This window comes from Ovis aries, chromosome 21 (genome assembly GCF_016772045.2).
Source record: "Ovis aries strain OAR_USU_Benz2616 breed Rambouillet chromosome 21, ARS-UI_Ramb_v3.0, whole genome shotgun sequence".
Lineage (NCBI taxonomy): Eukaryota > Metazoa > Chordata > Mammalia > Artiodactyla > Bovidae > Ovis > Ovis aries.
The window spans coordinates 30509327-30649808 of NC_056074.1; the positions used below are offsets into that span (position 1 = coordinate 30509327).

Genomic DNA, 140482 nt, shown 5'->3' on the forward strand with positions numbered 1-140482 from the left:
CCAGCCCTCACCCTCTCAGGGAGAGAGGTGGCAAGTCCAGGGGTCTTCCCTTCTTCCTCCGCCCACCATGTGAGGATCGAACGAAGGATGAAGTGGACCCAGAGGCAAGGGGAGCAAACCCTGGTCCATCCCCCGGGGCACTGCCAAGCAGATGGAGCAGGAGCTGCTGGGACAGGAATCTGGTGGGCTCCTCGCCCAAACACACCAAGTGAGAAAGCAGCATCAGGGGCCACAGGGCACCTTTGGACTTGTCAGACACACGTGGTGCTGATGGCTGGGGCAGTGGGGTGGGTGAGGGCTCAAGTACAAAGAGGGGGCGGAGGGAGATTTTGGGGTGGAGGTGGTGATGGAGCTGTCACGTGACCTGATCCAGCGGTGGTTATGTGGACCTGTATGTGGTTAGAAATTCACGGAACTATTCACCAAAGGAATAATCAGCCATGTTCGCTGCTATGTGATAACGATAAGATAAAAATGTCTTTAAAAGAAAAAGGGTGGAATTTATCCCGAGTCACATGTCCTAGGATCACCCATCACTGGAGTATGGGCCCTCAGATGGCTCAGGCCCTGTTTGTGAGTTGGGGGTGTGACCCCCACCTTCCCCTCACCGCCTATGTCCAATGGCAGACATGATGCAGGGTGTCTGTGTGTGCCTCTGAAAGGACCGCGGGGTTTTATCACAGAGCAAGATGTCTTTGGCTGACTCTTTGCTACGATCAGAAGGAAATACTCCATGAATAGAATTTTCTTTGCAAATCCCTTTCCCTGCCTCAGGCCCAGTTATGGATTTCCTGCTGCTGATAGACTCCAGCTCTTCCCTTGTCTCTTCTTGCCTGCACTGCTGAATCCTCGCTAGCTCTGTGTCCTGGGAGCTCTAAGTGTCCCAGTGTCACTGCCTCCATCACCAGTGGGCAAATGGCAGATCCCACAATAAGTGTGGGATGGTCCCCTGAGGGGTGCTCTTTGGTGAAAGGCCGGCATCCCGGGAGAGCTGCGGGGCTGGTCCTACTAACGGTCTCTTGCCGCACCGCCCACCCTGGTCCTCCTCCTCATGAGGTCATAGTGTATAGTGTTGTTAGTCACTGTTCTCATGAGTGGGTTAAGGACTGAGATCTCTCGCGCTGCGTCCCCATCACCTGGCGTGTTCCCTCTGTCAGAAATGAAGTTCCAGGGTAGGATCAGTGCCTGCCGAGTGGAAGCTTAACAGATCTTTGTTAAGGGAGCGAGTAAGTGCCTGACAAAGCACGGCCAAGTCAGCCTGGACGAGATGACTAGGCCCGTAAGGATGGCTCCTGCCTCTCCCACCTTCTCCTGGATCCTAGCAGACCACCAGAACTTTCTTCCATCTCTTTGGGACCTTAATTTGCCTCCTAGACCTTTCTCCACCTGATGGTGTGAAAGAGGCACCAGTGGGTGGCAAAGATTAAAGATCTGTGGGCTCCAAACTCTGGCTTTGGACACTGTTAGCCTGGAAGATGGACAGAAGAAAATGACCCCCTGACCTCACATGCAGGAAGGGGTGCTGACCCCACAGCCAGCTCCCAGTGGGGGTGGGGTGTAGATACAGGGAGGGCAGGTGTGAAACTCAGGATGCTGGCATCTCGTCAGGGACTGAGATTATCATCATTATCCTATGATTAAAATATGATAATACAATAATCACCAGGCAGAGCTCTGTTAATACAACACTGGACTGGAAACAATACCCACAGGAAACGGCATCTGAAGCCTCGCACGGCATCAGCAATTTGGCTTCTTACACTGTTCGCTCAGGTGAGCGTAAGAGGACCCAGAGGACAGGAGCTGCAGCCGGCTTCCTGAGGCTCACCAGCTGTGGGACCTCAGACCTGCTCATTTCACCCACAAGCAGGAAGGGGTTGGGCTTCCGTGTGCCAAGGCAAAGAGGGTTTGGGTCCCAGGTGCCTCAGGTGTGGCCTCTCCCCTGGTCTCTAGGGCCTAGGACATTCTTTCTCTCCCACTGGTGACCTGTCCTTTCCTGGGGGCTCCTGGCAGGGGCCTTAGGGAAAAGTACTCTGATGTCTGCTTCCCTGTCCTCGATGGTGAAGTGGATGTAGATGGAGAGAGAAGGACACCTGCATCTCTGGGTGTCACCTCCTCCCCAGGGCACTGCGGCCAAGTCCTCAAGACCATGCCAGGCTGGCACTGTCTGCCCTGAAGGAGCACTAGGGGCTTGGATGGAGACAGGAGGGGCAGCATTTAGGCTTATGGGCTCCACACCCTGACTGAGCGTTGTTTTTCTAAGTCAGGCTTGTGCAGGGTGACAGGAGGGTGCTTCAGGGTCTAGGAGGAAGGGGATGGGTGGCTTGACCTCTGACTGACCTCAGCATCCCCCCTGCCTCCCCACCCCACCCAACCCCCGAGGCTTCCAAATTTCCAGCTCTGGCTGCTGCTGAAGGCAAGGGATCAGGTGAGAAGGGACACTTCCAGAGCAGAGCCAGAGTAGCGTTTCCCCGAGAAGCAACATCCGAGGTTGAAGAGGTGAGTGGTGGGTGCTTGCCGAAGGGCACAGGGGGATGCAGAAGGAAGTGAGGGAAGAGCCGAGTCTGGAGACCGACCAGGGCCATGCTGACCAGGCAGACCTCCGATGGCCCTCCCCACCCACATTGCCTGCCTCCCCAAACACCCTGGAGCCTGAGTCCCATCTTCTTGGCCAAACCTGCATTTCCAGCAGTTTCCTACCTCGTGATGGTGGTGGTAGTTTAGTCGCATCTGCTTCTTTGTGACCCCATGGACTGTAGCCCGCCAGGCTCCTTGGTCCTTGGGATTTCCCAGGCAAGAATACTTCAGTGTCTGGCATGCCATTTCCTTCTCCAGTGGGTGGTGAAGGATCCTAACTATTGTAAAATGTGACCCCATCTTCAGTGCTTGGCTCCACACCGCCATATAAGCCAGAGCCAACCTGGTTGTTGCCCGTGTCATGTGGCCCTGGGAGCAAGGAGCCACTGTGCGTCTCATCTCCTTGGGGACCATAGCAGGCGCCTGCTGGAGACCGGGGCTGGTCGGGCTCATGTGGGCATCATTGCTTCAACACCTAGTCTCCAGACAGATTCTCTGGGACCAGCTGCCCTCACCTTCTCTTCTTGGCCAGAGAGACCATCCTTGGGGTCAGTTTCGCTTGGAGAGGAATCACCCACCTGCTTCTTTTGGGAAGAAAAGGGCTGAGGGAGGATGGAGAAGGGGAGGTGGTAGGGCTGAGGGCAGAGGAGGCAGAGGTCCCCAGGGCACGAGCCTTCCTGGTCTGGTCACTCTGGTCCCACTGGAAGCTTGTTGGAGAGGGTGGAGGACTCACGATTCCTGGGTTAGAGATGAAAAATTAATCAGGCCAAGTTTACAGCTTCCTCAAGGCAAGCAGCACATGGCCCTGATGTCCGCCCTCTGGAGGGGAAGCCCAGACATCAGGTTGCTCTGGCCCTGTCCCTCCCAGCCTGAAGCCCAAGGGCCCAGGCTGCCCTGTGGGCTCCTGGGCTATAGCTGTATCTTCCCTCTGGGAAAGACCAGCTCTTCTCTTCCTCTTTCTGGGCTAAGGGGACACAAAGGACTGACTCAGGTCACATGGTCCCTGTTTGCTGTATCTTAACAGGGCGGTCAGTGGATCCCTGGCTTGTCCATCCCCGGCTTCTGGATGGAATAGACCTCCCTACAGGCTGGTCAGAAAGAGGGGGTACCTGATACCCTCTTGCCTCCTGGGAAGATTCTAAGACAGGTGGCCTTGGAAAGTGAGGCCTCTTCCACCTGCTGTTCCCTTTCGTGGCCACAGGTCACTGCGCTGTTCAGAGTTTGAAGAGTGAAAGTATTAGTCGCTCAGTCGTGTCTGACTTTTTGCCACCCCACGGACTGTAGCCCGCCAGGCTCCTCTGTCCATGGGATTCTCCAGGCAAGAAAACTGGAGTGGGTTGCCATTTCCTTCTGCAGGGGATCTTCCCAACCCAGGGACTGAACCTGAGTCTCCTGCATGGCAGGTAGATTCTTTACCGCCTGAGCCACCCGGGGAGTCATTTCATAGTTTTCATGGGGCTCCCCGGGTGGCTCAGGCGGTAAAGAATCTACCTGTCATGCAGGAGACCCAGGTTCAGTCCCTGGGTTGGAAGACTTTCACAGTTTACTGCCACCCAAACAACTGATCTGCTTGTGGCTGGTAATAAAAGCCACAGCCTGCAGTTTTATGGGGCCTAATTAATCCCCAAACACCTGCAGGCACAACCAAGTCATTGCTGTGACCATCTTGGTGGGAATCTTCTCCACCTGCTATTCTCAGCTGACGGGGGAAGAAGGCGACTCTTGCAGGAGGGAGGTCGGAGCCAGCTGTACTTCCTTCGGAGGGGCAGACCGCCCTCCAGTCCCGGCATTCCGCCTCTGCACAGCGCCACCAGTGGGAGCTGTGAGCAGAGATTCTGCGAGATGGTATCAGGGCTGGCCACTTGTGATTCAAACGGCTTTCCTTCTGTTTGACGCCAAGGGGTGGACACTATGGGCAGCAAGGTTTTGACTCTATTTGGAGGGAATGAGAGCCATTCATCCCAGGTCTCGATGAGGGTTCTGCATTCCCCAAGTGTTCAGTGCCTATCCTGGCAGGATGGAAGATCACTTGTCCAGAAAGTCCTCAAGGAAACGTGGGTCTTCAGAGGATGGGATAGGGTCCCTGATAATACCTGTGCCTTTTCTACTACTGATATTCTGTGCTTCTGTGATTTGACCCAGAGGGGGTCTGGTGTGAGGCCGGTAGCCTGAGTGTGTGTATGTGTGAGGGTGAGTGGATGAACTTGACCTCAAGGGCAGCAGGCCAGCAATCTGAGGCCATATTGGGGCTTGACCTCGAGGGCAGGGAACTTCTGCATGGGCCATACTGAGTGGGGGTCCCATTTTGCCTTCTCTCTGCTCCACACCTGACCTCTCTTTGTCCCCATACCTGAGCCGGGCGGAAGTGGCCTGCTGGCTGTCACTGTGCTTTGGCTTCTGGATGGTTCGGCTCCCATTTCCTATCATTTGGGGTGCAGGAGCAGACACAGGCCATGTGCCCCTGTAGATGGAGGTGGTGAAGAAGTTACGAAGGGCACGTCCCGGAGATGTGGGTATTGCGTCCCACACGACAGCAAGGGTTTCTGCCTGGGGCGTGTCAAAGCACATGGGTCTCCCACACTGTGAGTGTGAGTCAGGCCCCGAGTTTGTAGCTCAGGGTGGCGGTGAGCAGGCCTGCAGAGGAACTGGAGGTCTGCTCTCCACTTGGCCAGAGTGTGCTTGTGGTGCTGAAGTGCCTCTTCTCCTAGCCAGCAGCGTGTGTGAGGCCTCATGTGTGTGTGTGTTTGTGGGGGTCAGACTATTTCTGTGTCTCCATGAGAAAACCTACCTGTGGCCAGTGTGCACATACTCATCCATGTGCCTTCCTGGGCACATGTGTGTGCAGGGGTGCATGTGTGTGCAGGAGTGCACGTAAGTGTGTGTGCGTGTGTGCACATGCAGGGTTTGGGTGGGCAGGCCTGTGCTGGGCTTTGCTGCAGTCTTCCATTTCCTGGAGGGGAGTTTGGGTTGGTCCCCCTGTTCCAAGTCGATGGCATTGATTCAGGAGGAGCGAAGGATCAATCGTAATTTGGTTGCAGGGCTGGCGCCAGAGTGAGTGTGGAGTAATTAGAGATGGGGAGCTGATGCAGAGGACTGGTCCCTGCCCTTGATGGGCAGGGCATCTGGGGGCAGCTGGGGGCGCCAGGGAAAGGCGAATCATTCATGGGGGTCCCAGTGGTTCTCCCTCAAGTCCTCGTGTCCATATGCTTTCCTTCCTTGCTAGGCTTGGGATGGGCTTGAGGTTAGGACCGGGGCTGCGCTTCCTGGCCTTGGCCTGGCTGCTGGTGGTACGAGAGCAGGGTCCCTTGACAGATGCTCTGTTGCCCCCTCCCATGCATCGCTTTCATAATAACAAAACACGTGTAATTAATCAAGGCTTCTGGCTTCTCAACAAGGTTTCACTTTTCTTGTCTGAACCTTAGAGCATAGTTACGGGGTGAGAGAACAAGCATCGCCCCCACCTTACAGAGGAGGAGGCAGAGGGCATGTGCTCGGGGACAGTCGAGGTGGAGCTTGGTGGCACCCCAGCCTGGCACAGTGCTGCAGGGGCAATTCTCCAGTGGGGCACAGAGTGCACAGACTGTCTGGTGGAGAAGGCTTGTGAGTTAGAGTGGCTTTGGAGGCTGGCTCTTGTATGTTAGGGCAGCAGGTCCTCAGAATGTGGGCCGGAGCCACACAGCACTCTGCAGGGTGAGTCCTCAGGCCCTTCCTGCATCTTGGAAGGGCTGGGCTCAGATCTGAGCTTTTCACGATGCTCCAGGTGATCCTAACTCATGTGGACTAGGAGTCCTATGTGTGGAAACTCAGGGTTAGGGGCTGAGAGGAGGAGAAGGAGGAGATCAGGAAAAGTGTGTTTCAGCTCAGGGTGAGGACAGCTGGCAGGAAGCATGAGTGGTGGGCACCCTGTGTGCCCATGGTAGGTGGAAAGAGAAGGGAAGGTGTTGGGGAGGGTCCCAGCCACATAGAGGGGGTGGGACAACAGTCCTTTAGAGCCCAGGATATCTGGGGTTCGCTGCTAACCCTTCATGGTGTTTCCAGCCTCTCCAGTCTTTTGGGCACTCCTGAAGAACCTCGTTCTTCGGCATTTTGAGGAGAAGGTATTGTGTCTTTCTTATGTGGGAGTGGGATCCAGGTTGAGTTGAGGGGGACACGATAGGAGACAGGGGTGGGAAAACACAGTTATTTGGGAGGCTTGTGCACCTTCAAGGCTCTGCTGACGGCGTCAGGCTCACAGTTATTCCCAGAGAGCACCTGGGTTCATGCTGCCAGCTTGAGGGGCAGAAGGAAAGAACTCTGTCCTGATAGGTCATCAGCAGGAGATGAAGGTGGGAGGGGCCAGGCTGGAGAACACTCTGGAAAGGAGGGTTGGGAAAAGTAGGAGTCGGGGTGGTGTGAGGGGTTTGAGAGCCCCTCCAGCCCTGGCCAGTGACTGGTCTGTCTTATGTGGAGCCAAGTAAGGAAAGGGAGCGGGGCTTCTGTGGGCAATTCTTTTTGGAGAATCAGAGCATCTTCTCTAGCATGAGTCAGGCTGGGGATCCAGGAGTGTCCGTGTGCATGCTCAGTGGCTCAGTTGTGCCCAACTTTTTGTGACCCCATGGATTGTAGGCTCCTCTGTCTGTGGGATTTCCCAGGCAAGAACTTTGGAGTGGGCTGCCATTTCCTTCTCCTGGGGATCTTCCCGACCCAGGGATCGAACCCTCATCCCCTGTGTCTCCTGCATGGGCAGGGAGACTCTTTACTACTGTGTCGCCTGGGAAGCCCCCAAGGTGTGTCCAGGGGTCTCCTTTTCCCAAGGTGGATTGCACACAGAGTTCCTGCTCTCTGAGACAGCAGGGGTCTGCTCTAATCCACATTCGAGTTGGCTCTGCTCTGAGATCCTCCTGGGATGCTCTGACCTATGACAGTGGCTATCCCATCACAGCAATTTGCAAACATGTTACAGCAGGCGACACGGTCTACCCAGGGGGCCTGAGTAGTTGAGGCTGCAGACAAGAAAGAAGCTGGTGAGGCTGTGGATAGAGCTGAGAGGCGCATTTCAGGGAGACTTGGAAATAATCTTAATGCTCCACAAAGTCATTTGAGGCTAGGCCTGTAGTGACCTGAGAAGAGTGTAGTCCCACTGAAGGATGACCACGGCTGAGGCCCTCTCTCTGCTGGAGCGACGTGCCAGGCTCAGGGGGCGCTGTTGCCTGCCCCATTCAGGTTCCTTCTCCCGAGGAGTTACTCAGAAAGAGCCGGGCCAGGAGGTAGGATAACCTCCCCGTGGAAGCGCCGTCCACAGACTACTTTTACACCCGTGATGTTGCTGGTGCACACGACCCTGTGAAGGCTGCAGCCCCAGGTCAGGCTCCAGGGGTAGTTGCCTGGGTTCCGACTGTGTCTTGGCTCCTACTGCTGCTGGAGTCTTAGGAAGTGCTTTCCTTTCTTCTTCTGTAAGAGTGGGGATGATAACAGATCGTTCCACTTGCTATCAGGTGGATTCAGCGATATGCTCTTTGTAAAGTGCTGGGAACGGGGTCGGGTGAGTGGGAGGATCAGCTAGTGTGAGACTCTTCAGGTAATAAAAGGAGAACCCAAGGCTCAGTGGGGTGAGCGAGCTGCCTGGTTTCAGAGCAAAACTTTCACAAGGCTGGAGCTCAAACCCAGATCACCAGCTCGTAGCCCCTGGTGCTCAGTTGCTCAGTCATGTCCAACTCTTTGCGACCCCATGGACCGTAGCCTGCCAGGCTCCTCTGTCCATGGGATTCTCCAGATAAAAAATACTGCAGTGGGTTGCCGTTCCCTTCTCTGTCATAGTCCCTATTACCAGTGAAATCAATGTTCACTGCATGGATCAGTCAGCTCTGGGCTGGGAGTTCACGAGGCAGAATCTAGGGGCGCTATCCTTTGGGCTGAGCCAGGCATGGCGCTGGGGGCCTGTGGTCTTCAGCTCACCTGATCGTCACAACAGCCCCCATTTATAAGACCCCAAAGTCCACAGATTGGAGCTTGAACATCTCTGACTCCAGCGCTGTCCTGGGTGCAGGTCAGGGGTCCCAAAGGTGGAGGCCTATCTGCAACAGTGTTGAATCTGCTCTCCCAGAGTTCTCAGACCAGGGCCTCCGGTGGCACAGAAACTGGGAGGCAGTGGGGCTGGGAGAGCTACCTCTCCTGGGGATGGGGGCCTGCAACGTGCAAGTGTGCACACATGTGACAGGGCGCCAGGCACCGGCGAGCGTCTTGGCATCTATATGTATCCCCCTGGCTCTGTGCGGGGCTGCAAAAACGTGTGAAAGCACGTGGGCGGGCAGGTCCGTACGTGGAGCCACAGCACCTGTCCACGTGGGCGGCGAGAGCGTGTGTCCCCAGAGTGTGTGGTGTGGAATGAACGAATGCGGTGCAGGGTGCAGTGTGGAGCCCAGTGAGCTGGGCTTCGTCTCTGCCACTCCCCGAGCTCACACACAGATGCACACACAGGCACCTGCATCCGAGTCCTGTCCATACCTGTGTCTTCCACATCCACGGACACTGATTGCACAGCAGTGGTGCAGGGCACACGCACACACAGAGGTAAGCACACGCTGCTGCCCTGCACCTCCCCATCCTGGCCTTCAGCTCCTCTTTAGGGTCTCCTGCCCTTCTCCCCGCTCCTGCCCCTGGGCAGTGTGCTCCTTGGCCTGGTGCTCATGCCAGCTCCGCTCACCAGCTCAGCGACACCAAGAGGAGGGTTATGCACCTGCAACGTGGTTTTTCCTTCAAAGACTAGGACGTGTTCTCCTCAACACCAGCCGGGTTCCAGGAGGCTCCTGTTGGTGCCACCTGCTGGTGGCCACTACCCAGTGTCTGCACAGGTTAGGGTGCAGAGCTGGGCCCATCCTCAAGACTAGCATTGGGGTGAAGCCCAGGGCTGTGCAGACAAGGTGTTTGGGGTGAGCCTGAGGAAGCTGGAAGTCTCTGGACAAGACTCCCTGGGGTCTGACTTGGGTAAGAAGACCAGATGCAGTGCTGGAGTCCCTGGCTGAGAAGGTCGGTGCACCTCGGACCCTTGGCGGGGCAAGAGGCTGTGGCACCACCTGCCGCATGGCAGCCCAGGAGGATGTGGACTCTGCAGGCGTGGACACAGGTGGACACGATGTGTGTGTGGTTGTCGGAAGAGATCCTGCCTGTGGACGAGGGCACAGGTGTGTTCTGTATCATGTGTGTGACTTTCGTGTGTGAGTCCCTGGGAGGTATGTGCACTGTGTGTGTTTGTGGAGAGATGTGGCTCCAGTGACAGGAACATGCCACATGGTACAGCTGACAGCTTTGGTGTGCTCATGCCTTCCACCTTGCCAGGGCCCTGGGACATGCCCACATTCCTCCTGGGTGGTGAACCCTGTCCCTGCCCTCTGAAGGTGTTGGCTGAATTCCAGTTGCTTCCTTCCCCACCCCACCCCTCCATGCCCCACTGTAAATACCTGTCATCCATGGGGGACAGTCAGATGCTGGAATTCCACTGGAAGAGACCTCCTAGCCTAACATCTCAGAGGCCTGAAAGCAGTGGTACCACCCGCTGACCCCCTTCTCTTCCACCCAGGGCCAACCATTTGCTGCTGAGATGGCAGCCTGTGCACTCGGCCCCCGCCCTGTGCCTTTTGGCAGGGTTCATGCCTCAAAGAACCTCCACAAAGGACAGCAGCCCAGGGCACAGAAAGGCCCTTTCTCCCTGCAGCAAATGCTCTTTTCAGACCAGCCTCCCTCGTGCTGGAATGGAGCAGAGCCTTCTTGGTGCTCCTCAATTAACCTTGGGACGCTGCCAGGAGAGCAGCCGGCACGCAGCCTGCCCCTGTGCCCCCCTCTGCACATCCCTCCTTCTATGGGCTCATTGTCCTGGGGCCCCCGGGGCTCTTGCAGTGCCTTAATTGGTCTCTTCCCATAAGCCCTCCAGCCCTGGACATCCCTGGCAGCCTGTGACCCCCCACTACCACCACGGAGGCCATGGGGTCTTCCAAGTGGGTTTCCTAGAAAGGGAGTGGGGAGGGAGCTTAGCCTTTGAAGCCCCAGAAGTCGGGGCTCTGGATGAATTCTCCTCTTTTCCCCAACAGTGCCCATCACTGTCTATGTCTTTCTCCTTACCCACCCCCAGGAACACATCCTTCTGAGCACAAGCGCCAGAATCTCCCTAGAGCTGGGCCTTCCTGGGTGGGCAGTCCTATCACTGTGCAGATGAATCTCCAGTGTATCACATTGTATCCTCGCTTCTAACCACCTAGAAATAGACACTAGGCTGTAAGCAAGGTCACAGGTTCAGCTCCATCGTCTCATTTAAACTGGCACCAGGGCAAACTGCCTCCCACAGTGGCTTCCGGTACACCTGTGCACAGACAGGCCACTGCATTGATCCCTTAGCTCTCCTGATGCTCTGAACAGTCCTACAGGCTGTTAGCTCTACTTTCTGTGACAGCAAGGATGTATCTGCCTTGCTCTTCCTGCACCACAATAGGTGCTCAGTACACATCTGTGAATGCCAGCTGCCAATTACATGGTTGGACATTCATGGAATCCCCAGTGAGGCTGAGGGAAGCCATACAACTTTCTTAAGGATGCCTGGTTGATGAGACAAGCAGGGAGGGGACTCAGGTCTCCCTACTCTGAGTCCAGCAACTCTTTCTTTACACCGTATTTACCTTGTGTCCAAGCACCATGGCAACTTGTTGCTGTGGTACCCTCTGTCATGGATGCTTTTTCCAAGAATAAATCCGGGTCTGTCTCCAGGCTCCCCATACGACTCGGAAACCCAACCAGGGGAGGAACAGAGAGGGAGAGAAGGAGAGAAAACTGGGAAGTGAGGGCTTGTGAACGGAGGAGGGTGCAGGGATAAAGGGGCAGGGGTGAGGCTGGGGGCCTGAGGGCAGACTCAGGGAGGAGGCACCGGGAGCAGGGAAGCCCCGGGATCGGGAGGTGGGGCTGCCGTTTGCACCCTGACCTCTGGTTCCATCTGGTCCGCAGCCCCTCTTCCTGCTTCCTGCACCTGCAGAGCCACACTCCTGCCAAGGCTCTGGGAAAGGGTGGGGGTGTGGGATGAAGATGCGCCGGGCAGCCCTCGCTCTCCCGCACAAGGCCCTTTTGTGTGGGGGCTGAGAACCCAGCATGGAGGGGCCTGAGAGAGAGGTCTGGGGGTCGAATGTGTGCCAGAAATAGACCCGCTGGAGCCTTCCAGCTGTGGCTGCTCACCCACCCCCGGCCATCCATCTGCGGGTCCAAAGCAGAAGCACATCCCCCTCCTCCATCTCCAAAAGCCCATTTGCCCCTCGGAAACTTAGTGAGATGCTTCTCTTCAGCCTGCTTCTCACCACTACCTTCCTCTCCTTTCTTCTAACTGCCTCCACCTTTTTACCTGTCCTGGCCTACTGGTCCCTCAGTTCCCCCACGGAGTCTCTGCTGCCCCTGCCTCCTCCCTCCCTTCATCCCTCCATACTCCATCCTCACGCGTGCCCACTGAACGCTGCTGCCTGGCAGGCACCATGGCACGCAGAGAAGGGAGCAAGGCAGACCTGCTCTGCCCTCGGGGCCCCTAGGCAGCAGCGCCTGTTCCCCATCCTGCCTCCTCAGTTCCTTCACTGAAGGTTAAACTCTTTCCTCGTGCCCTCTACTCAGCTCTCACAGTCTCCACCATCCCCACCTCCTGGAGGTTCAGGCCTGGGCCACAGCCTTTCCCCAGGCTACTGCTGACAGAGTATTCAGTGTTGCTCGCGTGCTCGACCTCATCCTTTCGACGATGCCACACTCCTGGGAGACAGGAATGGTGCTTGTGACTCCCTTGCCCTTCTCCTGGGTGCCTGGCACAGTGCTGACTATAAGCCAGCTGCGAGGCTGCCTGTCCATTGCAGCATTCCTTCTTCCGATGGTCTGGAGCCCAGCCCCCGGATCTGTCCATCTTCTGTGTGCTTTTGTGACTTGTTCTTTGCTGGATTCCCCATAAATTCCTGATCCTCTGCTGACATTAGCCTTTTGCCATTTCCAGCGATGCCTGGAGCTTCCCTCCACGACTGCACATGCCTCTACAGAAGCCCCCACACCGCGCTAGAAGCCCTGGTCGTCAGCAGTCATGGGATGAGGCCATGCGCAGTCTCCCTCAGCCATAAGACAGCCGGGGCACAGAATCAGGGACAGAGAGATAGCACGTGCAGCTCTCAGATTCCTCTCCTGCAGACCCTCATCCCTTCTACTTAATACCTTCACTGGCCCCTCTGTAGATGAAGAGATGATCACTCAGACCTTCAGCTTGCCTGGGCCAGAGCTGGGTGGCTCCTTTAGATGCCTGGAAGCCAGAGCAGTAAGTGGGGACCACAGTTGTCCACCTTCAGCTCTGGGCAGGTGAGGGCAGACTCAGGTGGAGTCCTGTGAATCACATTTTCGGTGACGCAGCCCTTAGCAAGGTGAGGGGTTTCTGAAGAGTGACAGTCGTGTATTTCTGTGGACACACCACAGGGTGGGCTGTCATTAGGGTTCCTGAGCTCTGTAAGACAGATCTGATGCAAAGAAGAGAGCCTCTCTTTGGCACTCTTAGATTAAGCCACAAGAACACGAAACATGTCTTCCTTGAGATTGTTCACAGAACTGGCCAGGAAACCATAAGGAAGTGGAGTGGGGTTGTTAAGGCTGAGAGGATCATCATCTAATTTTCAGATAAAATCATCCTAAATTATGGATCTGCTTTCTTCCGAAGGCAAGAACTTCATCACTTTTCAGCCAGAGAAGAAAAGGATACGGTTTGGCTAAAATTCTAAGAACTGATTTATCACGTAATTTCTATGAAAGATGCTATAAACACATCTTTAAGGACTCGGACTTGAGGCTTAGCGTGTGAGAAGTCTGCTCTGCAGATACATGGCAGGTTGGGGAGGGGGGTGCTCCCCATCTCCTGGATCCCACCGTGAATACAGTGCAGCAGTGCCACACTCTGTCATGGGTGGGGTCCTGGTGGACACTCTCCCATGCCTGGGGACCTATCTGGACGAGACATCATAACATGATCCCATGCGGCTGGAAGAGCTGTCTTAAGCCAGGAAGGACTGGATCTGACTCTGGCTAGTCAGCACCTGCATCAAACCAAGACATGGCCTTCAGGGAAATTGTAACTGAGTAGGGGAACACTGGCTATTCTGGGAAATTTGAATCACAATGAAGTTTGAGTTTTAATAAGGAAAGTCTCCAGGAATTTATTTTTGGAGACGACAAAGTGGACTGCTAGAGTAGCTATTCAAGTCCAGAAAAACAACGTGCGGCCGGAGGCTGCAGGTGCCTACGAAGAACTGTGAGCGTTTTGAACAGAGATGGAAAATTCTTATGATGAGAATGTTTAGGATCCTGCAAAGCTTCCCCCACCCCCACTCCTCCTGCATCAGATCTTAAGATGAGATATTTATACTTCGGAAATCCAATTTCCTTTGTTTATTTTCTTCTCTCCTTCCAAGTTCTTTTAAACATGCTGACTGGTCTCTGGCATACTGAGAGAAAACAAGGTGAAAGAATTTGCTTCACAAACGGTCTAGGCTTCTGTCCCTCTGTGCCTGGAACTGGTGTGGCAGCTTGCATTCAAGTGAGAAAATTCTAAGATCTAGGTGCTGTCTGTCTACAAACCCTTTCTTTCTGGGGATTCCCTCTAGAGTAATTTTTGGCTACACTTTGGAGACTGTTTTCACAGCAAATTGTATCGTCCCTCAGAGGATACAACACGACCTCCCAGCCCAGAAGCCATGGACACCACTCCTATTGAGAGATAGATCTACATTCTCTGCCCTGGAATCAGAGCAAGGTTTGGACGCTAGTGGAAGAGATGCTATGCTTCTTCCAGGGCAAGGACATAAAGGAAGTACATCTTCTGCCTGGTTCTTCTGGAATGCCAGCTCTGGGAACCCACCCACCATGCTGTGAGGAAGCCCAAGCACCCACGGGGAAGCTCATCTGGAGGGGAACTGCACTTCTTTGCCTGCAAGCCCTGGCTGCCAGCCAGCATCACTTGCTGATCATATGAGTAAGCATCTACAAAGCACAGTTTCCCTCGCCTGGTTGGTCAGATGTCCCCACCATGCCCTGCCCAAACTGCAGATGTGTGAGCAAATACATGACTCTTGTTTTGAGTGAGTGAGTGTAAGTTGCTCAGTCATGTCCAACTCTTTGTTACCCCATGGACTATACAGTCCATGGAATTCTCCAGGCGAGGATATTGCAGTGGCTAGCCTTTCCCTTCTCCAGGGGATCTTCCCAACCCACGTATCGAACCCAGGTCTCCCGCATTGTGGGCGGATTCTTTACCAGCTGAGACACAACGGAAGCCCAAGAATACTGGAGTGGGTAGCCTATCCCTTCTCCAGCGGATCTTCCCGAACCAGGAATTGAACCAGGTTTCCTGAATTGTAGGCGGATTCTTTACCAACTGAGCTATCATAAGTCATTACATTCTGGAATTAAAAAAAAAAACAAACACTTATTTATTTATTCTTGGCTGTTTTGGGTCTTCACTGCTTTTGCAGACTTTCTCCAGTTGCAGTGAGTGGGGGCCACTCTCAAGTTGTGATGCATGGGCTTCTCATTGCAGTGGCTTCTCACGTTGCACAGCATAGGCTCAGCAGTCGTGGGGCAGGGCTTAGTTGCCTGGTGGCATGTGAGACCTTCCCAGAGCAGGTATTGAACCTGTGTCCCTTGCATTGGTAGGTGGATTCTTAACTACTGGACCACCAGGGAAGCCCTGGGGTGGTTTTTGTATAGCAAGAAAATTGATATGGTTCCCCGACTATAGAGATATGAACACCCTCTCGGGTACTTAACTGTGCACCTGCTCCGATGAACATCCTCACTAGGATTCCACCAAGGGGTCTGGAACCACTGAGCAAGCAGGGTGAGTGAACTCCTGGTTTTGAGTCCTACAGCTCCACGAACGTGAAGAAGGAGTCCCTGCCTCCTCTTCTCCTAGACTTGAAGCTTTTGCAGACACTTATCCTCCAGGGGCCCAGGGGAAGGTGTGGATAGGTGGCTAGCTGGTTTTACATGGAGAAACCCACAAGACTAGCATACTGCATTTCCAAAACGTGGGAGAGATGACATCTATTCCCTTACTTGATGTAAGGTATTATCACACATCTGTATTATCAGAGATGCTGATAACTAACCAGGTACGCTGAGAGTGGTGTATATCCTGGGAGTGGCTCACACCCTCCCTCATGTCCCTCTTGGATGCTGGGGTCCACACTCGCCTTGAGACTATTACTGGATGTGTCCCATCCTTCCTGGGTCTGGAGATAAGCTGTGTGGCAAGAGGGAAAGACTTCTTTAGTCTCATTCCTCACTGTGATCCGATACTCTGTATCTCTTTTGAGCTGATCTGAAACCAAATCTGAGACACATCTGATGATGAAGCTAACCTTTTCCTTTTGAATCTCAGCTCTCCTCCCTTTCCTCTCTGCCCTCACCCCCTTCTTCCACTGCATTTCCAATGGATTTATCCAGAAGAAATTAGTCTTCTTTTTTAGATAGTTCTTTTGAACCCCTTCCCAACTCAACTCATGCTCTTAAGCTCTTTGTGTTACTTTTTCCTTTCAGTTTGACAATTTTAGTTTCCTAGTAGAAACTACCATGCTGCTGCTAAGTCACTTCAGTCGTGTCTGACTCTGTGTGACCCCACAGACAGCAGCCCGCCAGGCTCCCCTGTCCCTGGGACTCTCCAGGCAAGAGTACTGGAGTGGGGTGCCATCGTCTTCTCCGAGAAACTACCATGCAAAGCGGGAAAAAGTCAATGGCCAAGAAAAAACAATCAAGAAGATGGTGATAGTGGCTTTACCCCCTTCCCTACCTTTCAGGTCCCTAGAAGAACATTTCCCACTCGGCCATGTTAATATCTATAAAGGGCTAGGGACATGGGCAGCCCTGGGGGTCCAGCATTTCTCTTCAGGCCAGATAGATGCTTAGAGGTTCTGAAAAGAGAATCCTGTTATTGCCAGTTCTCCAAGTGGATCCTAGGGAGGCTCAAAGCCCTAGGACCGTGGGTTCATGAATACGTTGAGGGTGGAGCTCTAGTTCTTGGGCATGCTGGCTGGGAATTAGCTTCCAACTCACTTCACATCCCCAAGAAAGGCATCTTGGCAGAGAAAGAGACCCTCAAGTGAGGGCTCAGGGAGAAGCATCTCTGCACGAGCAGAGTTATATCTCATAACTAGAGTGCCTGGACAGGGCAGGGGGTCATTTAAGCGTTCTGGTTCTCCAGGTTACATCCACGTGCTAGACTGCCCAGTGTATTTGCTGCTGTGCCAGGAAGGGGCCTTCCAGCTTTCCATGTCCTGGCTGGTGGTGAGCTAAGAGGCTCACCACCTTTCAGGGAAGGGTGTTCCTCCCATGTTCAGGCCACACCCCATGTGTGGAATGTGTGTGTGTATGTGTGTGTTTCTTACAAGCAAGTTTCCCTCATTTTTTTTCCCCTTTGAGCTTCATATGCTAGAGCCAGTGCTTTGTGGCTGACAAGTGCTTTGTGATGGCGACGAGGGTGACCTTCCTGAGCCCGCTTTGCTGCCCATCCTGGGGAACTGAGCCCCTCTCACCCCTGCTCTTACTCTGTGAAAGGTCATCTTCACTGCAGCCTCAGATCCCTGGTGTGAGGGGACTGTTTGTAGATGTTTCCATGACGCTGGTTTATTTCTTCTGCAAATACAACTATAATGGGGGGAGGGGGGAGGTTGAGGAATATGAACACCTTCTAGGTTCCTCCTTATCCTCTTCTATAAAGATAAGAAGACCACCTTCCCCTTCCCTGGGTCCCTTGTCCCAGATCCCTACGCTCCCGAAATCCATCTTGGCTTCTTCCTGCTGAGATGGGGCCAGGCTCCCAGGCAGGTGGGGACGGGGGAGGAATCTTGTGCTTGAGGAGGCAGTCTTTTTAGAAGAAGAAGGAACACTTTCATTGCTCAAAGTGGAGACTTCCTGGCGATGAGCAACTATGACCCGCACTGGGGGTGGCAGTGTGCACACGTGTGTTCCTGAGGGGGGCCCGTGACACTCCTGCAGCTGAGCCAATGACTCACCCCAAATCTTAGCCACTTTTAGAGGTCATTTTAGTCATCCCCCTGCCTTCAGGCTGGATGGAACTTAACGTAATCTCAAGTTTGGGTGGCAGGGAGTGCGCTGGAGAGGAAACAGTGGCCGAGTGTGGAAGGGAGGAGGGGAGGTGGCGGTAGCGCGTGACCCCTTTGAAAAGATCTCCAGTGAAGGACGTTCTCAGCTTCCCCAGGCTGCTGTTCCCGGGTTTCCCCATCACTGAATCAGCACCGTCCTCCCGGGACGCCTTTTTGCTGGATGGAAACCGGATGCTGGGTTCCCTGGATGGGCGGGGGCACCGACCCCTCAGACCTACAGTGTAGCAGAGACTCCAGGGTCCCGTTGGCCGGCCTGGCGGCCACATTCCTTCCCCCAGAAACTTGCCATGCAGTGGGAGCAGGGAGCAGAGCCGAGCGGAGACGCGGCAGCGCCTTCTCCCCAGCAATGCGCATGATTCTGCGGCTCTGGGCTTGCCACACGTCAACGCACCTTGAATGGGCTCGCCCCCCTCGACGCGACGGGCATGCATACTGGCCAATCGGGCCCGGGGCTCTCTGGCCGCGCCCAATGGGAGGGCAGCGGGGGCGGGCCCGGGGCGGTGCGGCCGGGCTTCTCCGCGGCGCTGGCTGCGCTCCGCCCGGGCTCCAGTGCAGGTGCCGCTGCGCCGGGCGGGAGGCTGCGCGCCGAGCCGAGGGGATCCGCGGAGTGATGGGGAGCGGGCCGCCCGGGCTGCAGGAGCCGCAGGAGCCGCGAGAGCACCGGCGCGGGGCGTAGGCGGCGCGGGGCACTTTGCGATAGGATGAGGCTCCTGGCTGGCGCGCGGTAGTACTATGATTTGGTATGTGGCCACTTTGATAGCAAGTGTGATCAGCGCCCGAGGTCTTGCGGCTCAAGGTGAGTTGAAGTGCAGCGTCCCTCCCTTGCGCCTCCCGCGGATCTTGGCTCCGTCCTCCTGCTGAGCCCGCGCCCTCCCGGCGAGCGCGCTCCGGGCACCGCGGGGAGCGGGGGGGTGGGGGGGGGCGGTGCGTATCCGCGGTCGGCGGGAAGGGCCTGAACCCGGGCTGCCGGCGCTCCGGAGAGAACGCCTCGGGCTAGGGTCCACGCCGCCACCCTTGGCACCAGGGCTTTGCCGCGAATGCCGCGCCCGGTGCCCTTCGCGGGCGCAGCCGCCGCCTCGAGCGCTGGGGAGGCGGCGGCTTTCTCAACTCTGCCGCCAGGGAGTTTTCGGGTCCTCGGTTGGCTGCGGCACGCTGGACCCCGCGTAGTGCCACCGGTCCGCAGGGGAGCCGGTGCGGGCTCGGCTTGGGCTCGAGTCCCTCCGGACCACACGTCGTGGCAGCCGGAGATCGGATCCCCTCGCAGGGCGGGGCGCACGGAGCGCCGCGAGAGAAGAGCTGGTTCCGCGCGGGGTCTCTCGCTTGCTCTGAGGAGCGGCTGACTTCGGCTGGCTCTGCCCGCGTCCGGCTCTGCTGCACCTGAGCCCGGCCTGGGCCGGGCAAAAGTTCCCCGGGAGCGCGCCGCAGCCGGCTACAGCTGGCCACAGCTGCTGTGGGCGAGAGCAACGGGAGGGGGTCTCCACTGCCGCGTCTCGGGGCGGAGGGAGGTTTTCCTCTTTCTGTGTTTCCGGTCTGAGCTGGGAAGCGGGTAGAGGGAAGCCAGTGAGCTGGGTGATGCGCGCGTGAGCACGCGGGCTCTTGCTCTGGAGACCGCAGAGCGGCCCGCACGCCTGTGTGTGGCACCTCGGCTCTCCGCCCTGCTATGGAAGCTGGAGGTGCCCGGACTCTGAGCGCGCGACGTTCAGCGCGCAGACACGACCCAGCTGCGGGCAGGTCTCCAGGGCCGGCCAGGATGGCTTCCGGGGAGAACCGTCCGGTGGACAGCAAGCAGTAGGAGGACCCGCAGCGGAAGAACCAGCGCCCGGCAGCGCTCGCGCAGGAGGACCCTTTGCTCACCTTGTCTGGGGCTGTTTAGGGGGAGGGGGAGTGATTTGGGAAAGTTTCTGGAATGGGATCGATCTCGCTGGTGTTTGCGGAGGTGTGAAAACAGAGGCAGAGGAAGGCCAAGAGAAGAGTGATTTTATTATATGGTGTGTGACCCCGGGTGGTTTTAAAACTCAGGATTGTCAGGTGGGGAAACAGACCAGAAGCTCGTGGGGTGGGGTGGGGTGGGGGTGTGTGAGGTGAGCTGCCCTTGAGAACTTGTCTCCAGCCTCAGTGCTCGCCCCTTCTCTATTGCCTTGTACTCTTCTGATGCCAGCATCTCCTCCCCTTCAGTTTGTGGTATATTCCTGCTATGGGACTGTCTCACAAAAGGATGTATCGGGATGTTTGAATAAAAGAGAGACGTCGAAGGGAGGCTCTGAAATAGGATCCCAACCTGAGAAGTCCAGGGAGGAGGATGGACTTTTTGCAAGTTTCAGCACAGAATCAAGGGAAATGTGTGCTTATATTACAGCAGCACACAGAAGGGCCAGACAGAAGGAAGGACTTCCCAGCATTGAAGGTTATTGGTTCTGGAGCTTCTGACTTCTTTCTGGGAATGGAGAGGTCCTTCTGCTGGGGGTGGCTGGACATGAACCCCGGCCTGCCATTAATGTGGGTTTTGGGGAGGGGGGTGTCTTTTTAGCCTAGGGGCTCTTGTGTGTGGTGGTAAAGGGTCTGGACTCAAGTTCCAGCACTGCTACTTGCTGGCCTGTGACCTTGGAGACATTGCTTCGCTTCTCTGATTGTCACTTGCCTTATTGGGGGTCAACAGTATGAGCTTGTGGGGGTATTTGTGAACATTAGTGCCATGAAGAAATGAGGGGCTGGCTGAGTGTTCTGTGGTAGTGGTGGTTTAGTTGCTAAGTCATGAGTAAGTAACTGATGATCATCTTGGTTCCATTTCTTTCCCCTGAATGGTTCAGGGCACTAGGAGCTGGGAATGTCCTCAGGGAGAGTTCAGACAGTTGCCTCTGTCCAGAACCAAGTTTGCCTTCCCCGCTGACCTTGCCCAGGGAGATGTGGAGGGCTGCTCAGAAATGCTTTGAAAGATCTGCTGAACTGGAGTTGTGTCAGTGGCTGGAACCTGGTGGAGAAGCTGCAGGATACCCAGGAGGCATCATCTCTATGGCCTCCAGGAATGGGAGATGGGCTGACAGGCCAGCGTTTCAGATGCTGCTGTGAGAGCTCAGCTGTTCTCTAACTGGCAGAGGTGACTTCCAGGAGATTCTTGACGGGAGGGACTTCGAGATGCTGGTCTTAGGGTCTGGCTGAGCAGGGGTTGCTCCAGCAGAGGAGTGAAAGGCTTGGGACAGAGAGAGGGGTGGGCTTGAATCCTGTGTGTCTGGGGGCAGTGTGGAGGCTGGGGAGGGCGTGCAGAGAGCCTGGAAGGTGGTGAGTGGAGTCTGCGTCCGAGGCCTTCTCTGAGCAGACTGGTGCGGAGGACCCCGGCCTCTATCGCCAAGGCTGCCTCTTCTTGTGGACCACAGATTCTGTGCCTGGCTTACTGCTGTCCCCAGATAAAGCGGGTTCTAACCCGGACAGTGCTGGTAGCTGGACTAATGCCCTCTGCTCTCAGCCTGGCCTTCCCTCCCTCCCTTTGGTGGTGAAGGCACGAGGGAGGGCATTTAGGTCTGGAATCTGCTAGAGATACCCCCACAGGCAGCCTCTCAGCTGAGCGGGACTTGGCTCAGGACGTGGCATGCGTGTTTGTGTCCCCAGCACCCGCGGCTGGAGGCAGGCAGGGGTGTGTCTGGCAGCATGCGTTTGGGAGAAGCTGAGGAGGGGATGTGTGGGAAGAGTCAGCTTTCAGCTGCTGGCCCCAAGCTTGTCTTGTGTGCTGACCTGGAGCTGCCAGTCCCAGGGCTGGTGGTGGTTTCAGGTTTGAGGTTCTGAGACAGAAAGCTAGGATCCAGTTACGCAAAGGAGTAGAGGCTGCCTGGCTGGGAGATGCTGAACTCCAGCCTCTCTCTGGCTGGCCTCTCCTGGCTCTGAGCCCTGTGCTCTCCATCCTCAGATCTCTCTGCCTTAGGCCTAGCTGTCAGGGCCTTGCTGCACTGAGGGGGTGGGAGTGGACCTGGCCCATAGGGAGAGCCACACTCCCTCCCCCGCTCCCCAACCCCCTCCAGTCCTTTGCCTCCTTGGGCTAGGCCAGGGTCCCAGGGCAGCTCTCTCCTGTCTGTGCCCGGTGATGGGTGAAGCAGTTTGTGTGAGAGAGTGAATGCGAACTGTGGAAAGAGCCGTCATTGGTGGTAGCTGCTAGAAGTGCCTGCACACATCTGTGTGTGTGTGCCTGCCTGTGTGCGCAACTGTGTGTATGCGTATGCACATGAATGTAGCAGACAGGAGACCCAGAGTCTCCAGGCGCGAGCTGGGGCATCCTTCCTGTCTGATTGCTGATGGCCGTGGGTGGCACTGAGGCTAGACTTGGAGCAGACGCCCGGCTTTTCCCACCCTCTGCTCCACACCTGAGTATGGACAGCCCAGAAGCTCCCAAAGTTGGAGGCTCGGCCCTGGGGCTGGGCTGAAGGGAGACTGAGCTCTGAGAGAAAGCCTCAGTGGGGGACACACAGGCAGAGCCAGGGGACGCAGAAGACGGGTCTGACTTGCTAAGAGGTGGCTCTGACCTTGGCCAGACTCCCGAATGGAGAAAGGACTTGGTCCCTGGGGGGTGGGAGCTGGGTGCAGAGGCAGCTTGTAGCCTGGTCCTGCCGGGGCACTGCCCAAGGGAGCCAGCTCAGCCTGCCTGAGGCAGCTGACCTATTTTTCTTAGGAATCTTCCTGCTTTTCTGTTCTCTCTTGCGTGATTAAGCAGGAGACTGGTGAGCAGAGTCAGGGCCTCCGGAAGAGTTTTGGAGAACAGTTCCTTGTGGGCCAGGCTACGAGCAAGGTCCCAGCCAGCCTGCCTGTCCTTCTGAAAGGGCGGTGACTGGGTGGTGCCCTCTGCCCGCCCTCACCCCAGAACTCCCTCCTGGTCCAGGCCCCTGGCCAGCTGGGCCGTGGCAGGTAATACCCTGTCCAGGTAACATGCAGGAGCTGCTGTCCTGGTTTTCCGGCTTCCGAGTAGGGAGTGCTGACGCTTCATTGTGAGTAGATTCGGGCTTCGATCCCCTGCTTACTTGCGTCCACCTGGCACCTCACCTGAGGCCCTCCCTGGCTCAGCTTGGGGGCACTTGGGCCAGGCCCGCGCCAGCGGTGGGCAGGGTGGGTGTGGCTGGGCCTCTTTGCGGAGGAGCTGCTGCAGGAGCAGAGCGGAGGTTGGATTACTGACTGCTTCCTGCCAGTGGCTCCTGGGGAACAGGCTCTTGGAAATACAATCTAGCTGAGAGCAAATTAAGGTGGCTAATAGCTGCTGCCTCCTGGGCTGCCTGGACCAGAGAGTTAGGGAGGAGAGGCACCCACAGAGGAAGGGTGTCCTGTCCCTTCCCCAGTGCCTTGTTAGATGACGGAGAGCCAGTTTGGGCTCACCTGATCTCTGACTTCTATCCTCAGAGGTTGATGGGGAGTGGGGGCAGAAGAATAGCTACAGGGAGACCTTAAAAAGTGGGGACTTCTCCAAGGACCTCCTAGGTAGGGTGTGGGGGTCCTGGCTGGAGGCAGAATGTCCCAGTGACCTCTGGCCCACCCACCTTCTGCAAAGGACACCCAGGGTGCAGTCTTATGTGGACATGGCTGTTTTGCCATCACACACTTGGCTACATGTGTATGGAGTCTCTCCTCTGCTTTCCTCATGCAAGCCTCTGGGTCTGCATCTCCCGGGTAGGGGGAAAGGACGTCCCAGGGGAGCCTGATTCAAGCTTCCTGGGATCTCCTGGAACCCCCTGGCTTGTCACAGAGGAGCGACTGGGGGACTATTGGGGGCTGTGCCTGTTTTGGACTCAGCAGGGATTATTTTTAGGCTGGCAGATGGAGGTGGCGGTGGCTGTCGCTGGTATTATTAGACAACAGGCCTGTGGTTTGGGAGTCTGGTGCCCGAGGGGGCGGGGGAAGCGGGGAGCCTCCCTGGGGACGTGTACTCACTCACCGAGGTGGGGAGGCCTCCCTGTGTCGCAGCTAGACGGGGCCGGAGCTCCTGGGTCCCAGGCAGAGTGGGCTCAGCCCTGCATCCACAGCTGCCTACTAACCCAGGTCTGCCCCACTGGACGTCTCGGGTTCAGGACTGCAGGGTCTGGCTGTGAGGACCTGTCCTGAGTGCGCTGTGGAGGGGCTGGCCTCCAAATCAGGGAACAGAGTGGAGGGAGCTGCTTCTTGGGTCAGTGTGGGAGGGGCCTTGTGTTTTGGTACCTAGCCTGTGGCGGGGAGCAAGTTGGGGCAAAGGGGAGACAGGACAGCTGGAACCTGCCCCTACCTAATTGCCCCCCGCCCCCGCCCCCCCATCCCTGCCCCCAGGCCACTGGCCCAGCCAGGGGACCCCCCAGTCTGCTCACCAGTGAGACAGAGATGGTGGTACATTTGTCAGGTGGGTGTTGGGGTCCCACAAAGATCTGGTATGTAGTAGTGACCTAGAGGAAGCTGGTTTGCCTGGCAGCTGGCCCTCCCTGCCTGGTTCCCAGACCTTGGCTGCTGCCACCAGATTTTGCAGTCCTGCTGCCTCTCCTCTCGTAGCCCCGCCCCTGGAAGAGCTCCAGCTTGGGAGTGGGGGTGGGGGCTGTGCCAGGCTGTGGAGGGCTCCGTGGTCCTGTGCTCACAGGGATCCAGTGGCAGCCCTGGACCCGGCGACCTGCTGGGCACCACCTGGCCCAGAGAGCAGGAGGTCTGCACCCTGTGGGCTTTCGGAAAGGTTAGCCAGACCGCGGGGCACCTCCTCCTCCTGTGTCCGCTCTCCCTACCGGGGAGCACCGGGCAAAACCCCAAAGTGCAGATTTGCTCTGCTCCTCCGGGTACAGCTGGGTCCTGCCATCTCTGAAAAGAGTGTGTGGAATCCAGGACACCTCCTGCTCCCTGCGGTGCTCACCCTGCGGGTGCCAGAGTCCCCTTGAGGCTGCTGCAGGCCTCTGTGGTGGGGAGGGGTCTGGGGCCTCCCCTCCTGCAGCCCTCCCACTTTGGGCACCATCCATCCCTGCTTTCCCCTCCCCCCTCCTTCCTCCTCCCTGCTGCTCCTGGGGCCTGGCTCTGTCCCCTCCTGACTCTCCTGATTCTCCATCCTCTCAAGGCCTGTGTCTCTGTGTCCCTGGCAGAATCCTGGGTGCCCTTGACCTCTCTCTCTGTCTCTGCCTGTCTGTTCACACCCTGACCGTCTGTCTCCATTCTTGCCCCTGGAATCTCGTTTGCTCTTTACTTGGGTTGTGTCCTGGGTTTGAAGGCATTTCTCTCCTCCATCAAACCCCTCTTCCATCTCTGCTGCCAGCCTGTTTACTTTTTTTTTTTTTTTTTGCAGCAAGCTTTTCTGGAGAAAGTGTTTTATTAGACATGCTTTGGCTCAGAAAGGCTCAGGCTGAGGGGGAAGTACTCGTGGGTGATGGAGTGAGAGCACACGCAGTGTGTGTGTGTGTGTGTGTGTGTGTGTGTGTGTGTGTGTGTTGAGATGAGGAAAGCTGATAAATATTTTAGGATTCTGAAAGCCAGGAAGACTGGCCTGAGTGCGGGGGCTGGGACAGGGCCTCCCACTCCACTGCCTTCATCCTGGAAGCCCGTCTATTTTGGCTTTGCTCACTGTGTCTGTGCTGCTGGTCTCACCATGTCTTCCTCCAGCTGCTGTCTCTGGTGGAGGAATGTGGGAAGAGCTGTGGGGTGGGGCCCAGGTCTGGCTGGGTCTCAGGTGGGGTGCGCAGCCCTGAGCCTGGATGGGTGTGGAAGAGGCCGCCTCGTTGCCCAGTTGCTGTGCGGAGAACAAAGCAGTCAAGGTCTTGCCTCCCAGAGCCTCCAGAACCTCTTCTATGAGAGGAGGGCAAGCAACCCTGCCCCCTGCCCCAGGTGGCCGCCCCTGGGAGGCACGCCCTCCTCTTGCCCTGGCTCCTGTGTTTCCTCTTCTTTTCTCCGAAGTCTACACACTCACATGTACATGTACATGTGTACACACATGCACTTGTGTGCACACGTCTGTTGTTTGCCCACCCCTCCAGGGCCCAGGGTCAGCCTTTGTGCCAGGGTGCTGTGAGGCAGGCCCAGTCCCTGCCTGGTGCCCCCAGGGGGTGGGGTGGGGGCTGGAAGGAACCTGCTTTACTTTCCCTGAGGGGCTGGAATTCAGCCTTTGCCTAAAGCAGGTCTGGGAGGGTTGGGAAACCTGCTGGGGCCTCAGGCAGGTGAGGGCAACACTGTGCTCTGCTCCAAAAATACTCTGTGATCTTAGCTCTTTCTCTAGAAAACAGTGATGTCACCAGTAGCCAATCAGCTTCCAGAAGGGTTGCCTCCTCCTTCTTCCGCAATTTGCGGGAGGAGGAGAGGGAGCTGGAGCGGGAGGGAGAGAAGGAGAGTCATGGACCTGGAGAGGCAGAGCACACAAGCACGCAGGGGCCAGGCAGCAGAAAAGCAAAACCCCTTCCCCAGCATAGGCGAATGGAACCCCACATGTACCCCCCCCCCCCAACACACGCTGATAGAGTCACACAAAGGAGGGGAGCAGGTAGACACCATCACTCATGTGGGTGGGAGCTAGAGAGACAGAGACACAGAGAGACAGACATGGAGGAGGAACCAGAGAGAGATGGACACAGGAGAGACACTGGAGAGAGAGAGAGACAGAACCAAACAGAAAGATACATAGAAAGAGCCAGATACACCGAGACACAAAGGAGAGCCAGACAGAGGCGCCTGGCAGGAGCCCGCAGGGGTCAGATGTGTGCTCACAGTCAGGCCAGAGCCTCAGTGGAGCAGCCGCTGTCCGTGGTGCTGCCTGGAGGGGCCCAGCCAGCTCTGGAGGGGAGGGGCGGGGTCTGGTGGGTTGCGTGGGTGCTGGGCGGGAAGGCGGGGGGAGGGGCCTCCCAGCGGGCTCTTTCACTGGGAACAAAGGTGGACAAGGTGACTTTTGGTGTGGCAGCCCGAGTCAGGCTGGAGGTGGGGCCGCAGGCCTGGGGTGGAGACTGGGTTAACCTGTTCTCGCTGGGGCTGGGGCTGGGGCTGGGGGGTTTGGGCCTCTCCCTGTCTCACCTCCCTCCCATCCCTTCCAGTCCCTTTCTGGAGGATGTCAGTGCCTTATCCAGCCACATGCTTTGTCCTCTGCCAGGTAGGGGTGATCCCCTTAGCTGGCTGAGGTTAGTGGCCCCAGGGTACCCCTCCTGTGTCCCCAGCATCTTGCGGTCCGAATGGTGGTGTCTGGGGCTTCTCCTGCTGATAGACTTGGGGCTTGTACACGGGAGGGATGGAGGCCCCTCCCACTCCCTCCTCTGCGGCAGGCCTGGCAGGCGGGCAGAGGGAGGAGGGGCAGAGAGGCCAGCTCAGGCCGGTGGGGTTTTCCCTCTGGCGATGCCAGGAGCAGCCTCTGCTCAGCTTGTTGGGGATTCCCCACTTCTGTGTGGAACGCTCTTGTTTGGTGCTGTGAACATCAGGCTGAGCTGGGGGTGGGGCGTGGGAGGATGCCGTCTCCGAGTCTTCCCGCTGTGCTCTAGCAGGAAGCATCCTGGTGCAAGAAGAGGTCCCCATTCACCCTTGGCTGCAGTACCTGCCCGGACCTTGGTGTCCACAGAGGGGCCGAGGCCCTTCCACCTTCCCAATGGCCACCCTCCTCAGAGCTGGTAGGCGTGTCAGTGGGAAAAGGCATGGTTGGGCTGTGCTCTTCAGGGTTGGGAGGGCAGAGGTGGTTTCTGGGACAGCCGGGCAGGATCTCCTGGCCTCTCCTTTCCCGCGTCCCAACGTGGCTGTCCTGCTAGGTGCCCACGGCCTGCGAGAGGAGCCCGAGTTCGTGACCGCGAGGGCTGGCGAGAGCGTGGTCCTGCGATGCGACGTGGTCCACCCGGTAACGGGGCAGCCCCCGCCCTATGTCGTGGAGTGGTTCAAGTTCGGGGTGCCCATCCCCATCTTCATCAAGTTCGGCTACTACCCGCCTCATGTGGACCCTGAATATGCAGGTAAGGGCTGCCCCATTGCCCTAGCTTCCTGCCTGGCTCCGGGGGGGCCCCCGCCCTGTCCCTCTTGCGTGTGTCTTGTAACCTCTCGTCCTTTCCGATGGGCCTCTTATCTCTGTTTTCCAGTCGCTGCCTCTGTCCTCCCATCCTTTGCACTCTGGTAGGTTTTAATTAAGTGGCGAGAGGAGAGGGACAAGGAGGTGGGGCAGACACAGGGCTTCCTGAACAGCCTTACTGATCCACAGGGGCTCCTGCGGATCTGGAGGCCAGAGGAGAAGGGAGGCCCAGAGCCCGCCGCGTGGGAGAGGAGGCTGGCTGGAGGGCGGCTCAGTAGAAGCAGCTGAGTCAGAGCCTCGGCAGGCAGCCACGGGGTTTGCTCTGTCTGGCTTCGCCCACTCCCTCCCTCTGGCTCTGAAGTTGGGGCCTCTTGTCCCGGGTGGAGGGAGCGTCTGGGCACCCGCTCTGCCTCCTCCTGGCCCCCTGTGTCTTGTCCTGCAATGACTCCTGCCAGTTGGGCCTCACTGAGTCACTGCCAGGGCCTGCCCACCAGGGAGGAGGGCACGGGGCAGTGTGAGTATGTGCTCGGGTGTGTGTGTGGGTGTGTGTGCGCTGGGGTTTAAAGGAAGAGAGGAAGCTGGCAGGACATGGGTTTTATCTTTACCTCTGGGCTCTGAGGTCTGCCTTGCATTTTTGTCAGCTTCTATTTCTCTCTCTCTCTCTCTGCCCCTCTCTGTCTTCCTGTGTCTGTCTCTCTCCGGCCCTGGTTGGTTGGGACTGTCTGATTTGTAGGCAGATTGCCAGTGTCAAAAACACAGGGAGGAAAGCAGAGGAGGTCGTGACATTGGGGCGAGGAGTGGGCCAGGTGGAGGGAGGACCCGGAGGGCACTCTGGGGAAGGGGTCTGAGTTAGGGAGGGTGGCTCAGAATGGATCAGTGCTCTATCTGCCAGCTGCTCTGCATTCTCAGGCTACGCACAACCCCCCATGCCGACCCCCACTCTAGCCAAGCTCAGGGCTGGGTTCTGTCTGGACCAGTGCTCTCTGCTCTCTGGCCCCAGAGGCAGGACTGGCAGGGGATGTCAGCATCCTGTCCCTGGTGGCCTCTCCCCTGGCCGCTGTAGGGAAGCCACAACAGACAGGGTGCTGGGCGTGGCAGCCACGGGGACCCCTGGGACAGGATGTTGCTCAGCCTGGCCGGAGGTCCCCAGGCCCACTCATCCTCTCCTATCCCACCTCACCAGAGCTCCTTCCTCTCTTCCACCCCTAGAGAATGGGACGGTGCAGGAAACTGAAGCCTTCTTGGTGCAGCTGGTGGGCAGAGAGAGCAGGGCTTTTGGGTCTGCCCTGTGCTGGGCCTGCCTGCCCTGGGCTGGGGTCGAGGGAGGCTGTCCCTGTGGGGCTGGGGCTGCAGGGGGCAGCGCCCTGCCCTGACCCTCTTGTTCCCTCTCCACAGGCCGTGCGAGCCTCCATGACAAGGCATCCCTGCGGCTGGAGCAGGTGCGTGCCGAAGACCAGGGCTGGTACGAGTGCAAGGTGCTCCTGCTCGACCAGCAGTACGACACCTTCCACAACGGCAGCTGGGTGCATCTCACCATCCACGGTGCGCGCTGTGTGGGTTGTGTGCCTGCATGCGAGCGTGTTTGGTGTGTGTCCTGCGTGTGCTTGAGCCTTCTTCCCATGCCCCTGGGACTTAGCCCCTGACTGTAGCCTGCCCTGGAGACCCTGGTGCAGCTGCACGCCAAGTTCCTCAGCCTTCCTGGAGACCCTGGCCCGGCCCACTGGTCAGATACCAGCTGCACCCTTGGCCCCTTGGTCGTCCTGGAGTCCCAGAGGCTGGGCAGCTCCTGGCAGACGGCGGTCACCATGGGTGGGGGTGGGAACTGGGTTCTGGAATCCGGGAGGGTTGAGCATCTGCAGGGTGGATTCTAGGGCAGCTGCAGGAAGACCCTCTTCAGGGATCCCCTGTTAGAGCCTTCCTTTAGTCCATTTGCCTGAGTAACCGTGGAGTGTCAGCCAGCCACTGAGCTGCAACTGATGGGCAGCAGCAGGACAAACCCAGGGCCGGGTGGCAATCCTGCTGGTCCCGGCCTGGAGGGTAACCCTTCCGATGCTAGTGGGTACTTACTTCCTAGGGTGAAGGGTGATGGTCTCTCACAGGGCCAGGGTCTTTCCTGGGACCGAGGGATCCCTGTGCCTCTGGGAGCCCTTCCTTGGGAGGGGAAATTCCCAAGGAGCTGGGGACACTGGAACCCAGAGAAAATGGAAGAGGAAGTGATCCCCATGGTGGAGGGGAGCAGGGTTTTTGCTTTGCTTTATTTTACTCTTGATTCAGTTTGTGACATAGTGTATTCAGCCGCCACGTGCCATGCATATTAAGCTGGTTGTCGAGGCTTCAACGGCACATGTGCTTTGGATGCCCAGGCACAGCTTAGGTCCTTGTGGGTGTGATGTCTGTGACCCTGAATTGCACGCTCAGCAGAGAGGAACTGTCAGTGTCCTGGCTTGTGAGCTCCCAGTTTCCACTGGCCTTGTCTCATGAGGTTGGGTCAGGTTGTGCACCTTCTGCCCTGAAAACCCATCGAGGGCCCTGGGAAAATAGTGTTTTAGCCTGAGACTGGCCTCTGGGACCAAACAGACCTAGGAGTGGTGGCCCTGGGGCAGTGGTCCAGGCTGCTGACTCACTGCACGCAACTGACTCCTGTCAGTCAGTCCCCAGAGACCAACGGTGGGCTTATTTTAAACCTTGAGTGGGGTGTCCCCACTACCGGTGAGCTTTTGAGTCAACTTCCTTTCAATGCCAGCTGTTGTCTGTGCCGGGAATGAAAACTCAGCTTAATATTAGTCCAAGCAAAGTGTAATTAGGAAGGTAAGCCTACCGCTGATGGCACCACTGATGGAGCGCGGAGCCAAGAGCCCCCACGCTGCCTGCTTTCTCGTGCTGTCTCCCGAGGCGGGCTGATGCCGTCACAGCCCTGCCTGCCTCCCGTCGCCGCTGGGTCCTGTCCAGGAAGTGGAGGCGGGAGGACCAGCAGGGAATGCGGCCCGACGACACTGGGCTTGTGTTGTGAGGCCACCTCGTTCGCTGTCTGAGCCAGGACACCCACCTCCCCTCGGGGAGCTTCACTATTCTGTTTCCAAGAACCGTGCCTGTGTGCAGGGCTGTAGTGAAGATTAAAGACGCCTGGTGCCGCGTTTGGAACGTCGGCTGTGCGGGGGTCATGCTGTGCAGGATACGGGTCACCCTCCCCCTCATGGGAGAGAAAGACCAAGTCGGGCAGCCCAGGAAGGGCCTTGGGCTGGCAGAGGTGGCCTGGGTGGTCAAAGAGCCGTTGGGAATTGACCCGTGATCAACATGTGTTCCTGAATGTCCACTCGGCAGGCTCTGGGGGTGTGCAGACCGAGCTCTGAAGGATCGTCAGGGGACAGTCAGGTCCACAGGTGACTGCAGTACAGCTTTGGGAGCATGAGGGACAGGGACTTCTCTGAGGAAATGAGCCCTGGGCAGAGACCCTTTGGGGAAGAGGAGTTGACCAGGTGAGGGGGGTCGGGGGGTCAGGCTGGCAGGGTGTTTTAGGGCAGAGGGAACAGCATGCCCGGAGGCCCAGAGGAAGCAGAGCTACCACATTCAGGAGCCTGGTTGGTTGTTGGAATGAAGGGCCAGGCTTTAGCACCGGAGCTCAGCTCATCATGGAATGCTTTCCCTACCAGGGCCCTGCTCCCAAGGTGAGCGACCTCACCCTCTCTTCCTCCCTCCCTCCTCCTGCATTCTGAGGTTTCTTCTAGAGTAAATACTCCCCTTATTGAAGGAAAGAGTCTGGAGCACAAACATTGCATTTCTTCCAACCTAGAATGTTTCCTGTCAGGCATTTCTGACCGGGATCACCCTGGGAAAATGAAGAATTAGAATCACAAGTTGTCTCCTTCTCCTTCTGTGTTTTCTTCAAGGCCAGTTGGGAGGAAGCAAATCCAATTATTTCCTCATTGCATGTGAAATACTAGAAAAGGCCGAGTCAGGCCTTGCTTTCTGTCAGTGAACTGCTCGGAGGAGAGGCCAGCCTATTTCTAACCTGCATGATTAATTATAGGGCATGTGTGAAAAAAGAAGAATTAAGCTGGAAATGCAGCTGGCAGGCTCACACCTAATCCAGTAAATAGTCGGGAGTCAACCATTATTTTCCTGAAAACTTGAAATTGTTCAAAGTGCTTTCCTGATTAGCACCTAAATAATAAAGTAATTATCTAATTAGTAATTAATTTGTCACTTCAGGACATAATTTATTGTATTATCTTTTCCTTAAGCATGACACAGAGGTAATAGAGGCCGAGGCTGTGTGAGCTGTAGTTCAAGAGCAGGCTTGGCAGCAGGACTCTGCTAGGATGGGCTCACGGGCCAGGGTAGGAGGCAGTATGGGGCTCGGAAGCCAGGTTCCCTTTGTAAGGGCTTAGAATGTGTTTTGGGGCTTCCCTGGTGGCTCAGATGCTAAAGAAGCTGCCTGCAGTGCAGGAGACCCAGGTTCGTTTCCTGGGTCGGGAAGATCCCCTGGAGAAGGGAATGACTCCCCACTCCATCATTCTTGTGAAGAATTCCATGGACAGAGGAGCCTGGCAGGCTGTAGTCCATGGGGTCACAAAGAGTTGGACATGACTGTGCAACTAACACAGAAAGTGTTTTACCATCACTTTTGGTGTGTTTAACGTCGGGTTAGGATTGGAGAAGGAAATGGCAACCCACTCCAGTGTTCTTGCCTGGAGAATCCCAGGGACAGGGGAGCCTGATGGGCTGCCATCTGTGGGGTCGCACAGAGTCAGACACGACTGAAGTGACTTAGCAGCAGCAGCAGCAGGATTGACTTTCTCAAAGATGTTTGTTGTGCGTGATGAAGACCGCTTCCCCGGTCACCCGGCCTTCACTCGTGGCCACCTTTGTGGCCACACCAAGCGGAGCACTGGGGAGATTGTTGAAGAAGGTCATCTCACCGTCGTCTTGTCTTCAGTTTTATGTTTGCGTTTGTGTTGGTATGTGTGCACGTGCGCTTGCAGGCATGCAGCTATTTCATGGCATTCATCCGTTCATTCAGCCATTTGTTGAGACTCTGTAACTTGCCACTTTTGTTCTGTTCAGTTGCTCAGTCATGTCTGATTCTTTGTGACCCCATGGACTGCAGCTTGCCAGACTTCCCTGTCCATCACTAGCTCCCGGAGCTTGCCCATGTCCATCAAGTCGGTGATGCCATCCAACCATCTTATCCTCTGTCGTCCCCTCCTCCTGCCTTCAATCTTTCCCAGCATCAGGGTCTTTTCCAATGAGTCAGCTCTTCGCATCAGGTGGCCAAAGTATTGGAGCTTCAGCTTCAGCATCAGTCCTTCCAGTGAACATTCAGGACTGATTTCCTTTAGGATGGACTGGTTGGATCTTGCAGTCCAAGGGATTCTCAAGAGTCATTTCCAGCACCAGAGTTCAAAAGCATTGATTCCTCGGCTCTCAGCTTTCTTTATGGCGCAACTCTCACTTCCATACCTGAGCTGTGCTAAAAGCTGAGCACATACTGGGATTTACGGAGATCTCTGTTCTCAGGAGACTTGGTCGTAAGTGCTTTAAACTGTCTCAGGGGACAGGACTGCAGCAAGTGCCTTCCTCAACCGGCTGACCAGGTGAGGCAGAGGTGGCATTTTAGCAGAGATGTAGAAGCACCAGAAGGGTGAGATGTGAGTATGGCCCAGGAAGGGGGGATGGCAGGTGCAGCAGTCCCAGGGATGGAATTTCTTGGCACTTATAGAAAGACAGGAAGGCTGGAGTGTTGGAGTCGATTTGAGGGATGTATGGTGGCTGGTGGACAGCTATGTCCCCTAACATTGCTTGGGCCTGGGGCAAGGCTACCTCCTAGGAGACCCCTCTCACAGCTTCTCCTTGGGGCCTCAGAAGTTCTGGGCAGCTAACAGCGATGACAGTATGGCAAGATGACCACCATTCAGTAGCTTTACGTTTTACCAGCTCCTCTCACAGACTCTACCTGGATCATTCCTCCCATCAGTGTGGAGGACAGGGTTTTAGGTAGAGCCCAGAATAGCTGAGCCCAGGGCTACAGGGTGAGTAGCTTTTGGACATGAGCTTGGAGCCTTGAGACAAGGTCAGAAGTCCCGGCCCAGCCCAGTGTTGTGGACCCTCAGGCTGGGCCAGAAGACCCCAGGTGATTGTCCAGAGGGTTGAGGATGATCAGGTGGCTTCTAAAAGCAGCTTCGACAGATGAGATGGGGTATGTTAAAAGCTGATTGTTTCAACAGGGTGGGATTTTAGTCAGGACTCCTAAGTGGGTGCTGGGGGAGCAATTTGGGAGGGAGTGGCCATGGCTGGGCTGGGAGAAGATGTAGGATTGTTTCTTCAGGGTCTAGGTGATCCCACGTCACCTGGTTTGTGATCCACTTTAGGCCTGATGGGGCTCAGATGGTATATGGCCTGCAACCGAGGGCCTGGCTAGGCTGGAGTTTCAGAAAGACGGGTCTCTGGATGGTCGAGGTGTGAATGGCTGCAGGTATATGGGTGCCTCATTTATCCCCGTGTCCCTGGCGCCTCTGAGGCACCCTGTGGTGCTGGACAAACAGTCCTTTATTTGGAATTAGGCGGATACAACAGAGAAAGTTTGGGATTGGGATCCAGCCAGACTGTTGAGTTCCAGGTCTCCCTTCCAGAAGGCAGGTGGACAGAGCCTGTCTCCTGCTTACCCCCTGCCTCCAGGAGTGCCCTGGACTTGTGGGACGGGCCCCGGAGCAGGGTGCCGTGTGTGGGACAGCCAGCTAATCAGCCCCCTGTGCCTTGGGTCTCTTGCAGCTCCTCCTACCTTTACAGAAACACCCCCTCAGTACATTGAGGCCAAGGAGGGTGGTAGCGTCACCATGACCTGCACAGCTTTTGGGAATCCCAAGCCCATTGTCACTTGGCTGAAGGAGGGGACACTCCTAGGTGCTAGCAACAAGTACCAGGTGAGTGTCGGTCTGTCTCGGGCCGCCGCACCCCCTCCTGGCTGCCCCCCGCCTCCTGTCCTGCCACCAATTCACCATTGCGGAGGCGCAGGTGGGGCTGGAGGTGGCAGGGTGACTGGGCGGTACCTGTGACCTTGGAGGTTCCCCAGTGCACAGGCCCCGAGGCCCCCTCCACCTGAGAAGGCATCAGTGGGGCCCAGGGTGGGAGCTGAGTCCATCTGCTTGGCTCCAGGTGAGTGAGGGCAGCCTGACGGTGACGTCGGTCAGTCGGGAGGACAGAGGCGCCTACACCTGCCGCGCGTACAGCATCCAGGGGGAGGCAGTGCACACCACCCACCTGCTCGTCCAAGGTGAGGCCTCCTGAAGGAAGTCCTGGTCCCACTGAGCTGGGGGTCTTCCCAGGGTGTGGGTGGCTTAGCTGGGGATAGCAGGGAACCGGGTGGGGTCTCATCCCCATATTGTGGCCTCCCTTGGTGACCCTCAGTGGCCCTCCCATGGGGTGGCAGGAGGCACCATGCCGACTGGGTTTCTGGTTTCTCTGAATGTCCAGGTGGTGTCCTGCGGTGTCTCCACCTTCCCCGGGGGAGGACTGCCCCCTCCCCCACCAGACTCCATCCTCTGGTGACTGCCTTAATAAGTAAAGGTTTGAATTGAGTCCAACCCCAGAGGCTTAAATAACATGGAGGGCATTTGTCAGGGCTGGCATCTGTGGGGTCAGCACCTGCGATGCTCTGCCTGGGGCCCTGAGCCCCCCAGAAGGGGTGGCCTCTGTCCATCTGCTCCACTTCCCTCACCTCTGCTGGAGGGAGCCAGGGAGTGGCTGCACCCGGCCTCCTGACTTGGGCGAGAGCGGGTGACATCCACAGGGTGTCTGGAAAGTCAGCACCAGGGCTGCTGGAACTGCAGCCGTGTCCTCTGCTTCTCCTCCCTCCTCTCCTGATGCCCCTCCACCTGTGGTCAGCCTCTTACTCCTCTAGAGGCAGGCCGGTTCCTTCTGTGGGTCGAGAGAGTGGTCTTTCTCCATGCCGTGTGTGTGTATCTATGGAGGCGTTAGTTGGCTATTCAGGGGGCCAGGTTGGCAGAGGGGCTATGCGTGGCCACAACTCTGGGCCCCTTGCATCCTTGGGACCTGCAGGGTGAGTAAGAACCTGAGCATAGGCAGCAGCTGGATGCGTCTCCATGACAACTGCTCAGTTGTGCTGCTTGCTTCTGGACCACTGCCGGCCTGGTCCCTCCTGGGGCTAGTGGCGCCCCCTTCCGAGGGGGCAGAGCCCCCTGGCAGCTGGTGCTGTGGTCCCTTCCCCCCAGGAGAGGTCACATTTGTCCCTGTCCCCCAGGGCCTCCCTTCATCGTCTCCCCTCCTGAGAACATCACTGTCAACATCTCCCAGGATGCACTGCTCACCTGCCGGGCGGAGGCCTACCCCGGCAACCTCACCTACACCTGGTACTGGCAGGATGAGAACGTCTACTTCCAGAAGTGAGTGCATGCCCTGCCCAGAGCCCAGCCAGGCCTCCCGGGGGTGAGGCTTCCCAGCAGAGACTGCCTTTGGGCTCAGGGAGCTGGTTGGGATGGGAGGGTGGGCTGGGGTCCCCTTCCTGTGCTCTGTGCGCTGAGACCAGTGTCAGTGTGGGGGGCGCCTATCCCACGCATCAGCCATAGGGAGGACTCATGGGCACACTGCCCTGGCATCGCATGGAAGACCCTCTCCTCCATGTGTCCTGTGTCCCTGCAGTGACCTGAAGCTGCGGGTGCGGATCCTCATCGATGGGACCCTGATCATCTTCCGGGTGAAGCCGGAGGACGCGGGGAAGTACACCTGCGTGCCCAGCAACAGCCTGGGGCGCTCGCCCTCGGCCTCGGCGTACCTCACTGTGCAGTGTGAGTGGGCGCACTGGCCGTGCTGGGGAGGGAGGGCTGCCTCGGGGAAGGTGGGCAGAGGAGGGGCCGGGGCGAGGGAGGGGGTCAGCCCTGGAGGAGGCCCGCCCGGGGCTGGTTAGTTAGTGCAGGTGAATGGAGCCCGCTCTGGGTCCTTCTTCTGGCCATGCAGTTGTCCCTGTCCACTGATCCATCCCGCCGGCCTCACCCTGGCTGGGCTCAGGGCCAGGCTGGCCTTCTGGACACTGTCCTCGTGCTGGTGCCAGCCAGCTCCTCTGTCTGCACCTGGAGTGAGGTGCTTTTTCTCACTATCTGAGGGTGTGTGGCTCACACCTGGTGGGGCGACTGTCCTGCCAGCTCTCTGCTCCCCTGCTGTGTCGGCGAGGGGCACAGGCCCTCTCCCAGTGGCTCATCCACTCCTGCCAGCACCAGGCCCCTCTGGGCCTTCCTTCTGCGGCTCTCGGGGCTGCCTGAGACCCAGAGCAGCCGAGGCTTCTGTGCAGCATCGTTCAGCTTGCTGGTTGTGGTGGGGAGAGGATGTATGATGAGGGCTTGTCCCTCCCTCCTGATTGGTTGATGGCTCTGTCACTCAGGCAACACGGGCCCCTCTTGATGTGGTAGATGACAGGCGCTCCATCACTTGACGGCTCGTGTGGGAGAACCAGGCTCCCCCACAGCATGGAGGGGCAGGCAGGCGAGAGTGTGACTGTCTGGAGAGGGCTTGGAGGCGGTGTCTGCGCTGAGGATGTGAGCAGAACAGCTGGTGACCCAGGAGGCTAGCAGAGCAGAGGCCTGGTGGGGGGCTGCCTGAGTCCTGGCCTCATGCCCTCATGCAGTGTTGCTGCTGGTGGGGTCAGAGGCCTCCTCTCCAGTTTCCACAGCAGAGGATCACTCTCAGCTGCTGTCCTGTGAGTCCCAGGTTCTTGAGAGCTGTGAGGCCCCAGGACAGCTGTGTGACTGGGGCATCAGGTCTGTCCCACCCACACCTGCCGGAAGAAGAGGCTCCTTTGCAGACTCCTGGTGGGGCAGATCCCGTCTGCTGTGTCATGGGGCACAGAGGGGCAGAGACAGAGTCACAGAGCTGGTAGGAGTGGTCCCAGAGGACCCTGACCTGCCTGGACGAGGACTCCTGTCCTCCAGCTGCGGCCGTGCCTGCCAGGGAAGCGTGGTTTCCCGTCTCCTTCCAGCGCATCACCCACTCCCACTTGTCCTTTCTTACCTCCTTCCTGCCTTCAAAGAGAATCCGGGGCGGGGGAAGGAATGAGATTTTCAGGTGGGTGAGACAAGGATCTTTATTTCTACTAAAAAGCAGTGTTCAGAGTATTTCCCATTCATAAACCCTTTGAAAACCTTGGAGGGGGAGAAAAAAAAGCCTCCACCATACAAAAGTAGGAAGCTATGTCTAAATATACACCTCGGCCTGGTATTTATGTAATGCTCTTCGGCGGAGGGCTCCAGACGCTGACAGAACCGCCCATTCATCCCCACCGCCTCCTGGGGAGTTCTGGATTGTTCTCCTGCGTGGCCCCTGGGTGATGACTCACCCACATTGCAGGGCTGCTGCTCTTGTCGCCTGAGAACCTTCTAGAGGCTCCATGGCCAACTCTGCACCCCAGCTACACACACGGAAGACCGAGGCGGGAGGGAGCGCACAGAAGCAGCCTTGTCCCGAGGGTGTGGGGAGAGGAAAGGCCTGGGGTCCCGCCTACTTGAGAGGGATGCTATCATCTTACTGGTCTTATGAGTGGCCAGACACTGGCTTTAAGGTTGGGAGTCTAGGGGCTGGGGTGCTGAGGGTCCCTGCTGGCCACCAAGTCTGCAGACAGAGGTGTTCGGGGGGAATTGCAGGTGGGCAGGAGCGGCAGTGCCTCGGTGCATTCAGACGGGGGTTCTTAAGGATGCAGGACTGGACAAACGGGACAGCCGTGCTGGCCTCTGGGTGGTCAGCCCTGGGGGTGGGCCGTGTTGTGTCGTGGCCCCACTGGGCTCGCACCTGGTGCTGCACAGAGTGCTGGGCCCTGGGCTGTGGGGTGGCTCGGCCCCTGCTGAGCCTTCTCACCCCTGCTTGCCCCAACTCCCGCTCCTGCAGACCCAGCCCGAGTCCTCAATATGCCCCCTGTGATCTACGTGCCCGTGGGGATTCACGGCTACATCCGCTGCCCCGTGGACGCAGAGCCGCCGGCCACTGTGGTCAAGTGGAACAAGGACGGCCGCCCCCTGCAGGTTGAGAAGGTGCTGGAGGGCCGCGTGTGGGTCTCGGGAGGCCCCTGGCTTTGAGATGCTGCCTCCAGGGATCTGGTTCCCGGCAGGACCCTTCCACTCCCCTCAGAGTTCTGGGAGAGCAAAGAGCTGCTTCCCATGGGGCCAAGTCCAGCAGGTCTGGCCATCCTCCCAGACCCGAGATGCCCCACCCCACATACCTGCCCACAGAGGGGCAGCTCAGGTCTGGCCAGTGGGGCTGGACTGGACGTCAGCACTGACCACAGCTCCACTCCACTGTCTGTGCCCCGCAGAACCTGGGCTGGACTCTGATGGAGGACGGCTCCATCCGGATTGAGGAGGCCACAGAGGAGGCTCTTGGCACTTACACCTGTGTGCCTTACAACACCCTGGGGACCATGGGCCAGTCTGCCCCCGCGAGGCTTGTCCTGAAGGTGAGACCGGGCTGCGGGTGCCTCCGTGTGGGCAGGCGGGCTCCTGAAATGCCTGATGTCACGGCCTGGCCTGTCCTCTTAGGACCCCCCGTACTTCACGGTGCTACCGGGCTGGGAGTACAGGCAGGAGGCTGGCCGGGAGCTGCTCATCCCCTGTGCCGCGGCTGGGGACCCCTTCCCCGTCATCACCTGGAGAAAGGTACTCCTGGGCTCCAGGGCTCGTGGGGAGTGTGGTGGGGGCCCTTTCCTCATCATCACCTAGAGAAAGGTACCCTAGGGCTCCGGGGCTTGCAGGGGGTGCTTTGGGGGCCCTTTCCCCATCATCACCTAGAGAAAGGTACCCCTGGGCTCCAGGGCTCATGGGGAGCACGGTGGGAGCCCTTTCCCCATCATCACCAGGAGAAAGGTAACCCTGGGCTCCAGGGCTCGCAGGGGGTACGGTGGGGGCCCTTTCCCCATCATCACCTGGAGAAAGGTATCCCTGGGCTCCGGGGCTCCCAGGGGGTACGGTGGGGGCCCTTTCCCCGTCATCACCTGTAGAAAGGTAGCCCTGGGCTCCAGGGCTCGTAGAGGATACAGTGGGGGCCCTTTCCTCGTCATCACCTGGAGAAAGGTACCCCTAGGCTCCAGGGCTCATGGGGAGTGTGGTGGGGGCCCTTTCCTCGTCATCACCTGGAGAAAGGTACCCCTGGGCTCCAGGGCTCGCAAGGGGTACTGTGGGGGCCCTTTCCTCATCATCACCTGGAGAAAGGTACCCCTGGGCTCCAGGGCTCGCAGGGGGTACAGTGGGGGCCCTTTCCTCATCATCACCTGGAGAAAGGTACCCCTAGGCTCCAGGGCTCATGGGGAGTGTGGTGGGGGCCCTTTCCTCATTATCACCTGGAGAAAGGTACCCCTGGGCTCCGGGGCTTGCAGGGGGTGTGGTGGGGGCCCTTTCCCCGTCATCACCTGGAGAAAGGTACCCCTGGGCTCCCGGGCTCATGGGGAGCGCGGTGGGGGCCCTTTCCTCATCATCACCTGGAGAAAGGTACCCCTGGGCTCCGGGGCTGCAGGAGCACAGTGGGGGCCCTTTCCCCATCATCACCTGGAGAAAGGTACCCCTGGGCTCCAGGGCTCGCAGGGGGTACGGTGGGGGCCCTTTCCTCATCATCACCTGGAGAAAGGTACCCCTAGGCTCCAGGGCTCATGGGGAGTGTGGTGGGGGCCCTTTCCTCATCATCACCTGGAGAAAGGTACCCCTGGGCTCCGGGGCTTGCAGGGGGTGTGGTGGGGGCCCTTTCCCCGTCATCACCTGGAGAAAGGTACCCCTGGGCTCCCGGGCTCATGGGGAGTGCGGTGGGGCCCCTTTCCTCATCATCACCTGGAGAAAGGTACCCCTGGGCTCCGGGGCTGCAGGAGCGCAGTGGGGGCATGGCCGGGACTGCTCTGTTCCCAAGGGGCAGAGGAGGGCTGTGGGCTGAAGCCCAGTGCTGACCCCCTTCTGGAGCCCTGAGTGTCGGTGGCTTCTCTTCTGTCCTGGCCGCCCGCTCCCGCCCCCGTGTTTGGCCAAGGTAGGGAAGCCCAGCAGAAGCAAGCACAACGTCCTGCCCAGCGGGAGCCTGCAGTTCCGCGCCCTGAGCAAGGAGGACCATGGGGAGTGGGAGTGCGTCGCCACCAACGTGGTCACCAGCATCACTGCCAGCACCCACCTGACCGTCATCGGTACGGGCTCGGGGTTGGATGGGGCCTGGCGCAGGCATCCCATTCCCTGGGACTCTTCCGCTGTTGGAGACATTGTCCCTAGGACCCCAGCCTGGACATTATGCCTGCCCCTCTGGGCCAGACAGCCACTGTCCCAACAACAGCCACTGAAACATTTGCCACTGGCTTTAAGCTCAGTACCTAGTGGTGCAAAGTGGAAGCTGATATTCCCAGGCTCACTCACAGAGACCAAGGCCAGCCTGGGTGGGACACCTTGCCTGGCATCAGCACACTGAGTGGTGGGCCCTGGATTCAAACTCCTGCTGGAGGTGTTGAGGGCCTGCTGGACTGGGCTGCTCTCACGATGGTGTGTGGGTTGCCAGAGTCGTGTGGGATGGGCTTTTGGCTTTGCTGACCTCCATCAGGTGCACTTCTGGGTTCTTCAGACAAGCACAGTCCTGATGACCAGGGGCTGACTCCCCACCCCCAGCCCGTATCCCTGATGTTCAGGCCATCTCCTACTGGAGGAACCAGCCTCCCTGGCAGGACAGGTTTCCTCCTCCAGCCCCAGGGCCCTGGGCTGGACCCAGCTCCTCAGAGCTTTGTGGCCCCCACTGCTCCCCTGGGGCCACTGTGCTTGCGGGGCACCCGGGGTCACAGCCCTGGTCACGCGGGTTCACTTTCCCTGTGCCTGAGGTGTCTGCTTGGTCTCCAGGCACCAGCCCCCACGCCCCGGGCAGTGTCCGGGTCCAGGTCTCCATGACAACTGCCAATGTGTCCTGGGAGCCAGGCTACGACGGAGGATTTGAGCAGACATTCTCTGTTTGGTACGGACCTCTGTGAGTCACCCCTGCACGCCTCGCTCTCTGCTTATCCCTCCCCCATCAGTCCCCGGGGCTGGGGGGCAGGTTATGAGGAGGGTGTGGATCTCTGCCCGCTTGACCTTCCTCTGGATGGTGGGTGTGTGCTGCCTGGTGACGAGGCTTCTGTGGGCGGGGCGTCTGGGATGATGTCAGGGCCCGAATGGCCCACCATCCTGTGCTGAGTGTTCTTAGCTGATCTTGCGGCCCTTCCATGTCCTTGGCTCGCTCCTCTAGGTTCCTCTGTCCTCTGGAGTCTGGAAGAGACTCCTGATCTTGGGCATCCTAAGACAGCCCAGCTGCAAGCCTAGGATTAGCTTTACCCTGACCCTTCCCCCATGGTTCCAGAAACCAGTGTGAAGCGGCACTCACCGTCCTGCCCTCGTCTGCACACGTGCATTTTCTCTCTGGGACTGTGTGTCCATTGCCTTTGTGCATGGCTGTACATTCGTTTGGTGAGATGCAGTGATTGGAGATCTTTGCCGAAACCTTGGGGTTGACCAGCATCTCAGTGACGTGTGAGTCAGGCTGAGGACAGGAGGTGTGGAAAAACTGGGAGGAGAGCCCTCGGTTGAGGTCCACACTCACCTAGGGTTTTCCCGAGCCCAGAGCCGGCCACCTGCATCAGGGGCGACATTGTTGATCGGGGAGGGTGAGCCTCAGCTCCTCCTCTCCAGACCTGTCTTCTCAGGGTGTGTGTTGCCCCAGGCTCACCAGGCCTGGAGAGGAGGAGACATAGTTGGGGACTCTTAGAGACGCAGGCAGAGCCCTCCGTGGACTTGCAGCACAAGGGAGGTTGAGAGGGACCTGGCCTGTTTCCTAGACTCTGAGTACCTGGGCTTTCTGAGTTCTGGACACAAACCGGATCTAGGTGGTGAGCTTGGGGGGCCTCAGAGTTGAAGCGAACCCGGTCTCACCTCTATGGGGCAGGCTAGGTACTGCCAGGGGGCTGTGTGGCCAGGGCAGGGCATGTGGCCACCTCCGGGGAGGCCTGAGCAGAAGGTCTGGGCATGGGCTGGTCCCCTCGCTGCCTGTGGCTCTGCTTCGCTGTGTCACCCTGCTTGCCTGCTGGGGTGCCGGGTGGGAGGGGCAGTCTCGGGCTGGGGGGCTCCTTCCCCCCTTTTCTCTGCCTGCCTCCAGCTCTCCCATCTTGACCTTTGATGCTGGCTTCTCTTTGCCGTTCTTTCTGCTGCCCTGGCTCTGATTCCTGGGCAGAGGCAACTGTGAGCCGTCGGTGTGTAGGGACCTGGCCTCCTCGGGGATCCTCGAGCTGCCCGGCCAGTCCATCGGGAAGCCATCCCCTCCCCGTGGTGGCACTGGACAGTGCGCCTGGACACTGGCTTCGTGGCTGGTGGGGAGTGCAGCAGGCCGCAGAGCAGGGGTTGACCCGCTCACCGAATTCCAGCATTCTGCACCCACAGTGCAGCCGTCCTTGGTGACTTCTAACCTGGAAGGCTTTAGAATCCTGTCCCCATTGTGGGGAAGCGCTCTTTGTTTTTGTCCTGTGCTCAGCTCCTCCTCAGTGACACCAGCCTGCTTGAACAGAGCAAGCCCTCTGGGTCACACAGGCAGGCCCGCTTTGACCATCCCAGAGCAGCCAGGTAGCTGGGCACCTGGCCTCCCCTCAGGTCCCACTGGTGCTCATAGCTATTCTCCCACATTAGCACCTGCCTTGTTCTCAGTGTCCTCGCTCTCAGGGCAGGGCCACTCTTAAGACTCTGCCCAGGGTGAGGTTCTCTCAGAATGCAACTGATAATTTGACTAGTTTCTTGAGTGTCAACAATGCCAAGGGTCCCCTTTCACAGATGAGGCACCAGCAGTGGCTAGGGACCTGGCCTCATGGGGACAGGGCCAGCCATAGCTGAGGGGTCGCAGCCTGTTCCTGACCTCAAACCTGGGGAGGCCAGGGTGCCCCCCACCTCCAGCACTTGTGTGCCCTCTCCTGTCTCCAGTGTAACCCACCCCGTCTTCTTGTCCCCAATCCTCTCTCCCTTTTGGGCAGGATGAAGCGGGCACAGTTTGGGCCCCATGACTGGCTGTCCCTGCCTGTGCCTCCGGGACCCAGCTGGCTGCTGGTGGAAGCCCTGGAGCCTGAGACAGCGTACCAGTTCAGTGTCCTGGCCCAGAACAAACTGGGCACCAGCGCCTTCAGTGAGGTGGTCACTGTGAACACTTTAGGTGAGGCCGGGCCGGGGCACTACTGCAGGAGCTGGGATGGAGCAGAGGTTTCTTGCCCGCTATATGCAGGCACCTTGTTAAATGCCTTATATGACCATCACTGATGTAGCAGCAGGGGTCTGTCCCACCATCCCTCGGGGTTGGTCTGGACCTCAGTGCCCTGGCTGAGCACTTTGGGCGCTATGGGGCAGCCTCATGTGTCTTCAGGTGGGTGGGAAAGCTTTGGTTTCATCCTTCATGGCTGACGACCTATTTCCATTTTCCTGTGGCCTCATAGGGGGTTTGGAGGTCCTTTCTCCTCCTATTCTCTGCTGGCTCCTTCCTTTGGCCCCCAGCCTCATTTGGTGGCAGGCGTGGGCCTGTCTCCTCCTTCCTGACCCAGGGGCCCAGGAGGGGCTGTGTCCTCCTGGTTGCCGTTGTGTTTGTCCCCTCTCTGCGGCCAACGAGGGCAGCTGTGACCGGGCAGCTCCATACCAGTGTTGCCCGGGGTCCTTTATTGCCACCAAGGGGGCAGCTGTGGAGGCAGGCTCATCCTGCCCCAGAGCGCCCCCCCATGGGGGCCAGCTTTCCACCTGGGCCAGAGGGGACTGTATGGACAGGGCAGTGCTGAGAGAAGGTGTTCCTCCTCCTTCGGAAGGGAACAAAAGTATCTTTTTAAAGATACCACCTTACTTCCCAGTGGTTCCTGATGTTTTTCCTGTGAGGGACATGATGCTGTCCCTCGTCCCTTGGTATTATTGGCCGTGCTCTGGAGACAGAATCAGAAAGCTCAGGCCCGCTGCCAGGCCTCCTTCCTTTGAATCAGGAGGGCTCTTCATGTGACTCTGGTCCTTAAATTGATGCCTGCTCCCAGGGGATGTGACCCTCACTGCCTTGGGGTCCCTGTGCTGCAGGAATGCGTGGGTCAAGGGGGTGCAGCAGCCTCAGCAACCCCCTCATCATCTTCCCCCCACCCTGCAGCATTCCCTGTCACAACTCCAGAACCCCTGGTGCTGGTTACCCCACCGAGGTGCCTCACAGCCAACCGGACCCAGCAGGGCGTGCTCCTGTCCTGGCTCCCACCTGCCAACCACAGCTTCCCCATCGATCGCTATGTCCTGGAGTTCCGCATCGGAGAGCGCTGGGAGACGCTGGACGATGGCATTCCTGGCACCGAAGGGGACTTCTTTGCCAGGGACCTATCACAGGTGTGGAGCCTGGCGTTTGCTGGAAGTGACCGTGAATTGCTTCTAGAATCACTGGGAGCTCAGATGTCGGCGGGCTGGCTGCGTACTGCCACACTCGCACTCCTGCTTTCCCAGGGCTGCTGGCAGGGTTTGGGATTTTGGGGTTACGGCAGCCAAGGTCTGCAAGTTCAGGGCCAGCCCTGAGGGGTCTCCACATGCCGCCAAAAGCCAGGGAGCGCGAGGCGGGCTGGAGTCCGACATGGGCAGCCCAGGGTGTGAGCCCTCCTTCAGCAATTCTGAGTCCCTGGAGAACTCGGTATTTTTTTCCCAGCTGCCTCCCCTTATACCTTGGCGTCTCTCTAGCTGGAGAGAGGCAGCCGCTTATCGCACATGTGCCTGCTATCTATCCTGTCTTCCTTTCTCCCTTCCCTGGATGCTCTAGAGCTGGGCTTGGTCCCAAGAGCCCACATTGCATCTCTTTCTAGCTCTGCTTTCAGTGACCTCACATGTATAGCTTGGAATCTATCACAGTCCGAGTATTTATCCCATGGAAGTTGGCAGATACCCCAAGTTGCAGAGTTGGTTGGGGGGCGGTCAGCTGGGAGGGGTACTGGTGGCTGTCACAGGTTGCGCGGCTGACGGGGTGTCACCTCTGGGGCTGTAGGACACGTGGTACGAGTTCCGGGTCCTGGCCGTCATGCAGGATCTGATCAGCGAGCCCAGCAACATTGCCGGTGTCTCCAGCACAGGTACTTGGGGTCGGGGCAGCATCGGCGCACCAGCTTGTATGGGGAGAGGCTGAGCTGGAATAGAGGAGGGGGCGCCAGCTGACTCTTTGTTTCATGACCTTCAGGTGGGTAGGGTTTCTCCACCTGAAGAGCTGAATTCATGACCATTTCTTTGCTGTAGCCACAGAAGGAAATCCAGCTAACCTTCTCATTAGAATAGTCAAAAGGAACTTCAGTCCTTTTGCTGTCAAATTTCTGTTCCTCTGGTGTTATCCACTTGTGGGGTGACGTGGGGGCTGCAAATTGGAGCAAAGAGACAGAAACGGGTCAGCGGTGCTTACCGATGCCTCTCGGTAAGGCAGCTTCATAATTAGGGTGTTTCATTTGGAAAATTGCTGTTTGGTGTTGTTTTCCTCCGCTCCTTCCTCTCCCTAGATTTTTTTCAGGCTAAATAAAGCCAACTCCCGAGCACTGTCTCCATTTATCTTCCTTTCTCTTGGCTCTGGGCCCAATTCTACGCGTGTTTCTCCAGTTACAGTCCTTGCCAAGTAGCAGATCCCTCCCCCAGAAGTGGTTCCCTCGGTTTGGGAAGAGGCTTTTGCTTAGCGATCAAGTTGGGGCACACGTCCTTGGGCAGTGCTCGCAGGGCCCCCTGGAGGCAGGGGGCAGGAGGGGGCCCGACAAGCTCACGCTTGGGATTCCTGGAGATGCTGGTACGGTGGGGTGGGCAGGGAAGCGAGCCTTCCGGCGGGCCTAACACACTTCTGTCTTGTGTGTTGGGCACTGTGGGGCTGGTTTCTTTTTTTTTTAGTTTATTTATTTTTGTTTTCGGCTATGCTGGGTCTGTATTGCTGCATGGACATTTTCTGCTTGTGGCAAGCCAGGGCTACTCTCTGTTTGTGTGGTGTGGGCTTCTCACTGCTGTAACTTCTCCTGTTGTGGAGTGTGGGCTCTAGGGCATGCAGACTTCAGCAGTTGCAGCGCCTGGGCTCAGTAGTTGTGGCTCCTGGGCCCTAGAGCTCAGGCTCAGTGGTTGTGGTGCACGGGTTCAGTTGCTCCGCAGCATGTGGAATCTTTCCTGATCAGGCATTGAACTCGTGTGCCCTGCACTGGCAGGTGGCTTCTTAACCACTGATCCCCTAGGAAACCTGGTCTTGTTTTTTTTCTCCTCGGAGGTGCCTGCTGTAGCCCAGCACACTTCTGTCTTGGCATCCATCTAGAGGAGAGAGCTGCAGCCCAGGCCGGGGTAGAGGATTTGAGGGTTTGGGGGCACCTCTTGTGAACTGTTCTGCTCAATGGCTTTATGTCTGGTTCCCAGTAGTTGCGAGGGTCCCTGGTGAACGTCCTCTAACTACCTCAGCATTCACTGTCTTTCAGCCTCCTGGTTGCAAAGGCTGAGCCTTCATTTTCTACTCAGCATGATCTGGGTTGTTTTCATCCATGTCCTTATCGACATGGGAGTGGGTTCTGGCCAAATGTATCAAAGATATGTGGGCTTCCCTTTGATGAGCCTGTGGGGCGGCACTTCCTAACAAGCTGTTGGGTGATGTGTGGTCCTGGGGACCCATCCAATCCCGCTGTCTCTCACAAGCTCTGTGAATCTGAGCCCTTCTGCCAATAGGACAGGATGTTGTCTGATGGCCCTGTCCACACTAGCATGTGCCTGTGATGGTCAGGGCGAGCTGACCCCCTGCAGGGGTTGCCCGCCTGCACCGTCATGGTAGAACGGGAGCCTGCATTCTCGAGTGACAGCCCCACAGTGCTGCAGTCACCGTCTTGGGCCCTGGTCCTATAGAGAGGCTGGTGGGAGTCCCTGTGGCCATGTGATACTTAGGCTCCCACAGCGTCTGGTCAACCGGGCGTGGCTTCCGGATGGAGCATGCTGCTTGGAGAGGGCACCTGGTGAGGTCATCAGGTGAGTGATGGCCTGGTCATCACCTGGAGAGGCTGCCCCACGGGGAGGAGATGTAGGTGGCGACTCCTCAGCTCCCCAGTGCCGTTCCGCCTCTTCCCACCAGGCCGCCTCTTCAGTGTTAGGGCAGAGCCTTAGACATGTGGATCCTGTGCAGGCGGAGAGGCACCTGGGGTCCTGGGGGAGGGAAGAGTCTCACCTGTGCTCCACCCCCCACCCCCACCCCCCAGACATCTTCCCGCAGCCGGACCTGACCGATGAGGGGCTGGCCCGACCGGTACTGGCTGGCATTGTGGCCACCATCTGCTTCCTGGCCGCAGCCATCCTGTTTAGCACCCTGGCCGCCTGCTTCGTCAACAAGCAGCGCAAGCGGAAGCTCAAGCGCAAGAAAGGTGGGTGTCGGCTTGAAAACAGAAACTGGACCTCATGGGCAGAGCTACCAGCGGGACTTGCCTTGATGGTGGGAGAGGTGGCTGGGACCAGAATGAGGGTGGAGGTGGGCCTGGTGGGGGTGCAGGATCCTGGATGGAGCGGTCTCTGATGCCTGGGGGCCGCTTCCCTGCAGGGCTTTGCCCTGGGCCCTGCTGACAGCTGGGGTGGACTTTGTGGCATCAGCCTCAGCCAGCTCCATCCTTTCTCCCTCCAGACCCTCCACTCTCCATCACACACTGCAGGAAGAGCCTGGAGTCTCCGTAAGTGGCCTCCCCAGGAGGAGAGGGCATAGCTGTCCGGGGTGGAGGGTGGAGGGCTCACTCAGCTGTGTCACCTTAATTGATCTGCATGGCAGCTTCAAGTTGTCCGCACTGGCAGAGGAAGCTGTAGCACAGACAACTCAGGAGAGCAGATGAACTGTTTCTCTTTGGCTTTAGAATGTATTTCTTTGATTTTTTTCCCCCCATCGTAACAGATGTATCTTCTTAATATGTTTTGGTTAAGTTAATAGTAAAAGGAGCTTGCATTTCTTGAGCAATCTAGGAGTCAAGTTGCAGGTGTAACTAGAGAGAGGTGGCAAACAGTAGGAGCAGACGGAATAAGCGTAGGAACAGGGTGTCCGTTTGGAAAATGGACAGCGCCCACCTAGGCAGTTGAGAGCCAGGCAGAGTATCTCATGCCAGAACACATGGCCCCGCTGCCATTCCTCCTCACTGTCACCTTCCCAGGTGATTCAGGTACTTGGCGGGAAGAACAGAAAGAAGTCATGTCCTCTGAGCCCCCCTCATGCCGCCTGCTCTCTCCCTGTCCCCAGCTTGTCCTCTGGCAAGGTCAGCCCTGAGAGTATTCGCACGCTCCGTGCCCCGTCCGAATCCTCCGATGACCAGGGCCAGCCGGCGGCCAAGAGAATGCTGAGCCCCTCGCGCGAGAAGGAGCTGTCCTTATACAAGAAGACCAAGAGGGCCATCAGCAGCAAGAAGTACAGTGTGGCCAAGGCGGAGGCCGAGGCGGAGGCCACCACGCCCATTGAGCTCATCAGCAGGGGCCCTGACGGCCGCTTCGTGATGGACCCCTCTGAGGTGGAGCCCTCTGCCAAGGCCCGGCGCATCGAGGGCTTCCCCTTCGCTGAGGAGACCGACATGTACCCCGAGTTCCGCCAGTCGGACGAGGAGAATGAGGACCCGCTGGTGCCCACGTCTGTGGCTGCCCTCAAGTCCCAGCTGACCCCTCTGTCGTCCAGCCAGGAGTCCTACCTGCCACCACCAGCATACAGCCCTCGATTCCAGCCCCGTGGCCTGGAGGGCCCCGGCGGCCTGGAGAGCCGGCTGCAGGCCACCGGTCAAGCCCGACCGCCCGCCCCCCGGCCCTTCCAGCATGGCCAGTATTACGGGTACCTCAGCAGCAGCAGCCCGGGGGAGGTGGAGCCGCCTCCCTTCTACATGCCGGAGGTGGGCAGCCCCCTGAGCTCCGTCATGTCCTCGCCGCCCCTGCACGCCGAGGGGCCTTTCGGCCACCCCACCATCCCCGAGGAGAATGGAGAGAATGCTTCCAACAGCACACTGCCCTTGACTCAGACGCCCACCGGTGGGCGCTCCCCGGAGCCCTGGGGCCGGCCGGAGTTCCCCTTCGGGGGTCTGGAGACCCCGGCCATGATGTTCCCCCACCAGCTGCACCCTTGTGAAGTGGCTGAGAGCCTGCAGCCCGCGGCCGGCCTCCCCCGAGGACTGCCACCCGCCTCCCTGCAGGTGCCTGCAGCCTACCCAGGCATCCTGTCTTTGGAGGCGCCCAAGGGCTGGGCCGGCAAATCGCCAGGCAGAGGCCCCGCCCCAGTGCCCCCCACCGCCAAGTGGCAGGACAGGCCTGTGCAGCCTCTCGTGAGCCAAGGGCAGCTGAGACACACCAGCCAAGGCATGGGCATACCCGTGCTGCCTTACCCCGAGCCGGCCGAGCCGGGGGCGCACGGCGGCCCCAGCGCGCTGGGCCTGGACACCCGGTGGTACGAGCCCCAGCCCCGGCCCCGGCCCAGTCCCCGGCAGGCCAGGCGCACTGAGCCCAGTTTACATCAAGTGGTGCTACAGCCCTCCCGGCTCTCGCCTCTGACCCAAAGCCCCATCGGTTCCCGCACCGGCTCCCCTGAGCTGGCCGCGCGGGCCCGGCCCCGCCCTGGCCTCCTGCAGCAGACCGAGATGTCAGAGATCACGCTGCAGCCACCGGCCGCCGTCAGCTTCTCGCGAAAGTCCACGCCGTCCACAGGCTCCCCGTCCCAGAGCAGCCGCAGTGGCAGCCCCAGCTTCCGGCCCACCGTGGGCTTCACCACTCTGGCCACAGCCTACCCCTCCCCTCCGCCGGGCCCCACGGGGCCGGCGGACAGCTTGGATGTGTTTGGACAGACGCCTTCCCCTCGAAGGTTGGGGGAGGAGCTGCTCAGACCGGAGCCCCCCGCTCCGCCCTTACCGAGTTCAGGGTGAGTGTGAGCTGGTCTCTCGTGCCCACTGCACCCGATCATCTTCCGCCCCTCCCCCCCCGCCCCCTGCCCCTCCATCCACCGAATGACAGGGCTTGTCTGGACATGCTGCAGATCCTTCAGGAGAGGAGTGCTGGTCTTGGCATCGCCAGGGTGTGGTCACTGGGGTGGGGGTGTGGCTTACCTGCCCAGGTACCTGGCCAGGAGCATGAAGGATCTTCTCCACCCTGCCCAGAGCTCTCAGGAGACCCCCGCCCGGGGCGGCGGCCAGGGGAGAGGACATGGATGGGGGAGAGTATGTGCGTCCCTTGAGTGGTCACCCAGTGCTTCCCGGGGAGCCTGATTTTGGGTGGTTCCAGGGTTTGCCCGGAGAGCTCATGTCCAGCCTCCTTTTCTTCCTTGACCCCTCCTCCTTGAAAGCAGGACCCTGGGGCCTGGCTTCCCTGGGCCTCCAGGCTCTTGTCCCCAACTTCCTGCCCTCTGCTGCCTAGTGAGCGCCGCACCACTGCCCCCCCTCCCCCAAGTCCCCCACCCACCCACCCCAGCATCTCTAGAGGCTGTGTCCTCCTGGAGGCTGAAAGCAACATCTCAGGCCTGTGAACCCTGAGCCCAAGCCACACACCCCACCCCAACCTGTGTGCCTCGCAGGAAACTGCAGACATACAGACAGACAGACAAGCCCCTGCGATCAGCCGGCCTGGGGGAGCCCACTGTAAACGGTAGCAGCTGGTGTGCCAGGTACCATTGAGCCTGGATGCCTGCCCGTGCTCTTTCTCTCGGGTCCTTCTCCCTCCCTACCCCTTTCTCCTCCCTAAGTCCGTCCTTCTCTGTCTGTCTCTCTTCCTCCATCTTCTTTGGGTTGGCCCGACTTGCTGAGAAGAGCCTGCACCGTCTGTAGACCCCATATCTCCTGCCCCCGCCCCCTCTGGTTCCGTCCTTTGGTCTTCTTCTTTGGTGTGGCCGCCTGTGCAGGGGAAGAGTCCAGAGCAGAGGCTGGCCTGATGGTAGGCAGACGGGAGGTGGTCGAGAGGAGGAAGCCCGGCGCCCTGCCCCCTTCACTCCCGACTCTGGTACCTGGAAGCACAAGCCTCACCGCCCACCCCTCGGCTCAGGTGGGGGAGGAGGCTTGGGAGGTGGAGGAGAGCCGTGCGCTGTCTGCAGGAGATGCTGGGGGCTGTGCCCTGTCGTCTGTGCTTTGTGCAGCCCTCATCTGCTTCGTCCCATCGTGCCGTCTGGGTCTCTGTCTCTCTCCTTCCTGCCCCTCACCCCATTCTCTGGCCTCCTCGCTTGTCGGTTCTCTGATCCCCGTGCTCCTCCCCTCCCCTCTGGGTGTGCGTGGGTGGTCCCGGCGCCCGTGTTGATAACCGCTTTGTTTCTGATTGATCTCAGCTATCTGGGCAGTGTTGTCGAGACAAGCCTCTCTTCAGCTCAATAGGTAAGGGAGCTCCGGTTGGGCGGGCGGTGGGGGGCGGACCGGCGGACGGGCTTCGGCAGGGCCATCGCTTCCTTTACGGGGGAATCCAAACCATAGCCCCCTGGTCCTCTGTGGGGCGGCAGCCTCCGCTCCGATTCCCTGCGGCTTCCTGGGCTCCCCACATCATGCTGTTGCCACAGCCCGCCGGGCCACCGCCTAGCTGCAGCTTCCGAGCCCCGCCCAGAGCCCCCCCTGGTTTCTGCATCCAGACACCCGCATCCTGCTGTCCAGAGCTTCCCACAGAAGCCCTGGCACCTGCATGCACCTGAGGGCCTAGAATGCCTAGAGCGCTTTGCATCTCTGCACTTGGGAAACCTGTCTGGGCCCTGGGGTATCTGTGAGCACCTTGCTCTCTTCTGCCCGGTTTTCCCAGCAGCCTCCAGCACAGAGGCCCCCTCCGTCCCTGGCCCCTTGACCTGCCCTGTTCCCTCCCTGTCCTCTGGGGATCCTACTGATAGCCGGTCCTCCCCGTAGCTTGGGGCTGGGCAGTGGCCTGCTCCTTTCCTCCAGCTGGGTCTTTCTCTGGTCCAGGCCCTGTGTCGTCCTGTGAGGGCCCTGGGCAGCGAAGGTCACCACTCCTGAGCCCTCATGGCAGCCTGTTCTTGGCCATCACAGGACTGAGGCGCAGACCTCGCCCGGAGGCTCGCTGCTCTCAAGGCCCCTGCAGCAGCCACTCCTGCCCTCTCTGGGCCATAGCTCTGGGAGCTTCTGGGAGGAGCCCCCTAGAGGAGAGAACCAGCCCCGGGCAGGGGATTGGCAAGAGGCTGACCAAATACCACTTTTCCTCCCTCTGCTCCTCTGTGGGTGCCTCCTCTTCCAGGTGGGGATCTCAGCAACTTGACAGCAGAAGGGTACCGAGCCTCTTAAAGAGGCTTCTGTGGTCAGCTTAACCCCATCACTCTCATGGTGGCTAAGAAGATGCTGCTTTTTGCCATGGATGCTTCTGGGGACTAGCCAGTGAGGGCACCAGGCACTCGGACAGCAGCAGAGCCTCCCTGGGTGTTTCTGGCTTCCAGGAGGAAGCCTCGTCTCCTCCCCACCTGGAGATAGCAGGGGGCAAGGGAGGCGGGGGGCTGCCTGTCTCCTCGAGTCATGGGAGTGGCCTCCCATAAACCAGAGCCTGTTTGCCAGCTCCTCATGGTCTGCAGCTGGGAAGGTGTCCGCAGCCCGAGGTCCGGGTCCTGTGAAGCTGGCTGATGCCACGCTCTGGGAGCCCAGGGACAGCAGTTGCAAGCGGCCAGCTGAGTGACAGTGACAGGCTGGCCCTCCACCTTCCCTCTCTCCTCCCTGACCCCAGTTTGACCCCCCCCAAGGAGTTGATGACTCCAGGTCCAGCCCTCCCCCTTCATTCTTGAAAAGTGCCTGGGCCCTGTTCTCCCCTGTGACCCCTCCCTGGTGTCCTAGACCTGCAGGCTGAGTGTCCCCTCACTGTTGTGACAAACCCAGAATCGAGGGGCGTGACGCGGGAGCTGGGTTTCTGCCTGGCCCTGCCAGCTCCTCGGCCTCGAGAGTCAGGCCCTCGCTGCGCTGCCTGTCAGGAGCTTGGGCAGAGGCCGGGGGGCCCCCGCAGGCGCCGGGCTCCCCCATGGACTCTGCCGTCTTGCCCTCTTTGCTTGTGTCCCCCTGGGTCTGTTGGAGAAGGTGTGACTCGTCTCGTCTACGTGCGTTCTCGCTCTGTCCCCCCTCCCTGCTCCCAGCCCACAGCCGTCCTGGGCCGCTCCTCCTCTCCTTTTCCTCCTCCTCCAGCTCCCTTCTCAGGGCGGGCAGTGGCGAGTGGTTTCTGGGAGGACTCGGCCTGTTAGTGGCCGGGGCTCTCAGCTCCCTGTCTGAACACCAGCAGCTGCCTGGGCCTCCCATTCTCTCAGGTTCCCTTTCCTGTTCATGCTGACCGTGGCCTCCATGAGGCAGGCATATTGGAGTGTGTTGGGGACCCTTGTATTGGGTGAACCCGGGGAAGGCGGCCCCGTTGGTAAAAGCCTGTCCTGAGTTGGGAGGCCACACACTTGGCCCACTGGAGGGGCCGTCGGTGGGCGTAGCAGGAGGGCGCCCCTCCGCAGAGTCCTGGTGGCTGTGCTACGATGGAAGGCGGGTTCACCCACGTCCTGGCCACCCCGTGGATGGGAGTGGGTTTGCTTGGTCTCCTCCCCAGTCCCATAGACAGACAGGTAGAGTGTGCACTCAGGAGAGGAAGGCCACACTCTTTCCCTTCTGCTTTGCTGTTGCCAGGAGGGTTTCAGCCATCCTGCGCTGCGGCTTGCCTTTCTGAGCTGGGCTGTGTCTTCCCTCCACTGCTGCAGGTGGGCACAGCGAAAGCAGCTGAGAGGTCTCTGGGACTGTGACTAATTTGGGTTTTGCATGAATTTTATAATGAGTAAGAGGCAAAGAGTGTTAAGGTATATTTCAGGCCATCTTTGGAAGGTCTGAACCATAGAGAAACACTGTGGGACATAGACTTGGAGTTCACTGGGGATGCCAGGCTTTGAGGCCTCACCTTCTAGTAATGCTCATACTTTCTGAGAGAGGGGTCCAAGTTTGATGACTCTGTGTGTTCTGGAAGGACTGGGGCTGAATGGAAAGAGTTCTGGCTTCACCTCCCTGTCTGAGCTCCTTGGCATCAAAGTGCATTGCCCAGAAGTCCCCCAGGGGCTTAGCCTGGACAGGGGACAGGGTCCCCCTTTCCAGAGAAGCGGGCAGTTGGCTTCCAGCCTGCTGGGATGCTTCGTGTAACTTTTCTGCCTAATTAACTGAATATGAAGGCCCACTGTGTCCTCCTCCCCACACCCCCGTCCTTCCAGACCCTGCCTTTTTATCTCTGCCCCCGTACTGGCAAGCAGCCCAGTGCCTCGGGGCTTCTCCTGTGTGCATCAGAGTCTGAACACCGAGCCAAATGCAGGAACAGGTGGACAGCAGGTGTCCTGGAAGGGCTGGAGCTTGGTTGCTTCACAAGAAAAATTGGCTCCCCCTGCGTCCACCTCCCAGTGGCTTATTTCTTCCTTTTGGGAATCCTTGCTGAGTGCACACCTGAGCCAGCTTCCCTCCCCAGGCTGTCTTCTCTGGCTCTGCCACCGACGGGGTGAATGTCCAAGACGGTGGCAGCGTGGGCGTCCAGGGCAGGGGGCGCTGCGGGGTGAGAGCAGTGTCCTCCTCCTGTGGGGCTTGTGCCTGTTTCCATCAGGCAGAAGCTGCGCACACAGCTTACGGCACGTTGAGAGTCTTGGCTGTGTCGCGTTGACAACTGGATTATGAGACAAATGGCATAAGCGCTTTAATTTCAGTTTCTCCATCTGAAAAATGGGGTCGGTCTCATGTTTGCCCCTTAGGGATGCTGTCAGGGTTCAGGGGAGTTACTGCAGAGGACATAGATCAGCGCCTGGCATGGTGAGTGGTGAACCAATTCTGTATGATGAGAGCAATAATGATACTGACCCTGGAAGCCTTAGCTGCCTGGGAGAATCCCTTGCAGTTTTGGGGGGCAGCCTGTACCTGTTTCTCTCATGCCCAGTGGGTCACCCTGCACTGTGCTGTTTGCACACTGGCCCCTGGCCTGCTGGCTTGTCATATGCCTCCTCGGATGGTGTGCCGCTCACTTGTCTGCCCCTGGAAAAGGCCGGCCAGCACCAGCAAGCGGATGACCCGAGCTATGCGTTCATGTCTCTTTCCTTCCAGGCAGCACCAGGAAGCCTTAGTCCAGGTTGAGCGGGGTGAAGCCGCTGCATTGGCTCTGGGGAGTCACGCTCCCTCGTGGCCTGGCCATCTCCATTCTTGGTCTGCTTCCAGAATTCCTTCCAGCTGCTGCCATATAGGGCCTCCAGGGGTAGACGGCGGTGTCTGTGAAAGAGGAAGGAAGGGGGAGCTGGCAGCTGGGTCTCGGGGTGAAGACCAGACCTCTGATGGTGAGCTGGCCTACTTCTCTCTGAGGCCGTGTGTGCATGTAGGGGGGCTCTTAGCTCTGTGTTTCGAGGGGGCTGATGAAAATTGAGATGCTGTCTCTGGCCTGGACTTGGGAGGAGCTTCCCTGCACTGTAAATGTGGACAGGCTGTGGAAGGATGGCATCCATCAGAGAAGATGCAGGTTGCTTTACTGTCAGCTGGATCAAGAAGCCCCAGGAACCAGAGGCTCGTCTACAGTTAGCCTCTGTGTTTTCTTCCTTGTCCCTACAAAGATCCCCGAGGTTGGGGAGATGTGGCTGTGGTCTTCCTGCCCCTCTTTTTTTTTTTTTTTAACCTTAGATTGCTTGCTCACTACTGGGGACTTCTTTTCCCCTCACAGGTTTGGCTATCCTTCTTCCTTCAATCAGGATTTACCAAGCACTGATTGGAATGGAGATGGAAGAGAGAGGTGTGGGGAGGGAGATGGGAAGAGTGACTCCCCGCCAGCCCGCAGGGTTTTGGGGTGGCCCTGATTCCCTGATGGCGTGCTGAGAGCATCACAGGCCGGAAAGAAAGAGCGACCCATGTCTCTCTTTCCCCCTTTACTCCTCACGCTCCAAGTTTGGCTTCCTCTGAGAAGAAATGGCAACGGTCTTCTAGATTTTCTTCTGACTCTTGAACTCTTCTCTCCAGTGCGTGTAGATCGTCGCAGCCCATCCTCTCGGCTCTCTTTGAGCTCTCTGTCATCTTGGCAGCACGGGCTCTGGGTGTTGCCTTTGACCTAATTGCACAGGCACTCTGTTAAGTGAGCTGCTACCTCCACTTCTCAGCTGGGGCAGGAGGGGACTCCGACACAGGTCTCCTCTCCCAACAACCTTGGTTTCTCTGTATCTTAAACTGTGGAGACACTCACTGCAGGTGTCCCGGGCTTTGCCAGACTGCCTGATTGGGCACTGACTGTCGTAATCCACTTCTGCGCTCGTCTATTCTCTCACGTGACCATGAAGTCTGAGCCCCGTCTGCTGCCGAAATGTGGGTGGCTGCTGCTGGCTGCAGGGTTCTGCCTGACTCTTGGCAAAGGAGCAGCTGATCTCACGGGACACTAGGGCCCTGTCTGGCTGGGCCTATCTTTCCTGGGGGGCGGGGGGAACAGTCAGGGGTGGGGTTGCTCTCCCCCCAACCCCTTTAATCTGCCCTTGTACTTTTCACTTAAAGGTCTTGACTATGATGGTCCAAGAACTTAAGACACGGAAGCTGCTTTCTTCTCCATGCTGCCTTCCCCAGCTTAGGGCCGCATGACGGGTTCACCATTAAAGCCTGTCTCTCTCCCTCTCCCAGGTCTCTGGTGGCCCGGCAGATGGGCCTCCCGCTGCAGGAGCTCTCCACTGGGACTCTTTCTTCCAGGAGCAGCAGGGAGGCAGGTGTCTTCTCCGGGACAGCTGCTTGGCTTTCTCCAGCTCCTCCTCCAAAGCTCCCTCGTCTGCAAGCTTACCTGTGCCTCTCCAATTGTCCCTTCCAGGACACATCCGCCTGTACCCGGGAATGCTGCTGCACCTGAGAGGCTGGAGGCTCTGAAGTACCAACGGATAAAGAAGCCCAAAAAGTCATCCAAGGGCTCCTCGAAGTCAAAGAAACGATCCGGTAAATGCGGAGCCGCTTGCCATCCCTCCCTTCACACCCCGACCTGTCTTTACAGATCCCAGCTCTGGGTTCTCTGCAGAGTCAGCTCCTCTAGTGTGTCTTCTTCTTTGCTTCTCTCTAGTGCTAATTGCCAAGTGATGTACAAATAGAGTTTTCATGTCAAAAAAGGAGAAAAATAAGGTTAAAATCTGATTGTCCTCCCAATCTTGTTTCATCCAACCTAGGGACCATCCTTCCTGGGGGCATGTGTGTTCAGAACCCTTTTGTGTGTACACCTTTAGAAAATACACAGCGTTGTTTTAGTGTATTTTAAAAAATGTTTATTTTTGGCTGCCCTGGGGCTTTGTTGCTTTGCGTGGGCTCTCTAGCTGTGGTGAGCAGGGGCTGCTCTTTGTTGTGGTGTGCGGGCTTCTCGCTGTGGTGGCTTCTCTTGTTGTGGAGCACATGCCCTGGGCTCACGGGCTTTAGTGGTTGAAGCATGCGGGCTCAGTAGTTGTGGCACGTGGGCTCAGTTGCCCCAGGGCATGTGGGATCTTCCTGGGCCAGAGATCGAACCTGTGTTCCTTGCACTGGCGAGTGGATTCCTATCCACTGTACCACCAGGGAAGTCCTAGTGTATTTTTTTTAACAATATAAATAGTACTTTTCCCCTCAGTCTGCCATATGCCTTGGACATATCCCTGTTTCCTTATGTGTTTCCTCCTTATCAGGCCTCTGGATGGACATGGGAATTCTGGGGTCCTACTCAGTGTTAATCTTAAAGGAAGTCAGTCCTGAATATTCACTGGAAGGACTGATGCTGAAGCTTAAACTCCAATACTGTGGCCACCTGATGCGAAGAACTGACTCATTTGAAAAGACCCTGATGCTGGGAAAGATTGAAGGCGGGAGGAGAAGGGGACAACAGAGGATGAGATGGTTAGATAGCATCTGCTACTCAATGAACATAAGTTTGAGTAAACTCCGGGAGTTGGTGATGGACAGGGAGGCCTGGCGTGTTACAGTCCATGGGGTCACAAAGAGTCGGACATGACTGAGCAACTGAACTGAACTCGGTGTTAAGGGGTCCCTGTGGCATGGACTCAGTGTCTGAGGGCAGGGCAGACTTCTCTCCATGAGTTAGAATGAAACTGCCTTATTTCATAGAAAGGACATCTCTGCTGAAATGGATGCTGTTTACCCAGCAGTTGTACATAGCTTCTAAGATACTGCAAAAATAGTTTAGCCTTATTTCAGACTTAGAAAACTCCTTACTATTTATCACATGCTCTCATTCTGCCAGTGGTTTCTGGAGTGCTGTGACAGGCTGTCTGAGAAGACCACAGCACGGCTTCTTTGCTGGTCTGTCTTATCTACCACAGAGAGCCTTCCATATGGGAGAATGAGACACAGGCCCTTGCGCTTGGGATGCAGCAAGTTCTCAGTTCTCACTCGGCCTTTGGGTGGTACAATTATCCTATTAGTTTATAGCTGAGGATACTGAAGTTTAGAGAAAGAAGACAAATTTTTTTAGGTTTTGGAAGAGAAGAGTCCAAAGCTGAATTTTCAACCCATTTAAGCCCATTCTATCTATCTATCTATCTATCTATCTATCTATAATATATATCTATCATCTGTTTTTTGTTTTTTGGCCAAAAAAAAAAAAAAAAGTCCCATGAGCTGCCTATGTTCTCTTTTTTTGTGTAAGTGGTCCTGTCCGCTGTCACGTGTTCACAACTCCACAAAGCTCTGTCTTTAGCCCAGCCCTTGTCTGTGAGCTGGTCTCATATTTTTGGGTGCCTGCTGCCCATGCCTCTGGGTGTTCTGTCTCAAATAGTTATGGATAATCTTCCATGTCTGCGTCTTGCCCAGTCTCATAAAAGGCTCTCCTCCTCGCCTGGTCGCTCAGGCTCCTTGATTCCCCTCCTCTTCTCACATCTGGTCCATCTGGTGAGCTCTGTTGACTCCACTTTGTTTTTTAAAGATTTTTTTTTTGGATATGGATCATTTTTCGAGTCTTTATGGAATTTGTGACATTGTTTCTATGTTTTGGGGTTTTTTTTTGCCCACAAGCCATGTCGGATCTTAGCTCCGCGGCCAGGGATTGAACCTGCACCCCCCTGCACTGGAAGACCAAGTGTTAACAACAGGGAAGTCCCCTGTTGACTCAACTTTTAAAACACACACTATATCTGGCCACTTTTCTCTGTCTCAGATGCTAAAGTTAAGTTCTGAGTCATTCCTGTCTCTCCCCTGGACCAGAACAGCAGCCTCCTATCTGGTCCTCCAGCCTCCGTCCCGGCTCCTACAGTGTATTCAACACACAGTGGCCAGAGTGGTTTTAGAGAGTCCGTGTGCACACATGTGCAGCACACGTACACACACTCACTTCTGGCTAAAACCTCCGGAAGGTCCCCCTGCAACCAGAACAGGCTTCTGCCTGCCCTCCTGCCTCACTGCCTCCGCTCCCTCTGCGTTAGTGTGGCGGCCCTCCTTTGGGCTCCAGTTCGTGTCGCGTTCGCCCCTTGCTTGGGGCCGTCACACTGTGGGAACACTTCTCCCCTAGGCCTGTGGAAGGTTCATAATGCGAGACTCGCCTCGGTGTTGCTCCTTCAGGGCAGAAGCAGCGCCCCAGATTTTGTGTCTCAGGGTTCTGTGCTACCTTTCTTGGTAGTACTTGCAGCATCTGAAAGGTTTACGGTTGTAGTTTTTAAATCTCTATTATCTCTTCCTCCCCATCCCCACGTTGAAGTATAATCTTCTAGAACGAGAGGGCTTCACCTCTGTGTCCCCAGAAGCACCATGCAGCAGAGGGATGGCCCGGCAGTCCAGGGTGGGCCAGACCTGACTGTGATGTGGACAAGTAAAATCTTTTGAGACATCCATCCCTGCTTGCGGCACTGGGTGGGGGGAAAGTGTGCTGAGTCCCAGCCCCGTGCCTAGAATGCTGGCCTGGTACCCAGGAGGCACTGAGAAAGATGGGTAAATATTTCTTTTAAAAAATAGAAGAAAAAAATTAAAGGTACTGAATATATTCAACATTAAATATAAGATGAGAGATGTTGCTTGACTAGATCTGGGTCTGCAGGAGGTGCAGCCATGCCCACCCTGCTTTCCGGCTCTCACTAGAGCAGCACTTGGGGTGGCCGGGGCGCTGACTTCCCTGTTGCACTTTCTGCTCTGATCTCTGGGCAGGTGGGTGGCTCCAGCATGTGGCCCTGGGGGCCAGGCAGCATGCCCTGCAGGGGGCAGTGGGGGTGCACCACTGGCTTCTCATTCTTACCATACTTTCCTCCTTTCCTGTCCTGTGTGCACCTGCTCCCCTTCCTAGATGGTTCTGCCTCCCAGGCTCAGCACCTTCCAAACTCTCAGGTCCTGTGGCCCGACGAAGCTGTCTGCCTCCGGAGGAAGAAGAGACATTCCCGGCCTGACCCCTTCGCCCGTCTGTCGGACTTGTGCCACCGCCAGCTCCCGGAAGACCAGAAGGCAATACTCAGTAGCGTGGAGCACGACGACCCTGGCCACGCCACTCTGCTGTGATGCTGCCACTTAAGTGTCCCCTGAGCGAGGCTGCTGGCTGAGGGGCAAGGGCTGGCATGGGGCGATGGGTGTGCGGGGCTTCGTCCTCCCCTGCCAGGGGAGCGGTGGCCCGGCTGTTGGCTTCCAGGGCTGTTCAGACCCTGGCTGCACTTGTTCTCCCTCTGGCCTGAGTGGGCCTCTCCTTCGCCTCCCGACCTGCTGGCCTCGTGTCCGGGAGAGAGGAGAGAGGGCTCGCTGGCCAGCGTGGCTGTGGGTGGAGTTTGGGCAGTGAACTGGGGACAGGGGGAGACATGCCTCCTCCCCCCCTTTCCCCGCTTCACTAGGTGGATTTCTCCACCTCCTCAGATATCAGTGGAGTGAGAGAGGAAGCAGTGGCTCGCACTGTGCCCTGCTTCTGTTGTTTCTCGAGTCCTGAAAGAGGGCTGGCCTCCGCCGTCTTCCAGACTCCACATATATATAGCTATAGATGCAAATGTGTATGTGTGTAGTTTGTGGGTTTCTCTATGTATATATATGTACGTGGGAGCAAATGCTCACTTCTGTGGTCAGAAGGAGGGAGAGGGCAGCTGGCGTGTGGGCTGGGCAAGGAGGACCAGCGGGAGCTGGCGGGGGCCCTGGTGTCTGTCTCGGGAATGAGTCCCCCTGAAATGGGATTCACGCCTTCTCAGCTGGGTCCCCTGTTTGTCTTGACCTCATCGCCTCCCGGGCAGAGTGAGGGCTTGCCATGCTGCCCGCTGCCTGCTCCGGGGGCTCAACAGTCCGTTACCATGGAACTAAACACCGCCTCTATTTCTTGGTCCCGGGCGGAGAAGGGTGGCTGGTGGATGGCCAGGCGGGCATCTCTCTTGCTTTCATGGTCTGGCTCGGAAGTGAAGCTGCTTAGCAGCGGGGCTGGAGGTGGCCCTGTGCCCAGACTGGAGCTCCTCATTAGCCCCTTGGGTCCAGCCAGGCCCGGCCCTGTGGCCGGGGGCCTCCCGCTCCAGAGCCATCTGTGCCGAGCACCCAGCGCTGTGGCTCTATTTATATCCCATGCCCTCCAGAGCGCTGTTCCAAAGCTCTGATTGGATTCCTCCTCTCCTTTTGTGGGAGCTAATTCCCCAGATTGATTAATTGCCACGTGTGGGGAGCCCGCCCACACTCCTCTCCATGCTCCCCATGTGCCCCCCCCCCCCCGCAGACCTGAACTCCCACAGGATGGGATCAGATAAAGCTGGGGGCCTGGATGCTGGGTTCTGGGGGTGCTCTGGGCCCCCCTTCCCCCAGGGCTGTATGTATAGAACTGTCTGAGCCCTGGGGTTGAAGGTGGAAAGAGTGGGAGGTGGGAGCCGGGCTTCATCCTTTCTTTGTTGAGTTCTCTTCTTAACTCAGACTCTTAGCACCCAGAAGCCTCTGCGAGGTGGTCTGACGGCGACAGGAGAGGTCTCTCTCTCACGTGTGTGCAGTGTGGTACTGCCCTCGGCGGGCAGAAGGCCTGTGTGTGGCTAGGGTGCATCTGGCCTCTTTCTCCTCCTCTTGTGCCAGAGTTTGCCCTTCTGGCCACCCGAGAATCACGGTGGCAGTCAGGCTCCTGCAAGTACCTCCTTCTTGGTGCTGCTGTCTTGGTGGGTTTGGGGACAGCCCCTGTCCCCAGTTACCTGCCTGGATATTGGCCCGTCACAGCACTGGACACTTCTCTGGCTCTCCTTCTGGGGACCTTGGCAGGCTAACCTGAGTGTGGGAGCGTCCATCCTAGGGGTGAATCCTCAGCCCAGTGCTTCCTTCTCACGCCTGGTGAGTGGGGACCCGGTCCACCCCTGGGGCTCTGCCTCACACGTCACACAACTATTCTCTCCAAGCGTGACCATCATGGAGAAGGAAGTGTCAGGAGCAGTGTTCGTGGCTGTGCCTAGTCTCCTGCCCACCACTGACCCTGTGGAACCTGCCCTTTCTGGCCAATGTACTTCGCTGGGCACCGTGTCCAAGCCCCACCCAAGTGGCGGCTCCAGCGAAGCAGCGACTCTGCTTCCTCCCCGAGGCAGCACTACCTCTGCCGCTGTGCCCGACGGGGGGCTCGCGGGCACCTCTACCGGGCCCAGGGGTCGGTTGTGGCCTTTGTCTGGACTCTCATGGTGGCTGTTTCTTGAGTGGAGCAGGTCCTGGTGGGCCATGCGTGCAATGTCAGGGCTGTGTATCTTCAGGGTGAGCTAGGCCGCCATATCTGAGCCCTGGGCTGAGACTGTAGGCCCTGAGATTACAACAGGAGAGGAGACAGAAGGGATGGTATTCAGGGCCCTGCCGTGTACCGTCGCCAGTGGTAACAACGGTGCTGACTCCTGCCTGCCTGCCTTCCCTCGGCCAGGCCTGGTACCTCAGCACAGAAGAGCAAGTGGTTGGAGTTGTGCTTTTTTGCCGGCTGCTGGGTGTCAGCTGTTCTGGGCGTCCCCAGCACTGGGGAAGGGCACCAGGCCGACCTATCTCTCAATAGCTTTGGACTCATTACTCCTCCCAAGAGGGCTTCCTTCTTGTGACAGTGTATGTGGACATGGGCCTTCCTGCACCCTGGGAAGCTGGTTCAGCACTTACTGTAAGGACTGTGATGGAAATCAGCAGAATACAGTCCACTCTGTCCATGAGGTGGAGACAGGGCTGTTACAGGCACACGCTCCAGTGCTGGGCGTGTGCAGGTGTGAATTTATGTGCATGGGGGTGCAGCCATGTCTAAGGACCAGATGCCCTTTGCACTCTGCCCGTCACCAAGTGCAGGGACGACTCTGAAGCTTCCTCCGACTTTCAGGCCCTAGTCTGTGGGAGATCAGGTGTCCTCCAGACTGACCCTCGGCCCATCCAGTAACCTTGCCTAAAAGTAGCCTACCCTTCCTCCTGCATCGTGCCTGGAGGCTGCACTATTTCAGGTTAGGTGACTTGGAGACCAGGGGAAGGCTGAAGTGCTGCCAGAGGGAGCTTGAGACTGTTTGGGGGAAAGCAAGCAATAAGGAGAAGGTGGGGCCTTTTCTCGATTTGCTGGTGGCGTCAGCGGGGTTGAGTATGGACACAGCCCAGCACTTGGTGATCTCTGTCTACAAGCCCTCAGCCTGTCTCTCTCAACTTTCCCCAGAGATATGGGTCTGAAAGGGGAATGGTGGGTGGGCAGGGTCTGCCCCCTCTTTGAGGAGGCCCATGACCTGTGATCCTGTGCATGGGGGCGTCTCAAGTGCAAGGGTGGACTGGAGTCACCATTACTATTTTACAGTGCTATCTCTTTTTGATTTGGTATCTAAAATATTTGGGGTTAAACTGATTTCAGCTGTTTCTTTGTGCCCTTTTCATGCAGAGGAAACCTGGTAGGATCAGATGTGAAATTTCCTAGGCTTTTTTTTTTTTTTTTTTTTTTTTTAAGTTTGACAAAATAGCTTCAGGGAGGAGGCAGACTTCAGAGAGCAACAGGGCGACCTTGTTACTCTCCAGGATTAGAATTCAGGGCCCAAGTGTGCACAGCTAGAGCTGTTACTTCCAGTTTTGTTAGAAAAAGCCTTTTAGGGGATTGGGGGTGGGCTGGGGAGGAATTGTACATAAAGTACATTTTATTACCATATAGAGAAACATAGGGAAAGAAAAGCTAGTGGCTAATCTGGGGCTTGCTTGCTTGCATGTGATGGAGCTTTGGGGGGCAGGGATTGTTGGGGAGCAGCAGGGAGGCAGAGGTAGGTAGGCACCTGAGGGCTCCCTCAAGGAAGTGGGCATCCTTGATCAGCTCTTTCTTCTCCAAATAAAGGGAGGCTGGAGCTTGGAGCCCCCTGGGGCTGCACTGCTCCTCTGAGAAGAGTTGCTTTCAGCAACTGGGAGTTTGGTTGGGGTGTCCACCACCACCCCACTTACCAGCAGTGAGTCCACCTTGGTCCAGTGCTTTACTTCTGGGGCTCTCATCAGTGCTTCTATGAGCAAATGTACTATTTTGCATGTTGGGTTACTGAGAGGGTAGAAGTGTGTTCATGACCCATTCTAAGCTGGAAGAATAAATAGGTTGAGTCTGATCCCTAGACAGTCCCATACCCTGGGGGTGTCTGTGTAGGATGAGGAAGAGTGAGGTGGATGTGCAGACAGCCCTGCTGGCGCCTGTCCCTTCCAGACGAGAGGCGCATCTGGAATGCTGAATCCGCGGTAGACAGCAGCCGTTAATGACATCACAGGGCCAGTCTTCCTTGGTGGGTCTGAAGCAGCCTGAGGAAACAGTGTCTGCTGCAGATCGCTGGTGGGGAGAGCTGGGCCGGGTGGTAGGGAGAAGTGCTGCAAGTTCTCAGCCCCTGGCCCTGGTCCGTTGCCGTCTGTCTGTCCCAGCCGCCTTGATGGTGACACAAACAGCTGCTGGGCCTCTTGAATCTTGAAGAAATGTGCCCCACTAGTCCCACCAGTCTCTCCCTGGCCCTGGCTTCTCTGGGTTTATTTTAGGATCAGGCTCTCCTTTCCGCCCCATATACATAGTAGTTACCTTGTTTCCTTCCCATCCCACTTCTTCGTGGCTCCAGGGATCCTGACCTCGTGCATGGTTTGCGTCGGGGAGGTGGTTGGGTAGGGAAGGGAATCTGAGATGGGAGAAGGGTTGGGCTCGTCGGGGGTGGTTTACATTTTCCGCCTTAGAAGCCCTGTGAGTGTGCTTCTGATGGTGTGTGGGGTTTCCACACGTGTAGAGGGAAGGGGCTGATGCTGACTCCTCATGTTGGTGATGAGGGCTGAGAGGCTTTTTGCCCCTTTTGGCTTACAGCATCTAAGAGATCTTGTTTCTGGCATGGGGACAGATGTCCTTATAGCCATCTTGCAGTTCTTTGAAGGGAAACTGTCTATCACTCTCATCGGAAATCTCTGTTACCTGCTGAGAACCTGAAGGGTCTGTCGTGAGCAGACAGTGTCCTGGCTGGAGCAGAGAGGTGGGGCTGTCTCACCTGGCCCTCTGCAGTCACCGGACTAGCTCTGTGGCCTCCAGCCCCAGGTGGCTATCTTGTCCATGTTCCTTTCCTGGGCTCAGGAAGTAAGAGTGTGTGTGTGTGGGTGGGTGGGTGGTATGTTCTGTATGTATGGTGCCTATGTGTGTGGTATGTGGTGTGCATTTGTGAGGGTGGTATGTGTGGTGCGTGTGTGGTGTGGGGTGTGTGTGTGTGTGTGTGGTATGTTTGTGGTATGCATTTGAGTGTGCTGTGTGTGTGTACAAAAGCTTTGTAGGGACACACTAACTTGCCTGAGTAGCCTCAGGCCTAGCAGGCCCTCTTTTTGGTTGATTCTTTTCTTTGCGAGGCAACTCCTAATTTGGTAGGAGGGTGAAATTAGTAATATGCCATCTTTAGTGTATTTTTTATGGAGATTGTATATAAAATTATATAAATATATATGATTTGTTCTATTTTAAGGAGAGAGGGGAGCTTATGTAAGGGGGTGGGTGGGTGCAGGGACCAAATGCAATAGTCGTGGTTGGGAGCTGGGGCCTTTGGGGAGTGGGAGATGGGAGGGCAGCGGACCGCAGCCGGGGAGAGGAGCGGGGTTGTGCCTTCGGCACACACATATATATGAAGTCTAGCTAGCTAGCTTGTCTATATATCTATATATCTATATGCAGTCATAGTTTGCTTTATTTTTGTACTCGTGCTTAGACATGTTTGGAGCACGACCACCTGGGGTGGCCTGGGTTCTAGCTCATGCCTTGGTGCCCTCTCTCCACGCCCCCCATCCTTCCTCCATGCCTCATCTGTTTTTTGAGACATTATCTGTTCAGAGTCGCTTGGGTCTTTCTGATGGAAATGTGTACATATGAAAATTTAATTTGAACAAAGCCTCCTTCTGGCACCTGGCCAGGGACTTCTAGAACAGAGCAGAGTATCGTAGAGTCTGACCCAGAGCTGGAGCTTCTGGGGGAACAGGTACTCACTAGCATTTGAGCAGGAAAGTGTGTGCCCTGAAGAATACCTCTCTGAGAACTCGAGACCTCACATATGCTGCAAGGATCTCACACCTCGCGGCTCAACAGTTGTCCCTGGGTGCTAGCGCTTTCTCTGGCTTGCCAAGGGTCATGTGTTTGAAGCTGGTGCAGGGCCGCATAGTGCAGGCAGCCAGGAGACACCTGTGGGTGCAGTCTCTGCTCGCATCCCGCTCGTCCACTGAAGAGCCGATACTGACCCCTCCTCCCCAAGCAGGGCGTCACATAGGCCAAGAGGTTTTCTCTTATGGAACTTGGTCATTAGAGGAGCTCGCATGCCTCAGCCATGGGTGGGGCTTTTTTGCTTTTTTTGGAGTACCATGAGAAGAGGTGGTGAGGGTGCAGCTCGAGTCTGACCCCTGACCCATCTCGTGCCTCAGTGTAGCTTTAAGGGGCCCTGGCATTCACTCAGGCCTGTCCTTCAGCCCCTGGCGCACCTGCTCAAGACGCTTTCCGTTTCCCAAGGACACTGGAGGACGGTGGTCTCTGTCTAGTCTGCACTGGGGGAGCTCTAGCATGGGGTCTGGCGGCCACGTCCGTGCTTGGCAGGTGACCAGTTGTTCTTGCAGTCTTCTCAGGAGACCAGGGGAGGATGCAGCCAGGCGTTCCTTGTAAGACTTTTCAGGGAGGCCGGGCAAGAAGGCAACACAGTCTCTTTCCTGTCCAGCCTGCCCAAACCTCCACGACAAGAGGGCTTTCATTACCGTTCTTTTGGCTCTCAGAGTGATCCTCTCTTTCTCCACAGACCCTGTCCCACTTCTGGTATTCTGCATCACAGTACTGCACTAGGTCTGGGGTTACTCTGAAACTGCTTTTTACATGAAACCCAAGGTGTGGTCCTTCGCACCAAGGAGTCACTGCCCTCAGCCTTCCCATCCCACCCCTCTACCTCTAACTGAAATCAGTTACAGGAAGAAAAGGGAAGACAAGTGACATAGCCCTACCTTGAAACGTTAGAGCTTGGAGGGGTTGTAAAGTTATCTCTACCCTGAGCCTCGGGAAGGTGGGAAAGGGTAGGTAGCCCAGCCAAGACCTGCAGTTTCTCTGCGGAGCCGGCCTTTCACAAAGGCACGTGAGGCCAGTGGATGATGGAGATCTGATTATATGTAGAGGAACAGCATCTGCCTCTGAACCTCTGTTAACAGGACAGGTTGGTGGGACGAGTGTGCTGACTAGGTCTTTGAGGCCAAGGCTGTGCCTGCGCCTTGGTGCCCGCGTGGTGGGAGGCTCACCGAACGCTGGTGCTCTTCCCCTTTGGTGGGTGCTGAGGGTGTCTGTGGATTGTTTTAGTTCTGCTACCTCCGGCTGCATCATGGAACCAGGGTTTGGGGTGGACAGAGTCACTGGGTGTTCCTCACCCAAAGTCAGTGTGGGTGCATCCTTCCCCCATGGGCATCAAGCGGTAGCTTGGGGAAGTGGGGTTCCCACTGCCCTCTGGCCCTGTATCTCCTGTCTGATGCAGGTGCTTGTGCTGAGCTACTTGGGGCAACGTCAAAGCAGTAGCGGGGAGAGCAGGAGAAACCCACGCAGCACATTGCCTGTCCCTAAGGGTTTGGCCCCGATGTCGGTCTGTGGGGTTCTCTTCTGTGCCCAGGGCCTGGGGGGACACTCTGTGCAGTGGTCTTGATCATTGGGACTTCAGACTGAATGGCTGGTTTAGGGAAGAACAGCAGTTTAAAGCCCCCCTTGCCAAGTTGTATACATCAATCTCCAAAGGTCTTAACACCTCGTTCAGACTTCATTTTCGAACTGCCATCTGTGGGGCCAGAGGAAGGGGCACAAGACGGCGGTGGTGCTCCCACCAGTTGCTCCTTCTTTCCACAGCTGCTGACCTGAAGGGACTATAGCAGCTTCCTGTCAGTGATGCCTGGTTCCTCTCGTCCCCGACTTTTTCTCTTCCACCAGGAGATACTTTATCACCCTGGGTATGATTCTTCCATAGCACACCTGGAAGCAATGTGTGTGGATTTCTTTCCCCTCTTTCACCCAGTGGGCTGTAGACACACAGAGGGTGGGCTGGGAGGGGTCCCGCGGCCACCTCCCAAGACCCCAACTGCTCTGCACCTCTGGATGTCCAGGGGCCTCTCGCCTCATTTCTTCTAGGAATCTTGAGTATGACTCAGCGTGCTGGTGGGAGTGCCTGCTCTCATGGCACACTTTTTCCTTCTTCAACTTTCTTTGGGGGTTTTCCCCCATCCATGCCAGGTCTTCTCATGAAGACCCTTCAAACCTCGTTTCCATTTCTTGAATGTCGATACTACCACGTAACTGCGCTAGGGTGCTTTATGGTGCTGTTCTTGATGAGGCCAGCTGGACTGAACCTCCTTCGTCCCACTGGTTCCTTAAATCTTGCTGTATTTTGTCCTCTATTTTTCCCCTAGGGGGTTGGGGTGGGAGATGTAGGGGTGGCTTTTGTGTTCTTTCTCTCTCCTGTATGTATGCACTGGGTAAAGTCCGTAATCATGGGCAGCTGACTTCATGGTACTGGTTGGCTGACTTTGGTTAACTATTAAAGACAAATCAACAAATTGTACAGCTGCACACAGAACACCTTTGAGTGTGAATCTGAATGGCAACTAGAGGCTTACTTTTTGAACTTCAGGTATGTAACTCAAAAGTAAATAAAAACACTATTTTTTCAGTAAGCTTTTTTTTTCTTCTAAGAGATAACTTAGAAGTCAAATGATAAGAACATTTAACCGGTGCTGTACCAAAGCCTTATATGAACATAATCCTACACTCTGTACCACCTGTCTCTGGTGAGTGCCCTGTTCTGTCACCCTCTTCTCAAAAGCCTGGGAATGCCAGCATGTGCCAAGCCTGGGGCTGGGTCTTGGGAACCTGTGGGCCAAGGAGACCCCTTGGAGCGAGGGTAATGGTGAAGATGGAACACCATCTGCATCCTGAGTAGACTCTGGGAAGACACCAGGCATTTGTGTGTGTGTGTGCATGTGTGTGTGTATGTGGGGGGAGGGGGCTGGGGTATGTGTGTGTACATTTGTGAGTGGGTGTGCTTCAGGTGCACAATGCCAAAGTGAATGCACCAACTGGGGGCCTGAAGGGGAGACCCAGGCTGGCTCTGGAGTGGGCTGGTTGTTAAGAGAGGGGAGGGTACTTCCTCCTCCCGTTTCCTGTCTCCTTCCCCATCCCCTCTGTCAGGGAGTGGAGGTTTATGGAAATAGCTGCACTCTCAACCAGGTGCTTTTTCCTCAAGATCTCCAAAGTCTAAGCATTTATAAAGGGCCTGTCCAAGAGGCAGGCACCGCCAACCACCAAATCACAGACTGCCAGGACGGGGCGGGAACTTGCTTCCCCTCAGCTCTGGCTGCTTTCTTATAGAAGGGGTTCCTCCTGCAGGGTCCCCTGACCACCCGTCCTGGGCCTTGGCCTGTTCTAGCTGCCAACCTTCAGGCTGCCCGACCCCTTCTTCCCAATCCACACAAAAGACCCAGCCAGAGGTGCCCCTTGACCATGCCTGCTCTGTGGCCTAAGCAATAAAGCCTGCCCTGCCTACCACAGACAGTGACTTTTGGCCTTAGGCTCCTGCCAGTTGAAAGCTGAGTGTCACCCCAGACTCAGTTAGGAGAGGATGTGTGGCCAGCCTTGGCTTGGGTTGCCATGCTGGGCTCCCCTCGCTGGCATTTCCAGGCTTGCCAGATACTAACCAATGCATCGCCAGTAACACTGCATGTTCATATCATGAGTTAAAGAGCAAAACAAGCAAAGACAGACATGGGCAAACGAGCAATGGGAGAAGAGAGGGCACACAGGGAGACGAGATGTGTAGCCGGTGAAGGAATGCTGGGAGTGTTGCAAGTGAAAATTCAAGAAGTTTAGGGTTTAACTGCTTCTCATGTAACATTACTCTGCTTCAGAAATGTTTTGTATTTTGATAGAAATAAACATTTGCTAAATAAACTTTTTTAGTTCATTTTCTAACTTTTATTTATACTTAGGAGGTCATTTCTGGTGGTATCTACTCTCACCTCTGGCTTTTGGTCCCCCTGATCAACCCCAGATTTTACTTATGGCTGAACAAGATTGTGGAAGGATTTAAGGCTAGAGATGAAGGAAGTTCTCTTTATTCACTGAGCAGATGTGCCGAGGGCCAGTCATGTGCATCACCGTTCCACTCACTCAGGATCTATCACTAACGAGCAGGCAAGGCCTCTGCCCTTCCAGGAGACAGACAGCAAGCAATGATAGTGCTGAGGAAATCACACCCTGTAAAATATGATGTATTAGGTTGGTGCAAAAGTAATTGCAGTTTTGCATTATTGAAATTTGCTGTTTGATATTGGAATACGTTCTTAAATGTGATTATATTATACATCATTTTAATGCACATTTCTCGCTTTATGTTTTTTGCTAATGACATTTCTTGCTGTTTATATTTTATACATGTTTTATACTATGGAAATGATGTTAGACAAAAAGCAAATATGAGCAATTTTCTTATTTGAGTTCACACTGGGTCTTAAGGCAGTGGAAACAACTTGCAACATCAACAACCCATTTGGCCTAGGAACTGCTAATGAAAGATAGTGGTGGTTTATGACATTTTCAGAGGAGACAAGAGCCTTAAAGATGAAGAGAGTAGTGGCCGGCAGTCTGAAGTTGACAATAACCAGCTGAGAGCCATCAACTTAGCTGATCCTCTTACAGCTGCATGAGAAGTTGCTGAAGAGCTCAACGTCAACTATTCTACAGATGTTTGGCATTTGAAGCAAATTGGAAAGGTGGAAAAGCTCAATTAGTGGGTGCCTTATGAGCTGACTGAAATTTTTTTAAAAAATAGCCATTTTGAAGTGTCGTCTTCTCTTATTCTGTGCAACAACCATTTCTCGATGGGATTGTGACATGCACCAAAAAGTGGGTTTTATATGACAACCAGTAGTACGAAGGAAGCTCCGAAGCACTTCCCAAAGCCAAACTTCTACCAAAAAAGGTCACAGTCACTGTTTGGTGATCTGTTGCCAGTTTGATCCACTGTAGCTTTCTGAATCTCGACAAATCTATTATACCTGGTGAGTATACTCAGCAAATTGATGAGATGCACCGGTAACTGCAGTGCCTGCAGCCAGCATTGGTCAACAGAAAAGGCCCAGTTCTTCTCCACAACAGTGCCTGACCACATGTCGTACAACCAACACTTCAAAAGTTGAATTGGGCTATGAGGTTTTGCCTCATCTACCGTATTCACTGACCTCTCGCCAACTGACTACCTCTTCTTCAAGCATCTTGAAAACTTGTTGCAGGGAAAATGCTTCCACAACCAGCAGGATGCATAAAATGCTTTCTAAGAGTTGGTCGAATCCCAAAGCACAGATTTTTATGCTATAGGAGTACACAAACTTATTTCTTGTTGGCAATTGTGTTGATTGTAATGGTTCCTATTTTGATTAATGAAGATGTGTTTGAGCCTAGTTATAATGACGTAAAATTCACACTCTGAAATTGCAATTACTTTTGTACCGACCTAATAGAATAAGATGGTAGGAGTTTGGGAAAGAAACTTAGGCAGGGTGGGGGGCAGGTGGAGTGAGGAGGCAGTGTTGGCTGCAATTTCAGTCACTGCTGGGGGCCTCACGAAGAGAAGTCAGCCCCTGAGCAAAAGGTGAGTGGGCCACTTACAAAATTCTTTAACTTGTGGACTTTTCACAGCACCTGAAATCTTAGAGCTGGGAGAAGGTACGCTGACTCTTTGGTTAGGTGATGAAGGCAAGTTCTCGGGCTTGGCTCCATCTGTCCAAGTGGGTCCTAGCCCTCACAAGCAGGCCCGTGGCGACATGTCATACACACGGGTCAGTGGTGCAGCAGCCGCTCTGTGCTGAACCCCAAAGGGGCTGTTGTCCGGGTGGACCCAAGGGACCTGACTGCTGAGACCAGCACACCTTCCTCCCTGGTCGTGCCGCACTGCACCCTGCTTCTGTGCAGCCTTGCCTCCTTGTGCTCTGCCTCAGCAATACTCTGCTCATGTGCCAGCTCAGACTACGCTTGCTTTTAGTTTCCTTTGGTCTTCAGGCAGAGTGCAAATACCAACATGCATTTCTGTGTACACTCATGGCTCCAAGTGGAGAAAGCAGCTGCACCACCAGCTCAACAAAAACAGAAACAGGGCCCGCTATAAATTTAAACACATCTTTTATGATAAAAGTCTCCATATAAAATGCCCTAAGAGCCAGGTAGCGGGGCTGTTGTGCCAGCAGCATGCCTCCCAGCATCTGTCTGGCTTGCTTTGCCTCAGTGAACTCTCACCATTCTCCTAGTTTCCATTTCCTGTTCCCTTGATCCTTTTTGAGTCTAATGAAAATACGTATATATTTTTTGATGTTTCATGCACTCTGGTCTTAATTCTTAAAAGCAGGTCCTTGGAGTGTTTTGTAGTCTCCTGTTTTCACACAAATAAGAGTGCCAACCCTTCAAACTCCCCGACAACAGGCTGTAAACTGTTGGATCCAGGGACCCCTGGATATTGTGTGGCTGAGGATATGGACATAAATGAACCTTTCTGGCTAGATCTGTCATCTCTGTGGCAAAGCTGAGTTTTAAAAAAATTAACTGGTGAGGAGAAATAAATAGTTTCAGTCAGGAGCCTCCTCTCTGTATTACACTGTTATTTAAAGGCCCTTCATCTATTTTAAAATTATCCCTAACTTCACGCTAACCCAGTGCTCCATACTTTAGAACATTCTTCCATGTGCATTTCATTTGGTACCCATGGTGACCTTAGGGATTAAGTAAGATGCTTGTTTTCTCTTTCTTACAGACAGGAATGGGCTGTGAGACCTGGTAGAATCAACCAATGTCCCTTCTTTCCTCCCCACTTTCCCTCTCCCCCTGCCCACTGCCTCTCCTATTCCTCAGTCCCTCCCTCCCTTCTTTCCATACCCCTCTTTTTTCCCCAAAGGTTTAAGGCAGCAAGAAATGACCTTAAAGAAGATGCCTCAGTCTTGAGTTCTTGTCTGGTACTTTTCCCTTAGTCTACCTTTCAGATGGACCATGACCCTGTCCCAGGATATCTGTCCCTCTGGTCAGGGGGCCTTGGACCCTTGGTCTACAAACGTGTCAAGGAAGGATTTCAAGATGGTTTGGTCTCTTGTCAGCTGGGGACAGTGGGCAGGATCCTTTCTCTAGGGCTTTGAAATCCTAGATCATTAACACTCTGTATTTTTCTCCTTGACATCGCAGCCCCAGCCCATAAACCACCAGCATTTACAATGTTTACTCTCCATTAGTAACTGATGAATATCAGCAAACTGTTCAACCTTCCTGAGGGAGCTGGTCCTGCCAGGTTCCCTCCTTCAGAAATATGGGTGTTGGGGGTGGGTGGAGGCACACAGGTTCAAACGTCAGGAGTCAGAGGTGCTGCGTGGTCCCCGAGACCCCTCTTGGGTATAGGTTGAGTCACAGGCTCTGAAGTTCAGCTACTGGCCACTCCAGGAAGAGAGATGACACTCTCTCCTGCCAAGACAGGTATCTCGGAGCCCTTGCTCTGCGGGGCAGCCCTTTCCTCCCGCCTGCACAGAGAGGGGAGAAGGCAATGGCAACCTACTTTGGTACTTTTGCCTGGAAAAATCCCATGGATGGAGGAGCCTGGTAGGCTACAGTCCATGGGGTCTCAAAGATTCGGACGTGACTGAGCAACTTCACTTTCACGCGTTGGAGAAGGAAATGGCAACCCACTCCAGTGTTCTTGCCTGGAGAATCCCAGGGATGGGGGAGCCTGATGGGCTTCTGTCTATGGGGTCGCACAGAGTTGGACACGACTGAAGCGACTTAGCAGCTGCAGCAGCAGCACAGAGAGGAGCAGGATGTGCCTGGGCACTGACATGGGGCAGGCCTTCTGCACAGGACCCTTCCCAGCTGCAGAGGCCTGGGCGGTGGTGCTCAGGCCGACATGGTGCCCCTTGGGAGGGTGTGCTGGCGGTAGCCAGTCCTCTTGAGAAGAGGAGGCACGCGGCTCCTGTTTGTCCTCAGTTTGCGGCCTGAGTTGCCAACCTGAAGGCAACAGGAGTATCACCTGTTACGTGCACTTAGCACTCTGTTACACTTGCTCAAGTTGTGTCTGCCTCACTAGTGTGTAAACTCCTCGGGGTCTGGGCCCCGTCTGTCCTATTCACTGTCAGAACCCGAGTGCCTGTCACAAAAGTGCAACTTACTAAAAACTTAATGAAAGAATGAATGACTACTCAGAAAACACCTGTTCTGTTTGGCATTGTCAGACGAGGAGGTTATTAGTAACCTTGGTATGAGCAGCATCAACGGAACAATGGAACAGACTCCAGGCTGGAGTACGGTGAGGCAGGGGGAGTGAGCAATCAGAGACACAGTCTATAGGCAACACTTTCAAGAAGCCTAGTGTCCTAAAGTATAGGACATTTGTGAATAATAAGGCCAACAGATGGTGCCTAACTGTTTGGTGCCTGGCCCTTGGGTGATTAGGGTGGAGAATAATGGCCTCGAGTGTGACAGCCTGATAAAGGAGGTGGTGGGGTGTAGACCCTGGATCGGTTGGCCTGAGTTTGAAAAGTGCACTTGTGGGCAAGTTATCTGCCCTCTCTGGGAAGCGGTTGATCCTTGGGGGGGCAGTCCCTCCAGGGTCAGCCAGGCTCCAGATGTCAAAGCATCAGAACACAGATTCGAGATGCTCAGTTAATCACAGGACGATAAATACAAAGCAAATACACCAGGCACACAGTAGCTTCTTGAAAACTAAAGATACAGAGAAAAGTCTTAAAAAGTTCAGGGGAAAAAAATCATTATCTTCAAAGAAGCAACAATAAGATTTATGACAATCTTTCCCACATGACGATGGAAGACAGAAGATAGTGGAGATATCTTTAAAGCGCTGAAAGGAACAGTCAACCTCTAAGTGAACAATGAAATAATTTAAGTATGTGACCTAACATAAAACAAGGACAGGATAGGAAAGAACAGATTGTGTAAATAAAAAAATGTTAATCTAACTATCTAAAATGTATTAGTAATTACATTGATTTAAAATGGACCAAATAATCCAGTTAATAGACAAACATTGTCAGACTGGATAAAAACCCAGAACTGTATACCATTTCAGTTCAGTTCAGTTGCTCAGTTGTGTCCAACTCTTTGCAACCCTATGAATCACAGCACCCCAGGCCTCCCTGTCCATCACCAACTCTGGCAGTTTACTCAAACTCATGTCCATTGAGTCAGTGATGCCATCCAGTCATCTAATCCTCTGTCGACCCCTTCTCCTCCTGCCCTCAATCCCTCCCAGCATCAGGGTCTTTTCTAATGAGTCAACTCTTCACATGAGGTGGCCAAAGCATTGGAGTTTCAGCTTTAGCATCAGTCCTTCCAATGCACACCCAGGACTGATCTCCTTTAGAATGGACTGGTTGGATCTCCTTGCAGTCCAAGGGACTCTCAAGAGTCTTCTCCAACACCACAGTTCAAAAGCATCAATTCTTCGGCACTCAGCCTTCTTCACAGTCCAACTCTCACATCCATACATGACTACTGGAAAAACCATAGCCTTGACTAGACAGACCTTTGTTGGCAAAATAATATCTCTGCTTTTCAATATACTATCTAGGTTGGTCATAACTTTCCTTCCAAGGAGTAAGCATCTTTTAATTTCATAGCTGCAATCACCATCTGCAGTGACTTTGGAGCCCCCCAAAATAAAGTCTGACACTGTTTTCACTGCTTCCCCATCTATTTCCCATGAAGTGATGGGACTAGATACCATGATCTTCGTTTTCTGAATGTTGAGCTTTAAGCCAACTTTTTCACTCTCCTCTTTCACTTTCATCAAGGGGCTCTGTAGTTCCTCTTCACTTCCTGCCATAAGGGTAGTGTCATCTGCATATCTGAGGTTATTGATATTTTTCCCGGCAATCTTGCTTCCAGCTTGTGCTTCTTCCAGCCCAGAGTTTCTTATGATGTACTCTGCATATAAGTTAAATAAGCAGGGTGACAATATACAGCCTTGATGTATACGCTTTAGAGGAGCATATTATACAAATAAAGAGATGGGAAATAATAAAATTTAAAAATATATACCACGTTAAGTCCTAACAAAAAGAGAGCTGCTATAGTCATATTAAATTAGAGTCAATTTTAAGGTAAAAAATATTGTTTTTGTTCAGTAGGGCTATTTAATGTTGATCAATAACAGTTGACTTTGGCCACCTGATGTGAACAGGTGACTTATTTGAAAAGACCTTGATGCTGGGAAAGATTGAAGGCAGAAGGAGAAGAGGGCAACAGAAGATGAGATAGCTGGATGACATCACCAATTCAATGGACATGAACTTGGGCAAACTCCAGGAGTTGGTGAGGGACAGGGAAGCCTGGCATGCCACAATCCATGGGGTTGCAAAGGCAACTTAGTGACTGAACAACAACAACACACCAATGTTAAATTTGTATGTACTTAATAGCATACTTTCCAAAATTTATGAAGGGGAAATTGACAGAACTAAAAGAAAAATAGAGAAATACACAATCATAGTTTCGGGTTTTAGCATTTTTTCTTCAGTAACAAATAAGGAAAAATTACTAAAGATATTACTAAATTCCTACAGGGAACAACATGCTCAATCAACTTGACCTGACTGACATATGTAGACCTCTATACTCACCATCTGCTGTGCGCTTATTCTTTCAAATGCTGCCAAAACAGACTAGACACTGGGCGAGAACACCAACCTCAGCTCATTTCAAAAGAGAAAGCCCAAGTAGTTTTTTACTGACTACAGTAGAATTAAATTATAAATTAATAATTAGAATATCTCCAAAAGGTTTTCAGTTAAGAAATACAGTTCTACGTAAGGTCAAAGAAGAAACCGCGATGTAAGAAAATGCTTTGGGTTGGATGATACTGAAACTATCATTACTGTCAACTAAAGCAAAGTTCTGAGGACAATTTTTAGTTCTGAATGTATATATGAGCAAAGGAAAATAGTTGACAATCAGTGATAATGTCATCTGAAAAAATTAAAACAAACTACATCCAAAGAACATAGAAGGAAAGAATAACGGTAGACGTTATCAAGGTAATGATAATGTCACGTGTGTGTCATGAGTATGACACACACATGACAATCGACAAAGGATAGTTACGTGAAAAGATGAATAATGTTGACAAACTTCCAGAAAAACGAATGAAGATAAAACCATGAAAGTCATATATTAGCATTCTCAGGAATAAATAAGTAGAATCACATCAAATTCTACAAACATTAGAAAGGTATCAAAAGGTGTGAACACTATGCCAATAATTTTGACTACTTCAGTAAAATGGGTACATTCCTTGATAAATAGAATATTTAAACTTGCACAGAAGAAAAGCAAATCTGAATAATTCTCTGTGCATTTTAAGAAGTTAGCACTACTTTAAAAATATCCAATAAAGAAAACTAAATGGATTCACAGATGAATTTCTCAAAACACATAAGGAAGAAATAATATAAATCTTAAATTTATTCTTTCAGAGGATAGAAACAGTCAACACTTCTAAATTATTTTATGTGTTCAGCCTAACATCTGACAAGGAAATAAAAAAAATTACAAGCCAATATCCCTTATTATCAAAGATGCAAAAGAGCTAATGAGACTACATATATATGAGTGTGTGTATATATATATGTATATATATTATATGAATGTGTATATATTTATATAAACACTGAACAGGTGGGTTTGTCACATAATTTCAGTGGTTTCTCTGGTAGCTCAGCTGATAAAGAATCCGCCAGCAATGCAGGAGACCCTGGTTCAATTCCTGGGTTGGGAAGATCCCCTGGAGAAGGAAACAGCTACCTACTCCGGTATTCTTGGGCTTCCCTGGTGGCTCAGATGGGGAAGAATCTGCCTGCAATGTGGGAGACCTGGGATCGATCCCTGGGTTGGGAAGATCCCCCTGGAGAAGGGAACAGCTACCCACTCCAGTATTCTTGCCTGGAGAATTCCATAGACAGAGGAGCCTGGCTGGCTAGAGTCAGACACAACTGAACAACTTTCACTTCTTTCACTTAATATGTGAAAACCAGTCAATATAATTCACTGTAATAACAGACTAAAAGAAAGCCCTTCAATCATCTCAATAGATGCAGAGGAAAAGTGGTAAAATTCAACACCTTTTTTGGACAAAAATTCCCAGCAAACTAGAAATAGAACAAACTATGTTTAAGGGAAGCTACTCAAAATCTAGCACTTATTTAACAGTGAAATACTGAACACTCTTCCTCTAAGTTTAGAAACAAAGCAAAGATTGTTTATACCATTTCTACTCAACATTTAACTGAAGATACTATCTAGAACAAAAGAGTAAGAATAAGAAACACTCTAATAATTGCAAGGGAAAAAATGATCATTATTCACCTGTGATGTGATTGCATATGTAGAAAATCCAAAAGAATTTAGAAATAATCATTATAAGTAAATTTCAAAGCTTACTGGATACATGGACAATACAAAACATTTGTTTATTACTGACTGAGCAGTTGAAATAGAATGGAACTGAAATAAGAAATACAGTTGAGGTCTTCCTTGGTGGCTCAGTGATGAAGAATCCACCTGTCAATGCAGGAGACTTGGGTTTGATCCCTGGTCTGGGAAGACCCCACATGCTGTGGGACAGCTAAGCCCCTGTGCCACACTATTGAGCCTGTGCTTTAGAGCCCAGGAGCCACAGCTACTGAGGCCATGTGCTGCTCCTACTGAAGCCTGCACACTCTGGAGCCTGCGTTCTGCAGTGAGAAGCCACTGCAATGAGAAGCCTACACACTGCAGCCAGAGTAGCCTCTGCTTGCCGCAACAAGAGAAAGCCTGCGCAGCAACAAAAACCCAGCACAGCCGCAAATAAATAAATAAAAAGAAATACAGTTGAAAGTAGCACTAAAATAACAACTACCTACAGATAAGCCTGGCCTTCCCTGGTGGCTCAGAGGGGAAGAATCCTCCTGCCAGCGTAGGAGATGTGGGTGTGATCTCTGGGTTGGGGAGATCTCCTGGAGAAGGAAATAGCAACCCATCCAGTATTCTTGCCTGGGAAATCCCATGGACCAAGGAGCCTGGTGGCCTACAGTCCTTGGGGTCGTAGAATCAGACATGACTTAAGAGACTAAACAACAACAATAGATAAATCAGCGAGATATGCAAACTCTCTACACTGAAAACTACAAAAGCATTGTTGGTAGAATGAAAAACTTAAATGGAAAGATACAGTATGTTCAAGAATGGTAATCTCTTTTTAAAAATAGCATTTCTCACTAAGTCGAGCTACAGAATCAATAAAATACTAACCAGAATTCCAGAAGTTTCTTTTTTTGGTAATTCACAATTCAGTTCTAAATATGTATATGGAAGTACGGAAGACCTATAGTTGCCAAGATGATCATGAAAAATAATTTAAAAGCTAGAGAATTTCCATAACTAAATATCAAGACCAATGATAAAAATTAAGGAAGAGTGCTATTGATGTCAAAAAAGGAAGACAGATTAATAGAATAGAAAAGAGAACCCAGAAGTAGCTCTACAATGCACTGCCATCTGTTTACGACAAGGCACTACTCCAATTCAGTGGATAAGGATTATCTGAATGGAAAAGATAAATGAATCATTTTTTCAAAGTTAGGAGCTTTTGTTTATTAAGACATAATAAAAATCCAAAGTGTGAGAAGACATTTATAATATATACATACAACCAGCAAAAGATTTGCACCCACAAGTGATTTTCTAGAAATCACTATGGGAGACAGAAAATTCAGTTGTATGCTGGTCAGAAGACTTGTCAAGGCAACTGAAAAAATAAATGCAAATGGAAAATAGGCACATGAAAGACGCTCAACTTGATTAGAGGAATGCAAATGAAAAATATTACCATCTTGGCAATGATTTATAAAATGATTAAAATGCTAAGTGTTACTGAGTTCATATAAATGAACTGGAAACACTGCTGGAAAACTCTGTCCATGCCTACTAAAGCTGAACATATCCATGCTTGTACACAGCAATCTTAAGCTCAGATTACACTTAATAAATATGTACTGAAACATATATGCACCATGAGATAGACCTGCATGTTCTGAGCAGTAGTATCCTCGTATACATAAAATGTCAACTACTCAAATGCCCTTCAGTAGAAGACATGGTACAGTTGATGTAACAGGATAATATCCAGCATGTAAATGGATGAGCCACTGCATCACAGAACAATGAGGGAGACATCCAAACATAAAGTTTAGCAAAATAAGTCACACAAAGGAAAGCACAAAGAGAGTTTATAATTTACTTACAGTACCAAAAAAAAAAAAAAAAAAAAAAAAGAAAAAACCCAGGTAAAACTAACCTACACTATGAGCAGTCAAGATAAAGTTTATCCTTACAGGGTGAAAACAGCTGAAGGGAAATGTGAGCAGATTTTTGAGGTTTGGGTAATGTTATTTTCCTTGAGCTGTATAATATTTACACAGATGTGTCAAGACTGTGAAAGTTCTTTGCACTTCTATGTAAATTATACTGCAAAATATATGTATATATATTTTTACAAATAGGATAGGGTGTCTCTGATTGCAGTTAATTTCCAAGTTCAAAATTAAAATAAAATGATAATAAAAGACATCACAAACCATTGCAACCAAAAAAAAAAGGCCAGAGTTACAACTTCAGTATCAGACAAACTTTTATTTAGGGACAGAAAAAGGAAATGAGAGAGAAATGAATACTTTTATAATGATGAAGCTTAAACTACACAATGACTATTGAATAATTTTGCACATATTTGTAGACTAACACAAACTGGTCATCCACAAAGATGAATGTATTATGACCTCTGAAAATTTGCACCTCCATAAAAACAATAAAAAAATGGATAATCAACACTCTCAGAACCCTGGAAATTAACAAAAGGCTGGCTACAGTAATAAAAATTATATGATATTGCCATAAGAATAGATATTTTAGTCCAGGGATACAAAATTGAGATTTCCAAAATAAATCCATACATCCATGGCCAATTGGTTTTTGATAAGTATGGCAATACAAGTCAGTGGGGATAAACAGTCTTTTTAATAGACAGTGTTGGCATAACTGGATATCCACATGCGAAAGAATGACAGTGGGCCCCTTATCTCAACCACATACAAAAATTACCTTAAAATTGATCAATGACCTCAATATAAGAGCTAAAACTATAGAACTTTTGGAAGAAACTTAGGAGTAAATTGTCAAGACTTTTGCCTTTGGCAATGAATTCTTAGATATGACATCCAGAGCATGAGTTACAAAAGCAAAAATATGAAAGTTGGACTTTAAAATGGAAAACCTTTGTGCTTTAGAGGACATGACAAGAAAAGCTTTGAAAAGACAATCACAGAATGGGGGAACATTTTTTCAAATAAGATATGTAAAAGGAATTTATATTCTGAATGCATAAGGAAATGTTACACCTCAATAACAAAGAGAGACCACCCAATTAAAATATGGTAAATGGACTTTAATAAGCACTGATCCAAAGATAAACAAGTGTCTAAATAATACATGGAAAGATGTTCGGTAGAATTAGTCATTAGAAAAATGCAATTCAAAGCTACAATGATATACCAGTTCACTAAGGTATCCATAACAACAAGAATAAATACAAATCTAAGGAAATAAGTGTAAAATAACGTGTTCCTAGAGGATGCGGAGAAACCGGAACCTTCATTCACTGTTGGTGGGAACATAAAACAGCCGCAACTGCAGAAACAGCTCCTCAAAATGTACAACATAGAATCAGAAAACCAGCCAGCAGCTGCACTGCTAACTATACACCCCAAAGAAGTGTCAGCAGAGACTCAGACATACCAGCGGGAAACGATCGATAACGGTAACTACTGTTGTACAGCCAACAAGAAAAATACTAAATTTGGATGATTCATGTCTTGAACCAAAATATTCTTGAGTCTAGAAACAAAGTACGAGGTAAATAAAACCATAAAATGTGATGTAGTCTCAGATTAAAGAACATCCTGCTATGTATATTTCATAACTCAAGAGACATAAAAGATCTATGGGACCAAAGAAACCAAAACACCATGAAATAGTCACTGAGCTTCCGCGTGGCCAACCTGCAGGAGGCCCTGAGCGGGAGGACCTGCCCTTCCCTGGACCTACGGCCCTGGGGACCAGCCCTGGGAGCAGGCCAGACTGCCAAGGCCTCTCACACGCCTGGACAAGCGACTGGCCTGGGAGTGGGGGGGGGGGGCAGCAGTCTTGCCATCAGCACCTCCCAGCCTCTCCTCAACATGATTAGTCATTAGAGAAATGCAATTTAAACCGCAGTGACCACACACCACTCCCACCCTCATAGGCAGGGATCGCACGCAAGGAGCTAGGGTTCCAATCATAGACCCCACCTGAGGGCCAGGCACACTCACCTCCGGCTGCAACAGTCGTCCTGTCGTGGAATCACTTGAGGGTCAGGTGTCCGGTCATGGGGCTCCCTGGGGTCATGGAATCGCCCCTGATCCAGGGTCGCTGGGTGCTCGAGTGTCTGATGGCAACACCTGCTCACTGGAACTTGACCAGTGCCCGGGGTCCGAGTTAAGCGGTGGGAGGTCCTGTCTGAGTCTCAGGTTTACGTCTGGGCCCAGTTTACAATAGCAAGGGGGTTACAGATGGCCCCTGGTCTATATCTGGGTCTGAGTTAGGACTGGGGATGGTTTACATCTGGACCCCTGGTTTATATCTCGGCCTGCTTCTGGGCTTGGGTGAGTTTCATGCCTAGGCCTGCTTTACGACTATGGGCGTTTACAGCTGGATCCCAGGTTTACAGCAGAGCTCCAGGTTTACAACGTCGGGGGTATAAGCACTGGAATATTTAGTGTGTCTGAGGTTTCCTCGTTTCCACCAGGGGTCACCTCTCTTCTGTCTCTGGTGGTCCCGCCCTCTTGCCCCTGCGTACCCACAGGAGGCTATATACGTGCTGTGCTGAGTCATGTCCGACTCTTTGAGACCCCCAAGGACTGTAGCCCGCCAGACTCCTCAGTCCATGGGATATCTCAGGCAAGAATGAACTGGAGTTTATTTCCTCCTCCAGGGGATTTTCCCGATCCTGGGATCGAACTTGTATCTCCTGTATCTCTTACACTGCAGGCAGATACTTTACCACTGAGCAATTCAGGAAGCCTGTAATCAGTGGAGAAAGAGTCCTTCAGGGGCTACCAGCTCCACGGTGCAGGAGCCTCGTCTTCCTCGGCAAGAGGGCTCCTACCATGTGGACATAGCTGCCCCTAAGGGGGCAAATGTACCAGAGGCTGAAGGTAACACCTTGTGGGGCCCTGGGCAGGTGGGCCCGGTGTTTCCCCTCCCCCCACCTTCCAGGGGGCTCCGTAGCACTGTGTGTAGGTGCAATTGATCTTGAGCAGCTAGCCTGCAAAGTGTGTGGGTCCATTCACACCATTGGTTTTCTGTAGACATGTTCTACAGTAACACTGTACGATTCTAACTCATCAAGTAACACAGAAAACAAATTTGACTTGGATCACAGGTGTCCATGTGAAAGGTTCTAGGAAATGACATGAGGTTGTCCTCATGACTTCGGGTAGGGGTGATTTTCTGAAATGTGAAACAGAAACATAATATAAAGGGTGACATTGGTAAATTGTTAACGGGGTCTGGGCCCTGAGTAGTTCTGCCCGAGCTGGGCTGTTGCAGCTTTCCATGACCTTAACAGCAGGCCATGATGTTGCTCAGAGACACCCTGAGCTCGGCTCTGCTCCATCATACTCTGCCTCACCCCAGTCAGTAGGTTAAGTCCCTTCTTGGTTTGTTGATTCAGACACACCTGAGGAACCCAAGGTGGCCAAGCGATGGTGTTAGACACTACTCCCGTGGAATCATTGTGTTTCCTGGTAGACGCTTCCCTCTCTTTGGAACTAAGGTCTCTAGAACAGAAGGACGTACTATTGTGGGGCCAGGAAGAGAAGATTTGCTGGTGAGTCACTAGGGGCAGCAGTGAATGGTGCCACTGCCATGTCCAATTCGTGATTCCTGGACCCTTGAACCCTGCTTATGGGAGGAATAATAATACACTGGGTATTGGTATAGGACGAAGAACACTGCCCCAGCCCTGCAAGGTATTTCCACATTGTTGGTGCTATAGTTGAGTCTCCAAAAGGCCAATCTGTTTTTCTAGCAAGTTAGCTGCTACAGGATGGTAGGGAGTGTTGTTGAGATGAGTGCTAGGAGAATAGGCCATAAGGTCCCTTGATCAGAAGCAGTGCTGTGTAGAACATCATGAGAGTACATAAGGCATCTTGTAAGCTCACTGACGGCAGTGTGGCAGAAGCGTTGTGCAGAGGGAAGGCAAATCCACATCCAGAGTGAGTGTCTATTCCAGGAAGAATGAACACTGTCCCTTATGGAACGGAAGTAGGCCCAAGTAGTCAGTCTGCTGTTTGGTAGCTGGCTGGTTACACCAGGGGATGGCACCCTGGCAGTGAGCCCATTCTGGTCTGATAGACTGGGCATCAGCAGTGGCTGTGGCCAGGTTGGCTTTGATGGGTGAAGTCACCTCCATCATTGCTGACAACGCCCCTTTGGTCACAAGTCCACTGGGCAATGACAGGGGTGGCTGGAGGAAGAGGCTGACTGGGAGCCACAGAGCAGGTCATCTTATCCTCTAGACTGATAAAATCTTCCTCCATGGAGGTCACCCTTTGGTGGGCAGTCATATGGTACACAAATGGTTTCCTGTGTTTTGCCCATTATGAGAGGCCTGTCCTATTCCACTCCCCCAGACCTGCTTGTCACCAATTTTCCAATCGTGTTCCTTCCAAGTCCCTGAGCATTCCTCCAAACCACTGGCCACAGCTCATGGATGAGTATACAACCACAGGTCTGGCCACTCCTCCTCCCGTGCAAAGTGCAAGACCTGGTGTGCTTCTTCCAGTTCTCCCTGGGAGGATTTCCCATCACCAGGTTCTTCGGGGACGTCCCAGAGAGGGCTGTATTGCTGCAGCTGCCCACCTTCAGGCGGTGCCTGCCTGTCGTGCGGAACCATGACTCTGTAAATCTGGTCTGTCTTCTCACCCTCTGTCAGCTGAGCATAGAGAGCTCCCTGGGAGTCTGTTGGAGCTGACTGGGAGAGAAGGCAAAGTCCAGGGGTGGGGACCATGGACAAGGAGCCATGTAACTCTTCTGTGCCTCCAGGGCCTGCCTGGGCCTGTTCTCAATGACATCACTTCTGTTTTCTGATCGGTGCTGCTGTGCATGCCCAGCTCTATGGCTTGGTGGGTCAGACAACAGCCAGCTCAGGTTCACATGGTAACCTGGTGTCCATGGTTAAGCATTCAGTCTCTCCTGGGGCCCACTAGCAAATCAGAAGCTGTATATCAAAAGAAGAGTAGCTGTCCATAGAGGGACACAGAGCTTTTCTCCCAAGTCTTAGTAGTCCTAACTGTGACTCACCTGTAGGGACCTCCAGAGGTTCTAAATTGCATACCTATCCACCACTGATAGTTTGAATACCACTGGACTCCTGGGTTGCATGGCCCAAATGACCAGGCTACTTTTGGTGGTTTTCACTAACAGCCATTGAGAAGAAAGTGCTTGCCAGATACATTTCTACACATTGGGCGCAAGGGAATGTGTTACTTTGTTGACGCAAAGTACATCTGGAACAGCAACTGAGTCAAAGTCTGCTCCTGGTTCAGTTCAGTTCAGTTCAGTTCAGTCGCTCAGTCATGTCTGACTCTTTGTGACCCCATGAATAGCAGGACGCCAGGCCTCCCTGTCCATCACCAACTCCCGGAGTTCACTCAAACTCATGTCCATTGAGTCGGTGATGCCTGATTAAGTCTACAATAATCTACTGCCAACCTCCATGATTCATCTGTCATCTGGACAGACCAGACAGGTTGAATGGGGATGTGGTAGGAATCACTGCTTCTTCACCTTTCAGGTCCTTCAAGGTGGCATTAATCTCTGCAGTTCCTTCAGGAAAATGGTATTGCTTTTGGTTTACTGTTTTTCCTAGTTACAGACAGTTCTAGTGGCTTCTACCTGACCTTTCCTACTATAATAGCCTTTGCACTGCACATTAGGGAAGAAATGTGGGGATTATGTCTGTTCTAATTTCACATTCTGAAAGTAGAGAAATAACTACGAAATGGGTTCAGGGACTCACTGTACCCTCTGTGAGATAGATATGAGCTAAATCTTTTGAGCATCTGACCTGTGCAAGCCCTGACTCTGACACAGGGCCCACAGTAACATTTTGGGTCACCAAGAATCAGTATTGTCTTCCCTGCTGACTCAGACTGTAAAGAATCTGCCTTCAGTGCAGGAGACCTGAGTTTGATCCCTTAGTCAGGAAGATCCCCTGAAGTAGGAAACTGCAGTTCACTCTAGTATTCTTGAATGGAGAATTCCATGGACAGAGAAGCCTGGCAGGCTACAGTCCATGCGGTTGCAAAAAGAATTAGTTTAGAGTCTGTATCCAGTAATCCCTGAAAAGTTTATCTCCTTTCCTTCTGTGCACAGTTACTCTGATAAAAGGCTGTAAGTCCCTTTGAGGTGGGCTGGGAGAAGGATTAACACCATGCATGTTTTGTGGTGTAGCACGGTCCTTCCTTAAGGAGATCTGGCCTTTCCCTAATTCAAGGAGTTCTGGGTCTGTTCAGTTCAGTTCAGTTCAGTCACTCAGTCGAGTCTGATTCTTTGCAACCCCATGAATCACAGCACCCCAGGCCTTCCTGTCCATCACCAACTCCCGGAATTCACTCAGACTCACGTCCATTGAGTCAGTGATGCCATCCAGCCATCTCATCCTCTGTTGTCCCCTTCTCCTCCTGCCCCCAATCCCTCCCAGCATCAGAGTCTTTTCCAATGAGTCAACTCTTTGCATGAGGTGGCCAAAGTACTGGAGTTTCAGCTTCAGCATCATTCCTTCCAAAGAAATCCCAGGGCTGGCCTCCTTCAGAATGGACTGGTTGGATCTCCTTGCAGTCCAGGGGACTCTCAAGAGTCTTCTCCACACCACAGTTCAAAAGCCTCAATTCTTTGGTGCTCAGCTTTCTTCACAGTCCAACTCTTACATCCATACATGACCACTGGAAAACCATAGCCTCGACTAGACGGACCTTTGTTGGCAAAGTAATGTCTCTGCTTTTCAATATGCTATCTAGGTTGGTCATAACTTTTCTTCCAAAGAGTAAGCGTCTTTTAATTTCATGGCTGCAGTCACCATCTGCAGTGATTTTGGAGCCCCCCAAAATAAAGTCTGACACTGTTTCCACTGTTTCCCATCTATTTCCCATGAAGTGATTGGACCAGATACACTGGCTTAAATCAGAATGGATTAAAGGGCCATGACTATTTTTATCATTCAAGTTAGACTTCTGTTTACTTGTCCTAAAATTCTCTCACTTAAGTAGATCAAGCAAGAATTTAGTGAACTGCTCATCTATTTCATTTCTAGGGACACTATGAGCAACTAGCCAACTCCATAGGTCTCTGTAAGTCAGACTTTTTATTACTGCTTTGTCTTCGTTGGAAAAAAAAAATGTGTATTTAGGTCTCCAGCCCATTTTTTGATTGGACTGTTTGTCTTTTTTGATATTGAGCCACGCAGTTGCGAATATTTTCTCCCATTCTGTGGCTTGTCTTTTCATTTTGTTTATTGGTTTCCTTTGCTATACAAAAACTTTTGAGTTTAATTAGATCCCATTTGTTTACTTTTGTTTTTATTTCCATTACTCTGAGAGATGGATAGAAAAAGATATTTGCTGTGATTTATATCAAAGTGTGTTCTGCCTATGTTTTCCTCTAAGAGTGTTACAGTGTCTGATCTCATATTTAGGTCTTTAATTGATTTTTATTTTTTTGTGTGGTGTTAAAAGGACTTCCCTGTAGCTCAAATGGTAAAGATTCTGCCTGCAATGCAGGGGACTGGGGTTCAATCCCTGGATCAGGAAGATCTTCTGGAGAAGGGAATGGCAATCCACTCTAGTATTCTTGCCTGGAGAATCCCATGCACAGAGGAGTCTGGTGAGCCACAGTCTGTGGGGTTACAAAGAATTGGACACGACTGAGTGATAACATATTTACTTACTATGGTGTTAAAAAATGTTCTAATTTCAGTTTTTTACATGTAGCTGTTCAGTTTTCCCAGCACCATTTTTTGAAAAGACTATCTGTCCTCTGTTGTATAGTCTTGCCTTCTGTGACATAGATTACTTGATCATAGATGTATGGGTTAGTTTCTGGGTTTCCTATCCTATTCCATTGATCTATATATAGTTCCATTTTTGTGCCAGTACCAGGCTATTTAATGACTATAGTTTTGTAGTATAGTCTGAAGGCAGGGAGCCTGATTTCTCCAGTTCCGTTTTTCTTTTTCAAGATTCCTTTGGCTATTTCTGGTCTTTTGTGTCTCCATACAAATTTTAGGTGTTTTTTTTTTTTTTACTAGTTCTCTGAAAAATGCTCTTAGTTATTTGCTGGGAATTGCATTGGATCTTTAGATTGCCTAGGGTAGTATATTCATTTCCACAATATTGATTCTCCCAATCCAAGCATATGGTATTTCTTTTTATCTGTTTGTGTTATCTTCAATTTCTTTTATCAGCATCTTATAAATGTTTTCAGAGTACATGTCTTTTGCCTCCTTAGGTAGGCTTATTTGTAACTAGGCATTTTATCCTTTTTGATGCAATGGAAAATGGTATTGTTTCTTGAATTTCTCTTTCTGATCTTTTGTTTTTAGTGTAAAGAAATGAAACAGATTTCTGTGTGCTGATTTTATAACCTGCAACTTTACCAAATTTATTGATGAGCTCTAGGAGTTTTCTGGTGTCATCTTTAGGATTTTCTATTTATAGTACCATATCATCTGCAAACAGTGACAGTTTCCTTCTTTTCCCCCCATTTGAATTCCTTATATTTCTCTGGTTGCCATAGCTAGGACTTCTAAAACTATACTGAATAAAAGTGGTGAGAGTGGACCTCCTTGTCTCACTCCTGGTCTTAGAGGAAATGCTTTCAGCTTTTCACCATTGAGTAGGATATTAGCTGCAGGTTTGCTGTTATATGGCCTTTATTATGTTGAGGTATGTTCCTTGCATGGCCGCTTTCTAGAGAGTTCTTATCATAAATGATGCTGAATTTCATCAAAAGCTTTTTCTGCATCTATTAAGATAATCATATGCTTTTATTCTTCAGTTTGTTGATGTGGTATATCACATTGATTGCTTGCAGATATTGAAAAATCCTTGCATCCTTGGGATAAATTTCATTAGATCATGGTATATAATCCTTTTAATATATTGTTGAATTTGAATCGCTAGTATTTTGTTGAGGATTTTTGTGTCTGTGTTCATCAGTGATTGTGACTTTGCTGCTAAGTCTTATCTGACTCTTTTGCAACCCCATGGACTGTTGTCAGTGCCATTGGCCTGTAATTTTCTTTTTTTGTAGTATCTTTGTCTGGTTTTGGTATCAGGGTGATAGTGGCTTCATAGCATGAGTTTGGGACTTTTCCTTCCTCTGCAAGTTTTGAAAGTATTTCAGAAGGAGAAGTGTAAGCTCTTCTCTAAATGTTTGATAAAATTTGCCTGTGAAACCATCAGGTCCTGGACTTTTGTTTGTTGGGAATTTTTAAAATCATAATTTAAATTTTAGTACTTGTGATTAACTTGTTCATATTTTCTGTTTCTTCCTGGTTCAGTCTTGGGGGATTGTATCTTTCTAAGAATTTGTTCATTTCTTGCAGATTGCCTGTTGTATTGGCATACAGTTGCTTGTAATAGTCTCTTATGATGTTTTGTATATTTCTGTGCTGTCCGTTGTAACTTCTCCTTTTTCATTTCTAATTTTATTGATTTGAGTCCTCTTCCTTTTTTTCTTGATGAGTCTGGCTAAAAGTTTGTCAGTTTTGTTTATTTTTTCAGAGTCAGCTTTTCGTTTCATTGATCTTTGCTATTGTTTTCTTCATCTCTATTTCATTTATTTCTGCTCGATCTTTATGATTTCTTTCCTTCTACTAACTTCAGGGATTTTTTATTCTTCTTTTTCTAGTGGCTTTAGGTGTGAAAGTGAAGTGGCTCAGTCATGTCTGATTCCCTGCAACCCCATGGACTGTAGCCTACCAGGCTCCTCCGTCCATGGAATTTTCCAGGCAAGAATACTGGAATGGGTTGCCATTTCCTTCTCCAGGGGATCTTTCCAACCCTGGGATTGAACCCAGGTCTTCTACATTGAGGGCAGATGCTTTAGGTGTAATGTTAGATTGTTTGAGACTTTCTGAGGTAAGACTATATTGCTATAAACTTTCCTCTTAGAACTGATTTTACTTCATCCCATAGGTTTCAGATAACTGTATTTTCATTTGCAGTGTCTCTAGGTATTTTTTATTTCCTCTTTGTTTTCTTCGGTGATCCATTCGTTGTTAAGTAGCATATTGTTTAGCTTCCCATGTTTGTGGTTTTTAAGCTCTTTTTCTTGTAGTTTATTTCCAGTCTCATAGTGTTGTGGTTGGAAAAGGTGCTTGATATGATTTTAGTTTTCTTAAATTTGCTGAGGCTTGGTCTGTGGCCAGCACATGGTCAGTTCTGAGAATGTTCCGTGTGCACATGAGAAGAATGTGTATTCTGCGGCTCTCAGTGCTCCTGTATTGGGTACATGCATAGCTCTAATTGTTGTATCTTCTTCTTGGATGGACCCCTTGATCATTATATAGTGCCCTTCCTGATCACTTGTAACACTATTTTAGAGTCTATTTTCTCTGAATCGTGCATCGCTACTCCAGCTTGTCTGTGATCGTGGATTCTGTTCCTCAAGCCAGAGAACTGTAGCTCCTCTTTGCTTCTGCTGCCCATCCTCTGGTGGTTGAAGCTCTCTAAGAGTCTTGTGTAAGCTTCCTGATGGGAGGGACTGGTGTGGCTGAAGATGGGTCTTGTCCCTCAGGTGGGCAGGGCTGTGCTCTACAAAATTTCAACTGGCTTGTCTGCTGATGAGTGGGGCTGTGTTCCTACCCTGTTCATTGTTTGGCCTGCAGGCTATTTGGTGGGGCTAATGGCATCACTGATTCGATGGATGTGAGTCTGAGTGAACTCCGGGAGTTGGTGATGGACAGGGAGGCCTGGCATGCTGCAATTCATGGGGTTGCAAAGAGTTGGACATGGCTGAGCGACTGAACTGAGCTGAGCTGAACTGAATGGCTTCTGCAAGGGCTCATGCCAATGGGTATTTCCTAGAACTGCTGCTGCTAGTGTCCCTCACCGTGGGGTGAGCCACTGCTGGCCCCTGCCTCCTCAGAAGACCCTTCAATACTAGCAGGCAGGTCTGGCTCAGTCTTTTACGGGGTCACTGTTTTTCTCCCCTGGGTCCTGGTACACATGAGACTTGCTGTGCACCCTCCAAGACTGGAGTCTCTGTTTCCCTCAGTCCTGTGAAAGTTCAAAGCCAGACTCTCCGGGGACTCTTCCTTTTGTAGGACCCTCAGGCTGGGAAGCCTGACATGGAACTCAGAATTTTCCCTCCGTGGAATAACTTCTGTGGTATAATCATTTTCCGGTTTGTGGGTTGCCCACTTGGTAAGAATGGACTTTGATTTTATCATGACACCCCTCCTACTGTCTCATTGTGGCTTCTTCTTTGTCTTTGGATGAAAAATATCTTTTTTTTTTTTTTTTTGGTAAGTTCTAGTATTTTTTTGTCCATGGCTATTTAGCAGTTAGTTGTGATTTTGGTGTTTTCATAAGAAGTTGTGATTTTGGTGAGCTCATGACGGAGGAGCCTGGTAGGCTGCAGTCCATGGGGTCGCTAAGAGCTGGACATGACTGAGCGACTTCACCTTCACTTTTCACTTTCATGCATTGGAGAAGGAAATGGCAACCCACTCCAGAATTCTTGCCTGGAGAATCCCAGGGACGGGGGAGCCTGATGGGCTGCTGTCTATGGGGTTGCACAGAGTCAGACACGACTGAAGTGACTTAGCAGCAACAGCAGCATGTTCTACTCCACCATCCTGAGCTAATCTTATGTCTAAACTTTAAAAGAGTGACAGCAACAAGTGCTGGCAGAAACAGGAAGTAACTGTTATAGGCAGTAGTTGGTACAACTGCCTTGCAGTACTTTTTGTTATATACCAGGACTAAATAATGTAAAGCCTATGGCCAAGCAGCTCCACTCTCTGTTATGTATACGTGCAGAAGATCTAGTGCTTAAGTCAAACAAGTATTCATAGTATGAGAATGTTCAAAGCAGCATCAGTTTAAAAAGGATCAAACTAGATATAACACCAATGTCCATCAGTTGTAAATTTGTTAATTTGTGTTGTAGTAGTAATTCAGTGGGATCCTAGGCAAAACACTTATGGTGATAAATGTCAAAATGCTGGTCTCCTTGTGGGTCTGAGGGCCTGCTGGGGTGCTGGAAGTGTTCTATATCTTGGTACGAGTAGTGGTTAAACATATATATGTGTGTGTGTGTGTGTGTGTGTGTGTGCATATATATATATATACACGCACTTAAACTTTTTTCTGAGCTGTGAATGTATTTATATATTTTGCTGTGTGCATTTCATAACATAGTAATAAAATGTGAGAATAGAGTTATGTATCTGTTTCATTTTGGAAACATAAACACAGATGTACAGCCTAGAAATGTATGAAAATCCTTCTGAAGAACAAGGTTGAAGAGACAGGGAAGAAGATGGAACTTCCCTCAGCGTATCTTTTCATATAGTTTTAATTTTTCTGTAAAACTAACGTGTTAGAGATTCAAAGAGTAAAATTACATCAGTAAAGATGGAAACAGTTTTTAGGAGGTAGTGGCAGAAACAGAGGTGTTGATGAGTAACTTCATCTTTTGTTTTACATCTTCCCACCTCCCTTGGCGTTCAGTTTGGGGTCGTATTACTAACACTGGCCAAAAAGCTTTAAGAAGAAGCCTTTGGGCTAGAACAGAAGAGGTGATTTTATTCCTCCATGTACTCTCTTCCTTTTCTCTGCAGTCACACAGGTCACATCCTTACAGCATGGGACCAGAGGACAGATTTATCCCTGGATCTCTATGTCGCCACGTGGAGCACAGCTGGCCTGAACTTGTGCTTTGAGAGTGAGAAATAAGCCTGTTTCATTTGGGGGACTTACTTGTTGCTGCAGGATAGCCTAGCATATTCTGATCAATAGAGAAGATGAAAAATTAAGGTGATTTTTTGAGAGTGAGGAGATATAGTGCCTATTTTAGGGAAGTTGGGGAGAGTAAGATAAAGGTTTTCTATATTCTTCAGAAGAATGAGAACACTTACAGACTGTTAGAGCTAGAAGAAAACTAGAAACATTGTATTCATTGTGAAGACAAAGAAACTGGGACCACAGGGCCTAATGATTGGGTCAAGATCACATGACAAGTTAGTAGTAGAGACAGGATCACAACCCTCATTTCTGAGACCTTGAGAATAGTCCCAGGGTTAGACTACAACTACTTTTGAGAGCAGCTAAACAGAGTCAGACACGACTGAGCAACTTCACTTTCACTTTCCACTTTCATGCATTGGAGAAGGAAATGGCAACCCACTCCAGTGTCCTTGCCTGGAGAATCCCAGGGATGGGGAGTCTGGTGGGCTGCCGTCTATGGGGTTGCACAGAGTCGGACATGACTGAAGCGACTTAGCAGCAGCAGCAAACATTTGCTTTAGACTATTCTGAACTTCACTTCCCTGGTAAAGGTTCTTGGTGGGAATCACAGCGATCTGAGCCCCTGTCAGTGTTTGCCCCCAGCTCTGCGGTTGTAACAGGATCCCTCTTTCATTTCCACTTGACTACCAAGGATGAGATGGCTGGATGGCATCACGGACTCGATGGATGTGAGTCTGGGTGAACTCCGGGAGATGGTGATGGACAAGGAGGCCTGGCGTGCTGCGATTCATGGGGTCGCAAAGAGTTGGACACGACTAAGTGACTGAACTGCACTGAACTGAACCTTCTACCTAGCCAGTCTACTGTGGGTGACTTGGGAAAGTCAGAAAATATCCTTCACAAGAATTGGCACTTTCATACCCTATTTCTCTTATTGCTTATTTTTTTGTGATCTGAATCACTTGTATGAACAAAGTAGACACAGAAATAAAGGTAATGTCCTTGTTGAGGGGTGTGCTCCTTTATCTTTTGACATTTTCTGGGTGGATAAGCCCTTTCTCCCAGAGTTTGTAAGAGTAAGGAAAAGAAATGCCTATGGCAAGGTTTGAACAAATGTCTAGAGGGCCCAGATTGTCTAGATTGTTTTGTCACAAATCTCTTTCTGCTTCAGCATTGCTCAAGACTGGGTGACCAGCCAGAAGTCTTCCCCACCCCTCATAATTTCTGTCTATGATCCGGTAACTGCCCCTTGTACCTTCCTCAGGCTCATATCCCGAGTACCCCCACCCGCCTCTCCATTTCTGAGCCATGGCCATCTCTGAGCCATGGCCATCTCTAAGGTGGACACTTCCAGACCTTTGTTTTCTGTCCCCACTCTGACCCTGGGAATTAAAGGAGGTCATTGTCACATCATCACTGGGCAGCCAATCAGGTGGCAGCTCCCTCCAGGAACCTCCTTGTGCGAGGGGAGTTCTTAGGCTGCTTCAATGGAAGGAGGGAGCCACGTAGGAGGCCTGGCATAAGCGCAGAGATGATAATCACAACATGGATTGTGTACATCCTCGCTCGGAAAGGTGCCAGGCTCCCCTTCCCACCCAAAGTCAGCTCGGTGAGTGGGGCTGGTGATGGCTAGGTGGAGAGTATCTCAGGCACCATCTCCGCTCTGAGCCCTGGAACTTCCGGAGAGGAGAGTTCATGTTGGATGCGGATAGTGGCGCAGGAGTGGGTCTCTCTACATTCTGAGGGCATTGATTTATGACTTTGTTGCAGGATGTGGAAGTTACGGAGAGCGAGGCTGTGTCTGTAGTACAGCACTGGTTGAAAAAGGTAAGGTTCCTCTGGGACTCAGGGTAGCCCAGATTGTAGAGAGCTGGATTTCTCTCTCCGTAGAACCAGGAAACCCAAGTTCATTGCCCACCAGCCTGCCTGGAGCTGCGTCCGATTCATCACATGTTTGGGAGCACCCAGTCTGTTTCCTCACCAGAGATGCTCCGGTGTCACCACCGGCCCCACCCTGCTTCTCAAGCATGGAGTGGAGGGGGCTCAGATGGGTGGCCCCTACTGCAGGATTTCTCAGGAGGACCTTGGGTTAGGGCCCATGACTTACCGAGTCCCTGGAATTCCACAGGAAGGTAACAGCAGACGGCTTAGTGTCAGAACTGTGCAATAGCGCATGTGTAGGGATATGCATGTGTATGCTATGATAGGGAAGAATAAAAAGGAAAAGGAAGAGGAGGGGGGACTGGGGACCAGATGAGTGAAGGAAATAATCCTCTGAAGGAAATCACTCACCTTTCAGACTGAAGAAGAGGCTTCCCAGGACATAAAGGAGAAGATGTCCACCAACTTCCCTCCCATGCAAGGCCAAGATATACATGTGACTAGAGACGTGGTAATGGAGCCTGTTAGCCGCCCATCCTGGGGGACTGGGGGGTGGGGAAGGGGAGGTGGGCCTAACACAAGGGTCCTGGGCTAGTGGGCGGAGCTTGTCCAGGCTGGGCTGTACCCTGGCCATGGGTAGGCTGTACCCTGGCTGGGCAGTAACCACTGGATGCCACTGAATTTCCTAGGTGAAGCACCACCTCTCAAAGTCTGGTTTGTTAGCAAACCAGAGTCAAGAGGTCCTGGAGGAGAGAACAAGAATCCAGTTCATAAGATGGAGGTAAAGCATCTCTTTTCCCGGACCAAGACTGTAGGGTGGGCGAAGCAGAGAAGGCACGAGCCCCCTCTCCGGGATTCCTGGCTGACACAAACCCAAGTCTGTCCTTCTCTAGAGGTGTTGACACCTTTGGCTGAGAAGTTTTGCATCCTGCCTTTGGGGTCTTAAGGGATTGTTTTTGCTGTCTTGAAAGCCCAGCTCATCCCTAAATTTTGAAATAACTGGAGGGGTTGGAAAATGGCTTGCTTACCATCTCTTAACTGCTTCTGAATACATTTTAGACTTCTGTTATTTTTGCACTTGATTTGTTCAGAAGTGGCTGCACTTTAAAGAGCAAAAAGAAAACAAGCTCTTAAAATGCAGAAGCTGAAACCCTCCTGTTGGCCAGAGGTGAGAGGAGGTTTCTCAGGCCGAGGCTGGAGTCCTGAGCTCCACGCAGCTACACAGGCCGTGGCCATCTTCCTGGGTCCCTGCCTTCCTGCTCTGCAGAGGCTAAGACTCCAGGCAAGGGAGCCTGGGGCCTGGAATGGGCTCACCCCTCAGCACACGCTTCCCTGTTTCCTTCTGGGGTGTGCATTCGCTTGGGCCTCCTCTCCCAGGAGAATCCCTGTGGCCTTCTGCTGGCCTTCCCCCTCTCATCTCTGTACTCAGCTTCCTTCCTGTGCCCCCACTGCCAGCTTTGCTCTCTCCTATCAAGAAAGATGCAGTTCCCGAGAAATGTGTTTTTGCGTCCGATCCATCAGGATGCTGTTTTCCTGTGTTTGTCCCTTCTAGTGGCATTACCATTTTAAAAGACGATTCAGAGGCTCAAGAACTGCGTTAAGAGGAAGGGTCTAATTTGAGACCTCCCTAGGAAAGGGAGGGAAACCTGACAAGGTGGCCCAAATCATGAACGTTGTTAACTGCCCCCCAGCCACTGCACTCCATGTGGGATGCTTGTCTGCTCCCGGCCTGGCTGTGCTGCCAGCTCTAGCTGCTGTCATTCCTTGGTTTGGATAATATAAACATCCTCCTCTGGTATTTTTTAGACCTTGGCTGCATAGTATAAGTAGGTTAAAGCTCTGGAGACGTGGGACAGGAATCAGTCAATTATCCGCATAGATGTTTTCCACTCTGGGTATTCTGTGGAGATTTTAAACCAGTAAACACAGTCTGGTTCCCCCTCTGATCCTCCTATCAGTTTTATTAAGTACATGGTCAGGGTTGCATATCCCTTTATTAAGCACCACTGAATGTGCACTTATGTGACAGGTGTGTATTGGCCACCTGATGCTTGCTAGGCTTTCTGGAAGACAAAACAGCATAAATGAAGCCCCCATTTGAAAGGCTACACAGGACGTGGGTGGAGAAACCTCTGAGCACTGAAGGACATGCTGGGGACTCCACCAGAATCACCTGCGAGGGTACAGTGCAGGGCTGCGCCACTCGGCTTTGCTGGGCTGGTCATCTGGGCCCACCCGTGTCTGGGCAGGGACCTGACATGCAGGGGCCAGGTGAGGCCTCCCACAAAGGCAAGGGCCTGGCAACTTGGCCAACCCCGTCTGGCCCCTGTGGCCCCTTCTTCTCGGAGGCATCCCCTAGCCCCTCTGTCCCCTAGCCCCTCTGTCCTCTCTCTCTCTCCCTGGGCACTGGCCAGCTTCATTGTGTCTGAGCCATATTTCAGAGCACATTTGGGTTGTGTTCCTCATAGGCGGTATCAACACTGAATTCACACAGAAAACCCCAAACCTAGAAGAAAGCAGACTCAGAAGGCACTGTCAAGAATGGGGAGTCCACAAAAGAGACACAGATGTAAAGAACAGACTTTTGGACTCTGTGGGAGAGGGTGAGGGTGGGATGATTTGAGAGAATAGCATTGAAACATGTATATTACCATATGTGAAATAGATGACAAGTCCAAATTTAATGCATGAAGCAGGGCACCCAAAGCTGGTGCACTGGGACAACCCTGAGGGATGGGATGGGGAGGGAGGTGGGAGCGGGGTTCAGGATGGGGGCACATGTACACCCATGGCTGATTCATGTCAATGTATGGCAAAAACCACAATGTTCGAAAGTAATTAGCCTCCAATTAAAAAAAAAAAGAATGGGGGAGTCTAAAGGGCACAGGAATGGGGCTCCAGTGGGCAAGCTGCTTTTGCTGGAGTGGAGGGTCTGTGGGGGTGTGGAGTTGGGAAGGGCGCAAAGTGGACGCTGGTGAGGAAGGCAAATCCAGACGGTGAAACAAGACAAAAGCAGCAGCAAAGAGGAGCCTGCAGCCTCTCTGTGAAAGAATGCTCTGGCAGGATCTCTGAACCATGGTGAATATGCGCAATGCTGATCATAGAGAGCTGGTAGGCGAGCGGGAGAGGAATTCAGAAGGGGCAAATCCTCAGCCTCAAGACCTCTGACCCACTGTGTAACTCTGGCGAAGGCGCTTAACTTCTCTGTCTCCTTGACTCTTCTTAGGAACATTTACTACCTGCCTGGGATCGCTGGGGGGCTCAGGGGTACTTGGTTAGTAAAAGATGCTTCTTGGTACTGATACAAAGAGGGTGGAGGACCAGCTGTAAAGCTCATAGGGACAGTCAGAACTGTGGTCCACACGATTCCACCTCTGGCGGTTCCACAGTGACTGGTTAGTGGAAAAGGAGCCCAGGCACCCCAATGCTTGACGGTGTTTTGCAGCCATACCCGTATCTTCCAAGTGCCGAGTGAGGCAAGAAACGAAGCCATGCGAGATCGGATAGAGCAGGTGAGACGAAGGTAAGCGTTAGGAACAAGATGATTTGTGTCCTAACTGGGGGCAGGTGGGTGGGGGGCCGCTGGTCTCTCTGTGGGTCTCCCTCCGCCCCAACCCTGGGCCTGGCTAAGCCTGGGATCCTTCTGGACTGAGCGCCTCTTCCCAGGACTCAGCTCCAGGGCCCAAGCTCGGGCTGCAGTGGTCTGTGCTTGGGGGCTGCTGTGGTCTGTGCTTGGTGGCCTCCGCTGCCCTTCCGTCTCCCTTACCTCTCCTCTCCTCTGTCCCCTGCAGCATATGCCATCTTTCAGATGAGATCTCTCAGGAGCTTCACAACAGAAATAGCTACTCCGAATGCTAAGAGCACCAGGTGGGAGAGCCGACGGGGAGGGGCGGGGCGGGGCAGAGAGGACGGCTCCCAGGCTGGGTGGGGGCTTGAGAGTACCAGCAAGGGGGTGCACCGGGGCCAGTGGGGTCAGGGAGAAGGCAGCTGCCTGAGGCTCCTGCCATGCCTCTCAGATTTCCGGAAGAGCTTCGAGTCTAGGTCAGATTTGTGTCTCTGACTCTTCACTGGTGTCACAGACCAGTGCTCCTCCATTGCCCACAGGCCCAGGGGTCTCAGGGCCTTGTAGTCGAGGCCAAGGTGGGGCCTGCAGTTCTGAGTTGCTGGCACTCCTGAGCATGGCCATGGCTGGTCTGCTGACCCCACTTTGAGTCATAAGGTCACACAGCCCCAGAGTGGGAGCAAGGGTGCACCGGTTTTGGCTCAGCCACCAATTAGGGCCATGACTTTGGGTCCCATGAGCTCTTGGCCTGCACATGGTAGGTACCAGTGGTCGTGGCAGTGGTTGCTTGTGCAGCTCTGGATGGTGGTGGGCCATTGACTGGCGATGCCTCTCCAGGAACCATCTGTCCAAAAAAGGTTGTTGCACCCCTGCCAGGCGGGGGCTGATGGGGTGACCACCAGCATGCTTAGAGGAGGGCCATGGAGGTGTATGTTGGTATTTATTGAGCACTTCATCTATGCCAGCTCCTGCACAAGGCACCCTGTCTGGGTTTCTCATCTGACCTGAGTCACCGTAGGGGGAGGGTGTGCTGGTGCACTGATGGTTGAAGCAGAGATAAAGCTGCTCTGGGGGGCAGACGCTGGCTTTCATCTGGCTCTGGCATGGGCACTTGCTTCATGCCCAGTGCCTCAGTTTCCTGACTTGAGGACATTCCTCGTGGACCATGGCATTCTGCACGTGGCAAGTGCAGGGTCAGTGGTTTGCTAATGCCAGTAGGGGCGAGGAGTCAAGGCCTGCAGGGGCCTCTGGAGTCAGGCTCCCGTCTCAGCTCTGCCCGACGCAACGGCTGTCCTCCCCATGGGCCTCCCCGCTCCTGTATCCTGCTCTGTGAACGTGGAGCGCAGTGGGCTCAGGAGGCATTGCCAGCCTTGTCCACTGCCCTTCCCACATTTCCATGTGCCTCTGGTCATTTCCCTCTTTCCAGGTAGGTGTCCTTCAGGATCAAGGAGCAGCCTGTGTTGGAAGGATGTCCACCTACCCTGACCTGAGGAGCAACCACACCTGGGCAGTGACGATCCAGCGGGTGAGCCCTGCCTTGTTATAGTGGCAGCACTGGAATCTTGCTGAACTGCTGATAAAGAGACGTGCTATTTAACCACCACCCCAGCCTCTGGTGTGAGTGCCTTGCTACCGTCCATTGTTCGGATCTTGAACAGCCATGGGCTTGCCTCTGGGGACACAGGCTCATCGCCTTGTGGGGAGACAGTGACAGGCCCCCACCACTGTGTGAAGCAGGGCTTGCTGGGGGCTCCTGGAGTATTAGGGGCAGGCTGTGCTGTGGCAGGAGGACTTCCTGGGGGAGGTGCGACCTGTGTGCTTCACTCGAGGATTTCATGTCCTTTTACTCCTTCTCTAGAGTGCGTCCTTTCCTTACACAGACCCATGCTTCTGACCTACATCCTCTTCCTCTCTCTGAAGAACTGTTAACATTTCTTGCCAGACAGGTCTGCTGGCAACAGTTTCCTTTGTCTGAGAAAGTATTTCCACTTCATTCTGAAGGATACAGAAGTCAAGGTTTTCTTATCAACACTTCTAATATTTTGCTCCACTCTGTTCTTGCTGGCATGGTTTCTGAAGGGAAGTTGGATATAATTTTTATCGTACTTCTCTCTAGGTAAGGTCCCTCCAACCTGGCTGTCAAGATTTTTGTGTGTTTGATTTTCTGCAGTTTGAGTATGATATGTTCAGGTGTCGCTGTTTTGCCATTTATCTTGCTTGGTGTTCTGAGCTTCCTGGATTTGCTGTTTGGGGTCTGTCATTAGTTTTGGAAAAATCTCAGCTATCACTTTGAATATTTTTTCTGTTCTTTTTGTTTCTCTCCTGGTTTCCCATTACTCAAATGGTGCACCTCTTGTAACTGTCCTGCAGATCTTGGATATCCTCTTTCACTTCTTTTCACTCTTTCACTCTTTTTTGTCTCTTTGTTTTTCCGTTTGAAAAACTCCTGTTGACATTTCTTAAACCTCACCAACTCTTTCCTTGTCCACATGTAATCTTCAGGTGAGCCCATCAAAGACGTCCTTTGTTTCTATTTCAGTTCAGTTCAGTTCAGTTCAGTTCAGTCACTCAGGCATGTCCGACTCTTTGCAACCCCATGAATCGCAGCACGCCAGGCCTCCCTGCCCATCACCATCTCCCGGAGTTCACTCAGACTCATGTCCATCGAGTCCGTGATGCCATCCAGCCATCTCATCCTCTGTCGTCCCCTTCTCCTCCTGCCCCCAATCCCTCCCAGCATCAGAGTCTTTTTCAATGAGTCAACTCTTCACATGAGGTGGCCAAAGTACTGGAGTTTCAGCTTTAGCATCATTCCTTCCAAAAGAAATCCCAGGGCTGATCTCCTTCAGAATGGACTGGTTGGATCTCCTTGCAGTCCAAGGGACTCTCAAGAGTCTTCTCCAACACCACAGTTCAAAACCATCAATTCTTCAGTGCTCAGCCTTCTTCACAGTCCAACTCTCACATCCATACATGACCACAGGAAAAACCATAGCCTTGACTAGACGGACCTTAGTCGGCAAAGTAATGTCTCTGCTTTTGAATATGCTATCTAGGTTGGTCATAACTTTTCTTCCAAAGAGTAAGCGTCTTTTAATTTCATGGCTGCAGTCACCATCTGCAGTGATTTTGGAGCCCAAAAACATAAAGTTTGACACTGTTTCCACTGTTTCCCCATCTATTTCCCATGAAGTGATGGGACCAGATGCCATGATCTTCGTTTTCTGAATGTTGAGCTTTAAGCCAACTTTTTCACTCTCTTCTTTCACTTTCATCAAGAGGCTTTTAGTTCCTCTTCACTTTCTGCCATAAGGGTGGTGTCATCTGAGTATCTGAGGTTATTGATATTTCTCCTGGCAATCTTGATTCCAACTTGTGTTTCATCCAGTCCAGTGTTTCTCATGACGTACTCTGCATATAAGTTAAATAAGCACGGTGACAATATACAGCCTTGATGTACTCCTTTCCTGATTTGGAACCAGTCTGTTGTTCCATGTCCAGTTCTAACTGTTGCTTCTTGACCTGCATACAGATTTCTCAAGAGGCTGGTTAGGTGGCCTGGTATTCCCATCTCTTTCAGAATTTTCCACAGTTTATTGTGATCCACACAGTCAAAGGCTTTGGCATAGTCAATAAAGCAGAAATAGATGTTTTTCTGGAACTCTCTTGCTTTTTCCATGATCCAGCGGATGTTGGCAATTTGATCTTTGGTTCCTCTGCCTTTTCTAAAACCAGCTTGAACACCAGGGAGTTCACAGTTCACGTATTGCTAAAGCCTGGCCTGGAGAATTTTGAGCATTACTAGCATGTGAGATGAGTGCAATTGTGCAGTAGTTTGAGCATTCTTTGGCATTGCCTTTCTTTGGGATTGGAATGAAAACTGACCTTTTCCAGTCCTGTGGCCGCTGCTGAGTTTTCCAAATTTGCTGGCATATTGAGTGCAGCACTTTCACAGCATCATCTTTCAGGATTTGAAACAGCTCAACTGGAATTCCATCACCTCCACTAGCTTTGTTCGTAGTGATGCTTTCTAAGGCCCACTTGACTTCACATTCCAAGATGTCTGGCTCTAGATTAGTGATCACATCATCATGATTATCTGGGTTGTGAAGATCTTTTTTATACAGTTCTTCCATGTATTCTTGCCACCTCTTCTTAATATCTTCTGCTTCTGTTAGGTCCAGACCATTTCTGTCCTTTATCGAGCCCATCTTTGCATGAAATGTTCCTTTGGTATCTCTAATTTTCTTGAAGAGATCTCTAGTCTTTCCCATTCTGTTGTTTTCCTCTATTTCTTTGCATTGATCGCTGAAGAAGGCTTTCTTATCTCTTCTTGCTATTCTTTGGAACTCTGCATTCAGATGCTTATATCTTTCCTTTTCTCCTTTGCTTTTCATCTCTCTTCTTTTCACAGCTATTTGTAAGGCCTCCCCAGACAGCCATTTTGCTTTTTTGCATTTCTTTTCCACGGGGATGGTCTTGATCCCTGTCTCCTGTACAATGTCACGAACCTCTTTCTATTTCAGAGTTTCTTATTTCTGGCATTTCCTTCTGGTTCTTTCTTGGGGTTCCCATCTCTCTGCTTAAGTTACCCATTTGTTCTGGCTTGGTATCCTTTTCCACTAGAGCCCTCAGCCTGTTCATCAAGGCTGTTCTAAGTTCTCAGTCTGATAATTCCAACTTACCTGCCACGCCTGATGAGTTTGGTTCCGATGATTGCACTGTCTCTTCAGATGTATGTTTCACTTCTCATCATACCTGCAGTTTGTTGTTGAAGGCCAGGTAAGATGTCTGAGGTAGACATGGCTTCAGTGTGAGGTTTTCTATTTGTCTGGTCAGGAGTCAGACTGTGTTTACTCTTTTCGGCAGCTGTGGGGTCAGAGGCTATCATTTCCTTTTGTGTCCTTGCTTTTGTCTTTGGATTTTCCTAGAGATTCTTCCTTACATAGGGCCTGACGCTTGGAGCTCTTAGAGCTGCAATCCCCTCTTACTTTACAGGAGCCCTATCGATGTGGTGAGGGCTGAGCAGGGCAGCAAAGGAGCTTCCTGGAATGCTCTGATGAGGTCTCAGTCTCTGCTACTCTGTGCCCCTGGCCTGGAACCTTTATATGAGTTTCTCAGCTCCTCCCTGGCCCCTCCCTTAGGAGAAGCAGGAAAGCAGGAGGGGGCTATAGCTGAATATTCCTTCCTTCGGTCAGGTAGCCTCTGGAAAAGTTGTTTTCCTTGAGAGCAGGCTTTTGTTAAGGAAGCAGAATGCTCTAGACATGTTTCAAAATGCCTGTTTCCACCTGCTCTTGCTGGGAGACTGGGGGGAGGCTCCTCTTGTCTTCATGGTGAGAGTCTGGTGGGGTTCCTGCAGGTAAAACTCAGAATGTGCGGGGGTTTCCCTAAGACTGGCCCGCTGGGCTTGTTAACTTTCAAGCCTGTCTACAGTGAGTTACCAATAATTCACCACCTGCAGTTTAAGCCTTGCTCTCTGGCCTGGTCCCAGGGGTCCTGCTCTGGGTCATTGTGAGTCTCTGTCCACCTATCTGTCTTACGTAGTTTCAGTCAGCTGTTTGCCCTGTGACCTCTGATCTCTGATGGATCTGGAAAGAGCTGTTGCTCTTTGTTTTATGCAGTTTCTTTTTTCTTATTGTGAGGACAGTCGAGGACTTCCAAGCTCTTTGCACACAGACCAGAGACTGGAGATCTCCTTGGTGCACTTATCAAGTGGCTAGTAGAATAACGGCCTTCCCTGGGGACTCAGTAGGTGAAGAATCTGCCTGCAGTGCTAGGTCCCCTGGAGGAGGAAATGGCTGCCCACTCCAGTATTCTTGCCTGGAAAATCCCATGGACAGAGGAGCCTGGCAGGCTACAGTCCATGGGGCCGCAAGCGTTGGACAGCACTGAGTGACTAGACCACCACCACAGCGGAATAACAGCTAGTGTTTGCTGAGCTTCTGCCATGTGCTGGGTACTGTGTGCACTTAACCCTAGCAGTGTAGCTCCTCTGCTATTAGTGATAGACCATGTGAGACTGGAGGTGGGTCCTTGACCAGAGTCACTTTGTGACTGAACAGGGTGGAGCCCAGCCTTGCCTTCTGGCTCCTGGCACCTGTTCTCAGCTGCTTCCTGTGTGGGCCCTGGGCTAGGCTGGGGAACATGAAGAAAACAGGACACCTGTCCCTGTCCTGGTGGAACGGTCATTCTGACAGGGGAGACGAGTTTGAGACTGTATCAGTCACAACATTCACAGCCACCATAAAGGAGAAGTATTGTCTTCAATGAGAACTTGCCCTGATTTGAGATTTACTTTCAGTTATTTAAAAATCATCACCTCATTTTGCAGATGAAGACCTGGAAGGTCAGAGAGGTTAAGTGGCTTTCCTGGTGCCACCCAGCCATGAGATACAAGGCTAGGATTGGGATCCAGGCCGTCTCAGGCCACACCATTGTGCAGTGCGCTGGGGTGAGGAGTGGATGGTGGTGGTGACCTTGACTAGCAGATGCTGAGTGGGCAGGGGTAGAGGTAGGACTGTCCTTCCCATCTGCCCCGCTGTCCCTAGCAGTCAGGAACGCCTGCCCTCATCTCCCTGTCACCGTCCCCCCCAGCCTCCCTCCACCTGCATGTGCAGTGGAGGAGGGGGTGAGAAGAGCTGCAGCAGGAGTGGCCAGGCTGGGGGGCTCCAAGACCCGAGAGGAGTGGGGGGGCCATAGAGGCAGTGCAGCAAGGCTGCTCCAGCTGGACGGGAGGGGAGGGAGAGGGCACAAGGGGGCAGCTGAGGGGCCAGGCCTCGCCCCAGCAGAGGTGGGAAGTGTGGGAGTGTTACGTGCAGCCGGGCGTGGGGCAGGATGGGGGCGGGGAGCCCAGGAGGGGGCTCCAGGGAGGTGAGGGGGGACGGGTTTGAGATAGGACAGAGGCGACCTGGTGACAGTGTCGCCTGCAGAGCAGAGATGAGGGCATGTGGGGACAGCTAGTGACGGGGCAGCTCTGCCCAGGCAGGGTCTCGGGGGGTAGGTTGTTTGGGTCCTGATGTGGTCTTGCAGGTGATGTCCAGCAGATGGAGGGACAGACAGAGCCAGGCTGGAGGGGTGGCCTGTGAGAGGGCGTTTGCAGGCAGGGCCGCAGCCCAAACCTCAACAGGGGATGGAAGGAGGGATGAGGTACACGGACTGCTCTCTGCAGCCCCTCCCGACCCTCCTCGCACTCCGGGGAAGGTGCGGGGTGGTACTTGGCTGGCCAGACCTCCTAGCCACAGGCTGCTGGCTCACAGTTCAGCCAAGGGACAACACCTGCTCCACAGGCTAAACTGCATGCCAGTTTTGCCAGAAACCACCAGATGGCGCCACTTCCATGCAAGAAAATGTTTCCTGAAGGCGACTTTGGGTCAGAGCCTACCTGCGACACAGGGTTTAGATTTTACAGCTACTTGGGAGGCGTGAGCAGATGGGAGGCCTTTGAGTGTCTTGGTTTAATGATGACTAGTTCACATCCACTTCCATGCACTGTGTGGGGGCGACTCACTCGAATAAAACATCCTGAGTGCTCCACCCAGGTGCAAGCCGGAGTGAGGGGCTGCCCAGGCAAGCGTTCTGTCCCGTCCCTGGGGGCTCAGGGTGGTGGAGGGATGGCAGGCACTCAGTAGTGCAGGCTTGTGGGAGACCAGACAGGACAGCAGAGGATGTGGAGTGGTCTTCTCTGCTTTAGAGAAAGTGGACTTCCTGGCAGAGGGGGCATTCAGCAGAGGCTTCACCAGACTCCGGCAATGAGGAGGGGTCTTCTAGGTGACATGGAAGGACGTGGAGGACATGTGCAGTGGAGGAGGGGGTGCACATACAGGAAGACGTGGAGGACGCTTAGGGAATTGGGCCTGGCCCTGAATGTTTGGGAGGCAGGGTGTGGTGAGGATCATGACAGAGGAGGCGGTGGGTGCAATATAACCCTGTGGAGCCTGCCAGAGGACCCCAAGGAAAGGAGCCAGGTGTGCTAGCCACGGGACACGGGAGAGGGGTGGCTTGCATGGGCTCCAGCTTCATGCACCTGGAGGAGCAGGGTGCCCTCAGGAGGGAAGGGAGACCATGTGCTGGGCTGACCTGGAGGTAATGGTAAGGAGCTGACCGCTTTCACAAACACCTGGAGTGTGGGGAGTGAGGACCTGCATTAGCATTTTAGCCGTGGCTCCTCTAGACCTCGGGTGGAAATGAAGTCATTAAGTGGCTCAGATGGAGTTTTGTTCTGTGCGTGATTAACCCCAGGAGGGGAGTTTGGGAACAAATATGCCTCCTCTACCTGTATTACAGGGGACTGAGCCATGGTAAATTAGAAGAAAAATCACTGGCAAATTTGGGACCAGTCAGCTGTGACCAAGCCATTTGTGTAGTTAAATGGAGCTGAAAGAGCTAATAAAGGCGTTGTGGGTCATGGATCCTTCCGGGAGGGGAGGGGAAGGTGGGATGAGGGGTGGGTAGGTGGGCAAGGAGCTGCTCCTTATGCTGTTCCCAGCAGTTTTACCAGAGGTGGTGCTGGCGGTGGGGTGTGTGTCAGAATCCTAATGGGGAGAGGCAAGATAGAGACCCAGCCTTGGCCCCTGGCGTCTCTGAAGACAGACTGGGCCTCGGCAAAGTGGAGGCTTGGGACACAAGGGATGTGGGAGCGGCACCTCCTGAGTCTGTCTCCCAGAGTGAGGGGACCCGACCGTAGTGAGCGGCCCAGTGTCATGGGCACCCCGAGGGCGGAGGCCCAGCTGGTACCCTGGCTGTCTCCCAAGAGCTGGGGTGGCTCTGAGCATGGACCACGCTCAGAGGAGGCTTTTCGACACTGGCCAAGCCAGAACATGAATGCGGGGCCCCAGGTAGGAGGGTAGCAGAGATGCAGAGACGGCAGGAAGGGAAGTTCTGCAAAGCTCCGAGACCACCCCAGGGAGTGACGCAGAGGCACTGCAGCGGAGGGGGAAGCCTGACCGCGCCCAGACCAGGCACAGGGGATCCCTGGCGGTGCTGGCCATGCTGTGTCCACATTCCTTCCTGAGGAAGCTGACACAGGCCTGGGTCCTTTAGAACAGTCCCTAGGCAGGGGGTCGGGGGTGGCGGGGAGCAGCTGCACACCAGGAGCCCTCGGCGCCCCCCGGATTGGGAAGCCCAGTTGCTGGGCAGGTGCCCATGTGCAGGGGTGGGGCTGAGCCTCCCTCTCCCTCCCACACCCCTGCTCCCTGCCAGCCCCCCAAGTCACTCCCCTCCCTCGCCCTCCTCCTCGCCCTCCTCGGGCCCTGCAGCACAGCAGAAGGGGTGCACTGGGTTCTGTCAAGGAAGGGGACCCAGCAAGGAGCTAACAAGGGGCCCACAGGCAGTGGGCCTAGTCAGTGGGCTTGGTTGGGGTGGTCAAGCCGGGCGGGGAGTTGCGGGGCAGGGGTGTGGATACGGGAGAGGCTGTCCGTGTGGCTGACTGCCCCTCCTCTGCCTCTGCAGGGAGCTCCACGCATCTGCAGGAGACAGGTTGCTGCTGGGCCGCCACGTGTGGCTCCGTTTCCAGAGCCCGCCTCGGTGTCTCCACCCTTGCAGGGCCGTTGTTTTGGGTACCCTCCTCAGGCAGCTCTTTGCAGGTGGTCTTGGGAGGGGCCGTGAAAATAAGCAAACATCTGGTGAAAAGGAAAGTGTTGGGAGTGGTTTGGGAGCCAGTGTGTGAGGGGATGTTGTCAGGACCTATGGGTGGTGGTCACTTCGGGTTGTCACCTCAAGTGGCTGGGGTTTGCCTGGAGCAACCAGTCCCAACTCCACGGGCTCTGCCTGGAGACCAGCTGGGCTCCGGGATGTCCCTCAAACCCTGGGCAGGGGGCTTCTCTGGGCCCGTGTGCCAGCTGAGGAAGGGTACCTCTTCTTGCTGCAAGCTCCCGTGGGGTCTGGGAGAGAGGCACCCAGCATGGCCTGTCCCGGGTGTGTGTGTGTGTGTCTGTGTGTGTGTGTCTGTGGGTGTCTGCGTGTGTGTCTGCGTGTGTGTGTGTCTCTGTGTGTGTCTGTGTGTCTGCGTGTGTGTGTCTGTGTGTCTGTGTGTCTGTGTGTGTGTCTGTATGTGTGTCTGTGTGTGTCTGTGTGTGTCTGTGTATCTGTGTATCTGTGTGGGTGTGTAGTGGCATCCTGTGACCAGCAGAGGATGCTATTGCCCCACGTTGGCCCTAGATGGTGACTGATCCCACATGCAGCACTTCCGTCACACCTGCTCTGTTCCTCCTTCGCCAGCTTGGGGCCCTTGTTTTGGGAGCAGGCACCTTGGTGGCTCGAACAGTAAAGAATCCACCTGCAATGCAGGAGAGCTGGGTTCTGTCCCTGGGTTGGGAAGATCCCCTGGAGGAGGGATGGCTACCCACTCCAGTATTCTTGCCTGGAGAATCCCTGTGGATAGAGGAGCCTGGTGGGCTACAGCTATGGGGTTGCAAAGAGTCGGACATGAGGCTGAGCCATTAAGTACAAGCACAGAGAATACCAGGCCTGAGTTTTGTGGGGTGGGGCCGCTTGCTCTGTCTGGTTGTAGCCAGAGGCTGGAGGAGGGCAGTCACCGTCCTGGTCCCCGCGGCCCAGCCCCGCCTGGGTCCCTGCCTGGGTGGCTCTGACACAGCTGTCCTCAGGCTCTTCCTCAGCGGAAGGGGACCTGGGAGCTCCCGGTCAGCTGCTTCCTCTGCCCAGGGTTTGGGGGGCATCTTTGGCCTAGTACCTTGTGACCACCTGTGAGTGTCCTGCTCTGCTTTGGTCCCAGGATTAACGAAAGGGAGACAGGCAGTGAGAGACAAGCCCAGTGTGGCTCCCCCGGGGCCCTCTTCAGCTCTAGCCCTTTCCACAACCGCCTTTCCTGGCTCCCCACCTCTGACTCCCATCTAACTCAGGCCCCTTAGGTTTCTGGCTGCTTTTGAGTTCCTCCTGGAGGGGGTTGGCACTGTTTCCTGAAGGGGAGGTCCTCAGTGCCAGCCTGGGGTGTGCATTTCTCTGGGGTGTGCATTTCTCTGCCCAGTTTCCTGCCATTGGGACCATTGAGGCCTCGTGAAACAAAGGAAACACTGATTGCCTTCCTTGGAGTTTGCATCGTGTCGGCTCCCTTTTATGGGACTGCTGCTGCCAGCTCTCAGCGAGGAGGTGGGTGGGGGGCATCTACACGAGACATCCCTGCTCTGCCCTCTCTGGCTGTGTAGCCGTGACTGCATCACGTCACTGCTCCAGTCGTGGCTGTCCCCTATGTCTTGTGTGGTGGCATCGGAGGAGGCAGAGCCCTGCCCTCTGCTTCTCCAAAGTGCATGAGTCCTCGGGCAGGTCAGCCTGTGTACAGACTCCCTTTCCCCTCACTGCTCTGGGGGTGGGACTGCTGAAGGCCCCCCAGAACTGGCTGTGGCCGCACTCTTGAGCCGGGGGGCTGCTCCGCTCTGATCAGTGCTCCCTCTCCTTCCTGCTCTCTGCGCCTGGCCAGGACCTTGGGGTCCAGCTGGTCTTGGGTCTTGGCTCTGATGCCCATTCTTTATTTTGCGCTGAGTTCATGACGAGCTCTAGTGGCCTGAGTGAGCCCTATGGAGGATGTGTCTTCCCAAGGTCATGGGGAAGGGTCCTTGTAGCCACAAACAGCCCCCCGGGAGCATCCTTTGGGGTTGCCGTCAACGTTTGTCACTGAACCTGCAAAGCCTAGAACAGATGGGCATGTGGCAGCTCTTGCAGGCTTCCCCTTCACGGACTTTTCTCCCCTTCCTTCCTGTTACCGTCAGCATCATGGGACCCGTTAGGATACTTGCTCTGTTGCTGGCAGTAAGGCCTCCCCTGCTCTTCTGGGCTAGGGACAAAAAGGCAGAAGAATTCCCCAAAGAAGGAGCTTCGGTGAGGGGTCTTGTGCGCTTTGATCACTTGGTCACGATCCTCTGAGTATGAGCCCAGCTCCCTCCCGTCACCACACCCTCGGTCACCCCAGGTGCTGCTGGACGTGAGTGGGTGGCTTGTAGGAACGGCCTCCTTGGTCACTGCAGGGCCTCTGACCCTGGGAGGCCCTCAGGGAATTGTATTTCTCAGAAGTTAAGTTTTCCTGTGGTAGAAAACACATAAAATGTGAAACCCCAGCTCTGCTGCTTCCTAGATGTCTAATCAAGGGTTAGTGGCTTAATTTCTCTGAGACTCATTTAAAACTTTAAAAAAATACATGCACACACACACACACGAATGTTGATTTCTGCCCTCTGTGTCTTGGAGGGTGGTTGGGAGGTGGGGTGACAGACTGCGGCTCTTAGCCTCGGAGCGCAACGTGAGAGCCTTCCCAAGGGGAGGGAGGGCCTCCCTGCTCACAGCCGCCTCTCCAGCACCCAGAGTGGTGTCCGCCGGGCACGGTTGGTGCTCATGAATGAATGAACGGAGGCTGCTGGGAGGGTGTGAGCTGGACACAAGGCTGTGAATGTGATGGGTGAGGACAGAGGGGACGGAAGCTTGGAGCTATTTTTTCGGGAGCTGCTGAGGACAGCTGGCTGAGGGGCCCCGTTGGTGTAGACAGCAGTGGTTGGAAGCCACATAAATTGGTAAGACAGGCTCAGTCCCTGCTTAAACTGTGCCAGTGCAGGCAGGACTTGCAAGGGAGAGACAAGAGAACCAGGTCAGCCTCAGAGGGGTGCTGCCAGGAGACAGGAGGGCCAGGTCAGGGGATGGGGATGCTTTGGGGAGCGAGTCACAGGACACAAGACTAACATGGCTGGCCAGCCACGCCTAGCTCACCTCAGGCTGTGGCCTCTGGGGTCAGGCTAGCTGTCTAGTCCTGACATCGGGGCTGCACACCCTGTCATCCCTGTCTTCCAAGTGCCCGCAGACGCCCTCGGTTCAAGATGCCAGCTGAGGCCCCAGGCAGTGGGTCAGTACACAACAGCAGCCCAGGTGGAGGGCAGAGGGTCAGTAGGGCCTTCTCTGGGGTGGCTCTGCCCTTTCCTCTGGGAGGACTTGGTTCCCCTGAGGCTTCTGCAGCATCCGGACGTCTCACTGCCCAGTGGCTGGCTCAGGGCAGCGATGAGTCACCGCTGGGCCTGGGCTGTGCCTCCACATGAGGTTCTGCTGCAGGGAAGGGAGAGAGGACGTGGCTGCTGTGTAGGCAGCAGCTAGTGTCTCGCGAGTGTGAGAAGACAGTGTGTGTAGCTGTGGCTGCGACCGCTCTGTGTGGGATCAGGTGGTGCCAGGAGACGAGTCTGCCCGCCGCACCTTCGGGTCTCCGTGTCCCGCTAAAGCCAAGGGAGGCTGAGGGGGTGGCTATAGGAGCCGGGTGTTGGGGAGCCTCAGGGACTCTGGTCCCGTCCCGCTGCAGGCTTGTTTGTGACTTTGTCCTGTTAACCTCTCGGAGTCTTTACATTTTTTTTTAATCCATGTTTTAAAGGATCATTGTATTTGTTGTGCTCACTGATGTTAGCATATGCTGATGTTCGTGGGAGGAACCGTGGCAACAGGAACAGGTAGCATCTGCTCCACCTTTGCTTTAAGCTGGGGGGTATCATTTACTTCTCTAGACAACCTCGTGCTGTTGTGCTCTCAGTCCCCACGCCTCACGGAAGGCAAGGTTGAGACACTGGCTCTGGGTTATAAAGATTCTACGTGGAGGGATGAGGATTTTCACTTATATCGTGTGGCTCCCCGCCTGCTCGTTTAACCATCAAGCGTCCCGCCTCTGAGTGGGTGAGGTTGTGATGAGGATGAAGGCTAAGAGCAGCAGTGCTGACTCCTCCTGTCTGTTGGGCACTCTTTATCTGCCAGGCCCTCTTCCAGGATCTGACTTAGAGTGGTGGGTGAAAGGAAGTGGGCAGGAGCTGGACAGTAAGCAAGTTGATAGATGCATGACAGGTAAGTATGTAGGCTGCGGGGAGCTGACATCTGGTGACATCTGGTCTGGTGGCGCTCTGCGCCTTGTCGGGAAGAAAAGAGAGAGAGGAGGGAGAGAGTGAATAGAGATTGTTCTTTTAAGTGACGTGGCCCCTGGCAGCCTTGCTGCTGACAGAGCGCTGAGGATGGACTGCATGAGTAAGTGAGGGAGCCTGGGACACCTGGGGAAGAAGGTCCGGGCAGAGGCCCTGAGGCACATGAGGGCTTGGCCTGTCCATTGACAGCTGTGTGGATGGAGCAGTGTAAGCAGAAGGGTAGAGGGCACAGGAGGCTGCAGCCTCCCCTGGGGGTGGACAAGGCCCCATAGTGGTGTGCAGAGCAATGGGAATGGATGGCCCGGGAGGGTCCAGTGAAATGGGCCTTAGCTCTGACTGCCCCTCTGCTGCCTCCTCCTCAGATAGACGCTTAAGGCTGCAGAATGACACAATCAGCTTGGCCTCTTAAAGCTCTCTCAGTGTCTCTGTGATCCAGTTTTCCCATCTATTAAATGACAGTGACTGCTCTGCTGCAGAACCTTATAAGATTTTTGTCAAGATCAAATGTCATGCTTGGAGCTGTGATGTGCAGCACAGATGTGAGCGGCTATTCCAGAAGTCAGCCCCACCTCACCCCCAGATTGCAGTTTGGTCCCCTCCCTCCAGGCCCACGGCCAGAGAGGGCATCTCCATCTCAAAACCTGAGGAACATGTTTCCCACAGGTTCTCTCACTTACTCGTTGTATCTTGTCCAGAGTGGCTGAAATGATTGGTACTCCCCTTTAACAGGAAAGGAGACTGAACTCAGAGAAGTCCGAGAGGTTATCACACAGCTGCTGAGTGCTGGGTGGGTTTTCAACCAGCACCGTCTGGTTCTAGATTTGGTTCCCAAGAAGAGGAGGCTAGGTGTTGTGGAGGTGGGGTGTGGAGAGGTGGGTGGGAGGTCAAGGTATAGATTTAAAATTCGTTTGCATGTGGGCAGACGTGGAGCTACTTGGAGTGACAGCTGCTGTTATGATCACACACCCAGTTCCTGGAAAAGAATGCGGCGTTGTAGACAGCACAGATTAATGCACAATAAAAACCGCTGAAAATGCTCCAAGCAGATGCTAGCTATAGCACGGGAAGCTTAGCAAAATAAGGTGAAGTCCTAGCATACCAGCCGATGACAGTTACTTGCAGAAAATAGAACAGCGTTGTTCAACTAAGATCTGAAAGCCTAACTCTAACCGTGATAGTGGCCACTGAGGAAGATCAGGGTGCCTGGTGGGGAGGGATGTGGGGCAGGGTTGCTTCCCTATGGACTGGGTGAGTTGGGAAGGAGGCACAAGTGGTATCCAGGAATCTACCCCGAGCCTCTCTGGTCTGCACTCTAACCCTCTTAAGGAGTTCCCGTTCTTCTCTGGGGCCTCCCTGGTGACTCAGTTTATAAAGAAACTGGAGTCCCTGGGGCTTTTGCTTTGCCTTTGGAAGTGTCAGCAGGCTGGGAAATTCTACAAGTGTCCAGCTCGTGATGGGCAGTTTGGCAAAGAACATTCCACAGAGGTCACTTTAAGGCAGCCCTCACCTCCAATCAAGACCTTCCTCCAGTAGAGGTAACATGCATGTGGCCAGTTCTCAGACTGCAGAGATGGGATGCTGTAGCCTTGGTGGTCTCTACTGGCAGGAGACTCATTCATTCCTCTTGCTCATTCTTCATCTCCTATTCTGGCGCTGGTCCTTCCCAGGAAAGCTCACGGACACTGAACTTGCAGGCTCGTGGGGAGCAGAGTGAGACCGGAGTTGGGTGAAGAGCAGGAGGTGGGAAGAGAGTAGGGATGCGCGCAAGGGCAAGGCTGCTCTCCAGCAGGCAGTTCAGGCCATAGAGGTGGGCGGCGTCCCCCTCGTGCCTTTATCAGCATTACCATGCAATATTCCCTCCGGCTTTGTCTTTGCTTTGCATTTTATCAGTACCTCCAGCGGATCCTGCTGTCCCTTTCTGTGGGTTTATTAATATTGCCCTCTGATCTATGGGTAGCTGCCGTGCTTTATATTCCAGCCCCATCCCGGTTTCTCCAAACTCAGACACCATATTTAATTAGATTTTCTCCCTGGCTCAGGCAAACAGAAATTGAACTCCTGGTATATCTCTATTGCTCTGGAGCCCGGGTCTGACAGAAATAGACAGCTCTCTTTCCCTCCCTGGCTTCCTCCACCTCGTGCCCTCCAACCCTACCTCTGACATTAATATTCCAACACTGGTCCATTTCTAGGTTCATTCTTTGGCTCCAAACTCTGAAACCCATCCTCAGGTCACCCGCTGCCATTCACACGATTCATGTGCTGAGGTTTCAGTGCTCAGTTTGATCTTCCCCCAGACCTTGGGCAAACCTGAGAGCTGATGGGTGGGCAGAGCGTGGAGGAGATGAGGGGCGGAGGGCTGTCCTGCTCTGGACGCCACGTTGCTGGGTGGTTCTGCCTGGGAACGAGGAGACAAATCAGATATCCTCTCAAGATGATGACTCCACCCTTGGAAGAGTTTTCGGGAAAAGTCACTGTACTGTGTTACAGCTTTTCTGTCTGAAAAATGGATCGCAAACAAGAATTGGGCTTTATTGAAGTTATCGAGAATGAAGCTGTCTGATCTCATTTTCTGTCAACAAAATGAGAGGAGTTGAGAAGAGATGCAGGGAGGAGTGTTCCCAAGATAGTTGAGCGGGAGGACGTGAGCTCACCTCCCTGCACAGACTTGCCAAAGTTATAGCTATTGACGGAACAGCCTTAGATGATAAAGACTGGAATCTGCCAGCAAAGACTGTCTACAACTAAAGATTACAAAGTGCTTAATATCCAAAATATATAGAGAGCTAATACAACGCAGTATCAAAAAAACCAAATAACCTGATTAAAAAGTGGGCAGAATATCTACATTGAGATTTTTTTTTCCCAAAGAAGTCATACATATGCCAAGAGGCACATGAAAAGATGCTCAGCATCATTAATCATCAGGAAAATGCAAATCAAAACCACAATGAGATATCACGTCCCATGTATCAGAATGGCTATCATCAGAAAGAACACAAATAACACACTGGCAAAGATGTGGAGAAAAGGGAATCCTAGCACACTGTTGGTGGGAGTATAAATTGGTGGTGAGTCGGATAAAGACAAATACCGCCTGTTAGCTCTTATATGTGAAGCCTTAAAATTAAACGAGTGAATATAGCAGAAAAGAAACAGACGCACAGATTTAGAGAACAAACTAGCGGTAGCCAGTGTGAGGGGCAATATAGGGAAGGAGGATTAAGATGTATAAACTGTTATGTATAAAATAAGCTACAAGGGTGTACTGTATAGCACAGAGAATATAGCCAATATTTTATAATAACTATAGAGGATAATATATAAGAATTTCAAATCACTATGTTGTATACCTGAAACTAATATAATATTATTAAACCACCTATACCTGAATTAAAAAAAAAAAAAGAGCTACAGAGAACATAGCAAGGAATTTGTCCTGGGCCAGCTTCCTGTGCCAAGGATAGTCCTTTGGGCAGGAGCTGGACAGCCAGGGTCTCCAGCAGCCCATACTCCTGACCCTGCCCTAGGGAAGGGACCCAGGGGAGCCTGGGACCCAGCAGAGCTCACCTCTCTGCCCCACCCCTCTCCCTGTCTTGAGAAATTAATATATTTGAGACTCAGCTTCCTCATCAGTTAAATGGGGATAATGTCAGCGCCCTGCGTGCATCTCATAGGTGTCCTGCTCAGGTAGAATCACATGCCTGAGAGTCTCTTGTAGGCCGTGACGCCCTCCATGAGAGCAGGCACGCCCCTTCTCAGTTAAGTCTTGATTTGTAATTGCTGTTGGAAGAGAACAGGGCATGGGTGATGTTCTCTTTCATCCTAGAATCATAGATCATGGAATGCTTTTTACTTAGCTTTGAAATGATTTTTATTTTATCAGGGAAATTTGATAATTAGCCTTCCTTGCTTGAGCACTTAGACTGGTATCAGGAGAAATTTAAGCTGTCAAAAGGGGAAAAAAAAGGAGGAGGGGGGAAGAAGAAAGGAAGGAAGAATGAAAAAGAAAGAAAAGGAAGAAAGCAAACAGGCAGACTGCAAAGTGGTATATCTGAATTCCTTGGGTAATTTGAAATGGCTTCATACCACGATGTGAACGCATGCGCATTGATTTTATATCTGGTGAATATTTAGGAAACTGAAGTGTGAGAGCTACAGAGCACACCCCAGAGGGCAGGAAGGGCTGGGGATGGGCGGGTCTGCCTGCCTCCCGAAGGCTGCAGAGGGAGAAAGCAACTCTGGAGGGGTGACCTGCCCGCACTCGGCTGGTCATCCTGGTTCCCACCCAGCCCACAAGCCGGGAGGAGCTCGTGGGTAGTTAGGGGAAGGGGGGCTCCTCTGTGCCTTGGTCCTGGAGAGGGCAGTTGAAGGACACATGAAAGGCAGGGGGAAGCCGCAGCCCGGCCTCTCCAGCTGATCGAGTCGGGGCACAGTGGGCGTGGTGCTGGCTGCAAGAGAAGCGTCTGGAGCCCGGTGGGCCTGGGCTGGACTCCGGCTGTGTCACTTATTAGCAGCGTGACCTCTGGCCGGTTGTAAATCTCTCTGAGCCTCAGGTGTGCCGAGGCATCAGAGGGAAATAGCACCTGCTTCATGGGGTGACTGTGAGGGTGGAGGGGGTCCTGCGAGGGGGGCCCTGTGTGGCTTCCAGTCCATGTGCTCCTGGCCCCTCCACTGGTTGATCTCTGCTTTCCCTGCCTGAGACCCTGGGCCCTACTGCGGGGCTCAGGATTCTAGGGTGGTACAGATATTCAGAGAAGCCACCTCTGCCTTCTGATCCTGACATCTGACAGGTGGGATGTGTGATGGGAGGGGGTTAGGAGAGGGCGTCAAGCATTTGAGTACCCGGGGCAGAAATAAAGATGCTCAGAGGTTCTGGTGGAGCAGAGTGTCAAACTCTTTTTGTCAGCACAACCGTTGAAATCTTGCCTCTTCAGACCAGACTCTTAACCTGAAAGCTCTCAGGCCCAACCAGATAAAGGTGAAACAGGTCTGTGATGGAGTCCTGGCCGCTTAGTCCCTAGGATAGAGCCCCCTCCCCAGAGAGGACCCCCATCCCTACCCAGGGGGAGTCCCAGGATTTTGGGGGCACAGGGCTGGTTAATGCAGTGCCACTTCTAGATACTCCCGTAATCCAGAGGTTATCTCCAGACACCACCGTGTCCCTTGGTAGAGGGGTTCTGGCTATTCCCACCCTGCCTGTATTGCTGCATATCTTAAGTCAGACGACACTGGCTGCTCCCAGATGTCAGCAGCTCAGCGCAGCACAAGTTTGCTTCTTGCTCTCGTGATGGTCTAACGTGGGATTTCTCATCAGCAGATGGTGGTCCATCCTGTGACGGTGGAGGCCTCAAGATCCTTTGTCCATGGTTCTTTCATTTCAGAAGGCCATGCTGCCTGTTTATCTAGAGGCGGAGGGGAGAAGCACAGTGCAGGCACAGATAGGCTTATATGCCAGGAAAAGGCACCACGTGTTCACTCGTTTTCCATTTGGGAGAACTCCACATGTGGCCACATGTGTGAGACTGGGAAATAGAGTCTGGCCGTGGGCCAAAAGAGGAGGGCACAGCCGAAGTCTGAGTGTCGGTGGACACCCGGCCAGCTCTTCACAGGTGACCCTCTGGTGACCCCCTTTTGGGGTCCTGCTTCCCATGCAGAACTCCTTGCACACTCTGACCTCTGAGGACGCACAGTCTTCCATGCCAGGATTCCCTGGCTCTCAAGGTCTGCGAACTGAAAGCTGAGCTCTTCACCCTCCACGCTTGCCCCCGACACTCACCAGGGTCCCCTGCCCATTCAGATGGCACCCAATGGCAAGCACTAGGACTCCACAGAGGTAGTGACATCTCAGTGGGTGGGCAGCGGGCAGAGGCCCCACTCTGGGTCTGACACTGCCCAGGAGAGAAGTCCTGTCTGCGGCTCTCAGAGCTCGCGCCCTGCCCTTTGTCCTCTGGTCACAACTGAGGAGGGCGCTGGGGAGACTGTCCTCCTGGGAGTGGCACCACTCTCCCAGTCTGCTCCCCTCGGGGGCTAGCTTTCCACTCACTCTGGTATTCAATTCCCTTAAATCTATGGTAGGTTTCTGAACTATTTGCTTCCAGTCAGTTCCAAGTGCTGGTAACTGCACCCAAAGTTCTTTCCGAGGTTGATTTCTCAGTGTGCTTAATTCTTTCTTCTCTGCCCCTACCTCATGCCTACCCTGCCCCCAATTTCATAGAAGCCACCCTGAGCCGTCAGCGCTATAGGCTTGGCTGTCATCACAAAGTACTGCAGGCTGAATGATTTAAAAAAGGCCCTCGTCTCACGGTTTTGGAGGCTGGAGGTCCGAGAGGCGGGTACGGGGTTGTGTGGGGCTCTTCCTCCTAGGGCTCTGAGACCCTGTCCCTGCCCCAGCCCTGCTTCTGGTGGTCTGTTGCCAGTCTTTGATGTCCCCTGGCTTCTGCTCCATCACCCTGACCTCTTCTTCCATCTTCACATGGCAATCTTCCTGTGAGGCTGTCTCCGTGTCCACACTCCCCCTTTCCATAGGATGTCATTGTACCGGAAAGGGCTCCCTGTTCATTTTCACTAGGACCTCATCTTCACTAGCCTCATCCGGATAAGAGGTCCTGGGGCTAGGGCTTCAGCCTTTGAATTGTTCGGGGACACAATTTAACCCCCAGCAGAAAGCACACAGCCTCTTAAACCTGGTCTCTGCTTCACTGAGGATTCTTATTGCACCTCTGCTACTAAAAGCCCCCTTCAGTTTCACTTCGATTCCAGCTCTTCGATGCCCTAAATTTCTGAACTCTTTTCAAACATCCTCCCTAGAAAGACAAGAGGAAAGGAGATAAGCACACACTGAATACCTGCCGAGTGCCAGGCACCACTGCATATCCTATATCCTTCCAGCTACAAAATCTGGGGATTTTGTGAAATTAGAACCTTCCATTCCTGCTGGAGAGAACTTTTCCCCAAGCAAAGCATTGTTTTCGTAATTACTGTTTTTCACTGAAGTATATTTGACACATAACATTATGTTAGTTTGGGGGGTACAGTATCATATTGGATATTTGTATATATTGTGAAGTGATCACCATGGGAAGTCTAGTCGACATCCATCACTATGCTTAATTAAATTTTTTTCTTATGATAAGGACTTTATAAAAAATTTATTGATTTATTTGGCTGTGTGGGTCTCAGTTGTGGCATTTGGGATCTTTAGTTGCAGCATGCGGGATTTGGCTCCCTGACCAGGGATGGAGGCCAGGCCTTCTGCACTGGGAGCTTGGAACCTGGGCCACCAGGGAAGCCCGATAATAGGACTTTTAATCATGTACTCCCTTAGCAACTTTCAAATACACAATGCAATATTTTAACTAGAGTTATCACAGTGCACATCACATCCTCAGGACTTAGGTTTCTTTTTTTACAATTGGAAGTTTGTAGATTTTGACCCCATTCACCTATTTCACCCAGCTTGGCTTTTGTTCTTTGTTTTTTATTTTAGATTCCACACAAAAGTGAGATCATACAGCACTTGTCTTTCTCTGTCTGACTTATTTCACTCAGCATAATGCCCTCAAGGTCCATGCACGTTGTCACTATCCACAAGCAAACTCTGCACTGCACACACCCTCTCTAACCTCCTCACTTCTCTGTCTAGATGCCAGTCCCTGGGGGAGTGTTCCTTGAACTCCTAGCTTAGAATTCTGCTGCTCCAGTGCTTGCGGTCTCAGACACGTTCTTGCTCTTTTTCCTGTAGCTCTTGTCCTGACCCCCTTCTGGTGAAGTGTGCCATTTTCTAATATTCTTGTTTGTTGTCCGTCTCTCTAGGTGTGTGCCCTGTGGAGACAGCAGAGAGTTTTGCTGCTTTGTCAGCGAGGTACTCTCTCAGTGCTGGAGCAGCGCTGGGCACTTTGTCTGCAGTTACTAGACGCTTGTTGAACACGTGAATTGAAGGCGGCGGGTGGAACTGGGGAGAGGGGTCAAGAGCAAGTTCCTGGTGGCAGAGCCAGCGTCGCGGGCAAGCAGATGGGTGAGTTCCCACAGCGATTTCCCAGGGGTGGACATGAGGTGAGGTAAGCCACTTCATTGTTCTGTTCTTTAGTTTCCTTGTTGGAAAATGGGGACAATCTCAGTCCATCTGTGATGGGACTGTGGGAGGATTAACTCACAGAACACACAGGAAATGCTCCTAGGAGCCCAACACGTGGGTGGGCTGACAAATGTTGGTCTTACGCGTCCCATGTTGGCGACACTGGTGCTCACAAAAGAGGATCTCTCTGCCTTTTCTGCTGTCACTTTGCTTGACCCCTTATCTCAGAGAACATGAAATGGTGCCCCTGTAGGTGAGGAGGCAGAAGGTGGGTCTTACTGATTCTAGTCCCCTTTGTTTCTCCCTGGCCCCATGGACAGTTCCTGTGCACAGCTGTGAGACCACTGGGCTGGCCGACAGCTGGCCTGGTCCCCGGGTGCTGTCCCACCCCACCCCCACCCAGCTGGACGCCTGGGTCCTTGAGCCTCATTATGCCCCTGCCTTGTTTCTTTCTTTGTGAAATAAAGGGATTTCTCTTTTGGTAGGTAATTTGGGGGCATCAGAAAGCTATAACAGAAATGAAGCTGGAAGGGGTTTTGAGTAATAACAGCCCATAATAGTTTTCATTAAACGAAGTGGGTCACGTTCATTTGGTTCCAGCTGTTCCCGATACCGCCCTCTGTGGTTTAGCCAGAGCTGCTCCTCCCCAGTCACTCCAGCCTCTAGATTCTGCGGGCTGTCGAGCTTGCCGGACTCCAGCACCTCTCCTGGTGCTGCCCGAGTAGGTTCCCCTTTGTCCTCTTTCCATGAATTGTCCTGGACCACTGGGATTCGCCTTGGCTCTGCATGTGGGAGTTCTGGAGCGCCGGAGCCCAGCAGGCTGGGATGTGTAGGTGCAGGGAGACAAGGGAGGGGTGAAGGGGTCAACGGCGACAAGTCACCGACCCCCACCCCATCCCTTCTGCGCATGGGAGCTAATTCAGGCCCAGCGAGGGCAGGGCTGGACAGTTGCACCCTGACTGACTGTGCGCTTGCTTATTAATGAAGAGCAGATAGTGCAGGACTGTAATGACGTCACAGTGTGTCGGGTCTAATTATGCTAATGGATTTCTACGGCTCATCACTGGGACTCCCAGGTGGCTCCTGTCAGGGACTTCCCCAGAGGACCCCGGGAGGCTGCTGGGATGGAGTGGGAGCCGCTCCATTCAGTGGCACGGCCGGCGTGTTCCCTGGAAGCCGGCTGGCTGGTGGGGCCCCTCCCCTGCTGCGGGGTCTCTGGAGAGGGCTGGGTACGAGCTGTGCTGCGGGAGAGTGGAGTGGGAGGGCAGCTGGGCCGCATGGTACCTGTGGCTCTGCAGGGGCCACCCCCTCCCTCGTGGCCTGAGACTTGGTGCCGTCCTTGCTGGCCTGTGGCTGGGTGTGGCCAGGTGAGATGTGCCCTCCTTCTAGGTTCCCTCTGACCTTCCCCTCATCCTGCCAACTGGGCCCAGAAGGGCCAGGGGAGGACTCAGAGCAGCAGTGCCCCTCCTGGCCCCACCCCCACTATCCGTGCTGGCCACAGTCAACTGCGCTGTGAGCAAGAAATAAGCCTCCAGGGTTTTTGTAAACAGCGGTTAGTTTGCCCTGACTAGTGCAGGCTGTTTTCCTGACATATCCTTTGAAGAAACAGTAAATAACATTTGTAGGTAAGTCCCTTTCTTTAATGTACTGGCACATCAATGCCCTGCCCCTCCCAGCCGGCCAGCCACAGCTGATTGCTTCAAGGGTGTGCAGATGACCTAAACTGAGTTGGCTACCTCCCCTGGCTGGGGCCCTTGGACTGGGAGTTGGGTGGGCTGGTGTTGGATGTTGTGGATGAGAGGGGCCCAGTGGGGCAGCCGTTGGTTGCTGCTGGGCACAGAAACAGGGCTGGGCGGCGGGAGAGGATGCCTTGCACCTTGGAGAGTGAGGAGCTGGCCTGGTCCCTCCTGTCCCAGCTGTGCTTTCCTGCATTCTCTGAGGAACACAGAGATTTCTGGTTTATGTGATCAGCTCTCTGTGTGTTTACTTTTAGTGGCTTTCATTTGTTGTAAACCAGAGTTGACTAAGACAGAAGTCACGTGGAAGAGTGTTGGTGGGGTTCTGGAAGGAGAGAGCTCGGTGTACAGAAGATTGTACGTTATGACCTTGAACTTGTCTGGTCATTGTATATAAATATATAAGGAATAAATAATGGATACCAACAGGTTGTTTCTGGGACTAAAGGCAATATAGGTAATTTTGAAACTCTCCTGTGCTTTTGGCATTTCATTTTTGTACCATCAGTTCTGGATCCTGGTTGTTCTCCTCTTGGTCCCTGACTGGCTCTTCTGAAGGATTGCTGGCCAGATTGGGAGGCTGGCTTTTACTCTTTGGTGCCTGTTGAATTCTTTCACTTCTGTTACTGCCTTGTCCACCTAGCCTGGCCACACCTCCTTCCCAGGAGCCAGCTGGCTTGAGTTGGTCTCACTTTCCAGAGCAGAGATGATCATCTCTGTCCAGCCCAACCTGTGGCCCCTGTCCTTCCTGCTTGTGCCTCAGAGGCTTGGCGTTACAGAGCTCCAGCAGTCACACTGAAGATGCATCAAACTCGCACAGGCCCTCTCCTGGAGCTCCCTGGGCCCCTGCCCAACTCTCTTCTGGGAGGGTGTGTTGGTCTCCTTCCTTCTGAGCACTGGGGACGCTTGCATGCGTGGAACTGCCCCAGCTCCATGTACAGTGCTGTTGGTTGAAACTCATATTTTGAAAATGCTTGATGACAGTTTCACTTCATTGTTTGTTTTAATTATCACCCTCTTATTGCCTTGCAGTAATGTTCTCTTCCCCTGCAGGAATGTTAGTCCAAACACAGCTGCCTCCTTGGGTTCTGTGGGAGCAGAGGCCTGGAAGGAGTCAAGCAGACTGCAGGCAGGAAATGAGTTTGACCTGAAGTCTATGTACAAGAGTCTCAAACCTGCCCTGGGTTTGGGAAGGGTCCCCAAGAGGGGCCATGAACCCTGGAGGCTGACATAGCTGACTAGCGCTCTGAGGCAGCAATAGCCACTCTCAGAGCTGGGAGGGGGGTGGTAGAGATGTTTTCAGTCCTCTTTTTGGGAGATGGGACATTCATTTACTAGGAAATTAGAAGTCAAAGCTAGTAGGGATCCATAGTTGAAAGTGCTGAAGTGCAGTTCAGAAATACCTTTGTTGCTTTAAATGATATCTGTGTGTACATATGAGGCATCTTGTAGGATTCATGAGGATTTTGCATCATTTACCGGGAAGGATCAGCAACTATAACTTTCACCTTCTTGTAACTTTGCTACTCCTTGGGATGCATGGCCTTCCCTGACAGACACATTTGTACCATTGCAGGGACTTTGTGATGAGGGTGACAGTGCTCACAGAATGCATTTGTCATTGATAACAGCAATTATTGGGCTAAAAAACTAAACCAAGGAAGTTAATATTATTCCCATTTCTACTATTCCTGCAACATGAACCAAGGCTCTAAGAAGTGTTCTCTTTGAGGTCATAGCATCGTGGGGGTGCAGTAAAAAAATTCGAGACCACCTTGCTCCCATATTGATGCCTTATTTCTCTAAACACGGGAACAATGGAACTGAAACCCACAGAAACCCAACCCAACCCAACCCAACTCAGCCCAAGTTAAGCCAGCCCAATACAACCCAACCTGATCTAACCCAACCCAAGTCAAGCCAACTCAACGTAAGCCAGCCCAAGTCAGACCAACCCAATCCATGTCAAGCCAATCCACCCTAACCCAACACAAGTCAACCCAACCCAACCCAACAGAACCCAATACAACCCAACACATGACTGAGTTGCTTAGAGGACAGGAGAGAGCTCTCCCCACTGCATGTGGGAGACATTTATGTCCTTCAGTTTCCCAGCTCCACTTGGATTCACTCTTGTCAGGGGCTGATAGATTGTGACATTTCATGGAGAGAAACATCACTCAGGGTATCCAGATCTTCCAAATATTTGATACTTATTTGGTAATGGGATTTGGTGGGGGCTGTCATTCATAACATGTCAGGTGGAGGAAATACTATCAATCTTGAGAAGGATTAGAGCAGACACTTTGAATCTTGTTCTGTGAAACTTTAGTTCAACTTTTACTTTACACTCATTTGGACAGTTTTCTGTCCTTCTGACCCTCCCTGAGCTCACACGTCCCCCAGACTCTTCTGTTGCTGGGCAGACAGTTATGCACAAGCACTGTTCTGTCTTCGGGGCACAGGGCTGTGTGCTGAAGGCGCTCCTTTGCCTCCCCTTGTGGATCTTGTGAAATTTCATTGTCTCCGAGGATCGAATCATCAGAGGATCGAACCCTTTACAATTAGGTTTCTATGGGTAAGAGATGGTGAGAGGCACTGGTATTTCAGCAGCCATTTGCAAACACCAATTATTAATCTGACAAGCCAGGGGGATTTGAGGCTTTCTGAGCCAGACACTGACGGAGAGACTGAACATGTTCAGTCTCTAAAAGCTCAGGATCTGGGCCCAGCGGTCCAGCAGGATTACTTCCTTGCCGTGTAAATTTGTGTTTTGGCCCGAAGTCCTTCTCGGTACAGGGAAAGGCCTCTGTCAAAAGCAGGCTGAGTGTGGCAGCTGTCCCAGGCCTGGCCGCATTTCCTTCCCTCCCCCGCCTCCTTTCTCGTGGGCCTTTCGGTGGGGCTGGGCCCTCGTGGGACTTATCAGGTGCACCTCATTCACTGGGTTCCACTGTATGAGATGGGGCTCAGCTGGAGGCAGTGGCGTAGGGGGAAAAAAGGGCTGATTGAATTTGGTTTGGGACCAGCTCCAAGTCCCGCAGGCTTGCTAATGTTTGAGGGGTGATTTCCATATCACTCTAAAGTTGCTTGTCTTTCTCCCAAGGCTAAGGCTGCTGCCAAGAGTGGAGGACTTAAAGCTGAAGGCTGCCCTAAAGATGGGAAATGAGACAGACTCCGTTTCTGGAGCTTGTGCTCTGCGTGTGTGTGTGCACGTGCATGTGAGCATGATGGCCCTCGGCTCACTGCTGACTCCCTGTCACAGAGACCACAGTGTTGAGGAGACACCCAAGGGCTGGCTAGACACTCGGAGGCGGGTTCTTGGAAGGAAATGGAGTGTGCCAGTGTGAGCTTGGATGCTCTGGAGGATTGTGCAGGGCAGGGTTGGTGACAAGTGTAGGGTGACCCTCGGTGAAGCAGGAGGAGTCCGGCAGCCCACATGCAGCCAGATCTGGTGGAATTCCGTCATGCAATCACTTGCTTCTCTGTACCACATAGTTGGGTAGAGTGACCCTCAGTGGAGCACGTGGAGCTGGGCAGCCCACCTGTAGCCAGATGCTGGTGTGGCGTGTATGCCATTCCTGACCCCAGGAGAAGGGGACACCCTCAGCCATGTGAGGGGTGTTGGGCTGCTGGGACGGGCTGGAGATGAAGTTGGGCAGGAAGAGAAGCAGAAATTGAGTGATGTCTGACTTTGCTGTGGGTTATCTTTATCCTAAAGAAGGGAACTGTGACCCTGTCATCCTCAGATCACAAGAGAAGCCTTCCCTGAGTTCTTGAAAAGTACGTGAGGCTTTCCTAGCTAAACAGTCTCAAAGAACAGATCTTTTCCTTCAGAGGTCTTGCCCAGCTTATAATTAAAATGATTTTCATGTTACCATGTTATATCATGCCTGTGCTGAGTCTTCGTTGCTGTGTGTGGGCTTTCTCTGGTTGCAGAGAGCAGAGGCTACTCTAGTTGTGGTACACGGGCTTCTCGTTGCAGTGGCTTCTCTTGTTGTGGAGCACAGGCTCTGGGGTGCATGGGTTTCAGCAGTTGTGGCTCATGGGCTTAGCTGCCCTGCAGCATGTGGAATCCTCCTGGACCAGGATCAAACTTCTGTCCCCCACACTACAGGCAGATTCTCAGTCACTGGACTGCCGGGGAAGTCTTCACATTTGCTTTTTAACGGCTATCATGCTCCAGCATGACAACACTAAACATGATCCTTCAGTGCACAATCCTTGCACTAAAAATGCAAGGATCGTCAGGACTTTCCCAACCAGCCTGTGTCCAGCGCTCATCACAGCGGCTGACACACGGTGGAAATGTCGTAGATGATGACTGCATGAACACGTATCCCGGTGACAGTGTGTATGGGCTCGTTTGCCTGCATGTGGGCAACTCTTCCAGAAGACCAGGTGAGATAAGGGCAGGTTGAAGGTGATGTGGACAAATGGAAAGAAGTGGGCAGGCATGAGAAGCACCCAGGAGCTTGTGGGGGGTTAGCTGCGAGGAAAGGGGGAAGGGCTGCCCAGGTTTCTTGCTGGAACAACTGCATGGATAGAGTGCCTTTTGCTGAAGTAAGTTCTCAGAGAGGAGCTTCATGAGTGGCCTGGGTGGAGATAACTGATCCAGTCTGGGCTGGTTGCCCAGAGGTCAGCTCAGTGTCACATCTAACTTCTCACTCGTTGCATGTAGATGGACAGCTTCTGTCTCCCATTCTCGGCATGTGGACACTTTTCCATCTGGCTCTCATGCATGAGTCTGTTGTCCACACAAATGATATGAAGTGAGTAATTCTCTGTTGTCAGCTCTTGAGATGTGGTCACTTGAGAAATGTGGGGAAAGACAGGATGAGGGCTTCAGGCCCGTGTACCGACTTTGCCTCTGGAAAGCTCTGTTCTGACTCCCCGGACTTCCCTCCCAACTTAAACAGGATTGACAGGCTGGACAGGGGAGTTTGTGTGCTTCACCAAACCATCCTTGAGCCCCGGTGCAGCCCACAGCCCCTAAAAGACATCCCTGTTGATTGTATTACTTCTCTTCTCAGTTCAGGGTGGTTGAATTAGAGGTGGACACTTGATCCCAGGACAGCTGACCAGAGCGGTCAGCCAGATTCCCTTAGGGATTTGGTCAGTGGAGGCATTTGAGCTGAAAACCCTACAGGCTTGGACTGGGGTGTTCCAAGGGGCCAGAGGAATGTAAAGAATAGATGGCCCATAGGGAAGAGACAGAGGAGGACATCAATACACAAGTGGTGATGAAAAGCCAGCTGGAGGCAGGGAGTGAGAGACCCATCTCCTGTTCTTATTTCAGTGGAAGTGAAGGGACCTCATGTCTTTTCTCCTCAAACGTCAAAGGGAGCTCAGAGAGACTGGGAACTTGACCTCTTCTCGTAGGAGCAAGCTGGGGATGAAGTCACTACTGCTTGCTTCTGCTTGTTTACCTGAAGTATTTCAGAGGTATAGTCAAAGAGTGATAGCAAAAGTTTGTGTACTCACCGACTGGATGGACCAAATCTTACCATTTTCTCTTTTGCTCCATTTCATGACTTCCCTGTACTTCTCTCCAGTTCTATCCACCTCCCTCAGAGGTCTCCCCTACTCTAAATTTATTGTTTATCAGATAATTTTACCATATTCAGTTTACATGCTGACATTATAAAGTATTGGGTTTGGGGACTTGGTATTAAACTTTATAATAATTGGCTTTATTCTGTAAAAAAGCTATAATGTTGTTTTCACTTTGTGTTATGTATTTTAGGTTTATCCATGTTACTCACTGTAGGTCTGATGTTTTCTTTTGCACGGCTGTAAAATATTAAGTCACATGATTGTATTCTAGTTTATCCATTCTTATATTGATGGTCTTTCTCACCAGCATTTGGTATCATTAGACTTTTTAATCGGTGCCAATGGATGGATGTGAAATGATATATCACTGTTGTAATTTACATTTCTACGAATACTAGTGACTTGGCTATATTTTCATATGTTGGACATTTCTGCTTTTATCCCCCCTATGAATTGCCTGTTTATTCCAGTTGCCAGTTTTCCCCCATAGGATTGATTTGCTTATTTGGTTTCTATATATTCTGAATATAAACCCTTGTTGGATTTATGTCTTATATAAGTCTATTTCTTATTTGTGGCTTGTCTTTCCAGTTCATATGTGGTAACTTTTCATGTTCATAAGTTTTCAGTTTTAGTGTGAAATATATGAGCCTTCTTTATGGCTGTTGCTTTTGTGTCTTAAGAAGTCTTTTCCTACCCTGAGGTCATAAAGATATTCTCTCGTTTTCTTCCAAAAGTTTTTAAAGATTTGCATTTAGTTTTTAGATCCATGTGGAATATATTTTTGGTCTGGAGTGAGGAATATAATTTTTTTTTTCCAAATGAGTAATCTTGTTACCTTGGCATCATTTATTTATTATCTTGTACTTTGAGCTGGAATCAAGATTGCCGGGAGAAATATCAATAACCTCAGATACGCAGATGACACCACTCTTATGGCAGAAAGTGAAGAGGAGCTAAAAAGCCTCTTGATGAAAGTGAAAGAGGAGAGCGAAAAAGTTGGCTTAAAGCTCAACACTCAGAAAACAAAGATCATGGCATCCGGTCCTATCACTTCATGGGAAATAGATGGGGAAACAGTGGAAACAGTGTCAGACTTTATGTTTTGGGGCTCCAAAATTACTGCAGATGGTGACTGCAGCCATGAAATTAAAAGACGCTTACTCCTTGGAAGAAAAGTTATGACCAACCTAGATATCATATTCAAAAGCAGAGACATTACTTTCCTGACTAAGGTCCGTCTAGTCAAGCCTATGGTTTTTTCCTGTGGTCATGTATGGATATGAGAGTTGGACTGTGAAGAACGCTGAGTGCTGAAGAATTGATGCTTTTGAACTGTGGTGTTGGAGAAGACTCTTGAGAGTCCCTTGGACTGCAAGGAGATCCAACCAGCGCATTCTGAAGGAGATCAACCCTGGGATTTCTTTGGAAGGAATGATGCTAAAGCTGAAGCTCCAGTACTTGGGCCACCTCATGCGAAGAGCTGACTCATTGGAAAAGACTCTGATGCTGGGAGGGATTGGGGGCAGGAGGAGAAGGGGATGACCGAAGATGAGATGGCTGGATGGCATCACGGACTCGATGGACGTGAGTCTGAGTGAACTCCGGGAGATGGTGATGGACAGGGAGGCCTGGCGTGCTGCGATTCGTGGGGTCGCAAAGAGTCGGACATGACTGAGCGACTGAGCTGAACTTTGCCTAGTGCTAATCACTCTGTCATATATGCCAGCTTTCGTTGCATTCAAGGTGCTGTCTTGGACCCTCTATTTTGTTCTCTTCATTTCTGTAGCAGTGTTACATTATTTTAATTTTAGCTTTATATTATCTTTTTTTGCTCTACCATCAGTACAAGAATGGATAAACAAGTATACAGTCAAGCAACTTAATATTCTATAGCAGTGCAATTGAAAAAATCAGACCTACAGTGAGTAACATGGATAAATCTAAAATACATAACATGAAGTGCAAAGAACATTACAGCTTTTTTTTTTTTTTTTACAGAATAAAGCCAATTATTATAAAGTTTAATACCAAGTCCCCAAGCCCAATTCTTTATAATGTCAGCGTGTAAATTGAATATGGTAAAATTACCTGATAAACAATAAATTTAGAGTAGGGGGTACCTCTGAGGAGGGACAAGTAGGATGGAACTGGAGAGAAGTTAAGGAGGTCATGAAATAGAGCAAAAAATGTCTGATGTAATTATTATGCCCACTTCATTCTTCCTAAAAACTTTTGGTCAATTTTTCATCTTTTGATTTTCTATACACATTTTAGATTAGCTTGTCATGGTACTCTAAAATTCTATTCTGATTTTATTGAAATGACACAAAATGTTTAGACTAGTTTGCAAAGAAGGATCAGTTTCATAATATTATCTTCCCATTTATGACATCTCTTCATTTATATTTTCCTTAACATATTTCAATAAAAATTTATTATTTTTTCAGAAACATATTGCTTTTGTTTTAATATTATTCTACACCATTATTATTTTTCTATTATTTTATATACTTAAAAAATTAAATATTAAAGCTACTTTTGCTTACATGCAGGAGTACAACTGACTTTTATAAATTATTTATGTCTGTAATAAACTTGCTGAACTTTCTTATTGGTTCTAATTTTTGTTTTCTGTTTATTTTTTCTTGATTTTTATTATTTTGTTTTTTTAAGAAAAGCTTTGTGTATTATCTTGTTATTTTTCTACATTCTTGGTTTTAGGTATTTCTCAATCTTTATTTTCTAAGAAATGCATTTTAAGGCTATACATTTACCTCTAAGTACAACTGGAACTGTATCTTTCAAGTTTTAAAAAACTTATTTATTTTTATTTGAAGGATAATTGCTTTACAATATTGTGGGTTTTTTCTCCCATACATCAACATGAATCAGCCATAAGTATACCTATGTCCCTTCCCTCTTGAAACTCCCTCCCCTGTTAAGTTTCAATACATTAGATTTCTATGGCTCAATTCTAAATATTTTGTTACTTAAGTAGTGATTTACTATATTCAAGGGGCTATTAAAGAATACATTGAAATTTCTAACATTTATTTCCTGGACGATCTGGGTCTATCTCTTTATTATTCATTTTCAAATAAATACAATTTATCAGCAGATGTGTTCTGGGATACTGATACTTCTGAAGTTTCTGAGATGTTCTCTGTGTTAGTTCAAGTTCAGTTTCCTTGAATGCTTTATGGATGTTCTTCATTTGTTGGCACAACAGTCCATTATCATTTCTGTCTGATCAAACGCAACTTGCTTTGTTGAATGAGTCTTTAATATCTTAACGTCATCTACTTGCTTTATCTATTTTGTATAGAAATGCTCTAAAGTCTCCAGGTATGATTGCAAAATGTTCATTTCTTTTTAAAAAAATTATTTGTTTTAATTGGAGGCTAATTACTTTACAATATTGTAGTGGTTTTTGCCATACATTGACATGAATCAGCCATGGGTGTACATCTGTTCCCCATCCTGAACCCCCTCCCACCTTCTTCCCCCTAAAATATTCATTTCTTGATGTAATTCTGTCAGCTTAAAATATATTTTGAGTCAGAATCATTATTTGCATAAAATAACAATCTTTATCATTTCCTGGTAGATTGTTTTGTTGATCATTCTGCACTGGCCCATTATGGTAGACTGTATTATTATTAAAACGCTCACTTCCCCCACTAAGGGAAGATTCTTACTTCTCTTCCCGTGACATGAAGTTTAGTTGTGTAACTTGGTTGGAGCAGTGAAGTAGAGTGGAAGTGAGAAGTACCACTTTCAAACAGAAGATCATGGTTCATGATGCCTTTTTCTTTCCTTCTGTCATGGGACCAGCAAAGTTTTGGATAGAGATTAACCCAGAAGCCAGGGTCCAAGATTGAGTGTATTGTAAAACAGAGCTGCTCCCACCTATGATGGATATGTTTCTAAGTGGGAAGTAAGCCTTTTTTTGAGTAAGAAGCTGAGATCTTTTGGGTCACTTGTTGCAGCCACTTAATGTAACCAATCCTGACTAATGCTTTCAGAGGAAGCTGCGATGGCTACAGTCATGATAGACAGAAATCACTCCTGTGAGTGCCTTCTACCTGAAGGTTGATTTCTGTATATCATGACTGTAGTCATCCCAACTTCCTTTGAAATACTGTTTTCCTGGTGTATCCTCTTTAATCTCCTTCCCTTCAATCTTCTTGAGTCTTATCGTTTTGGTATGTCTCCTGCAAACACATTTAGCTATATTTTATTTTCCTTCTATTCTGAGATGCTCTGGCCATTTAAATTTATTGTTTCTGCTGATGTATTTCTTCCATCTTGGCTTTTGATTTCTGCTTAGAATACTTTTTGCTTTTGCCCTCTCTCCCATCATCTGCAAACTGATATAGTGAGCTGATGGTAGCATCCAGAAAGGGGTGTTCCATTCCTAATCCCCAGAACCTGTGACTGTGTATATGGCAGAAGAGTGAGTATGGCCTTACATGGCAGAAGGTATGATTCAGTTAATCACCATCTTGGGAGAAGCAGCTTATTCCGTATTATCCAACTGGGCTCTAAGTACAATCATATGTATCTTTATAAGACAGATACACAGAAGAGAAGGAGGCAGATGTTGGAAAGATGTAGCTACAAGACAAGGAAGGTGGGCAGCCCCCGAAGGCAATGAGCAGCTTCTTCCCTGGACCCTCCAGAGGGAGTGTGGTCCAGCCGATACCTTTCTCTAAGACTCTGGCCTCCAGCCCTGTGAGACAGTATGTTTCTGTTGTTTAAAGCCACCTGGTTTGTGGTAATTGGTTACAGTGGTCTCAGAAAACAAACACAGGTGGAAAAAAGGTGTTTGTATCCCTTGGGCCATCATGAGAATTAAACAAGGTAATACAGATAGAGGAGTTATCCGTGTCTGGTGCACATTCAGTGCTCAATAGTTTTTAGCCATTATTCTAATTATTATTGTCAGTTGAAATATGTATAGGTCTGGTTCCCAGAAGAGCCTGAGATAGAGGCATTTTTTTGGCTGCACCGGGTCTTCGTGCTGCGTGCAGGGTTTCTCTAGTTGCAGCAAGCAGGCTTGTGGCTGTGGTGACTTCTCTTGCGGCATGGACTCTAGGGCACAAGGGCTCGGCTGCCCCACAGTGGCACACAGACTGAGTTGCCCCATGGCATGTGGGATCTTCTCAGACCAGGGGTCGAACCTGTGTCCCCTGCATTGGCAGGTGGATTCTTCATCGCTGGACCACCAGGGAGGTCTGGAGACCTTTTGAAGGAGTAAACCCAAAAGATAGTGAGGGGAACAGGGTAGGGCAAGGGGAGCATTTAGAATCCAGTCACTAGATACAAGCTGAAGGCGAGTTTTAACCTGACCCTATGAGAGTCTATGAGCAACTTTTGGAGTTGTCCCACCTCGAGGCAACAAAGCTAGACTTTCCTTTTCCTGTATTAGTCACTTACTGGATGGGCACCAGGGAATGGAGTGGGATGAAGTGGTGAGGTGTGGAGGCAACGGAGCCTCCTTGTCACTTCGGGATGAGCCAGCTTTTCCCATCCCAGGGAGATCTCTTGAGAAGGCTGCAACTGTGAGTCACGGGCATCCAGTCCTCACAGCAGCTGGGAACTGAGCAGAGCCCACGTAGGGGTGTGTGGCTAGGACACCCCCCTACAAAAGAAGCTGAAAGACAGTAGTGTAGTGGCTCCAGAGTGCTGAAGAAAAATTACTGTCAACTCAACTCAGAGTTTTAGCAGCATTTCAAATATTATTCAAGTGCTAAGAAAAACACAGTAGCATTTTCAGACAATAGTTTTCCACCCATTGGCCATTACGAAAAATAAAGGATGTATTTCAGCAAGCAAAAAAGTGAATTCAGCAATGAACAAGTGGAAGGTGAAGTTAAAAACACAATAATATTTACTTAAGCAACCTCCAAAGTGAAATACTTAGGTATATATCTAACAAAATATATAGAGGACCTATATTGGGAAACTGAAAAACTCCAATAAAAGATACCAAAGAAATAGGTAAATGGAGAAATATCCCAAGTTTAAGACTCAATGTTGTCAGGATGTCAGTGCCTCCCAAGTTGATCTATAGTGTTAATGCAATATCAGTTAAAATGGCAACAAGTTGCTTTGTGGATATCAACAAGTTGATTCTGTGGTTGATCTGGAGAGCCAAAAGGCCCAGAGCAGCCAGTACACTCTTGAAGGAAAAAGAACAAATTTGGAGAACTGACACTACCCAACTTTAAGATTTACTTTACATTAATAAGACAGTACGGAGAAGGCAATGGCACCCCACTCCAGTACCCTTGCCTGGAAAATCCCATGGGTGTAGGAGCCTTGTAGGCTGCAGTCCATGTGGGTCGTGAACAGCTGGACATGACTGAGCGACTTCACTTTCACTTTTCACTTTCATACATTGGAGAAGGAAATGGCAACCCACTCCAGTGTTCTTACCTGGAGAATCCCAGGGACGGGGGAGCCTGGTGGGCTGCGTTTATGGGGTCGCACAGAGTCAGACACGACTGAAGTGACTTAGCAGCAGCAGCAGCAATAAGACAGTATTGGTGAAAAAATAGACTAAATAATTAATGAACAGAATAGAGATCCCAGAAACAGACCACATAAATACAAGCAAATGATCTTTGACAGAGGAGTAGAGGCAACACAGAGGAGCAGACAGCCTTTTACAAGAGATACGCTGGAATAGCTGGACATCCACACGCAGAAAATAAATGTAGACACAGGCCTGACACACTGCACAAAAATTAATTCAGAATAGATCAGAGACTTAAATGTGAAACACAAGCTGTAAAGCTCCTAGAGGATATGCAGGAGGAAATCTAATGACCCTGAGTTTGACCTTGGGCATGGAGAAGATGGTTTCTATACAACACTTTAGGCACAAAAGAAATAATTGATAAGCTGGACTTCAGTATAATTAAAAACTTCTGCTCTGTGAAAGGTAATGTCAAGACAATAAGAAGATAAGCCATTGACTGGGATAAAATATTTTCAAAATACATATATGATAAGCAGCAGGAATTTCCATTCATTGCTGGTGGGAATAAAAAATGGCACTGTCGCTTTGGATCACATTTTGTAAGTTTCTTACAAAACTTGTTCAGTCACTCAGTCATGTCTGACTCTTTGCAACCCCATGGACTGCTTCCCTGTCCTTCACTATCTTCCTGAGTTTTCTCAAACTCACGTTCATTGAATTGGTGATGCCATCCAACCATTTCGACCTCTGGCATCCCCTTCTCTTCCTGCCTTTGATTTTTCCCAGCATCAGGGTCTTTTCCAGTCAGTCAGCTCTTCACATCAGGTGGCCAAAGTATTGGAGCTTTAAAATCAGTCCTTCCAATGAATATTCAGGGCTGATTTCCCTTAGGATTGATTGGTTTGATCTCCTTGCTGTCCAAGAGACTCCAAAGAGTCTTCTCCAACACCACAGTTCAAAAGCATCGATTCTTCTGCACTCAGCCTTCTTTATGGTCCAACTCTCACATCCATACATGACTACTGGAAAAACCACAGCTTTGACTAGACAGACCTTTGTTGGCAAAGTAACATCTCTGCTTTTTAATATGCTGTCTAGGTTGCTCATAACTTTTCTTCCAAGGCACAAGGGTCTTTTAATTTCATGGCTGCAGTCACCATCCACAGTGATTTTAGAGCCAAAGAAAATAAAGTCTGTCACTGTTTCCATTGTTTCCCTATATATTTGCCATGAAGTGATGGGACCAAATGCCATGATCTTAATTTTTTGAATGTTGAGTTTTAAGCCAGCTTTTCCACTCTCCTCTTTCGCCTCAAGAGGACCTTTAGTTATAAAACTAAACATGCTTTTACCATAGCATCCAGCAATCCCATTCCTTGGTATTTTCCCTAAAGAATTGAAAATTATATTCACATAAAAACCTGCATGTGGATATTTATGGCAAGTTTATTATTCATAATTGCCAAAAATAGAGTCAACCAAGACGTCCTTCAGTAGGTGAATGAATAAACTGTGATATATCCAGACAATGGAATATTATTCAGCTCTAAAAAGAAATGAGCTATCAAGCTATGAAAAAACATTGAGAACTTCAGTGCATCCTATTAACTGAAAGAAGCCAATCGGAGAAGGTTGAATACCTAGGATTCCAACTACGTGACACTCCAGAAAAGGCAAAACCATGGAGGTAGTTAAGAGATCATAGTGGCCAGAGGCTGGAGGAATAAGGGATGAATCTGTGGAGCACAGGGGATTTTTCGGGTGGGGGGAGCGACTCTGTATGATACTATAATGTTGGACGCATGTCGTCATACATTTCCTCAAACCTGCAGAATGTACAGACAAGAGTAAGCTCTGATGTAAACTCTGTATTTGGGGTTATAATGATGTGTTATGTAGATTCATTGATTGTAAAAAACCATCTGGTGGGGGATATTGATAGTGGGGAGGGTTGTGTGTGTCAGGGGTGGGGGGAAAGGAACATATAGGGAATCTCTGTACTTTCAGCTCAACTTTGCTATGAACCTAAAACTGCTCAAAAAATAGTTTATTAACTAAAAATAAGTAAGTCCAAGAGGGATAAATGGAATACAAGATACAAGGCAGAACATGGCAGAGGAGGAAGGATTTGAAGAGACAGTGATACTTTTCTAAAATTCACGGAAAAAAAAAGTGAACCTTCACATTGAAAGTATGTTCCAAAACATACAAAGAGCAGAATACATACAAAGCTGAATTCATGTCTAGATACCTCACAGTAGAATAGCAACATATCCAAGATAAAAAGAAAAATATATAATTTAAGTTGCTCATCTGAAGAGAGAAATCAGATGACTTACAAAGGAATCTAACTAGAACGAGAGTGAACTTGTTATCAACAGTCTCTGCTGGGAGTAGGAATTCAAAGATTAACACAACATGTGTTGTGTGTGTGTGTGTGTGTGTCTGTGTGTGGGATGTGTGGCCGGGCCAGCATGAGATAGGATAAGAGGGTGGGGGAGACGGTTAGCGGTCAGATGATGAGCTTGCTTTTGGATGAGCCAGGTGCAAGGAATCGAGACCAGAGGAACAGCAGGATGGTCACTTGGTCAAGTGTGGCCATGGAGCCCACCATGGGGTAGTGACCACATGGGCCACTGTGCGATCCACTGGTGTGGAGTACTGGGTGCATCTGTGCTCTGAACCACCACACAATCCCTGTTTGCATGAACTTTTCAGGCCCTGATGGCTTGGCAGGATCTGAAGTGGTCTGGATGAATGTGTGTAAAGATCTCAGTAGAAAAGGGGGGATGAGGAGAGAGGAGAACGGCAGCAGTGGAGGCAGATACTGGGGACTGGACATCCCTGAGCTGGAGCATTCCGGACACCTCATCCCTGCAGGCACAACCCTGCGAGTTCTTTGTTCAGAATAACAATGGTAGCAATCGATGACTGTGGTAGACAGAATTCTAAGATGACTTCCTGGTACTCCTGGCCTCTGGTATACCCATACATTTCCCCAGTTATTCATCTAGATACTGAAGTAAAGGCTTGCAAATATAATTAAGACCTAAATCAGCTGACCCTAACATAGGGAGGTTATCCAGGTGGGTCTGACCTAACCACCCGAGCCTAATGAAGTCAGAGATTCAAAGCAGATGCATAGAGGAATTGGACTCAGAAGAAAGCCTCTGTTACTGACTTTGAAGATGGAGGGAGGCACGTGATAAAGAACACAGGGAGCTCTGGATGCAGGACAGCCAGCAAGGAAGCAGGGACCTCAGTCTTATAACCGAAAGGACCTGAATTCTGCCCACAGGCAGACCGAGTCAGGAGCAGGTTCTCCCCGCCCCTGTGAGAGCCTCAGCCTGGGGACCATCTCAATTTCACCTGGTTGCCTGAGTGGAGAACCCATTCATAGCAGACCCAGATTTCTCCCTACAGAAGACTTCGAGACGCTAAGCCTAGGTGGGTTAAAGTCACTCGGTGTGGTCATTTGCTACACAAAATAGGGATAGTGATGAGGGTTAATGATGATGATAAAGAGAGAGAAGCTTCAGGAATGGCTGGAGCAGAGAGAGGGCTGGGGACACCTGCGTTGTTAGCACAGTCTCTTGACTCATGTTCTCCATCCCTGAGCTCAGCCTCAGGCCCTGATTCTGCTCTCAGTCACGTCAGGCAGGCTCTGGAAGGGAGGATTCCGACCTGATTAGTGACTAAATGTCTTCCTTTTGTCTGGTTTTCCCTCTTGGTCTTAGAACAGAGGTCCATGCTGTTTTTCCACTGATCCTTTCTCTAATAAGTGTGCCGACCCGAAACAATTGACCTTAAAAAATAAAAATAAGTAACCAGCTCCTAGAGCCCTAGCTGGCAGCATTAGCATTCTCCTGTCTCGCTGGCTGTGTCCTGGGAGTCTCAGAGAAATGAATCTTATTATTAGTTTGCCACCAGTGGCTGCTCCTGATGGCTCCTTCCTGCTGGCCACAGCTGCTGAGACTGGCACAGGTGTCATGAGGCTGCAGGCTCCTCAGGGTGGGCTGGGGTCAGGGGAGGCATGCTGAGCCGTCAGCCCCAGACTCAGAACAGGCTGTTTGGGTTCCCCAGTCAGAGGCGCCTCCAGATCGATGTTTCCAGAAGTTTCTGGCAGACAGCGGATACGCCATTATCATGAATGGTGATAAGACACACCATTCAAGCCTTCACACCCTGTCTTTTCACTGTGGGATAGATCCTTCACACTGAGGAGCACGTACATCATGTGTGCGCAGTTTTTAAAATAATAAAGCGAACGCCAGTGTGAAAGGAAAGACACATATTGCCAGCACCCCAGTTTCCACCCCACAGTGCCTTTCCCCTGGGGAAGATAATCGTTATGCTGATGCTCGTGACAATGACTCCCTTGCCTCGGAAAGTATGAGTTAATGCATCTAGGTACGCCTTGACGGCAACTGCCGGGTTTTGCCTGCTCACAGACCTGACGGAAATGGAGTATGTACCCTAGCGCATCTTGTTCCCTTACTCAGTATTATGTTTCTGAGATTGGTTTATATCATTTATCATACAACTGTAGTGTTTTCATTTCCATAGCTGATTCGCACTGATTTTCTACCACAATCTATTTATTCTCATGATGGTGGACATTTAATTTAGGTCGTTTTTATTGTTTGGCTGTTTAAACCACACTGTTGTGAACATTCTGGTATGTATACACCTGGCAGGAGGTTTTCTGTTGGTGGCGGGGGGGTGGGGTGAGGAGGAGGGCAAGAGGCAGGAGGTTTTAAGTAGGGGCTGGGGAGGTCAAGAGCACAAAGCTGGATGGACACAGTGTGTGCGTCTCGAGTTTCCCTCGATGATATCAGACTGCTTTCCAAATGGGATCCAGATGCGCTGCCATAAACGGTAGGTGCAATTCCCAATTCTTCGCCAGCATTTGGTGTATTAATTTTCTGTTACTATATGCAGTAGAATTACCACAAATGTGGTGGCTTTAAACAACTTAAATTCATTCCATCGTTCAGTCTTCCTGAGCCAGAGTCAGGGCACAGATGACCAGACCCTCTGCTCAGGGCTGGCCTGGCTTAGGGCTCACTTGACTCTTGCGTTCTCTTCCCAGCTCCCTTGGCTGCTGGTAGCGTTCTCCTGAGGCTGCAAGGCTTGTGAAGCCTGCATTTTCAAGGCCCAAGGGGGAGGATGCCTCCGATTAGGCAGGCCCATTGGGACTAGAT

The 140482-nt window shown here is 52.3% G+C and overlaps 2 protein-coding genes across 10 annotated transcripts; both read left to right on the forward strand.

The window, feature by feature from the left end:
- Positions 1 to 18268: 18268 nt before the first annotated feature.
- IGSF9B (immunoglobulin superfamily member 9B) lies at positions 18269 to 70892 on the forward strand. Of its 9 annotated transcripts, XM_042237636.2 has the most exons (21): positions 18269 to 18516; positions 27407 to 27604; positions 29053 to 29199; positions 34426 to 34577; positions 34810 to 34927; positions 35915 to 36056; positions 36313 to 36458; positions 38545 to 38687; positions 38969 to 39109; positions 39192 to 39308; positions 40660 to 40810; positions 41505 to 41628; positions 43652 to 43827; positions 44788 to 45014; positions 45658 to 45742; positions 47864 to 48025; positions 48280 to 48325; positions 48880 to 50529; positions 51178 to 51267; positions 51919 to 51964; positions 57393 to 57504. In XM_042237636.2, the coding sequence occupies exons 1-20, from the start codon at positions 18453 to 18455 to the stop codon at positions 51962 to 51964; spliced, it is 4125 nt and encodes a 1374-aa protein (XP_042093570.2). In that variant the 5' UTR covers positions 18269 to 18452; the 3' UTR covers positions 57393 to 57504. The 9 variants fall into 9 exon arrangements, with proteins under 9 accessions (XP_042093570.2, XP_042093568.2, XP_027815257.1 ...); XM_042237634.2 differs by lacking the exons at positions 51178 to 51267; positions 51919 to 51964 and adding an exon at positions 60825 to 70892 and having other exon boundaries at positions 57393 to 57514; XM_027959456.2 differs by lacking the exons at positions 51178 to 51267; positions 51919 to 51964 and adding an exon at positions 60825 to 70892 and having other exon boundaries at positions 41505 to 41616; positions 57393 to 57514.
- A 24729-nt stretch (positions 70893 to 95621) lies between these two features.
- On the forward strand, positions 95622 to 99829 carry SPATA19 (spermatogenesis associated 19). The gene is made up of 6 exons (XM_027959287.2): positions 95622 to 95699; positions 95861 to 95917; positions 96390 to 96482; positions 96661 to 96752; positions 99417 to 99494; positions 99763 to 99829. Exons 1-6 carry the CDS (start codon positions 95622 to 95624, stop codon positions 99827 to 99829), a joined length of 465 nt encoding a protein of 154 aa, XP_027815088.1.
- The last annotated feature ends 40653 nt before the right edge of the window (positions 99830 to 140482 follow it).

What these genes read in the sequence shown, in the direction of transcription:
- SPATA19 (XM_027959287.2), top strand. Translation starts at nt 95,622, where the DNA reads ATGATAATCACAACATGGATTGTGTACATCCTCGCTCGGAAAGGTGCC. An exon ending in TCCCACCCAAAGTCAGCTCG is followed by an intron (nt 95,700 to 95,860) that starts GTGAGTGGGGCT and finishes ACTTTGTTGCAG; the next exon opens with GATGTGGAAGTTACGGAGAG. An exon ending in ATAGAGCAGGTGAGACGAAG is followed by an intron (nt 99,495 to 99,762) that starts GTAAGCGTTAGG and finishes TGTCCCCTGCAG; the next exon opens with CATATGCCATCTTTCAGATG.
- IGSF9B (XM_042237633.1), top strand. Translation starts at nt 18,453, where the DNA reads ATGATTTGGTATGTGGCCACTTTGATAGCAAGTGTGATCAGCGCCCGA. An exon ending in CCGTCATCACCTGGAGAAAG is followed by an intron (nt 39,309 to 40,659) that starts GTACTCCTGGGC and finishes TGTTTGGCCAAG; the next exon opens with GTAGGGAAGCCCAGCAGAAG. An exon ending in GAAGTCAAAGAAACGATCCG is followed by an intron (nt 57,515 to 58,224) that starts GTAAATGCGGAG and finishes CCTCCTTATCAG; the next exon opens with GCCTCTGGATGGACATGGGA.